Genomic DNA, 124,575 nt, shown 5'->3' with positions numbered 1-124,575 from the left:
TCCATAGGATTATGCATAAGCTGACAACACTGATTCACTGAGAAAGCAATGTCAGGCCTAGTGAATGTTAAATACTGTAAAACACCTACTATACTTCGATATTGATCAGGGTTATGATAGGGAGTACCTTCAGTTTTAAGTAGTCTATGATATGGTAAACAGGGAGTGGCACACGGTTTAGAATCTTGTAAATCAACCTTTTGAAGTAACTCCCTGATATACTTGGTTTGAGAGACAAACAAACCTGTAGATACATAACTGATCTCCAAGCCCAAAAAATAGTGCAACTGCCCCAGATCCTTCATATCAAATGCCTTTGTTAAATCTGTAATAACTGCATTAATCAACTCAGAAGAACTCCCAGTAAGGATGATATCATCGACATATAATAAAAGCGCCACAGTACCCAGAAAAAAATGTTGAACAAACAAGGAAGGATCTGCAAGTGACTGTTTAAAACCCAATCCAGGCAAATAGCTTGCGAACTTCTCATTCCAAGCTCGTGGAGCTTGTTTTAAACCATACAACGATTTGTTGAGTTTACAAACATAATGAGAAGGATGAGTAGTACTATGGAACCTTTGAGGTTGAGACATATAAACTTCCTCATGAAGATCACCATGCAAGAATGCATTTTTAACATCCAACTGCCTTAAGGACCAGTTAAATTGTGCAGCCAAGGCTAAAATCAATCTCATTGTAGTAGGTTTCACAATAGGACTAAAAGTCTCAGTATAATCAATACCCTCATCTTGACTATAGCCCTTAGCTACTAACCAAGCTTTGTATCTGGCTATGGAACCATCTGGATGCTTCTTGAGTCTATAAACCCATTTACAACCCACTAAATTCTTATCTGGAGGCATTGGAACCAAGGTCCAAGTATTTTGAGCATGGAGAGCATCCATTTCATCTTGCATAGCAACCTTCCATTCAGAAATTTTATTGGCTACCTTGAAAGACGTAGGTTCTGTAACATCAACTGAGGATTGAACAGTAGCAGAGAAAGCCTTCTTCTTACTGATCCCACTCTTGGATCGAGTTTGCATTGGATGCAAATTCATAGGAGGAATAAGATTGACAACTTGCAGATTTTCAGGTTGGGGTAAAACAAAACTCTAGAGTGGGTAATGAGGTAGAACAAAACTCTGGAGCTCTAGGAATATGTGTATTGGAACACTCTGAGGCATTAGGGGTTGTAACAGATGAGGACATTATGGCTTGAGAGGGTGAAGAAACAGCTTGTAATGGAAGTGGTGAAACTATGATGTTCTGTGAAGTGACCAAAGGTGAAGTGTGTAATGAATTTGATGGTGGTGTAAGATGTGATGAAGATGCACCAACAGAGCTAATGATGGAGGAATAAGGAAAACTCTCCTCATCAAACAAGACATGTCTAGAAACAAAATTTTTCCCAGAAATTAGGTTAAGACATAAGTAACCCTTATATTGGCATGCATACCCTATAAAAACACATTGGGTTGTCTTAGGTTGTAACTTAGTTAAGTTGTAAGGTTTTAGGAGTGGGAAACATGCACAACCAAACACTTTAAGATGAGACGGAGGTGGTAAAGTACCAAACAAACAATAGAAAGAAGATGACATTTTGAGAGTTTGACATGGCATCCTATTGATTAAATACACAGAGATGGCACAAGCATGAAACCAATATTTTGCTGGTAAAGCAGTAGTTTGTAAAAGGGTAATGGCTGTCTCAAGAACGTGTCTATGCTTTCGTTTAGCTAGACCATTTTGTTCTGGAGTATAGGGACATGATTTATGATGGATGACACATTTATCAAGTAAAAATTGTTGAAATCTATGACTTGTGTACTCTCCACCACCATCACTTTGAAAAACTTTAATAGAGGCTGAAAATTGGGTGACTAAGAAGTTATAAAAGTGAACAAATACATTGTAAACTTCACTTTTATTTAGTAATGGGAAAATCCAGGTAAACCTGGTACATTCATCAACAAAGCTTACATAATACTTGTAGCCCTCAACTGAGATAGTAGAAAAAGGCCTCCAAACATCACTACGAGGAATCTCTAAAGGTTTTACAACCTTATTTGTAGGAAAAACAAATGGCAGTTTTGTTAATTTGCTTTCTAGACAATATGTACAAATAGAAGACACATTATCAATAGATGTAGGGATTTTATATTGATTTAACATTGTAGAGACAACAATGTTAGATGGGTGCCCTAATCTTTTGTGCCACAAATTTATTTTGACATGATATCCAAGATAGCATGCTTGATGCAGGAAAGATGCAGTGTACTTTTGTGCTTGAGAAAGTAGATATTGTGGAACATGAAATGGGATAGGATAAAGACCATCTCTACACAGTCCCTGAAGAAGGATTGTCCCGGTGACCTTGTCCTGGATCCAAAAACAGAATTCATTACAAATGAATCTGCATTTGTTGTCTTTGCACAATTGATATATAGACAACAGATGCTGAGATAAACGAGGCACATGCAATATGTTCTTCAACTCAAATGCATATCTAGGAGTTTTCAAGATATTGAAGCCAATATGAGAAATTTTCAAGACTGAACCACTAGCTGTGGTTATTGTTTCATTGCTGGGAAATGGTTTTGCCAAATTGAGATTGCCAAGATCTGAAGTCATATGTGAGGTAGCTCCTGTATCAGCCACCCAAAAAGACTCCTGAGGTGCAGAAGGCTAATAAGTAGTGTGCATGCATTGAGAATATGTGATGGTGGTCTCCCTTGATAAGAAAAATGAGCCTGGTGATAGCATTGAATTGCAGTGTGGCCAAACTTCCATCAAATATGACACTGGGTTTTGAAATTCCTTGAAATTAAAGCTCGTGAAAGATCACAAGATTGGAATTTTGAAGTTCTATGTTCAGAATTGTAGACTATGATGAGACAAAGAGAAGGAGATGCATGGAGGGAAGTGGTGGAAAGGGTGGGCTACTGGACGGCATTGAGGGCTATAGGGATTTCAGTCTGGTGAAGGTTGATGAGGGAGAAGAAGGATGTTTGGATGCAAGAATAGGAATGTTTGGCACTAGGAATAGGAATATTTGGCACTAGGAATAGGAATGTTTGGCAACTAGTTTTAGTTAGAGTGGGTGGGGTTTTAAATAACACGTGTCATTATTTGATAGGATGGTCAATATATTACACACTCCCCATTGAGTACACAAGTATTGTCCTTTACTAAGATTGCATTCGCACACATACCCAAGGGATTTGAGTAGTTCACCTACATTACTGACCATGTAATAGTGGGTCTTAGTGTGGAAAAATATGTGTAAACGGTTGAAATATCCAACATCGTCGATACCTGTGAGAAAATAAAGTCTAAATATTTTAATTACACTTCAACTAATATCGAGACATTTTATGACAAAATCCCACAACTGATAACTTGTGCAAGTGGAGACATTTTACCAAGTTGGAGATAATATCGGTGTTGTTAGAAGTGGGCCTTTTTGGGCTATCTCTTTGATAATTTCACAAACGGTATAGGCACAATCTTCCTTTCAAGATTTTCCTTGACAAAGTGTCTATCAATGGTATAGACACAATCTTCATTTCAAGATTTTCTTTGACAAAGTGTTGATCAACCTTCACATACTTTTTTCGATCATGTTGTATCGGATTCTCAGCTACCTCATTTGCAGATTTATTGTCACAATATAACTCCATAGTTTCCTTTGGTTCAAAACGAAGACACCTCAAAAGTTTACGTAACTAAAGATGTTCACATATTTCGTGTGCCATATCTCTCTACTCAGCAGCTGCATATGACATTGACACCACTTTCTGCTTCTTACTACACCACGTAACTAAATTATGTCCAACAAATGTAAAATACCCAAATGTAGATCGTCAGTTAGTAACATTGTCAGCCCCCTCAACCTTTAAGTGCCCATGTTTTCCATAAAGTATTTCTTACTGGGTGCAGACTTGAGACAAGGACGGAGCCATGAAGGGACCAGAATGGTCTCGGGCCTACCTAACATTTTTTTTTTCAATGGAAAATAAATTAGAGTTATCCTTCTGCTTTCCATAGATTTTTCATGGGATTAGGGCCCCAACCAAAGGTAGAGAGAGGAAGTAGATGAGAGACATGGTTCTCCTAAGTTTAAACCTTTTCACATGGTGCTGGTTCTCCTAGCTAAAGTTTAAACTTTTTCACTCCATTTCATCAGTACGTTACGGTCAGTTGCAGAGTTGTTGCAAGGCAGGGGTTGTTGGTAGTGTTGCAACGTTTTCTTTAGAACTGTAATAAGCCTCTCCTAACCCGAAATTCTGACTTTGCCATTGACTTCAGATATGCCAAAATTTGCATTACCGTAGCCATGTGATCTTCACTTGATGAATGCATAAATAAACTAACTTACAACACTCGCATTATATGCAATATGAGATAAATAAATTTCTCTCTCCACAAGGACTGCACACAAGACCCAACTGCAATGATGACAACTAGCAGAGGAGCAAGACTGCCAAGACTGCAAACAGCAAACAGCAAACAGCTGCAATAGAACATGCTGTACCAAGTGTATAAAAAGAACTGTGCCCACGGTAGAAACTATAGCACATGCCGTACCAAGACAGCAAACAGATGGAATAGAATACGGCAAACCAGTAAAGCATGCAGCAGCAGTAAAGCACGTACAGCAACCAGACAAATTTACTGACTGCAACCTGTCAACTTGCCACTGACAGCAGGAATTCTTTCTTGGAGCTGCTGCAAATTCAGCAGCAGCTTATATCTAATCCAGGCTAGACATATATTCAAGTTTTTATTAAAATAATCAAAATTTAGACACATGTTTAGCGGGAATTAGGTGTAAGCAGTAGCGAAGTTAAATCCTTCTTTCTTAAGCACAACAAGAATTCACGAAAAAAAAAAAATCCAAAAAATTTAAAGCAAGAATTCAAGGCCATAATTGAAGGCAAGCAAGAATTAACGCTGAATAGGCAAAAAACACACAATCCAAGACGCTGCAATCCAGGTAGCAGCAAAATATCCACACGGACAAGCCAATACACGGCACAACAAGATTGCTGTAGTTGTTCGTAGGGGTGGGTTCGGTACGGTTACCGTACCAAAACCCTTGTACCAATTACCGTATCAAATTTTCGGTTTGGTAAAATCTATTACCATTACCATACCAAACTTTCGGTATACCGAAGTTCGGTATTGCCAAAAGTTCGGTTGGCATGGTATGGCAATGGTAATTGCCATTTTGTTTTGGGACAAAATCTGTTTTTGTTTTTTTAACCCAATTCAAGGACAAAACTTTTTTTTTTGTACCTTTATCTCATACATTATAGATTAAATTCATCATTCACAATTCACACACATAATAATTCAAATGATGCATCAAGATTCATTATGAAAATTAAGCTTACAATCCAAATAGAAGTTACGAACCAAAACAAATAGAAGTTAACCATTCAAATAGAAATTAAAGTTTTAAACCAAATGAAAATTGGAAGTAAACTTCAAAAAGGAGAATTCATTGATCAGTTATTCAAACTTGAGATGTCGAAGCTTTTGGAGGAGACATTGAACTTATAGAAGATTGAGTTTGTGTCAAGCCTACATTACAAACAAAGAAAACATATTAATTAGTAGCAAGAAGAATTAAAGTTGAAAACCATTTAATAACAAATTTACTGAAAAAATTAAAGCATATCTTTCTTGTTTTCTCTTCTTCCATTTCCTTGTAAAATTGAAGCATATCTTCCGTTGGTTCCTTGTAGAAGTTTACTTCATCTGCCCTAAGCTAACCACTAGTACACACTAGTGCCTCCATTATTTTAGGAGTCAAAGATACCTTAAAGGGTCCACAACCCTCCTCCCTAGGCTAAATGCATTTTCAATAGCAACAATAGAAATGGGGGTTACAAAGATATTTTGGCTATTTGTGAAAGAATTAGGAACCCTTTTGTGTTTGATTTCTACAATTTCAAGATATCAAAGTCACCAACAACAATGCTAATATAAGTAGGGTTTTATTTTCAAATTATTGGAATATTATAAATATGTGTTATATAACTATCTATTATATAATTTATAAATGATATATTATATTATATTTTCGGTATGGTACGGTAATACCGTGACAATGGTATCCATTACCAATACCGTACCATGAAATTTCAGTACGGTACAATACCGTACAATTACCGATTGGTACAAAAAATTTGGCACAAAATCGGTATGGCACGGTTGGCAATTCGGTTGGTATGGCAATTTGGCAAAAAAATCCATCCCTAGTTGTTAGTTACCAATTACATAACAGCTGTAGTACAGCAACTGAACGCGGTACACAAGCAGCACGGCGCAAAAAATGATACTGCTACTAACACGCACCAATTATATACAGAACGAAACCAAGTCTTGATGCCAAGAAGAAATACGTTAATGACTCATTTATTAATCCGTAATCAGAGTAGAAGGAATTGAATTGAAGAGGAAATGAAATGGTGTAGAATCAGAATTGGATTTATGTTGAAGATGTTTACTAAACTATCTGAAATTAGAGTAAAAATGATGTTGATTACATAAAAGTTGTTTACTAACTCACATGAATCGGAATTGAAACCTATTTGATTACTAAACTGCCCTTGTTATAAATAATATTATTGTATGCTAGTTAATGGTTAATTTTGATAAGTATGCTCATAAAATCCAATTAGCTACATGAAAACAGAACTATTTAGCAAAATAAATAATTAATAAATTTATTAAAAATATAAAATAACAAAAAAAAAAACCCAAAAAACAAAAAGCTCCAGTGCCATCTTCTCCCCATCTATTTTCAGGAACTCAATTCCCACCTCCAAGTTGAGATTCCAATTCCGAGAATTTAAGGAATTGTATTTCGGATTTTGGATGGGTACCATGTGAATGTTGATTCCCTACGGTTCAGTAAAAGCTGAAATGACTTGGAATTCGTGCAATTCCGTTTCCTACACTTTCATTCCGCTTTGGTAAACACGCCCTAAGTACTTTGTTACTTTATTCTCTAGGATTTACAATATATATAGATACATGACATATTTTACAAGGAAAGTAATTACAAAAGATAAGGAAATTAAATCCTAAAAATTACAAATCATAATCCAACCTAAAATAGAACTACAGAAATATTTACAATTATGACTCAAATCAACGTAAACATGTAATGGCTAGACCTATAGTCATTTGGTCATTTGAATTGAGATTCTCTGTTGATCTTTGTGTTAAGAGTCAATAAACTTAGAAACCGAATCACTCAATTTAAATCATGCGACCTCCATTAGCTTATCTCACTGATCCACTTGGGCCACTTTACACAAAATCAAGCTCTTGAACAGCCTAGATCTCCCTAGCAACAACTTTCCAAAGCTGAAAACAACAAATTTCTCATAGAAATAGCAGAGAAGCAAGCAGTAGTAGCGATCACATATATACACGAAAGAAAACTTGTGTGGTACTATGTGCCAACAACCCTGTTGGTATATACTACAGTTTGATTCATCCCAAAAATCTTCCATCTTCATTTAAAATGGTATTGTAGAGAACGCTGCCGGAATAGGCATGTCTAGGAGTCTAGAAGAAACAAAAATCAGGTACAGGTTCCATGATTGAATCTTCTTAAAATTGTTGGGAAAATTACAAGAAAATTGTAATATTCTTATAAGAAGCACGTAGACGATTATAATTTACTTAATATTAAAAATGAACCAACAAGTACTAATTTCCACATGGTGAAATGATACATTGATCAAGAAAGTAACTAACAGTACACTAAAGTTTTAACATTGACCAAAAGAAAAATATTACACTTAACAAGCAAGGAGAAATTCTGACACAATTTTTAGTTCAGAGAAAAGGAAACAGTATGTATCGAACCTCTATCAAGCTTCTGGCAAACTAATGGTGACTAAATTATTGGAAAAAAATTTAGGTGTTTGAGAAGAAGAAGAACCAACAGCGCTGTAATTCCTGTTTGCTGAAAAAACAGGTTTATTGATAGGTGGAAGCGATGTAGCTTCATTGGCCAGCATAAGAACTACAGAAGACATTGTTGGTCGGTCAGTTGGAGCATCTTGGACACACAAAAACCCTACATGGATACATCTCAAAGCTTCATCGAGCCGGCATGTTTCCCTTATTGATTCATCAATCACCTCCCTTATTCTACCTTCATTCCATAATTCCCATGCCTGTAGGTTTAGCATATAAACAAACCCATCAATCTTGCAACGCTTAAAATATGAGGAATATGAAGTAGGGGTTCTATTACTTACCCATCTAGCAAGAGAAAATGGATCTTCAAAACAATAAAAGCAGAATTCTTCCTTCCACTTACAATCTCTAAGAGCAACACTCCGAAGCTAAATTGACACGCCCCGTCCTCGATATTCCCCGAATACCAAGATAGGCACGTGCTGGCCGACACCCGAGGTGACGAAAGCCATTTATTGAATACAAGAGTAAAGATTAGGAGAAAATATATATATAAGATTATTAGAAGGTCTAAAGGAAATAAACAGTGCTTAAGAAAGTGGCTAGAGTGCACAGAGCATGTTCTAATTTAAAATTTCAAAGGAAAGACTATTACAGATATCGCATAAAGAAAATGGACGCAGCTACTGGTAGGGGAATGCCTCGTATATTACATCGTAGACCTCGTCCCTAAGACCTGAATGGGGGCGCAAAACAAGGGTGAGTGGACCAAGTTTATATACATACATAATACGAAAACAATTATAAACATACTAACCCCCACAATTAAGATAATGAAAACTACTCAATAATAAGTGATAGGTTTCTCAAAACCTCTAGCATGCCATAAAAATAATTCATATAACTATCTGCAAATTAAACTCAGAAATCATATTAGGAAGCATAACACAAGTTGTGCTGCTAATGAGTGCACCGAATAATAATACTCCCGGCCTTGCCTGCACCTCAGTCTCTGTGCCCGTAGCCAGAGATATCTCCCTCCCGGCCCAATGCCTATCTCCGTGTCCCTCAGCCTTTCGCTAGGGATTATTTCTCCCAGCCTCAATGCCAACACCAGATCCTCGCCCCAGGCAGCATAGTGTTCACTAGGTACGCACAAAACATAATTCATCTCTAAAATACAACTTCGTAGCATAAATTCATTGATCCTCTATACTACGAAGAGGTGTTCGAAAATCATTTGAAATGCATTCTTAGCATCCTATCGTCATCGATCGGATAGTCTACCAGAATGAGGGTTCTAAAGAAAAATACAATATAATGAAAATAGTTCAAAATATATATATAATCAATCATCATTAAATCATCATGCTTCCTGTAAAGTATTCCTCAAATCAATAATTCTATAAGGCTTGCTATTAAATTATGCAATTCTATAAATAAAACATGTAATTTTGAAGGTGGTCCACTCACAGATATTCTGAAGCAGCAGAATTGTGCGGAAAAAGATTAAGGAACTCCTCACTAGCAATTTCACCTAAGCACAAAAATGAATTAAATAAATAACAGGATTTTCTAAAGGATTTTGGGTTGAGTGGGTTAGGGTCTAATGGGTGAAGAAGGGGGTTTGGGCTTAAGCCTAAACCCATACTCACACACACTGCACATACACACACACACACAGAGCATGCATAAGCATGCACTGCACACACACACATGCACAGTATACACGGCATGCACAACATGCTCACACACACACACACAGAGTTCACACACACACACCCTAAACACACACACACACACGCACTATATACACAGCATGCAGAGCATGCTCACACACACGCACAGTTCACACACCCTAAACACACATACACACACGGACGTACACCCATACACACACCTGCACCACACATGCATATACATATACATATATAAACACACACACACACACACACACACACACACACACACACACACACACACACCGCATACCCACTCACGCACATGCATAGCATGCACATGCACCTGCACCTTGCACACACTCACAGTACCACCAACAAATAGCAAGGTAAAATAACTACATGGGTTTGGGTTTGAAGGGATCCGTGCAATCCACAACAACAAACTCGCCGGAGTTCGTTGTCGGAACCGGGTTCTTGGCATAAAGAAGAGGTAAGGTCAAAACCCTCGATTTTGACCATAAAACCAACACAACAGTGTGTAAAATAACATGATTAACCCTATAAATTTGAAGAAAGAAAACAAGTCTCACCTGGGTTCGAATTTGAGAGCTTCAAAGCTCACGGCATCAATGGTGATTCACTTCACAATGCCCCAATGATGCATGCAAGACCATTTTCTTGTTCCCCGAGTCCCATAGGTTTAAAATATTAAGATTTGAGGTTGAATTGTGAAGAAATGGGCACTGGTGGTGGCTGGGTTCTTTCTCGGCGCCGGAGAGAAAAGAAAGGAAATGTACAGGGAAATATAAGAGGAAAAGAGAACTGAGAGCGAGAGATAGAAGACTTGGGGACAACAATTCAGGGGTGGGCCCTACAGCTCACCATTTAAAATTTAAAAACCAATTTTTAAATAGAAAGTGGTTGGGGTGTTACATAAACACATCCAATTTGTTACACCCACCCCTAATTTAAATTGTATTTTCACTAAATTTGAGATTATCTTGCTTTTAAAATGATTTTTGGGTCTTAAATGGTGTGCCAAGGGGCCCACCCCCTGTTTTGTCCCCCGGTTCCTTTCCTTTCTTTTGTTTTTCTGAAAAGTCTTCATCTTTCTCTCTTCTCCCTCACTCTCCCTTACACTCTCTCAGCTCTCTCTATCTCAACCCCTCATAGGGCTTTTCTTACCAACAAACATCACCATCGTCTTTATCTCGTCGCTACAAACTCAACCATAGTCTTAGCATCTTGGAAGTCGAACCATGAAGCCATGTACACTAGCTCTGACGCAGATCGCCACTTTCGAGGTAATTTTCGGCCAAAACACAGCGAGTTGGCTGGCATGCAAGGTATCAATCTTTTTGTCTCGCTGAGAACTACAAAGTTCCTTTTTGTTTCACTCAATTTCGTTAAGTATTGAAGAAGTCATACTCATTTGAATCTTACCCAGTTTCCGGCGACCTCCAAGGCTTTCGAGGCATTTTCTTGCCAAACCACGGCGAGTTGGATATTGTGTGAGGTACCACTCTCTTCGTCTCTTCGAGGGCTACAACTTTTGTTTTTAAATCACTCAATTTTGTGGAGTTTTGACAAAGTTATGGCCGTTTAAAGTTGGTGTGGATTTTTGGCCGAATTTCGGCCTTCTTCATCTTTGGGTCCGGCGACCCACCAAACCCAACCCCTTTGGGCCTTTCCTGCCGAGCCCAACCCTAAACCCATTTCAGTTTTATTATTTATTTTATTAATTGTTTTAAGTTAAAGGCCTTTGGGCTAAATTAGCTAAAGCCCTAAGCCTTTTTATCTAGAAATCCAAAACCCTTAGGCTTAAGGCCTTTGGGCTTTTTTTAACCAGGGCCCTAAGCCCTCTCCTTTAAACCTAGCCCACTTAATTAGCTAAATCCAAACCCTTTATGTGGAATATTATGTCAGGAAATATTCTTTGGAATATTCTAAGGATATTCTGTTGACATTTTACGAAATTTATCCAGGACCCTTCTTAGGGTAATTCGACGTTCTGAATCCGTTTCCAATGTCCGTTTTCCCAAATTTAGTTGCTCTTATATAGTTTTATTTATTGGACTCTTTATGTGCTTAGGGGCAATTATAGTGGTGTTTTTGTCTTCGCAAGCTGCGTGACTTTTCGACGGCGAAGTACTGTGAGTGGACCTCTTCTAAAATTACATGATTTTATAGTTCAATTGCATAAATGAATAGCATGCCTTACGAGTTTATGTTTTGATTTTATGTTAAGCATGCTTATTGAATATGTTGATTTTCGTCTCGTGTTTTTGGTGAGGAAATAATTGCTAGCCTATATTGAGCTATATTTTAATATATCATATTTTCTATAAAAACCATGAATTTGTAGACTATCTGATGGATGACGATAGGATGCTAGAACATGTTTTAGAAACCCCTCTTTATAGTATAGACGATGGATGACTTTATACTATGAAGTGGTTATTTTTTAGAGGCGTAACTATTTGTGCGTACCTAGTGGAAACTATGCCGCCTGGGGCGAGGATCTGGTGTTGGCAGATAGGCTGAGAGAAATAATCCCTAGTGAAAAGTTGAGGGACACGGAGACAGGCATTGGGCCAGAAGGGAGTTATCTCTGGCTACGGGCACAGAGACTTAGGTGCACGCATTGGGCCGGGTGTTATATTATTATTCAGTGATCTTACTAGCAGCACACCGCGTTTATGAGACGATCTACGAGATGATACACGCGATGATTTATATGATGTTTTCCGCGTTATACCTGTCGAGATATTTTATGGCATGCTAAAGTTTCAGAAAAACCTATCACTTATTATGTTAGTAGTTTTCATTATATATAAACCTGGGGGTTAGTATGTTCATAACTGTTTTTGTATTATGTATATATTTGAACTTGGTCCACTCACCCTTATTTTGCGTCCCCTTTCAGGATTTAGAATCGAGGCATACGATCCCGACGTCAACGTCTTCACTTTGGCATATTTGAGTTCTTTCGGTGTAGGACCCACATCATTTTATTTATTCAATTTTATATTAATCCTTTTAGAGCTCTACTTAGTTGTATGCTTTGAACACGTTTATAAATTTTTAATTCATTGTATTTTAAATTCATAACCCTTATTTATTTCTTATTCTTAGCTTTTGTATCAATTAATGGCTTTCGTCACCCTCGGATGTCGGCCAGCACGTGTCTATCCTGGTATTCGGGGAATATTAGGGTCGGGGCGTGTCACAATTTCTCTGAAAAATAGCCATACATTGCATACTCCGATGACATGTAGCCGCTGCATGAATTAAAGGTAGACGAGTCAACAACAGGAAGGGATTGCATGAGGTCTACGCAAAGAAAGCATACAATTTACTATGTGCCAACAACCCTATTTGTATTTGCTTCCATTTGATCGATCCCAAAATCCTTGCCATTCCAAAGTCTGAGATTTTGGGTTCAATGTTCCATCCAACAGAACATTACTTGCTTTGAGATCCCGGTGGATGATTTTCAGTCTGGAGTACTTGTGGAGATAAAGTACTCCTTGAGCAACGCCTTCTATAATTCGAAAACGTTTACCCCAATCTAGTTTTTCCTTTTCAGGTGGATCTGATTGCCAAAAACCATGAGGGAAAATGATTTTAGTGAAAATTCTTTAAAAGTTGGAAAGAGATCTTGCAGAAGGGTAATGAAATGTGATTCCCAAACAATATGAAAGAAATAATGTTAGAAGTGATGAGCATATACCAAACAAAAATTTGTCCAAACTTCAATTGGGCATGAACTCGTAGATCAATATCATTTCTTCATCTTCAGCACAGCAACCCAAGAGCCTAACGAGATTGGTATGCTGCAGCTTGGCTATAAGCTTCAACTCATTCATGAACTCCTGATGTCCTTGCCCTGACTTTCTTGACAGCCTTTTTATCGCTACTTCATTTTCAGTCAAAATCCCCTGCAGAAGATGAAAAGTACCACAAAAAGAGAACCAATAACCAATAGACTCGTTAACAATGAAACCTAATTCAAATATTGTTAAGGAATATGAAGAACAAATAGTGTACTAGCATTTAGTGCACACGTTGGAAGGGTCACCTTATAAACAGGGCCAAATCCTCCCTCTCCGAGTTTATTAGATTCAGAGAAGTTGTTTGTAGCCGCTAATATACTCCTTAAACTGAAGAATGGTAATTCTGTTTCATTCCTTCCACCTCTAGCGCTAACATTTCTTACAACCTCACTCATACTTCCTCCGACGCACCCTGTTTGAGACTTAAGTTAGAGCACCGTTTGTTTGGATAGAATCGGGTTTGCTAATTGGTGACTGCACATGTACAAGAGAGAGAGAGAGAGATGTGTGTGTGTGTGGTATCAATACCCCCATTTCTCAAAGTTTTCTTCCACAAGAAAAACCCAAATATTATTGTCAGCGATCCAGCTATTGCCGAGACAATGGCTATTGCAAGCTGCTGAATATGCCCCTTACCACCTGCAACGAAGAGAAATGGATCCCATTAACAAATAAAATGATGGCCCCAAGTAATTTCCATTCTAGGGCAAAATACATACACACAGAAAATAGAAAAAGAAACCAAACATACCTTGATCAGAGCGGTGAACACAAATATACATGGTTTGCCCAAAACGATGATTCTCGACAAGATCCGTCAAGTTACCAAACCATGTCAAGCATCCTAGACTACCTTTTTCTGTCACCTTTGAATAGGCATAAGCTGTGCAAGAGCAGATCTGAAGGCATTCAGATTCACATTCACTCGTATTCCTATTTCCAAAAATTATAGCATGATCTGGTAGTTTCATCTTCTCAAACGTTGAAAACACTTCGCCTTTATCACATGCCAATGCCTTTTCCCGAACACAGCCACCGGGCCAGTCCTCCATAGCCGATTGTTTTTTAAATTCGGTCCTCCCTTCAAACACTTGCATTGTGACGAGAATGGATCACCGTTTTTATCACAGGCACCATATGGACCGCGTCGAGCATAAAAGTCACACTTATTGGTAGGCTCTGCCCACTCTTCAAGCCGTGTCTTACTTTCACAAAACCAGCGCAGCAGATTAAGCTGTCCAGATGGACTCAAAACGGCCCTCAGTTTTACTGAGTTATCCGACGCACCATGAGTAAAATCAATATGACCAGCATCGAAATTGTAAGCAATGTAAAAAAAGCCTCCACTTTGATTTCTAAAGTATGTGTTTGCCTCCTTACCGAAGTAAACGGAACTTCTCCAATATGTAGCATTTCCCTTCCAGGCAATTAGCTGCCTGGGAAATTTTGGATCAACGCCTACGCTGAACATTTTAGGTTTTGGATCATCTAGTGTTGCCCATGATGTCAGACGCATTTGTTGGCCTGTTATTTTGTTCAGGCTAAGCCTCTGGCCGGGCAACAATGTGTCGGAAGGATGATCAAAGCTCCGCCACAAAATGTCTACTCCAAACATCACTTGAAGGTCACCATTATTCATTAACACTGCTTTCGTGGCATTCACTGCAGAACCATTATTAGAAGACCAGATAACTTTCCCATACATGATGGAATCCAACACAACGAGATTTCCATCACCACAGAACATGAAAACACCAGGAGAATCAAGTGGGTATTCTCTGTTAGCAACCCATACTATTGGTGCCTTTGGCATTCTGCTGTACCAGATACCAAGGAAGTGTTTGGTAGAATTTTCAGGACTGAAGAAGCCTAATGCAAAGTTCCCTGCGGGAGAAATCATCGTCTGGTTTGGACCGACAGATTGCCTTGGTACTAAAGTTGCTTGGCTGGCACAGGACGGCATAGTAAAGAATAAGAATGGTAATGTAACAAGACAAACTAAGAGCCACTCCATCTCCATCTCCAGTCAGGGACATAAAACAGAAGAAGCGGAATAAGAAGAAATTTGTTCAGAGAATGCCTCAGTTGCAAACTATTATTTATACTCACCGAAATGGTTCAAATTTCACATCAAATCGGAAACGTGGATCATGCCTCGTACTCACTGAAATTATTAAATTTCACAGCAAATCAGAAATGTGGGTCATTTAGCCATTTAAGTAAAAGGTAGTATATAAGTGTAAGCATCTTAGAGTCTTGGTTGTATTGATTCATAGCTCATGACAACTGTAAGGATCTTACATGATGACTTAGTTTGAAATTGAATGGCTAGATTTAGTTTGAAATGATGTAAGGGAGAGAAGCTCCCTCCTTTCTCTCTAATGGCAACAAATACCACACTCATGTGTGCGTGAATGAATCAATTGATGACGCAGTTATGTTAGACACTCCTCTGCAGTATTCCCTTTCTTCTTCTTCTTTCTCAGAAAAACCAAACACCGAGGTTGCATCGCTCAACACAGAAATCCATTCCAAAATTCAATCTAAAATCACCAAACTCTAACACTATGGCTTACATATTCATTCCCATTCCCAAACAGTAGAAGAAAAGACTCGACGTGCATTTTCTATTTCTAGGAAAAATTAAGACTAAAGATTAATGCAAAGTTGCGAGCCAAGTCATAGCGGGACATGAATAGAGTAGGCATATGTGTGAGACTAGTACAAGCTAGGGTTTATATATATATATATGAGTTTAACTAGAATTTCTAAAACTTACCCGATCAGCAAGCGTTACTGAATCTTCAACACTCTACGAACAATGCATCGTTCCACTAACATTCTCTAACAACAACTCTCCATAGATGAATATCCAATATCTCAAAGAAAAGAAATTAAGCAGTAGTGGTGATCACATAAGGTTTAGGACTTGAACGAAAACATTTGCAATATATACTTACTATTTTCCAACGACCTAGTTGGCATATTTATGAGACAAGAAGAACCAAAAAAAAGTACTGATTAAAGAAAAATATCAGAAAACTCTTCCTCTGTAGGCCTTCGGCTACCACATTTCCCATAGAAAAGAGCACAATCCAACATTATATTGAAATTGAGAAATTCTTACACGGTTTTTAGTTTAGAGAAAGGAAACACTAACGAGCTTATGGCATACTAATGGTGACTGCATTATTGGAAAAAGTTGTCGGAATTTGAGAAAAAGAAGAAGAACCAACATGACTGGACTTCCTCGATGTTGAAAAAGCAGGTTCTTTGATGGGTGGAAGTGAGGTAGCTTCATTGTTCAGCTTAAAAACTACAGAAGACATTGTTGGTCGATCAGCTGGAGCTTCTTGGACACACAGAATCCCTACATGGATACACTTCAGAGCTTCATCCGGACAGCATGTTTCCCTTACTGATTCATCAATCACCTCCATTCCTTTACCTTCTTTCCATAACTCCCATGCCTAATTTTGAACATATAAACAAACCCATCAATCATGCATGACCATTCACTTTCGTGAGATTGAATCAAATCTGAAAAACATTACTTACCCATCCAACAGGACTAAGCGGCTGTTCAAGACAGTGAAAAGCAGAATTCCTCTTTCCACTTACAATCTCTAAGAGCAACACTCCAAAGCTAAACACATCCAGTTTCTCTGAAAAATGGTCATAAAGTGCATACTCAGGTGACATATAGCTGCTGCATGAATCAAAGGTAAAGAAGTCAGCAACAAGCAAGTAATTGCATAAGGTTTACATATGAAGGAAAGCACTTACTATGTCCCAACAACCCTGATTGTATTTGCCTCAGTTTGGTCCATCCCGAAAATTTTTGCCATCCCAAAGTCTGAAATTTTGGGGTTCATTGTCCCATCCAATAGAACATTGCTTGCTTTTAGGTCCCTGTGAATGATTTTCAACTTGGAGTACTTGTGGATATAAAGTACTCCTTGAGCAACACCTTCTGTAATTCGAAAGCGTGTACCCCAATCCAGTTTTGTATTTTCGGATGAATCTGATTGCACAAACCATGAAGAAGAATGATTTTAATGTTGTAAAAAGGTAATTATATGTGATGCCATGGAAGTAAACAACATGAAAGAATTAATGGTAGTAGTGATGAGCATATACCAAACAAAAATTTGTCCAAACTTCTATTGGGCGTGAACTCGTAGATCAATATCATTTCCTCCTCTTCAATGCAGCAACCCAAGAGCCTAACGAGATTGGTATGTTGGAGTTTGGCTATAAGCTTTAACTCATTCATGAACTCCTGATGTCCTTGCCCTGACTTCCTTGACAGCCTTTTTATCACTACTTCTTCATTTTCAGTCAAAATCCCCTGTAGAGGATGAAAAACTGCTGAACAAGAGAGCTGCTAGACTCCTTGAAGAAGAAAATTAATTTGGGACATTGTTAAGAAGTAAACAAAAGATATGATGAAGAACTATTAATGTACTAGCATTTAGAGCGCACAGTGGAAGGATCACCTTATAAACAGGGCCGAACCCTCCCTCTCCAAGTTTATTAGCTTCAGAGAAGTTGTTTGTAGATGCTACTATGCTCCTTAAACTGAAGAGTGGTAGTTCGGTATCATTCTTTCCACCTCCAAGGCTAACATTGCTTATAGCCTCACTTGTACTTCCTCCTGCGCTCCCTGTTCGAGTCTTATTATTGAGCACCATTTGTTTGCGTGTTAATCGGTGCCTCTGTGTGTGTGCGTGCGTGCATGTATGTGTGTGTGTGAAAGAGAGAGAGAGAGAGAGAGAGAGATGGTGTGGCGTGTGCACACATGGGGTACCTCTACCTTCATTTCTCGAAGTTTTCTTCCACAATAAATAGCCAAATAATATTGTAAGCAATCCTGCTGTTGCTGAGACCAGTGTTACTACAAGGGACAGCTTATGAACATGACCCGTACCACCTGCAGTGAACAGAAAAGGTTCCAACTAATAATCGTTTTCTGACTAACTTATGCTGTATGCTAAGAATATTAATTGACACAGAAAACAGCGAAAGAAACCAAACTAACACACCTTGATCAGAGCGGTGAACACAAATATACATGGTTTGCCCAAGCCCATGATTTTCTACAAGATCCGTCAAGTCACCATGCCATGTCAAGCATTTTACAGTACCTCCTTCTGTCACATTTGAATAGGCATAAGCTGTGCAAGAGCAGTTCCAAACTTCCAATGGCATTCAAATTCACACTCACTCATACTCATATTTCCTAAAATAATAGCATGATCCGGTAGTTTCATCTTCTCAAACTTCTCAAACCCTTCCCCTTTATCGCATGTCAATGCTTTTTCCCGAACACAACCACCAGGCCAGTCCCCCGTAGCCCATTGTTTCTGAAAGTCGGTCCTAAAACCTTTCAAACACTTGCATTGTGAGGAAAGGGGATCACCATTTTTATCACAGGCACCATATGGACCGCATCTAGCATAATAGTCACATTTATTGATAGGCTCTCCCCATGCTTCAAACCATGTCTTACTTCTCTCTATCCACAACAGTAGGTTGAACTGCCCGGTTGGACTCAAAACAGCCCTCAGTTTTACTGAACTATCCAACACACCAAAAGTAAATAAATCTCATTAGCATCAAAACTGTAAGCAACGTAAAAGAAGCCTCCGCTTTGATTTCTAAAGAATGTTTTTGACTCCTTGTCTAAGTATACAGCACTTCTCCAATTGGTAGCATTTCCCTTCCAGGTAATTAGCTGCCTCTGAATACTTTCTGATCAATGCCTAAGCTGAACATTCCGGGTTGTGGATCATCAAGTGCTGCCCATGATGTCAGAAGCGCTTGCTGACCTGTTATCTTGTTCAGGCTAAGCTTCACACTAGGCAACAATGTGTCGGAGGGCTGATCGAAGCTCTGCCACAAAATGTCTTCTCCAAGTTTTAGTTGAAGGTTTCCACTATCCATCAGTACAGCAGTTGTGGGATTGACTGCAGAAGCTGGTACTGATTTCCATCACCGCCAAGCGTTAATACACCCGGAGAATCAAGTGGGAATTCTCTGTTGGCAACCCATACTTTCGGGGCCTTTGGGATTGTGTTGTAGCATAAACCAAGGAAGAATTTGTTAGAATTTTCGGGACTGAAGAAGCCTAATGCAAATGTTCCACTGGAAAAAATCAAGGTCTGGTCTGTGCTAATAGATTATCCCGGCACTAAATTGTCTAGGCTTGTACAAACAGATGCGAGAAACATAAAAGCACAAATAAGGAGCCACCCCATTCAGATACAGAGAGGAAAGTGTCCAACAATAATTTGTCCCAACAGCTAGTGAAAGCGCGCACCCTATTGCAAATGAGCATCATGAACAACCTTAAATTCATCAAATATTTAAGTCCAAATGTCGGTCGTGACAGCAATTTAATAGACAATGTGAGTCCACAATGTACTTTCTCATGGTCCTCTATTGGCCCAGCCAGCCACTTATTAGGTTCAAAGTGAGTATGATCACCTTCCACTGTGGCGCAAAAAAGCATCAAATATACCTATTACCTACCCACTCAGTCGAGAGATTCTCTCGTGCCACTGATTTATCATGTGTCAATCGTCTATTGAATGAACTGTGCCATCTTTAAACACGTGACAAACATTTATTGGACGGTGACGCTACTGAAACTAAATCTTTGTTGCGTTAGAAAATCGCACTCGGTATGCTACCTTATTTTTGCCAATGTAAAAGGTATGATTGGCCTAGCATATCTCAACACAGCTCCATGCAAATTTTGGATTTTTTGAGAATTTGAGTGGTCATAATATCAAATAGTTGGTCGGCAACCTTGTTACCACTGAATTTTGTTGAAAAAATGCTGCTAAAAATATGCAATGATCAGGAAAATTGGAAATTATGACCAGAAAAAAGGGGAAATTGGATTTGTTTTCACCATTTTAATTTTTATTAGGTAACTTCGACATTACAAGAAATATTTTATTAAATTTTGAAAAGAAAAAAAAAAGGTTGCACCAAAAACCAAATCCGACCTGCCGGATTCGAACCAGCGACCTAAGGATGGCTGAGAGAATATTACCCACTACAGTCCTCCGCTCTACCAACTGAGCTAAGGTCGGATTGCTGTGGGGTTTTATTTCCAAATAATGATAGAAAACTTAACAGTGCAATTTGGCAGAAAATTAGCAAAATGAGATTAATGGAATAATGAGTTGATTATTACCACGAAAATTTGTTACATTCCGTTGTCTTATCGAAAAATTGTGTAGTTTTTCCGTTGTGTCATAGATAGATAACTAAATGATTGCAAATTTTTGTATTTCTTTTAAGGATGATCTAATAAAAATGAGGGGCCCAATTCTTGTGTTGGTTGTTAATACATGCATTCCTTTAAAATGCATTTTTGTTCACCATCCTATTAATTTTCATTAGATGAGTTAGATTTAATTTATCTATTACACAAATCTTAAAATTTAAATATATTTAACGACAACCAATAAGGTAGCGAGCATCAACGCTCACTACCACTTAAGGGGGTGAGCAAAATTATTTCCATCACTTTGGATCAAGTTGTACACTAATCAATCTACAAAAACTTTTGCTTTCACATAAGTTGCATGTGACTTAATTTCGTAGAAATCAATGACTATAGAATTGTTTGTATTAGCAGCGTAGATTAATGTTCATGTTATTTTTTTAGCAACAGGAAAGGAGATTCGAACTTGGACCTCTTCTCGCATTAAACCACTATCAGAGTTCTGGTAAAGTAATGGTGGTGTTTGCATTGGAGGAATAGCTAACATCATCGAAATTCCTTTGAGTTGTTGGTCGATCAGATGGATCTTCTTGCACACACAAAAGCCCCACATAGATATACCTCAAAGCTTCATCATGCCGACATGCTTCCCTTATCGATTCATCAAACACCTCCATTCCTCTGTCTTCTTTCCATAACTCACATGCCTAGTTAAGTTTCAACTTATAAGCCCATCAATTTTACATGACCATTCAGTTACTTGCCCTTGAAGCAAGAGTAAGAAAACTTTAGTACTTACCCATCCAGCAAGAGTTATTGAACGTCCAAAACGATAAAAAACAACATTCTTTTTTCCACATACAATCTCCAACAACAACAGTCCGAAGTTAAATACATCCAATTTCTCAGAGAAATGGTCCTAGAGTGCAATAATAAACAATTTCCATCAGTGGTATCAGAGCCTGGTTTTCATGAATCAAGACAATTTGCCCAGTTTTCATCCGAGGACGTCTCGAACAAAATCTGAGACTTCCTCTCCATCAGGTAACGAATCCAACAACGTACTTTCTAAGTTTCAACTTGAGAAGCATTTAGGGAAGAGGACGTTGGTGACCAAGGAGAATATTGAACCGATTTTGATCGAAAGTTCGAAATCGTCATCGGAGTATTTTCCTGTAGAATCCAAAACTCACAAAAATACCCAATCGTTCGAAATCCCAACCTCAACCCATTTGAACCTAGGCCTGAATTAACCCAACAAATTGAACTTTATTCCCCTACACCGTTTCATTCGACAGAGAACAAAATTCTTTCTGAAAATAAACCATTTCATCATACAAATTCATTCAACAATTATCAGAATTCAGAAAGTTTTTACAGTTCCATTAGGCCCTCAGACAACCCATTTCAATCGGGATTTTTGGTTGTAAAAACCGAATCTACGCAAGAAATTGAAACTACAAGTGCAGATCCATTTCCTACATTTTGGTCACCAAGCCCAAGGGATTTACCTGTACCTTTAAGTCTGATTCGAAGTTGCTCTCAGATTACTGCAAATCAGAGACTAAACCAGCGTTTTTCGCGCCCTTCTCCTTCTTGGACTCACCACAGTAACTCACTGACCAATAGCAGACAATTGCGTGGTCGTGTTCTTCCCCCGTGGTCTCATCGTTCAACCGTGGTCTCGGCTTTTCGTGGTAATACACAACACCGACGGCATCAATATCCTCCAAGAAAACTAGTCTCTGCCGTTCAACATTATCCGCGGGGCTGCGGAACGAAGCAGAAAGAAGAAACTGTTTTTTCCCAAAGAAAGTGCTTCGAAAATAAAGAAGAAGGGGGGCATTGCTTTGAAAATAAAAAAGGAGCATTTGTATTTGAGCCTTCACGTGGGGAGCAAATTAAAAATAGGTGTTCTTTTGGTTCTTTGCATTCTGAAAGTGCATATAAAAAAGCTAAGTGTTGGTCACAATCACAAAGTCAAGCTTCACGTGGGAAAGCAAGGTGTCCATCACAAAGTTACAATCAAGAAAGTGCATCTAAAGGAGGTTTTGCTTTTGGTGAGGTTTCACGTGGGGAACAAAGTAAAGCTAGTAGATTTTTGGGTTCTGAGAGTGATAGGTGTCCATCACAAATTCAAGAAGACAAAATTTTTGAAGTGGGCTCCTCCTCTAAGCAAAATTTGAGACAGCTGCAATTGAAGCCATTTCCTACTCGTTTGGGTGTTACTATCGAACCAAATTCAGGTTTTATTAATCCCGTTTACCCTAATAATTTCACTCATAGAGTTGATTTGTGGAATAATTTGAATAATAGTGACAAAGATCAAAAGTGGAAGCAAGGGTTTAATTTTCGGAATTCTAGAGTCAAAGTGCTTAATTATTTGGATCAACATAATACCCGTTACGGTTTTATATATCCTGATTTGGCACAAAGAGAAATTTCGACTGCAAGAAATTTAAGGGGGCCAAGACCATTGAGAATTGAAAGAGAATCCAGTAGTCGAGAGGAGACTGCTTTTGTGCACGAAAATAGAGGAAGGATTGATCACACCTGACCAAGTAGACAAGTAAGAAATCCACGAGCTTCTATCGACGTGATCGCCTGAATAAGTACTCGTCTTTCACTGATTGGACAAAGCCTCAGTGAGTGTGTGCGGTATCTGCTGCTAAGAATAAATAAGTCTCTATTCTATTTTATTTTATTTTGTTTTTTTAGTCTTTAATTTATTAAGAACATATAGTATTTGTGGCTTGTAATAATTAAAAGTACACTAGTAGTATTTGTATTTGTATTTAAGTTTGTATTAAGTATTGTGTTTGTTTTGTAATTTTCTGAGTGATGGCAACTAAATCTTCCAAATCCGAAGCTTTTAAAATAGAGACGTTATATAACACTAATTATCGAATATGGAAGAGAAGGATTACTTATCTTTTAACCCATGACAAGACTTTGTACACTATCAAGGACAAGAGACCCCTTGGGCCCTCTCGAGTTTATAATAAATGGGTGGAAGATAATGAATTGGCTAAGGCCACAATCCTCAATTACTTGGAAGATAAATTAATACCTCTCTATGAAGAATGTGATTCGATCAAAGAAATCATGGATGTACTTGAAAAGAAGTATGGCCCTAAATCTCAAACATACATTCAGTTATTGCTTGAGAAATACAATGGGACAAAAATGGAGGAAACTGATTCTATGGTTGATCATATTACTAAAATGGAAGTAGTGGCAAAAGACTTAGCCAATGCTGGCCATCTAGTTTCTGATAAAATGCAAGGTAGTGTTCTTCTTGGTAGCCTCCCAAATTCTTGGGAAAATGTAGTTACTTCCATGACTTATGGTTAAGTTGAATTAACGATGGATACATTGCCTGCAATGTTGACTATTGAAGAAGTTCGTAAAAATTATAGGAAAAAGGAAATTGGACAAGGCAGAGCCAACCTCCTTATAGCAGAAGATTCTCAGAAAAACAAACAACACATGCACAAGCCACATAGTAGTAACAAGCGCCTGAACTTTAAAAAGTTTGGACACCGCAAGCAGAACAAGTTTAAAGGAAAGGAGAGTACATGTTACAATTTTGGAGAGACTGGTCATTATAGGTATAAGTGCCCAAAACGACGCAAAAACAACAAAAATCCTAAAGAACTAATTTTGACTGTCTCTGAAGCACTCATTGCTGAAGATCAAGGATAATGGTGGATAGATTCAGGAGCAACTCGTCATGTAAGTAAGGACAAAAGTTGCTTCATCAATTTCAAGGAGAAAGCACTAGGAGAACATCGTCTCTACATGGGCAACAATACTTATGTCGATGTTTTGGGTGAAGGAGATTGCAAAATCAACAATAGTAAATCTACCACTGTACTTAAAAATGTTCTGTCCTAGAAAAGAAAGGTTTTGAGACAAGGTTCATGAATGGTGTTGTCACTATTGGGAAAAAGGGTTATATTTATGTAAGGGGAATAAGAGTCGATGATATGTACTCAGTTTGTATTAATAAAAGTATTTCTTCCGAGTATGCCTTTGTCCCTACTGTTCAAAACTTGTCATATTTATGGCATTTACGTTTAGGTCACATAAATAAAAATAAAATAATACGCATGAGTAAAAATGGAATATTGCCTCAAATAAATGCACATGATTTTGATACATGCGAATCATGTATTAAAGGAAAAATGACTAGACAATCATTTTCTCAGCATTGGATTTCTACAAATTTACTTGAGATAATGCATACAGATTTATGTGGACCTATGAGAACAAAAACCCATAGAGGAATGAAATATTTTGTGACTTTCATCGATGATTATTCCCATTATGGATATGTCTACTTCTTGCAGCATAAAAATGAAGCCTTAGAAAAATTTAAAGAGTTTAAGGCCGAAGTAGAGAACCAATTGGGAAGATCCATAAAGACCCTTAATAGTGATAGAGGTGGAGAATTTGAAGCCTTTGATGATTTCTGCAAAGAGAATGGTATAAGGCATAATTATACTATGCCTTATACACCGCAACAAAATGATATCACAGAAAGAAGAAATCGAACTCTAATGGATATGATGCGATCTATGATGTCTTATGTTGACTTACCTCTACATTTTTGGGGTGAAGCTTTGGCTACTGCAGCATATATATTGAATAAAGTTCATACAAAGGCAAAACCACTAACTCCATATGAATTATGGCATAGGCGAAAACCCGATTTATCACACTTAAGAGTTTGGGGTTGTAAAGCGCATGTCCTCATTCCAAAGCCATTAAGAAATAAATTACAAGCAAAGACTTTGGAATGTAAATTCATAGGATATCCTGATAATAATATCGAATATAGGTTTTATCATCCTGAGAAAGGATTGATCGAAAATAGAGATGCTACTTTTATTGAAACTACTGATTTGTTTAAACCAATACACGAATTGGAATCTTTGGAAGAAGAAAATTCTCCTACGGATGATCAAGATTTCCATCTTGATTTAGACTTGTCTCGTGACGCTGACATTGACAATGATCAAGTAGGAGACGTTAACATGGGTGATCACATCAATGTCGATCATGATATTATCATGGAAGATATAAATAGTGGGAGAAATGATCAAATCAGTGGGAGTAAAAGAAAAAAGGAACCATCTAGAAGATTGAAATATCATTTTGTTTTCAATCTTGAGGAGGTAGATCATTCAGTGGGAGATCCAGACCCACAAAATTATAAAGAAGCAATGGATAGTTTTGAGTCTGAACAATGGCAACAAGCAATGAATGAAGAATTAGATTCCATAAAGAAAAATCAAGTTTGGGAATTGGTTAATCTACCTAATGAAAGAAAGCACATCGGTTGTAAGTGGGTACTTCATAAGAAGTACAAATCAAATGGTACCCTGGATAAGTTTAAGGCTCGACTTGTAGCTAAAGGTTATACTTAGAAACCTGGTATAGATTTTGTGGATACTTACTCTCCAGTTACGAAGTTTATATCCATTCGTATTCTTATGGCAATTGTTGCTAGAATGGATATAGAACTTCATTAGTTAGATGTCAAAACAGCATTCTTGAATGGAGATTTAAAGGAAGACATCTATATGATTCAACCCAAAGGATATCATGTCAAAGGACATGAAAACAAAGTCTATAAATTAAGAAAGTCGTTGTACGACCTTAAACAATCATCAAGACAATGGTATTTAAAGTTCCACCAAGCCATTATGGAAATGGGTTACAAAATAAATCCATTGGATCATTGTGTTTACTCTTGGAAGTGCCAAGATAATTTCTGTATGTTGTCACTATATGTAGATGACATCTTACTTGCAGGTAACTCTATAGATATGATTGAAAAGACTAAGTCATATCTGGGATCCAAATTTGAAATGAAAGATATGGGAGAAGCATCTTATGTTCTAGGAATTAAAATTACTAGGATAGAGATGCCAAAACACTCTATTTGGATCAATAAAATTATCTGGATAAAATATTTAAAAGATTTAATATGCAAGATTGCAAGCCAGTTAGTACACTTGTTTGTAAAGGAATGATGCTTACCAAAAATATGTGTCCGGTACAAAAGCAAGACATCATTGATATGCAAAATGTTCCGTATGCCCAAGCAGTTGGAAGTTTGATGTATGCTATGACCAGCACAAGACCTGACATATGTAATGTAGTTGGATTGGTAAGTAGATATCAATCCAACCCTGGAAAGCAACATTGGATGGTAGTAAAGAGAATTATTAGATATCTAAAGGGCACCCAAGGCATGAAACTTTGTTTCAGATTAAATGATCTGGATTTAGTTTGTTATTGCGATGCAGATTTCGCAGGCGACTTGGATGATAGAAAGTCAACAAGTGGTAACATTGTCTTGTTTGGTGGAACGGCTGTTTCTTGGTTAAGTAAGAAACAAGGCTGTGTTGCAAAGTTCACCATGGAAGCAGAATATATATCTTGTAGCACAGCGGTTAGTGCTGCAGTATGGGCTAAACGATTTATCGATAATTTAAATATAGGTATACCTAAGGAGCACGTCAATGTGTTTTGTGATAATAAGTTCTCCATTTTTCTGATAAAGAGTGGAGCAAATAGTTCCAAAGGAAAACACATTGATGTTAAATATCACTATGTACAAGATATAGTGGAGAAATGAGAGGTAGAGGTCGACTACATACCCTCTAAAGAGATGGTGGCCGATCCGATGACCAAGGGATTGTCTCTGGAAAAATTCAGAGAGCATGTGACTACAATGGGTTTGCAAAACATCTAGATGTGTTGTAGTGTGAGACGTGCGGCGGGCATCGTTATATGGTTTTAAGGACGCCTAAAACATGGACAAGTAAATGCGACTCTATCTAGTTCTTTAATACTTGGTCAGTTAAAGATAGAGGGCACTAGCGAGGTAACCGGTTATAATAAATCGTCTTGAAAGTAAAATCCGTAAAAGGCTTCAAGAAATCATTTATATAACACTATGGCGTAAGTTCATGACTAAGTCATCATTTGTAACTGGGTATGGATTGTTTTTCATAGTTACTTGGATATGATGCAATTTTACTAAAAAGTAAAATGTTATCAGATAAAGTGGAATGGTGCGCACCAAGTAAAGAAGCCATATATCTGATGTTACATTGAATTTCTTTACGAGTCATACTCTAGAGAAACAAATTAGAATAGGAAACCATTTATGTCATCATAATCAAGTGGGAGATGTTGGAATATGATTATGATAACATGGTTTTCACAATATGTGTAATCATATGTGAAGGTATACCATAACATTGGTGTACTAATATACATATGATTGTAGTGAAATAAGTTAATTAATTAATAAAGAAAATAATATAATATAATTAGTTAATTAATTAATTAAAGGATATGAATAGTTATATTCCAACTTGAGAAGTTATAACTTCTCCTGAAGAACACAACTTCTCCAGAAAGGTTACTTGCATATCCATATATTTGTAAATCCCTTTCTGTCAGAAAGAACATTCAATTCTATATTCACTCTGTTCATATCCTTCACACCATATTGTGATCGATAGTCCAACGACATCCGTTTCCGATCCTGTTAATAAACAATTTCCATCAACATGTAGCCGCTGCATGAATGGTGCCTGAGAAGTGAGCAACAAAGACAATTTCACAAACATAAGATGATGATATACCCTGTGCTTCTTCATTTACTATGTGCCAACAACCCTATTATTATCTGCTTTAGTTTGGTTCATCCCGAAAATCCTCGCCATTCCAAAATCCGAAATCTTGGGATTCATTGCTTCATCCAAATAGTATATTACTTGCTTTTAGGTCCCTGTGAATGATCCTTAATCCACAGAACTTGTGGATATAAAGTACTCATGGAGTAACATATTCTATAATTCGAAAGTGTTTCCCCAATCCAGTTTTGTTTTTACAGCTGGATTTGATTGGACAAAACATGAGGTAGAGTGAACAAAAGAAATCAAATGTGATGTCCTAAAAATCAACAATAGTGATGACCATATATACCAAGTTTGCCTAAACTTTGATTGGGTATACTCGGAAATCAAGATAATTTCCTTGTCTTCAATACAGCAACCCAGGAACCTAACAAGGTTGGAGTGTTGGAGCTCGGCTATAAGCTTTAACTCATTCATGAACTCCTCGTGCCATTGCTCTGACTTCTTCGATAGGCTTTTTATCGCCACTTCTTCATTTCCGGCAAAATTCCCTCTTACACGAACCTGGAGGTTCATACCGCTGTTATGCTTTTTCTAAAGATTGCTAACACCCTCTTACCAAATCTAGCATGAAGAGGAAGACATGGCACAAAAATGAATCTATACTTGGTCACTGTCTCAAATCATTTCCATCTCATGAGATTAATCCAGATTACTCCTGAGACTTGATGTTCTTGGTCCAGTGTACTAGTTTGGATAAGCTAAATGGAATTGAAATGAGATTACCATCGATGATGTTTTCACTTATATGGTAGCTACCGACATAAATGAAAAGCGACGATATCGAACCATGTTCCGTTGATTAAGTGACAACGTATAACTGATTGGACAACCGAAGTTACAATCCAGGTCAAATTCCTTACCAAAGTGTGTTTGGACCTATTGTTCCTACACTGCCCAAGGTAACCCTGTTGTGTTACAAGTGAGAAAGGAAGCGTTATGAAATGAATGAAATAGTGTGATATGATGTACACCTTACGATGCAAGATTTCTCTCAAACATTATGTGATTGATAGCAGCATTATGAAATGTGGTTAATGTTTTCTCCATGGGGATATAGATATAGAGATTTACATGTAAGTTCCCGAAGAATTACATGAACTGGTTCAAATAGTTCTAAACCACGGACCACCCTCTCAATTCGTTTGAGGGGTTCACTTACGGATAGAAACAATCCGACGGATGTGGTATACCTGTCTAAGTGATTATTTGATCAGTCAGGGATTGAATGAATACCCCTGCGTGTTAAACTATGAAGTCTTATTCTGAATTGCTAAAGTTACAATTTATGTCGTTAACACGAATCTCACTAAGACTCTAGAAGAGCTTGAGAAAACTGTTTCGCACTTAAAGACGAAATTTGAGATGAAGGATCTTAGGAAAAATTGTTTATGCCTTAACCTGAAGTTGAAGTATTGTTCTAACAGTATTTTGGTCTACCAGTCGATCTACACCCCAAATGTGTTACCTTAGAGTATACCTATGATCGTCCATACGTTATATGCAAATAAGACCCTTGAAAAGGTTATGGAATCTGAAATTCCATATCTGAGTTCAACTTTGCGCTTCGTTGTACTTAGGTCATTGTATTAGACATGACATCTCCTTCACTATTGATGCAGCACCGCGCCTACACGCAACCACTGAATTGGTATTAAAAATGAACCCTGAAGGTACTATGAATTTGTGCAAATCCCAACGCATCTGAGTGGATCCAACCCCTTGATCCTCAGAATGATGCTTGCCTTATTTGTTATGCTGATGCAAGTTACTTATCAAACCCGAACAAGGCAAAATCCCTAAATGGTTATATCTTTTGTCACATCCCAGCCCGGTTCCATCGTAGTACGATATTGTTTGCTTTGGGTTTACCATTCTCTCATGGTTTTGTTTCTGGGAACTCACGAGCAACTTCCCAATGAGTCACCCATCATGGGATTGCTCTCGCCTAAACTTGCTTAACTTCAGAGTTTCGATGGAATCCGAAACTAGTGAGTTCCCAAAAGGCCTCATGCCATATAAGGCACATCACCCCCTCTCCATTAGTTGATGTGGGATGTTACAATCCACTCCCTTTAGGGGCACGACGTCGTCGTTGGCACACTCGCACCACACGGTAGAGTGACTCTGATACCTTTCAGTCACATCCCAACCTTGACTCCGCCGTAGCATAATATTGTCCGTTTTGGACCCCGACCATACCCTCACGATTTTGTTTCTGGGAACTCAAACGAGAACTTCCCATTAGGTCACCCATTCTAGGATTGCTCTCGTCCGAACTTGCTTAACTTCAAAGTTCCGATGGAATCCGAAGCCAGTGAGTTCCCAAAATGCCTCGTGCTATATGGAGGTGGGCATGTACATATAAGGCACATCACCCATTCACCATTGGTCGATGTGGGATGTTACAATACGTGCTAATCCACAGGATGCGACATCTTTACCATTAGGGATATGGCAATATCTTGGAGGTCCAAGATATGACCTTAGTTGCGAAATCTTCAAAATCTTCCAAGACTCACCTTACTTCACTACACCACAAGTGAGACATGGTTAAGAGTTCTTGTTGAGCATATTCGAAGTACTTGTTGTTTTTCATCCATCGTTGAGTCCCAACGACGATGTGATGGAATAGAACACACCTCATAATTACGCATCTCTCTCTTCTCTCTCTATGCCGCACCCTCTCTCTCTCTATATTATGCCTACAACATTTTTTATTAAATTAGGTCATAAATCAATATTTCCAAAACTTTGCTTTTAAATAATTAATTGAGATTAGGTTTAATACGAATTATTTAATTATTCTTAGGGAGAACAACTTTGCTAGAGTCATCTATACTACAATATCCTTGTTACTCTTGCAAGTATTTTATGTGTTTTTAACCCTTTTGTGATTGTGGTAAAAATCCTATCATGCATCTCTCATTTGCAAACTAATTGTGGGGTTAATAACGTCTAAAAGATATCTAAGTCATCTATAGCCTACGAAAAACCAAAATTTTTAATAAAAAAAAAGCATTGAAAACTTCTCATTGGCATTGGAAATTCAAGTAACAATGGCATTTTACTTGAATTGCGTAGGAACTCGATAAGTCACATTTTACTATTTTAGATTATCATTATGGTAAGAGTTGCATAAGAAATAACCCATTTATGTTTTTCATCTTTTATTTCCCCTAAGTGATGTATAAGAGGCTTTAGGGCAGACTTGACTCAATTGAAAATATATTTTCTTTGTGTAATTGAAGTAAAGTTGTTTCGCCTTTCTAAACAAATATTTGACTTGGTTATAGAAGTGAATTCATGATTCGCAACGTCGAAAAAACTTCATTATCCCTATTGAGCAATTCCTAGGTTCGTGCTACCCACGATGTCAGACACGCTTGTTGACTTGTTATTTTGTACTAACTAAGGGCTGGTTTAGTATTGTTGTGTTTTGAAAAAAAACTGTTTTTGTTGTGCTGTGAGAATAAGAAGCTGTAAAATAAAGCAGCAGAGTGTTTGGTAAACTTTTTTGTAAAAGTGCTTTTGAAAAGAAAAAAAAAGCAGTATTATAGTGTTTGATAAACTTTTATGTAAAATATATGTGAAAAAAAACTAGTTTTTCAAAGTTGAGTTTTGCAGCTTTGTGTTTTTGGCTTTTTTTCACCAAAAACTGTGAAAAAAAACTGAAGCTGAATGTTTACCAAACATAAAAAAGCTCACAGTTTTTTTTTATGGCCACTTTTTTCAAAATCACCTCAGTACCAAACCAGGGCTAAACTTCACGCTAGGCAACAATGTGTCAGAGGGATGTTCAAAGCTCTGCCACAAAATGTCCACTCCAAATATTAAGGTGAAGGATTCCACTTTCCAAGGTGCAGCAGTTGTGGGAATCATTGTAGAATTTTTTTTTAGTGAAACGATAGCGTTAGTAAGTTAAATGTTAGATTAGTTACCTACGGGGTTCAAATCCACGCCGTCATGCAATGACACAACACCTTTCCACCATTGTGGTAGATGATCACTTGCCAATCATTGCAGAATTGTTATTGATGCATTAGACGACCAGATAACTAGTTTTCTAGTCATCCTATCCAACACCACAAGATTTCCATTACCGCTAAGCTTTAAAACACCCGGAGAATCAAGTGGGAACTCTCTGTTGCCAACCCATACTAGTTCTTTGGGATTGTGTTATACCATATAACAAGGTGGAAATTTTTCATAATTTCCGAAATCTAGGGAAAGTACGTACCCTAATGAGCATCATGTGTTCTAAACTCGTAAAAATATTTTAGTCCAAAATGTCAGTAGTGACAGCAATTCAATTGACAATCTGAGTCCGCCAATAATTTTGAAGTAATGAGAAAATTTTTGTTGTGCCAGAAGTGGTACAATGAAAAATATACCTATTATCACCTCCCGCTGTCAGTAGTGATAGCAATTTAATAAGGACAATCCGAGTCCGCCAGCCTCATAAGTCCAAAGTGAGTTTGATCACCTTCCACTGTGGCACAAAAAACATCAAATATACCTATTATTACCGGCTCGTGTTTACATATACGGAAAGGAAAGAGAATGGCTGGAATGAGACTTATTCCCATCCGAATTACTCAAAATTTGTTTATCAACCAAATGAATAGTAGTGTGGGTCCCACATAAAATTAGGAGTCCAATTTATAAGAGCAGTTCCACCCTTGTGGATTGCTCGAGGGACAGGCACCAGGAAAGGGCCTTAGGCCCGGTGGACAACCCTCCAGCCTTGGAGAGCCCGAGTGAGGGTGGGAGCCCGAGCACAAGGGGGTGGGGAATTGACAGGCCTGCAGCCCGAGGGCCAGGCATTTTTTTTGTGTCAACCCGAGGGCCTGCAGCCCCATTTCCATGTTTTTTTCTATTTTATATTATTTAAACAAAAAAAAAAACTAATATTTTATTACCTATTGCCAGGGGGAGGGCTCCAAGGGTGGAGATGCAAAAGGTAATTACTGTTCATTAATAACAGTTACTATTCATTAAAGGCAGTTACTGTTCAATAGGGTGGATTCAATAGTGGATTGCCAGGGTGGAGTTGCTCTAATAGGGAAGTGTTATTGGCACTCCAAAAATATCATTCTACACTCCTCACAAGTGCATTTTTCTTTCCAAATATAGAAAGTTTGGAGTGTATAATGAGATTTTTGAAATGCTAATAACAGTTTCCTTCTGATATTGAAGAAATTGAATTTCGAAGGGAGAAGGTCGGGTTGGACAAGGGTGAATCGATATCGAATTTTTCATACCCAAATTACCTACTTATATTTTCTGGAAACACCAAAATACCCCTAATCTCATAAGCTATTTGGACTGGAAATTGATTTTGGAGGTGGTTTTATGTGATTTTACAGTAAGAAGAATTTGAGAGATTGAAAGAAAGAAACCGACTTGAATTCGTATGTCTATTCTCACATACGCCACTTGACCAAAACAAATTCTCACATACGCCACTTGACAAAAAATATATATATATATATATATTCTCACGGCTTTTTATTCAAAATTGTCCCTGAGATTTGCATCATCCATAAGTTTGGCCCCTGAGATTTAAAATCAATCGAAGTACTCCCTGAGATTGTCCACTATCCATGTTTTGGTCCTTCCGTTGAAGCTTTTGGCCGGAAGTTTGGGCAATTTTCAAAGCTTCGTAACTCAATCGTTTCTTAACCAAATTCGACCCGTATATATCAAAATGAAGATAGGAAAGTATAGAATAAGATTATATATATTTGGAAGCCCAATGGTTGCCAGAGATGGTCTGAAAATAGCCTCAAAATTGACTAGTCCGAGGAAAAACTGGAAAACTCGCCGGAAACTAGGTAAACTTTAAATGTTCATGACTTCTTCAATACTCAACGAAATTAAGTGATTCAAAAACAAAAATCATAATTCTCGACGAGAAGAAGAGAATGGTACCTTTTTCAATGGCTAAATTGTCGTGGTTTGGCCGGAAAACGGCTCGAAAGTTGCTGACTCGTTTTTCAACAGCCACTTTCGAGCCATTTTTCGGCCAAACCACGGCGAGTTAGCCGTTGAAAAGGTACCATTCTCTTCTTCTCGTTGAGAAGTATGATTTTCGTTTTTGAATCACTTGATTTCATTGAGTATTGAAGAAGTTATGAACGTTTAAAGTTTACCCAATTTTCGGCGAGTTTCCGGCAAGTTTTTCAGTTTTCCCTCGGACTAGTCAACTTTGAGGCTATTTTCTGACCATCTCTGGCAATCATTGGGCTTCCAAATAGATATAATCTTATTCTACACTTTCCTATCTTCATTTTGATATATTATGGGTCGAATTTGGTTAAGAAACAATTGAGTTACGAAGCTTTGAAAATTGCCTAAACTTCCGGCCAAAAGCTTCAACGGAAGGACCAAAATCTTCAGCGGAAGGACCAAAATCATGGATGGTGGACAATCTCAGGGACTACTTCTATTGATTTTAAATCTCAGAGACCAAACTTATGGATGATGCAAATCTCATAGACCATTTTGAATAAAAAGCTTATTCTCACATACTTGACCAAAAAAAAAAAATATTCTCGCATATGCCACTTGACAATAAAAAATAAAAAATAATTCTTACATACGTCACTTGACAATAAAAAATAAAAAATAAAATTCTCACATACGCCATCAAATGTTGGTGTATGTTTTTAGCATGGTCAACGAAGGACTTCGACTGGGTCAAAGCCAAAGAGGTTAGGGGGCGTTTGTTGCGCTAGACTATCTCGGACTGGACTAGCTTCAAGGACTAAGCTGGACTGGCTTAGACTAGACTAAGCTGGACTAACTTAGTGAAGCGTTTGGTGCAGTGTTGGACTAAGAAGCTAGATAATAAATTCTAATATTATATTATTTAATATATAAATTATTAATATTTTATTATGATCTAGGTGACCGGAGATGACGAGGAGTCTATCGGGAGTGGTTGTTGAACATGACAAGGACGAGAGAGGATAGTCTTAGCTAGTCCCAAGGTTATTGGGGGGGGGTCTCGCTAAGACCTCTTAGTGAAGGGTTTTGTCCATGCTAGTCCCCTTTAATCTCATTAATGTTAGTCCCAGCATAGAACAAACACAGTATTAGACTAACAGCTAGTCCAGTCCCACTTAGTGAGGACAAACAAACGCCCCCTTAGGGTTTTAACTAAGATTGTGCCGTGCTGCTTGTGCTGTAGTTGTAAAATACTCCAATTATATACGGAACGAAACAAAGATTTGATGCCAAGAAGAAACACATTAAATACTTTGTTACTTTTATTGATTCTCTAGGATTTTCAATATATATAGATACATGGTGTATTTTACAAGGAAAGTAATTACAAAAGATAAGGAAACTAAATTCTAAAAATTAGAAATCATAATCCAACCTAAAATAGAACTCCATAAATATTTACAATTATGACTCAAATCAACATAAAAATGTAATGGCTAGACCGTATAGTCATTTGGTCATTTGAATTGAGATTCTCTGTGGATCTTTGTGTTCAGAGTCAACAGATTTAGAAACCGAACCATTCAATTTAATCATGCGACCTCCATTAGCTCATCTCACTGACTCACTTGAGCCACTTCACACAAAATCAAGTTTTTGAAGGGCCCAGATCTCTCTAGCAACAACTCTCCAAAGCTGAAAACAACAAATTTCTCATAGAAATAGCAGAGAAGTAAGCAGTAGTAGCGATCGCATATATACACCAAAAAAAACTTGTGTGATACTATGTGCCAACAACCCTGTTGGTATATGCTGCAGTTTGATTCATCCCAAAAATCTTCCATCTTCATTTAAAATGGTTTTGAAACGAACGCTGCCGGAATAGGCATGTCTAGGAGACTAGAAGAAACAAAAATCAGGTACAGGTTCCATGATTGGATCTCCTTAAAATTGTTGGGAAAATTATAAGAAAATTGTAATATTTTTCTAAGAAGCACGTAGACAATTATAATTAATTTTATTTATTTAATATTAAAAATGAACCAACAAGTACTAATTTCCACATGGTGAAATGATACATTGATTAGGAAAGTAACTAACAGTACACTAAAGGTTAAGGGAAGTGTTATTGGCACTTCAAAAATCTCATTATGCACTCCTCACAAGTGTATTTTTCTTTCTAAATATAGAAAGTTTGGAGTGTAGATTAAGATTTTTGGAGTGCCAATAACAATTCCCAAGTTTTAACATTGACCAAATGAAAAATTCTTACACAGTTTTTAGTTCAAAGAAAAGGAAACGGTACGTATCGAGCCTCTATCGAGCTTCTGGCAAACTAATGGTGACTACATTATTGGAAAAAAATTTAGGTGTTGGAGAAGAAGAACCAACAGCGATGCAATTCCTGTTTGCTGAAAAAAACAGGTTTATTGATAGGTGGAAGCGATGTAGCTTCATTGGCCAACATAAGAACTACAGAAGACATTGTTGGTCGATCAGTTAGAGCGTCTTGGACACATAAAAACCCTACATGGATACATCTCAAAGCTTCATCAGGCCGGCATGTTTCCCTTATGGATTCATCAATCACCTCCATTATTCTACCTTCATTCCATAATTCCCATGCCTATAGGTTTAGCATATAAACAAACCCATCAATCTTCCAACGCTTAAAATACAAGGAATATGAAGTAGGGGTTCTATTACTTACCCATCCAGCAAGAGAAAATGGATCTTCAAAACAATAAAAAGCAGAATTCTTTACAATCTCTAAGAGCAACACTCCAAAGCTAAACACATCCAATTTCTCTGAAAAATAACCATACATTGCATACTCCGGTGACATGTAACCACTGCATGAATTAAAGGTAGATGAGTCAACAACAGCAAGGGATTGCATGAGGTCTACGCAAAGGAAAGCATGCAACTTACTATGTGCCAACAACCCTGTTTGTATTTGCTTCCATTTGATCGATCCCAAAAATCCTTGCCATTCCAAAGTCTGAGATTTTGGGGTTCAATGTTCCATCCAACAGAACATTACTTGCTTTGAGATCCCGGTGGATGATTTTCAATCTGGAGTACTTGTGGAGATAAAGTACTCCTTGAGCAACGCCTTTTATAATTCGAAAACGTTTACCCCAATCCAGTTTTTCCTTTCAGATGGATCTGATTGCCAAAAACCATGAGGGAAAATGATTTTAGTGAAAATTCTTTAAAAGTTGGAAAGAGATCTTGCAGAAGGGTAATGAAATGTGACCCCCAAACAATATGAAAGAATTAATGTTAGAAGTGATGAGCATCTACCAAACAAAAATTTGTCCAAACTTCGATTGGGCATGAACTCGTAGATCAATATCATTTCTTCATCTTCAATACAGCAACCCAAGAGCCTAACGAGATTGGTATGTTGCAGCTTGGCAATAAGCTTCAACTCATTCATGAACTCCTGATGTCCTTGTCCTGACTTTCTTGACAGCCTTTTTATCGCTACTTCATTTTCAGTCAAAATCCCCTGTAGAGGATGAAAAGTACCACAAAAAGAGAACCAATAGACTCGTTAACAATGAAACCTAATTCAAACATTGTTAAACTTAATTCTAACCTTATTGAGGAATATGAAGAACAAATAGTGTACTAGCAGTGCACACACTGGAAGGGTCACCTTATAAACAGGGCCAAATCCTCCCTCTCCGAGTTTATTAGATTCAGAGAAGTTGTTTGTAGCAGCTAATATACTCCTTAAACTGAAGAGTGGTAGTTCTGTTTCATTCCTTCCACCTCCAGCGTTAACATTTCTTACAACCTCACTCATACTTCCTCCGATGCTCCATGTTTGAGACTTATTGTTAGAGCACCGTTTCTTTGGATAGAATCGGGTTTGCTAATTGGTGACTGCACATGTACAAGAGAGAGAGAGAGAGAGAGAGAGAGAGAGAGAGAGAGAGAGAGATGTCGTGTGTGTGGTATCAGTACTGTTGACTTTTGTATTTTAGGTAGGATCCCTAATTGATATGTAATCCCATGTAATCACTTGTAATTAGTTTTCTTTCCTTTTATGTTAGGGTTGTACACTTATAAGTTCCTCTTATTGAGAAGAATATATTATTATTCAAAGCATTCTCTTCTTGGCATCAGAGCCAGGTCGAAAAAAAAGAAAAAAATTACCCCATAGCTGCGATAGCACTGTTGCGGCTCAGCCGTGTGTGGTGCGTCGACCTCGATCAGCGAGCGACTGTTGTCGTTGCTACCCTCTCTGAATTCGAAACGAACAGCGAGCGACGCCGTCGTTGCTGATTCGAATTCATCGAATCGTTTGACTCTCTGTTGTGTGACACGACAGACCAATTGGCCTATTTGCTTCTGATTTGATCTGAAGCCGTGAAAAATTGAAGCTTCTTGGGCTTGGTTTGCTTGGAAATTTGGGCTTTATCAATCATCGAGTGACGTATTGAGGGAATGGCAGTCTGGACTTGTGATTCTGCTAATACAGGTAACAATGGTAAGGCTTTAAAGGTTTCTACCTCTGTTACGAATAATACATGGATAATTGATTCTGGTGCTACTGAACATATGACTTGTGATTCTAGACAGGTAGAAACCCTAAAACCATCCACCAAAACTGTCGTCAGTGTCGCCAATGGTAATCCTGCCCCTGTTATCGGGGAAGGAACCGTCTCCCTTTCAGATACCCTTAGTCTTGATACCGTACTTGTTGTGCCTTCTCTTGACTATAATTTATTATATGTTGATCAAATAACTGTCGTCCTGCATTGCCTTGTGATTTTTTGGCCTTCTTTTTGTGTTTTTAAGGACATTCGGACTCGCAAGACGATTGGTTATGGTATTAGGAAAGGGAAGCTCTACTACTTGGAGCTGACATCAAACAGTTCTCGAATGTTGACTCAAGCTCTTGCAGTGGAAGGAAATCCGGGGGATAGGAATAAAGCTTCGGAGGTTTGGTTGTGGCATCGTCGACTTGGACATGCTTCTTTCGGCTATCTACGAAGGTTGTTTCCTAGCCTCTTTGGTAAGCATGATGTTTCTAGCTTTAAATGTGGTGTTTGTGAACTAGCTAAAAGTCATCGTGCTTCGTTTCCATCCAGTTTGAATAAAAGTTATGTTCCATTTATGATAATTCATTCTGATGTTTGGGGTCCATCTAAAACTGCTACATTTGGTGGTGCTCATTGGTTCGTTACTTTTATTGATGATTGCACACGTATGACTTGGGTTTGTTTGATGAAATCCAAAGGTGAAGTTAATTCTTTGTTTCAACAGTTTTACAAAATGGTACAAGTATAACAAATACAGGTTCTCAGGAGTGATAATGGTGGCGAATATGTTAACTCTGAACTTCGTGCCTTTCTTGATCATCATGGGATTGTTCATCAAACTACATGTCCATATACTCCACAACAAAATGGGGTTGCCGAACGCAAAAACCGTCAGCTTCTAGAGGTTGTTCGTGCTTCCTTACTCGAGGCTCGTCTCCCGTTATCCTATTGGGAAGAAGCTCTCACCTCAGCTGCGTATCTCATTAATCGTGTTCCATCCCAATCGGTTGATTTTCAGACACCCCTTCAGGCACTTTCTTCACATGTTGATGCTCCTGCAGTCCCTAATCTTCCACCTCATGTGTTTGGTTGTGTGGCATTCGTTCATCTTCAGAAACAACAGCGAAGTAAGCTTGAACCTCGAGCCTTACGATGTGTGTTTGTGGGGTATGCATCAAGACAGAAAGGATACCGTTGTTATCACCCACCGACGAATAAGTTGTTTGTCACTATGGATGTTGCGTTTCATGAGAATGATATGTACTTTGCCAATCCCGAGTTTTCACTTCAGGGGGAGAATCAGAAAGAAGTTCAAACTCTTGATTATACTATTCCAGATATAGATAGAGAATGATTTGGATTTAAGTGGTGATGTCTTGGAAATAAGTGGTGATCATTCACACGAAAATAATGATGTGAATGAATTGGAATTAAGTGGTAATGTCTTGGAGACAAGTGGTGATCATTCACATGGAAACAATGTTGAAAACCTTGAAAGGGACGAGTCGACATCGCCAGATAACTCACTGCCTGATAGCTCATTGCCAGTTTCCTCACCACCGGACAGCCCTGTGTCGCCAGCTACCTCACAGTCGATCTTGAGTCCCAATAACCATAATCAATCGTCTTCGATCCTGGATGCACCACCACCACGTCGTCTCCCTGATCGCGTCAACCGAGGTATTCCTAAACTTACTTATGAAGCCGACCCTAAATGCAAAACTAGGTATCCAGTGAGTAAGCCCAACCCTAAGTCTAATATGTTATACCCGTTAAGTAATTATGTGTCTACCAGTCACCTGTCAGAATCAAATAAGTCGTTTGTGCATCAATTATCTACTGTATATATTCCTAACAGTGTGCAGGAGGCTTTAACTGATCCACGTTGGCAAGTAGCAATGAATGAAGAGTTGAAGTCTTTGAAGAAGAATGCTACCTAGGAAATCACAGATTTGCCAGCTGGTAAGAAACCTGTGGGATGCAAATGGGTCTATACTGTGAAATACAAAGCAGATGAGACGGTGGATCGTTTCAAGGCAAGACTGGTAGCAAAATGATACACTCAAAAATATGGAATCGACTACACAGATACATTTGCACATGTAGCCAAGATCAACACAGTTCGTGTTTTGTTGTAATTGGCTGCAAATCTTAATTGGCCCTTACAACAGTTCGATGTGAAGAACGCCTTCTTGCATGGAGACTTGACAGAAGAGATTTATATGGATCTTCCACCGGGATGTAATGCTCCAGATAAATACAAAAGAAAAGTGTGCAGGTTGAAGAAATCCTTGTATGGCTTGAAGCAGTCTCCTCGAGCATGGTTTGGAAGATTCACAAAATCTATGAGAGCATTCGGTTACATACAAAGTAACTCTGATCATACTTTGTTCCTGAAAAGACAGAATGGGAAGCTTACTGCACTTATTGTGTATGTAGACAATATGGTGGTAACAGGTAATGATTCGGAAGAACGTGGGGCCTTGCAAAGATACATGTCTACAGAATTTGAAATGAAAGACCTTGGATCCCTGAAATATTTTTTAGGGATTGAGGTGTCGAGAAATAGTTCTGGAATTTTCTTGTCTCAGAGGAAGTATATTATTGATTTGTTGCACGAAACTGGCATGTCAGCTTGTCAGCCAGTAGCTACACCATTAGAAGAAGGATTGAAGCTTAGTGTTGATCCTAATCAAGTACCAGTTGACAAAGGAAGATACCAAAGGTTAGTAGGCCGTTTGATGTATTTGGCACACACAAGACCGGACCTTGCTTATGCCTTGAGTGTAGTGAGTCAATACATGCATGATCCTGGAGAACAACATATGAATGCCGTGATGAGAATATTGCGATATTTGAAGGGAAGTCCGGGCAAAGGAATTTTGTTTAAGAGGAATAATCACTTTAGTGTTGAAGGTTATACTGATGCAGACTGGGCAGGTTCCATTGATGATAGACGCTCAACATCAGGTTACTTTACGTTTGTTGGGGGTAACTTGGTTACATGGAGAAGTAAGAAACAGAATGTGGTTGCCCGTTCCAGTGCAGAAGCAGAATACAGAGGTATGGCTTTGGGGATTTGTGAAATTTTGTGGCTTAAGCTTCTGTTAAGCGATTTGGGTATACAACATGATCAGCCCATGAAAATATTTTGCGATAATAAAGCTGCTCGTGACATTGCACATAATCCGGTACAACATGATAGAACAAAGCATGTTGAAGTTGATCGGTTCTTCATCAAAGAAAAATTGGAAGGGAAAATAATTGAAGTACCGACGATAAGAACAGAAGATCAGTTGGCAGATATCCTTACAAAAGCTGTTTCGAGTCACAAGTTTTCAAGTTTCTTACACAAGTTGGGCATGAGCGACATATATGCACCAACTTGAGGGGGAGTGTTGACTTTTGTATTTTAGGTAGGATCCCTAATTGATATGTAATCCCATGTAATCACTTGTAATTAGTTTTCTTTCCTTTTATGTTAGGGTTGTACACCTATAAGTTCCTCTTATTGAGAAGAATATATTATTATTCAAAGCATTCTCTTCTAGTACCTCCATTTCTCAAAGTTTTCTTCTACAAGAAATAGCCAAAAATTATTGTCAGCGATCCTGCTATTGCCGAGACTATGGCTATTGCAAGCTGCTGAATATGACCCTTACCACCTGCAACGAAGAGAAATGGATCCCATTAACAAATAAAATGATGGTCCCAAGTAATTTCCATTCTAGGCAAAATACTGTTGAATAAGTGGCCAAGTGGCCAAGTGGAGAACAAAACAAAAAAAGCTTTTGGCTATTAAACAAATCAAAAGAAAAAAAAGGACAACATGATTATGTTTCTTCCTTGTTTTGGGGAAAAGAAAATGATGATGTCTCTTTGGCTTTTTTTAAAGAAAAGAATAAGGGGGTTTCGGTTGGGGCACTAAGTGTGAGAAAAAAAGCTCATTTCATTTTGAAGTAGAGAGAGAAGAGAGCTGCTGAGAAAAGCAGAGCATCAGAAAAAATAGAAAGGGTGCAGCAACCCTTCGTTGAAGAGAAGAAGAAAGTGGTCTTCTTTTTTGGTTAGCAATCATCCATCATAGTTGTTGTTGTAATAGTTTTGAGCTATATGTATAGAGAAGAAATTATACATTATATTTCTTTTTCTATTTGTTTCTGTGGTGTGTGAGAGCTATTGGGTGTATTGGGTTATTTGGGTTGTGAGATTGCCAACACTTTGTAAACTCCCATTTGGTTGATAGTGGATTATTGGGTGAGCTCCTACTGCTCCGAGGACGTACTCCAGTTACACTGACTGTTGAGGAACCTCGTTAAAATCTTGGTGTTCTTGTATATTTTTGTTCTTGCATTTCATAAGATAAATTTCTTGTGGGTTAGCTTGAGTTGGTTCCATAAAGGTTTGGTGCTATCCTAGCACAACAATTGGTATCAGAGCACTGGTTGCTCTTGAGTACTGTCTAGTTGCCAAAGATGTCAGACGGGCAAGATGAGAATCCTTTTGGAAGCAGCTCTGAGTTTGCAAGAACTACGGTGCAAAATGCAAAGTTCGAAGTGGAAAAGTTTGATGGCACAAACAACTTTGGGATGTGGCAATGTGAGGTCAAAGATGTGTTGGCTCAACAAGATCTACTTGCCGCTTTGGGAGAGAAGCCGGAAGCTATGTCGAAGTCGGAATGGGAGAAATTAAATTTGTGGGCTTGCTCTTCAATTCGGTTGTGCCTTGCAAAAACTCAGAAGTATTTTGTGATGCGGGAGACATTAGCAAGTGTGTTGTGGCAAAAATTGGAAGACAACTATATAATGAAGAGTGCAGAGAACCGGCTACACTTGAAGAAAAAGCTCTACCGCTTCCAATACAAAGAAGGTACAAAAATGATTAGACACCTTGGTGCTTTTAATAAGTTGATTGCCGACTTGTTAAATTTAGATGAGGATATTAAGGATGAAGATAAGGCCTTAATATTGTTGAATTCCTTGCCGGACTCTTATGAGCATTTTGTTACCACTATTATGCATGGTAAAGAAACTGTGAAATTTGAAGATGTGTCCAATGCCTTGATGAATTATGAAATGAGGAATAGAGATAAAAACCATGATAGTACCTCTGAAGCTTTATTTGTTAAAGGTAGATCATCGGAGAGAAGATCATCTTCTAATAGGAAAAAATCACAGTCTCGACCTAGAGGAAACTCTAAAGGTAGAAAACCTTTGAAAAGGGATGAATGTGCCTTTTGTTGTAATAAGGGTTATTGGAAGAAAGATTGTCCTAGATTGAAGACCAAAGGCAAAGAAAGTTCTGAAGCTAATGTTGCTGAGGTTGAAACAAATTTTTCTGATTTTGCTTTAACCACTTCCTCATCATTTGATTGTGCTACTAAGTGGGTGTTGGATACGGGTTGTACTCATCATATGACTCCTCACAAGGATTGGTTTTCAAGCTTGAAAGAGTTTGATGTGGCGTTGTGTTCATGGTAGATGACAATCCTTGCATAACAAAAGGGATTGGTACAGTTCGTTTGAAGTTGCATGATGGCATGGTTAAAGAGTTGACAGGTGTTCAGTATGTACCGAATTTGAAGAAAACTCTTATTTCTTTGGGTACTTTGGAATCCAAGGGCTTCAGGTTTCATTCAGATAGACATACATTGAAAGTTACTTATGGTGCACTTGTTGTGATGAAAGCTCCTCGATGTGGCTATTTGTATTTATTGCAAGGAAGCACTGTGACATGTGAAGCATCTGTAGTCTCAGAAAATATGGGCACATCCGATTCTGATACTACTAGACTGTGGCATATGAGATTAGGCCATGCCGGTGAGAAAGCTTTACAAGGGCTTGTGAAACAAGGTATTCTAAAAGGTGCCACGACTTGTAAGCTTGATTTCTGCGAGCATTGTGTCTTGGGGAAGCAAACTAGAGTGAAGTTTGGTACTGCTGTACATTAGACGAAGGGCATTCTTGATTATGTGCATTCAGATGTTTGGGGTCCTACAAAGACTCCCTCTTTGAGTGGTAGACATTGGTTCGTGACCTTTGTTGATGATTATTCAAGAAGGTCTTAGGTCTACACTATGAAGCACAAGAGTGAGGTGTTGAGCATTTTCTTGGGTTGGAAGAAAATGGTTGAGAACCAGACTGGGAGAAAGATTAAGATTTTGAGATCGGATAATGGTGGTGAATACACATCTGACCCTTTCTTGAAAGTTTACAAAGAAGAAGGGATTGTAAGACATTTCAGTGTTCGGGGAACTCCACAACAAAATGGAGTTGCAAAAAGATTGAATCAAACCTTGCTTGAGAAGGTTAGATGCATGTTGTCTCAGTCGGGTTTGAGCAAGTCGTTTTGGGCAGAGGCAGTTAATTATACATGTCACATCATCAACCGGTTACCCTCAGCTGCTGTTCAGGGTAAGACACCAATGGAGGTATGGACTGGAAAACCTTCTTCTAATTATGACTATATCCGTATGTTTGGTTCACCTGCTTATTTTCATGTGACTGAAAATAAACTTGATCCTAGAGCCAAAAAGGCTATCTTTCTTGGTTTTAGTAGTGGTGTCAAAGGTTACAGGTTGTGGTGCCCAGAGATGAAAAAACTTGTAATCAGCAGAGATGTGACATTTGATGAAGAAAGTATGTACAAAGTCTCTAAGAAGAATGTGAAAGATGTCCAACAGGTGGAGCTTGAGAAAGTTGCCTCTGGTACTTCAAATCCCATTTCCGCTGATGTTGAAGCCACTACAAGTGAAGAAGTTGGAGACCATGAGGATGTTGAAGAAGTTGAACTTGAAGATTCTATTCAAGTTGAAGAGGAAGTTTCACCTCAAGAGTTTATTGCCAAGAATAGAGGAAAGAGACAAATTACCAAGCCAGCTCGGTATAGTGACTATGTTTCTTTTTCTTTTCCTATTATCACTGATGAGATTCCATCCAATTTTGAGGAAGCTATTGAGAGTGAAGAAAATGGGAGATGGTGCAATGCCATGGGTGATGAGATGAATTCTCTCTTGAAGAACAAGACTTGGGAGTTAGCTAAATTGCCTAAGGACAAGAAAGCTATCGGTTGCAAATGGGTGTATGCCAAGAAGGAAGATGCTGATGAGAAAAGCAATGTGAGATTCAAAGCAAGATTAGTTGCTAAAGGGTATGCATAAAAGGAGGGCATTGACTACAATGAAATCTTTTCTCTGGTTGTGAAACACTCCTCAATTCGCATTATGTTAGCTCTTGTTGCACAGTATGATCTTGAGCTTGTGCAACTTAATGTGAAGACAGCTTTCCTACATGGTGATTTGAATGAAGAGATTTATATGTGTCAACCGGATGGGTATATAGTGAAAGGGAAGGAGAATTTGTTTTGCAAATTGAAGAAATCACTTTATGGCTTGAAGCAATCTCCAAGGAAATGGTATTTGAGGTTTGATAAATTTATGAGAGGCCAAAATTATTCTAGAAGTCAATATGATCATTGTGTGTACTTCAAGAAGTTGCAAGATGGGTATTTCATTTATTTGTTGATATATGTTGATGATATGTTGATGATATGTTGATTGCCTCAAAGAATGTTGAAGAGATTGAAAAATTGAAGAAGCAAATGAAAAATGAGTTTGAGATGAAGGATCTTGGTGAAGCGAAGAAGATCCTTGGCATGGAGATCACTAGAGATAGAGAGAAGGGTTTGGTCAGTTTGAATCAAAGACAATACCTTGAGAAGTTGATTCGGAAGTTTGGAGTTCATGATTCAACCAAACCGGTTAATACCCCTTTGGCTCCTCATTTTAAATTGAGTTATCTACAATGTCCTAAAATTGATAAAGAGAAGCTGCAAATGAAAAATATACCATATGCAAATTTGGTTGGTAGTTTGATGTATGCAATGGTATGCTCTAGACCGGATATTGCTCATGCAGTTGGCATGGTGAGTCGATATATGCATAATCCAGGTAAAGAGCATTGGCAAACAGCTAAGTGGATATTGAGGTATCTCCATGGTACTCGAGATGTTGGTTTATGTTTTGAGAAAGATGACTCTGGTATTGGTCATTTTGCAGTTGGTTATGTTGATTCATATATGCAGGTGATTTGGATGGAAGGAAGTCTACTACAGGCTATGTGTTTACTATGGCTAAAGGGCCAGTTTGTTGGAGGTCTATTTTGCAGTCATCTGTTGCCTTGTCTACTACAAAGGCTGAATATATAGCAGTTGCTGAAGCTATAAAGGAGGCCATTTGGATACATGGGCTGATTAGAGATTTGGGGGTTGATCAGAAGTAGGTGGAGGTACATTGTGATAGTCATAGTGCCATTTATTTGGCTAAGTATCAGGTTCATCATGCGAGGACCAAGCACATAAATGTGCGTTATCACTTTGTTCGTGAAATTGTTGGTGAAGGGGAAATCATTCTCCAAAAGATTCCAACTAAAGACAACCCCGCTGATATGTTGACTAAGGTTGTTGGTGTAGCCAAGTTTGTTCATCACTTGAACTTGGCTCACATTTTTCCTATATAAAGAAGGCGTTGAGCAGTAGGAGTTTTGGAGCATTTAGCTCGGCATGAGTTGTTCTCTTGCTAGTATTTGGGAGTGATGTTGTTTGTTAATTGTGTTGGTTGGCTTATCATGGCGTTTTTCGGAACTTGGCCAAGGTGGAGATTGTTGAATAAGTGGCTAAGTGGCCAAGTGGAGAACAAAACAAAAAAAGCTTTTGGCTATTAAACAAATCAAAAGAAAAAAAAGGACAACATGATTATGCTTCTTCCTTGTTTTGGGGAAAAGAAAATGATGATGTCTCTTTGGCTTTTTTTAAAGAAAAGAATAAGGGGGTTTCGGTTGGGGCACTAAGTGTGAGAAAAAAAGCTCATTTCATTTTGGAGTAGAGAGAGAAGAGAGCTGCTGAGAAAAGCAGAGCATAAAAAAAAAATAGAAAGGGTGCAACAACCCTTTGTTGAAGAGAAGAAGAAAGTGGTTTTCTTTTTTGGTTAGCAATCATCCATCATAGTTGTTGTAATAGCTTTGAGCTATATGTATAGAAAAGAAATTATACATTATATTTCTTTCTCTATTTGTTTCTGTGGTGTGTGAGAGCTATTGGGTGTATTGGGTTATTTGGGTTGTGAGATTGCCAACACTTTGTAAACTCCTGACATGCCCCGACCCTGATATTCCCCGAATACCAGAACCGACACGTGCTTGCCGACACCTGGGGGTGACGAAAACCATTCATTGATACAAAAGCTAAGAATAAGAAATAAATAAGGGTTAGAAATTTGAAATACAATGAACTAACAATTTAGGAACGTGTTCAAAGCATACAACTAAACCTAATCACTAAAAAGATTTAGATAAAATTTAATGAATAAAGTGGGTCCTACATCGAGAGGATCCGAAGATGCTGCTGCGGAAGTGCCTTCACGCCAGGATTAGGTGCCTTGATTCTAAGTCCTGAATGGGGGCGCAAAACAAAGGTGAGTGGACCAAGTTTATATATATAATAATGATAAAACAGTTATCAATGTACTAACCCCCAAAGTTTATATAATGAAAACTACTAGCATAATAAGTGATGGATTTAATAAAAATCCTAGCATGCCAAAATATCTCAAAAGTCACATATAGCGGAATATCATCGCAGAAATCAAACAATAAACGTCTCATAAATCGTCTCGTAAACGTGGTGTGCTGCTAGTAAGATCACCGAATAAATATAACTCCCGGCCCAATGCCTCTTCATGTCCCTCAGCCCGTAGCTAGGGATTATTTCTCCCGGCCTAAATGCCAACACCAAATCCTCACCCTAGACGACATAATGTCTACTAGGTACGCACGAATATTTACGCCTCTCATAAATAACCACTTCATAGTATAAAGTCATCCATCGTCTATACTATAAAGAAGGGTTTCTAAAACATGTTCTAGCATCCTATCGTCATCCATCGGATAGTCTACCAGTTCATGGTTTTTATAAAAAATACGATATATAGAAATATAGCTCAGAATAGGCTAACAATTTATTTCCTCACCAAAACACGAGACGAAATCAATAAATTCAGTAAACAGGATTGATATAAATCAATTCACAAAATTCGTAGGCATGCTAATCATTTATGCAATTACTATAAAATCATGCAATTTTAGAAGGGGTCCACTCACAGTACTTAGTTGCCAAAAGCTGCGCCACTAGCGAAGACGGAAACGTCACAATAATTGCCCCTAAGCACATAAATAGCACATTTAGTCAAACTCTACTTAAATGACTGAATTTGGGAAAACGGACATTGGAAATGGGTTCAGAACGTCGAAATTAGCTTAAGAGGGATTTTGAGCAAAAACCCGAAAAGTCAACCTTAAAGGTCAATGTTGACCGGGGGTCAACGGTCAAATTAGGTCTAACGGGTTGTAGGCTTGAAATCCGGATTAGGGTTTAGGTTAAATAGGATTAGGATATATTGGGTTTTGGGTTTTCTAAGGTTTTGGGTTAAAAGGGTTTAGGGTGAAGAAATGGGGTTTGGGCTTAAGCCCAAACACACATATACACTACAAACACACACACACACCCACGACACCAAGGCACTAAGGCCTCACAAAAACTAACAAGGCTTTAAGCCCTTTGAATTAAACCGGCCCAAGGCCATTTTAAAAACTATAACTAAAAATAAAAATTAAATGGGTTAGGGTACTGGGCTAAGGCAAAACGGGCTTAAGGCCCGAGGGGAAAGGCCAAATGGCCTGGTGCGGAGGAAGAAGAAGGCCCGAGCTGCTACAGTTCCGGTCACCTGAAAATATGAGCTTTAAGCTCCGATCTAAGTACGAACATGAAGAACGAGGAGAGAGGAAGAGATTGCTACCTTCCAGAAACCGTAACTCGGTCGGAGGTGACCGGAAAAAGCTTCCAAAGTCCACGGTTCGCCGGAAAACGGGTGTGCTCACGCACAACGATTCCGAAGCAAAACCTACGTAAAAATGGAAGGTTCAAGCTTCTAAATCATAACCAAGCATTATGCTAGGTACGAGAATGAGGGATTCGAGACTTACCCCAACGGAAAAGAAGAAAAGGTTTGCCGGAGTTTTGCTCCGTGTCGTCAATCTCGCTGGCAAGGGGATCCTGGGCTTGCTACAAGCCTCTCTTGTGGGTGACATTGTCCTAGTGAGTCCAGGGAGAGAGAGAGATGTGAGAGGTTGAGGGAGAGGGATACAGGAGAGTTGAGAGAGCTACGGGAGGGAGAGACGAAGAAGAAGAAGAAGAAAGAGATCAGAAAACATAAAAATAAAACAAGGTGGGCCCCACGGGCTCACCAATTAAGGACTAAACCAATTTTAAAATATAAAAGGGGTTGGGGTGTTTCAATCCGGAGACAATGAAGAGGCATTGGGCCGGGAGTTATATTTATTCGGTGATCTTACTAGCAGCACACCGCGTTTACGAGACGATTTATGAGACGTTCATTGTTTGATTTCTACGATGATATTCCGCTATATGTGACTTTTGAGATATTTTGGCATGCTAGGATTTTTATTAAATCCATCACTTATTATGCTAGTAGTTTTCATTATATAAACTTTGGGGGTTAGTACATTGATAATTGTTTTATCATTATTATATATATAAACTTGGTCCACTCACCTTTGTTTTGCGCCCCCATTCAGGACTTAGAATCAAGGCACCTAATCCTGGCGTGAAGGCACTTCCGCAGCAGCATCTTCGGATCCTCTCGATGTAGGACCCACTTCTTTATTCATTAAATTTTATCTAAATCTTTTTAGTGATTAGGTTTAGTTGTATGCTCTAAACACGTTCCTAAATTGTTAGTTCATTGTATTTCAAATTTCTAACCCTTATTTATTTCTTATTCTTAGCTTTTGTATCAATTAATGGTTTTCGTCACCCCCGGGTGTCGGCCAACACGTGTCGTTTCTGGTATTCGGGGAATATTAGGGTCGGGGCGTGTCAAATTGGTATCAGAGCGTGGTTTGTTCAGAGCATACTTAGGATTCTCTTCTATTCTCGTAAAGTCTTGGTTTTGACATCATTTGGATGTCACGACTTCTGGATTTTGTGCCAGTCGGTGCAGTTGTGCAAATCTCTCTCTGATTGAATTGTCACATTCTGGTTGAAATTCGAGAATTCATTTCAGGATTGTGCCTTATCGGTGACGTGTTTGATTTGTTGGACGACTTTAAACATCGGATTGATACTCTACGACGTGCATCCCTTGGGAATGAAGGGTAGAGTCAGTATTACTTGGAAGCGACGTGTTTTAGAAATCTCAGTGAACGGAAGTTTGGTTAAGACCAGCTGTAGATTCGAAATGGTGATGCCACTCTACAACATGCGTTCCCTAGGAATTGTGGGCAGAGTCGGCTCTACATCGAAATCTTTGGAAACTCCTCAGTAGCAGACGTTATTCTCATCAAATTCCAAATTGAGTTGCAATTCTGGTTGTTGCTATAGTTGGACTTGGATGATGAATATCCAATCTTGTTTGGATAAACAGATTCCTTGAACTTCACCTGGGTCTGGTACTTGGCGGAAAATCCTAGTTCCTCGTCCGCGTACTTTTCGGTGAAGATGAACTTAGTCCCTTGCTTGCAGCCTACCTGTTCGGCCTTGTAATTTTTAGTGTAATGGCTTGAGACTCTATCATATTCATCATTGTACGAAGATCGAGCTTTACTCTGAACTTCTCTGGACTCATTGAGCTTTGGTTTGCTCAAGGGCATCACTTTAAGGTAGCCAATCGTGCCACTGCATGCATACGCAGGCTGTTTCGTATCTTTCTTCTTTGTCATTCTGTTGATTCCAAGGTTCTGTGTTTAAATGCTGAACTTTGAAACAGCTCTCACAAAGTATTGTGAATTTCGAAATGTCTTTGGCCTCGTCAAATCTTATTGACAATTCTTAACTATTCTTGAGCTTAGTCCTACTTCCTTTTGGCTAAGAAAACCAGTTAACCATACTGTGATGATTTGCAAAATAATCATAAACATTTACTTCTATTTCTGCATCTTCACCTTCCTTTGCTTATTCGTCTCTCTATATGAAACTGAATCATGTCGGAACAATAGGAGTTTGTTCTTGGCGTGGTTTCTGGTTCAAATCCTGATTTCTTGTAATCTATCTTTTTATGGAATTATTTTGACCCTTAAATTCTTGAGTATTGTTTCAGCCTTTCCGACATGGTTTCTCGCTCAATTAGTGAGGAATTCACGATCGATGGATTCGACGGAAGTGTGCGCCCAATTCTTATCGATTTGGACATGAATGTTGGGAGCATAATCTTTTCACAAGCTTACCAGACTTATCATAAAGAGTTCATCGTGGGGATGAAGTTTGAGTTGTCCTTTGGTAAGAGACTGGTGAAGATTTTGGTGCAGAAGGTCATCATATTGTATCACCATCTTACTAGAATTCATAAGCATCACATCGGTTATTTTTCGACGATATGTGTTCGTCTCAACGCATATTTCCACTGCTTCACTTCCGAACCTTATTGTTGTGAGTACGTGGTTGTTAAAACATTTCTAGCAGATCTGTTTGGTGTATTCTGGAATGGCACTACAGGACGGTCGAAGCGAGAATTGGATAATCTTTGCACTTCTCTCAAAATGTGTGTACTCTCTTTTGTTGTTAGGTTGACCATTTGCGAGTCGTTCTTCTTTCCACCAACTTTGATCTTGTTTGACTTGAAATATGCAACTAAGCAAAAATGGAGAGGTGGATTGAGCACTACAATAGTTCCCAAGAGATACTGCGTGTTGAGGAAGATGACTTCTCGTTTTCTACTTGCTTGGTTCGAGCTTTTGTGTCTACTACTAACATGGTAGCCACTTCTCTTGAATCCCAAGGTACCGTTTTCTAGTGGGTTCCTTGTTGGCAAAATTTTGAAGTAGTTGGTCACATTTGGAAGAACTGAGGAGAATATGATGATTGGTGCGGGATAGAGTTTTACGACGGCAGTTTCTGTTTTATTTGGTTTGGGTATGGCACTGTTGCGACATGGTACTAGAGTTTCTACAGGTAACATTGGTTGTTAGAGGAGTTGTGCGAGCTTGTATTCAGATGATCGAATTTACGACGTGTAAAATTGTGCATCCTCAGGGAATTACTACTTGCTTATCGAGACAACAAATGTGAGGTTGATATTGCGGGCTGCAGACTGTGATATCGATAGCTTATTTTTTGGGTTCATTAAGCAAGTGGGCAGGAAGATTCGTCTACAGCAACTGACGCAAATTCGGAATTGTTATTCTTGGGACTCGACCCAAAGACACATTTATTCTCGGAATATGTGATATTTCGAATTCTTGGGCAAGACCCACTCTCATTCTTCAGTTTTGATTTTCAGTATAAGTATTTTAACTTCATTTACTCTAGTTAATTGTTTTGGCATTACAAATGTTTTTGGAAAAGTATTTATGTTTTCATTTTTAAGTTGGTTCGAGTTTTTGGCCTATATGTTATTACTTATATATTTTGACGTTATCTGGACTTAAATTATTTTGTGTTTTCGACTTTATATTTTATTAAAGTATGTGTTCTTTTACACTGATGGGGAAAGAAAGTTTGAGCCTAGAGGCACGGAAGATGGAATCATTGCAACCCGATCGCGACGGGATGGCATTTTTCCTTTTGTACAACCGCTCTGATTTGATTTCTTCGTTACATATATATATGTGTATCCTTTTTCGTATTTATCAAGTTTTTCAGTGTAGTATGTTATTTTAAATTTCGAGGACGAAATTTTTTTTAAGGGTGGTAGATTGAAACACCCCAACCCCTTTTATATTTTAAAATTGGTTTAGTCCTTAATTGGTGAGCCCGTGGGGCCCACCTTGTTTTATTTTTATGTTTTCTGATCTCTTTCTTCTTCTTCTTCTTCGTCTCTCCCTCCCGTAGCTCTCTCAACTCTCCTGTATCCCTCTCCCTCAACCTCTCGCATCTCTCTCTCCCTGGACTCACTAGGACAGTGTCACCCACAGAAGAGGCTTGTAGCAAGCCCAGGATCCCCCTGCCCGCAAGATCGACGACACGGAGCAAAACTCCGGCGAACCTTTTCTTCTTTTCTGTTGGGGTAAGTCTCGAATCCCTCATTCTCGTACCTAGCATAATGCTTGGTTATGATTTAGAAGCTTGAACCTTCCATTTTTACGTAGGTTTTGCTTCGGAATCGTTGTGGGTGAGCACACCCGTTTTCCGGCGAATCGTGGACTTTGGAAGCTTTTTCCGGTCACCTCCGACCGAGTTACGGTTTCTGGAAGGTAGCAATCTCTTCCTCTCTCCTCATTCTTCATGTTCGTACTTAGATCGGAGCTTAAAGCTCATATTTTCAGGTGACCAGAGCTGTAGCAGCTCTGGCCTTCTTCTTCCTCCGCACCAGGCCATTTGGCCTTTCCCCTTTCCCTCGGGCCTTAAGCTCGTTTTGCCTTAGCCCAGTACCCTAACCCATTTAATTTTTATTTTTAGTTATAGTTTTTAAAATGGCCTTGGGCCGGTTTAATTCAAAGGGCTTAAAGCCCTGTTAGTTTTTGTAAGGCCTTAGGGCCTTGGTGTCGTGGGTGTGTGTGTGTATGTGTTTATGCATGCACATGCATGCCGTGTGTGTGTGTGTGTGTGTGTGTGTGTGTGTGTGTGTGTGTGTGTGTTTGTGGTGTATATGTGTGTTTGGGCTTAGGCCCAAACCCCATTTCTTCACCCTAAACCCTTTTAACCCAAAAACCTTAGAAAACCAAAAACCCAATATATCCTAATCCTATTTAACCTAAACCCTAATCCGGATTTCAAGCCTAAAACTCGTTAGACCTAATTTGACTGTTGAGCCCCGGTCAACGTTGACCTTTAAGGTTGACTTTTCGGGTTTTTGCTCAAAATCCCTCTTAAGCTAATTTCGACGTTCTGAACCCATTTCCAATGTCCGTTTTCCCAAATTCAGTCGTTTAAGAAGAGTTTGACTAAATATGCTATTTATGTGCTTAGGGGCAATTATTGTGACGTTTCCATCTTCACTAGTGGCGCAGCTTTTGGCAATTAAATACTGTGAGTGGACCCCTTCTAAAATTGCATGATTTTATAGTAATTGCATAAATGATTAGCATGCCAACGAATTTTTTGAATTGATTTATATCAATCCTGTTTACTGAATTTATTGATTTCGTCTCGTGTTTTGGTGAGGAAATAAATTGTTAGCCTATTCTGAGCTATATTTCTATATATCGTATTTTCTATAAAAACCATGAACTGGTAGACTATCCGATGGATGACGATAGGATGCTAGAACATGTTTTAGAAACCCTTCTTTATAGTATAGACGATGGATGACTTTATACTATGAAGTGGTTATTTATGAGAGGCGTAAATATTCGTGCGTACCTAGTAGACACTATGTCGTCTAGGGTGAGGATTTGGTGTTGGCATTTAGGCCGGGAGAAATAATCCCTAGCTACAGGCTGAGGGACATGAAGAGGCATTGGGCCGGGAGTTGGTAATCTCTGGCTACGGGCACAGAGACAATGAAGAGGCATTGGGCCGGGAGTTATATTTATTCGGTGATCTTACTAGCAGCACACCACGTTTACGAGACGATTTATGAGACGTTTATTGTTTGATTTCTGCGATGATATTCCGCTATATGTGACTTTTGAGATATTTTGGCATGCTAGGATTTTTATTAAATCCATCACTTATTATGCTGTAGTTTTCATTATGTAAACTTTGGGGGTTAGTACATTGATAACTGTTTTATCATTATTATATATATAAACTTAGTCCACTCACCTTTGTTTTGCGTCCCCATTCAGGACTTAGAATCAAGGCACCTAATCCTGGCGTGAAGGCACTTCCGCAGCAGCATCTTCGGATCCTCTCGATGTAGGACCCACTTCTTTATTCATTAAATTTTATCTAAATCTTTTTAGTGATTAGGTTTAGTTGTATGCTCTGAATACGTTCCTAAATTGTTAGTTCATTGTATTTCAAATTTCTAACCCTTATTTATTTCTTATTCTTAGCTTTTGTATCAATTAATGGCTTTCGTCACCCCCGGGTGTCGGCCAGCACGTGTCGGTTCTGGTATTCGGGGAATATCAGGGTCGGGCCGTGTCAACTCCCATTTGGTTGATAGTGGATTATTGGGTGAGTTCCTACTGCTCCGAGGACGTACTCCAGTTACACTGACTGTTGAGGAACCTTATTAAAATCTTGGTGTTCTTTTATATTTTTGTTCTTGCATTTCATAAGATAAATTTCATGTGGGTTAGCTTGAGTTGGTTCCATAAAGGTTTGGTGCTATCCTAGCACGACAAATACATACACAGAAAATAGAAAAAGAAACCAAACAAACATACCTTGATCAGAGCGGTGAACACGAATATACATGGTTTGCCCAAAACGATGATTCTCGACAAGATCCGTCAAGTTACCAGACCATGTCAAGCATCCTAGACCACCTTTTTCTGTCACCTTTGAATAGGCATAAGCTGTGCAAGAGCAGTTCTGAAGGCATTCAGATTCACATTCACTCATATTCCTATTTCCAAAAATTATAGCATCATCTGGTAGTTTCATCTTCTCAAACATTGAAAACACTTCGCCTTTATCACATACCAATGCCTTTTCCCGAACACAACCACCGGGCCAGTCCTCCATAGCCCATTGTTTCTTAAATTGGGTCCTGAAACCCTTCAAACACTTGCATTGTGACGAGAATGGATCACCGGTTTTATCACAGGCACCATATGGACCGCATCGAGCATAAAAGTCACATTTATTGGTAGGCTCTGCCCACTCTTCAATCCATGTCTCATTTTCATCAATCCAGAGCAGCAGATTAAGCTTGCCTGATGGACTCAAAACGGCCCTCAGTTTTATGGAGTTATCCGACGCACCAAAAGTAAAATAAATACCATCAGCATCGAAACTGTAAGCAATGTAAAAAAAGCCCCCACTTTGATTTCTAAAGTATGTGTTTACATCCTTACTGAAGTAAACAGAACTTCTCCAATATGTAGCATTTCCCTTCCAGGTAATTAGCTGCCTGGGAACTTTTGGATCGATGCCTACGCTGAATATTCCAGGTTTTGGATCAGCTAGTGTTGCCCACGATGTCAGACGCACTTGTTGGCCTGTTATTTTGTTCCGGCTAAGCCTCTGGCCGGGCAACAATGTGTCGGAAGGATGATCAAAGCTCCGCCACAAAATGTCTTCTCCAGACATCACTTGAAGGTCACCAGTATTCATTAACACTGCTTTCGTGGCATTCACTGCAGAAGCAGATAATAATACATCAGAAGACCAGATAACTTTCCCATACATGATGGAATCCAACACAACGAGTTTTCCATCACCACGGAACATGAAAACACCCGGAGGATCAAGTGGGGATTCTCTGTTAGCAACCCATACTACTACTGGTGCCTTTGGCATTCTGCTGTAACAGATACCAAGGAAGTGTTTGGTTATTGAAGTTTTATATATTTATTTCATGACTAAAATTGTTACAAGTTGCAGCATATAAGGAAGAAGAAACGTGAAGAAGAGAGCAGGGAAGATGGCAGCTAAGCCAACATCATGATGACATGCAATCCCTCTAAAACTTAATCTAATATCCTGCTTTTGCTTTACAGCATGAAGAGCCGAAAGCAAAGAATAAAAAACAGTAAGTGAGGGGGGAACCGAAAGTAACAACACCACTAGACAAAAACTTTCTAATATTTTAACCCTACTTTCAATGATGACTGATGACATCCAATACTCCCCCTCAAGCTGGATCCAGTAGGTTGATGGATCCAAGCTTGGAGAGGAGCCTTTGAAACTGATGGGAAGCCAGAGGTTTAGTGAATATATCAGCCAGCTGATCGAAGCTTTTTACGTAATGCGTCTGAATCACCTGCGACTGTACTTGTTCACGGATATAGTGACAGTCGACTTCAATATGCTTCGTCCTCTTGTGAAAGACGGGGTTTGATGCTATGTGCATGGCAGCCTGGTTGTCACAAAATAATGTCATTGGTTGAGCTGTGAACACTCCTAAGTCACATAAAAGTCCTTTTAGCCATATCAGCTCACACGCGGTTGAGGCCATTGCACGATATTCAGCTTCAGCACTTGATCTTGCGATGACAGTTTGTTTCTTGCTCTTCCACGTGACCAAGTTTCCACCAACAAAGGTACAGTAACCCGTGGTGGACTTGCGATCGATTGCGTTTCCTGCCCAATCAGCATCACAGTACCCCATGATTTGAGTGTTGTCATTCTTTGCCATGAGGATGCCACGACCAACAGACCCTTTTAAGTAACGTAAGATCCTTTTGACAAGGTTCAGATGCTCGATGGTGGGAGAGTGCATGAACTGACTGGCGATACTTACTGAATGTGAGATGTCTGGTCTGGTGATCGTTAGGTAGATCAGCTTGCCGACAAGCCTCTGATATAAGCTGATATCCGAGAGTGACGTGCCTCCCAAGTCAAGCTTGAGCTTGCTATCAAGAGGGGTAAGTGCAGGCTTAGCATTACTCATATTAGCATCTTTAAGTAGGTCCATGACGTATTTTCGTTGATTAAGAAATAATCCCTTGTAAGAAGATGCCATTTCGATTCCAAGGAAATACTTCAACACCCCAAGATCTTTGACTGCAAATTTTTGTTGAAGTGACTGTTTGAGTGTGGTGATTTCAGCAGCATTATCACCTGTAATTATTAAGTCATCCACATATATTAACACAACTAATTTGCTCGCAACTCTTGTGCGAACAAATAATGATGAATCTGCATTACTCCTTTTGAAACCAATGCTATGAAGAACGGTACTTAGTTTTGCATACCAAGCACGTGGCGATTGCTTCAATCCATAAATTGACTTATGTAACTTACACACCAAATTAGGCTCTTGGCTTTGAGGGTGTCCTGGTGGCAATCTCATATAGACTTCTTCTTCAAGATCACCATGTAGAAAGGCGTTCTTCACGTCCATTTGGTACATAGACCAACCTTTATTGACCGCAACAGACAATAGAACCCTTACTGAGTTCATTTTTGCAACAGGAGCAAATGTTTCCTTGTAATCCACCTCAAATGTTTGAGTGAATCCTCGAGCCACCAGCCTGGCTTTATGCCTCTCAATCGAACCATCAGAATTAAACTTGATCTTATAGATCCACTTGCAGCCCACTGCCTTTTTTCCTTGTGGAAGTTTGGTGATGCTCCAGGTTTTGTGTTGGTCTAGTGCTTTGAGTTCATCTCTCATTGCTTCTTTCCACACAACTTGGTTATTAGCCTCATAAAAGTTTTGAGGCTCACTGTGACTTGAAATATTGTTAAGAAAGGCAGCATGAGATGGAGTTACCTTTTGATACGACACGCAATTTGAAATTGGATGCCTCGGTTTATATGTGACAAAATCTTGAAACCTTGTGGGAGGTTGTCTATCACGCCGAGGATTGGGTCGAGGTTCTGGGAGGTTTATCTCATCCTCGTTCAAATTTTCATCCACACCTTGAGGATTTTCTTGGTTGCCGTTGTCATCATCATGCACAGAACTATCAGGATGAGTACCTTCATTATTGACTTCAATGAGAGGTGTAGAAGATTCATCAATGTGGTCATGGTTAGCACCTCTGTCATTTAAAACATCTTGAGTACAGATTCTTGGTAGAGGAATTAGGTCTAAGATGCACTCCCCCTGACTTGTGGCTTCATGTGATTTGCTGAAAAAAGGGTTAGCTTCATGAAATCGAACATCTTTAGATACAATTATTTTTCTTAGTTGAGGATCATAGCACTTATATCCTTTTTGTGTTGATGAATAACCAAGAAAAATACATTTGAGAGCTCTAGGGTCCAATTTATCTCGATGGTGTGACTGTATATGAACAAAACAGACACAACCAAAGACTCTAAGATGTGAAAGGTCGATTTTTCTTCCTTTCATGACTTCAAGTGGAGATTTAAACCCCAAGACTCGGCTAGGAAGTCTATTGATGATGTACACAGCCGCCATGACTCCTTGTGACCAAAATCTCTTTGGTACGTTCATTTGTAACATTAATGCTCTCGTTTTTTTCCAGTATGTCACGATTTTTTCTTTCAGCTACACCATTTTGTTGAGGTGTGCCGACACAACTTGTTTGATGCATGATACCGTGCTTGCTCAAATATAATGACATGATATGGGACATATATTCGGTGCCATTGTCAGATCTTAAGGTTTGAATTTGAGAGGAAAAATGATTCTTAACAAGATTGTGAAAATCCTTAAAAACTTCAATCACTTCACTCTTAGACTTTAAAAGGTATAACCAGGTGGCTCTAGAGAAATCATCAACAAACGTTACATAATACTTATAACCATCAAAAGATTCAAACGTTGGTCCCCATACATCTGAGTGAACTAGTTCGAAAACTTTACTAGTCCTAGATAAGGATGAGGTAAAAGGTAATCTGGTGGCTTTAGACAAATGACATGTTTCACACAAAATTAAATCATTTCCTAAGTTTGGAAACAAGGATGACAAAACAGGTTGGGCAGGATGAGCTAAACGTTGATGCCACAATTGATTATCTTGGGATGGACTGGACTTGGCTTGAAATCCTCTGGGACTGCTTTTTGATATGTAATAGAGGCCATCAAGGTAAAACCCTTCACCAATCGTCTTCTTGGTGAGGCAATCCTGAAAAATGACATTGTGAGGGGAGAAAATGGCTAAACAATTTAAGGTATTAGTGATTTTTCCCACAGATAGAAGTTGAAATGGAAAAGAAGGAACAAATAAGGCTACTGACTCAATTTTGTCCGACATTAAGTTGATATTTCCCTTCCCTAAAACCTTAGAACTCTCACCATTGGCAGTTGAGACTTGAGAAGGTTTTGAAAAATTTTCAAACTTGTGAAACTTAGAAACATGGTTGGTCATATGATCTGTGGCACCCGAATCAACAATCCACAAATCATGCATCATATTTACATTAAGAGCAGTTTTGAAAGCAGTCATGATACCTTGCATGTCATCTCGGGTCATGTGTTGTGTGTCTGTCAGAAATCCAGCGAACTTGCCTAGCAAAGCTATTGAATTTCCATCTTCAAAGCCAACCTCTTTCTTGCTTTGAAGATACACTGCAAACTCATTTATGAGTGCAGCTGGATTTGCAGTGAAATTCTTGAGTGCATCAGAACCATGAGATGTTGAGGCAGTTGCATTGTTGGCTCTGTGTGGTGCACGGTTCAGTCTTTGTGAGCCCTTGTTATCCTTCATGAACTCTGGCTTTAATTCTGGATGTAAAATCCAGCATGTCTCCTTAACGTGACCAGTATAGTTGCAGTGTTGACACTTTAAGTGTGGATTCTTCACTTTGTATTTTCTTTCGTTGGCTAGATAAGCCCTTGCTTCAGTTACACCGGTCTTTGTGCCAATGTTCATGACTTTCCTTCGTACTTCTTCACGTTGGATTGTTGCACATACGCTGGTGAAGGAAGGTAGATCGGGGTTCATGAGTATGTGGCTTCGTAGGTCTTCGTATCCTGAATCGAGGCTTGACAAGAGTTGGAATATCTTGTCTTCTTCTGCCCTTTTTAGTAGCAAAGACGCCTCAGTTGTATGAGGCCGATACATTTCCAGCTCATTCCACATGCTCTTCATGCTGCCCAGAAGTTGAACAAAGGGCTTTCCTTCTTGTTGTAGGTTGGAAATGTCCTTCTTCAATTGAAACACACGTGCAGCATTGTTCTGGCTGCCATACATCTCCTTGACTGTCTCCCATAGCTTGAATGATGATTCAGAATAACTGAATATTTCAGCTAGTTTACGTTCCATGGAATTTAGGAGCCATGACATAACTAGCTGATCCTTGCAAAGCCAGATTTCATAAGTTGGTGAGGAAACATCTAGGACTTCGATGCTTCCATTTATGAACCCTAGCTTGGATCTTCCACCTAGGGCAAGACTCACTGCTCTCGACCAAGGTAAGTAATTAAACTCATTTAACAAGACCGAGCTTAATCTTTGATTTGGATTTACATCCACCTCAGACACGGTTGAGGAGGAAGGCAGGGGATTTTCATCTCCAAACGAATAAGAATGTTCTTCCGCCATGTCAGAGATGGAATACGATCAGCTAGAAGAAATGCAGAAGCAGGTTATTTTTCCTGCTCTGATACCATATTGAAGTTTTATATATTTATTTCATGACTAAAATTGTTACAAGTTGCAGCATATAAGGAAGAAGAAACGTGAAGAAGAGAGCAGGGAAGATGGCAGCTAAGCCAACATCATGATGACATGCAATCCCTCTAAAACTTAATCTAATATCTTGCTTTTGCTTTACAGCATGAAGAGCCGAAAGCAAAGAATAAAAAACAGTAAGTGAGGGGGGAACCGAAAGTAACAACACCACTAGACAAAAACTTTCTAATATTTTAACCCTACTTTCAATGATGACTGATGACATCCAATATTGGTAGAATTTTCAGGACTGAAGAAGCCTAATGCGAAGTTCCCTGCGGGAGAAATCATCGTCTGGTTTGGACCGACAGATTGCCCTGGTGCTAAATTTGCTTGGCTGGCACAGGACGGCATAGTAAAGAATAAGAATGGTAATGTAACAAGACAAACTAAGAGCCACTCCATCTCCATCTCCAGTCAGGGACATAAAACAGAAGAAGCGGAATAAGAAGAAATTTGTTCAGAGAATGCCTCAGTTGCAAACTATTATTTATACTCACCGAAATGGTTTAAATTTCACATCAAATCAGAAACCTGGATCATGCCTCGTACTCACTGAAATTATTAAATTCACAGCAAATCTGAAATGTGGGTCATGTAGCCATTTAAGTCAAAGGTAGCATATAAGTGTAAGCATCTTACTTAGTCGTAGTCTTAGTTGTATTGATTCATAGCTTAGTCTTAGTCTTCGTTGTATTGATTCATAGTTCATGACAACGGTAAACATTTTACATGATGACTTAACTGTACTCAAATGTATGGCGAAGATGTATTTTCTTATTCAATATCAACAATTACAACAACTTCCTTCTTACAGTTTTCCCTTTTTATAGTAGCCATGAAGCTTCTCCCCTAAGTAGACGTAGCATTTTTCACCCGACCCGTTAACCCAACCCAACCCGACCCGTTAAAATTAGTATTCGGATGAGTGATAAACGGGTCAGGTGGTTAACGGGGTCAACCCGTTAATCACCCATTAAATAACGGGTCATTTTGGGTGAACCCGCGAAACCCGTTAAGATCCGTTATTGAGAACTTTTGTGTAATTTCAATAGTCCTAATAGAAAACCTCAGGTTCCTCACATCTCTCTCTCACACCGTCGCATGCTCTCTGAGAGATAACCTGTTTGCTATCTTTCTTAGTTATTCCAAAAGTTTCAGCAGCTTTTATTTATTCGATTATTGTTTGTTCAATTCAATTTATTTTCCTGTTCATAACATGTTTGCTGGTTTGTGCAAAGTCTAAATCTTGCTATCTGTTTATGGGTATTTTCTCAATTGCCCAATTGGGTCGAGTTCTTCATAACCCAGATTCCATTTTTCATTTCAATTTCAATTCTCCATAGAATCAGTTCCATAATCTCACATCCCAATTGGGTTTCTTGAAAATTTGAAAAATCTGACTTGGGATTGTTGAAAAGTTGAAACTTTATGGATACCTTTCTTGAAAGATGTGATGTTTCCATGGAATTTTATTAAAATTTGGCTACTCACTTTGTCAAACTTTTGAATTCAGACCTTCCCAGAAGTTTCATAAAAATAAAATAAAAAGGTTAACAGGTGAAACGGGTGACCTGTTAGCTTAACGGGTTGGGTTCGGGTGATCCGTTAACTTAACCAGTCGGGTTGAACCCAACCCAAACCCAATACACCCGACCCGTTTACCGGTCTATCCCTAAGTCACTCTTTCTAACCACCTTAACAGCTAACAATTTGTAACTAGTTCTTGTTTGTCCTAGTCAGCAATTGCCAACTCACCACTACAATTCCCAGACCAAATGTCACAATACACAATCACCTATCAATACCCCCTCCTTCAAAACAAGGCTTGTCATACAAGACTAAAGCACAACAGTAACACAACTCAATATGAATGCAATACATCATAACTGGGACACCATAGGAAATCAAGGCTGGAGCATGATTCTTCCATTAAACTAATACCTCAGTTGCTGCAGTAGTCCCTTACTTGACTAACCTCCGCTCCAATATTGCTACTAGAACTTATTGCAATATTCCGGCATTGGTGATGACCGGTAACTAGACAGTAGGTTAAATGTTAGGACCCAGGTGCTTCTTAAGGCAGGAAACATGAAAGATTGGGTGTAACTTCGAACTCTCTGGTAATCTAAGTTTATAAGCAACTGCTCTAACCTTAACCAACACTTCATATGGTCCATAGAATCGAGGCTGAAGCTTGTGAAATGGATGTGAAGCCAAGGATAAATGCTAATATGGAACCAGTCTCAAATACACCAAGTCAACCACTTGGAAGACCCTTTCAGTTCTGTGTTTGTTAGCTTGAACAATCATTCTATTCTGAGCATCCATCAAATTTTCCTTTAAAAGAGATAAGATTATGTTTCTCTCCTGCAAACACCTATCAACCAGATCAAGTTTTATAGTACCAGCCTCATAAACTGGAATTTCATGTGGTGGTTGCCCATAAACCACCTCATAGGGACAGAGCTTAGTGGCAGAGTGGAAGGTAGTGTAGTAACTATACTCTGCACACGGTAACCAAGTCAACCACTTCTTGGGCTGTAGGCTGCAAAAGCACCTCAAATACATTTCCAAACACCTATTAACCACCTCTGTTTGCACATCTGTCTGTGGATGATAACCTGAGCTAAAACACAGATTGAACCTTGTAATGCAAAAAATTCCTTCCAAAATTTTCTCATAAAGATGGGATCTCTATCTGGCATTATTGAAGTAGGCATGCCATGGAGATTAAAGATGTGCTCATAAAGATTTGCCACCAAAACAGCCATGTAAGGATGGGAAAGGGCAAGAAAGTGAGTATACTTGGACAACCTATCTACAACTACCCAAATTACAGATTTACCTTTGCAAGGTGGTTACCCCACTATAAAGTCCATTGAAATGTCTTTCCACACTCGAGAAGGAATCGGCAAGAGCCAATGTCTCATATTTTTGTTGTTGACAAGTTGTACAATTGGATACAAACTCCTTGATATCCTGTTTCATGTCAACCCAATAAAAAGACCGAGTTAGTCTTTTATAGGTTTTAAGGAATCCAGCATGGCCAGTAATAGCAATACAATGATGTTCTTCAAAGACCTTATGCCTCCATGCACAAGTGGGACTCAAAACTATTCTGCCTTTATATCTCAAGAATCTTTTGTCGAACTTGTACTTCAAGGTACTAATTAAAGTTGAATCAGTACACTGCAATACTTCCTGAACTTTGGTTTGAATCCAAGTATCCTGCTCCAAATCCCTCCATAAGTTATCCATCCAACTGAGATAAGGATAGGAAATAGCATTATGTTCCATTGCCCAGGTTTAGGTGGTATTGTCAATAGGTAAGCGAGAAAGGGCATCAACCACTTGATTATCACAACCCTATTTGTATTGGATTTCATAATCGAAACCCAATAACTTGGACACTCATTTCTGTTGAACTGGAGTGTGAGCTCGATTTTGCAAAAAATATTTAAGGCTATGATGGTTCGTTTTAATCACAAAGTGTCTCCTTACCAAATAAGACTGCCACTTCTTCACTGCATGAATAATTGCCATCATCTCTCTCATGTGCATATAGGGACTGATTTCGTGGACTAAAGGCCTTACTAGTAAAAGCTATAGGTAGTCCATTCTGTTGTAGTACATATTGAGTAAAATCTGGAAGTGCCAATATTTGTGGAGAAAGCATGGCTATTTTTAATTCATTGAATGCAATGGTAGCTGTTGGTGTCCAATGAAAGTTGTCCTTCTTTGTTAAAACTGTTAGGGGGCTAATAATCTTCCCAAACCCGGAATAAACATCCTATTGTCACATCCTGGCCTAGGCCTCTACCACATCCCGGGCTCGACTCCATCCTAGCACGATATTGTCCGCTTTGGGCCCTGACCACGCCCTTACGGTTTTGTTTCTGGGAACTCACGCGAGCAGAACTTCCCAATGGGTCACCCATCCTGGGAATGCTCTGGCCCCTTTCTGGCTTAACTTTGGAGTTCATATGGAACCCGAAGCCAGTGAACTCCCAAAAAACCTTGTGTTAAGTAGAGAAGAGAATATACATATAAGGCTTACAAGATTCACTCCCCTAGTCGATGTGGGATGTTACAATCCACCCCCCCTTAGGGGCCCGACGTCCTCATTGGCACACTTCCGACCAGGAATTGGCTCTGATACCAAATTGTCACATCCCGGCCCATGCCCCCACCACATCTCGAGCTCGACTCCACCGTAACACGATATTGTCTGATTTGGGCATCGACCACGCCCTTAAGGTTTTGTTCTGGGAACTCACGCGAGTAGAACTTCCCAATGGGTCACACATCCTGGTAATGCTCTAGCCCCTTTCTCGCTTAACTTCGAAGTTCCTACGGAACCCGAAACCAGTGAACTGCCAAAATGACTCGTGTTAGGTAAAGATGAGAATATACATATAAGGCTTACAGGATCCACTCCCCTGGGCAATGTGGAATGTTACAATACACCTCCCTTAGAGGCCCGACGTCCTCGTCGGCACACTTCTGGCCAGGAATTGGCTCTGATACCAAATTGTAACATCCCAGCCAGGGCTCCATCACATCTCAAGCTCAACTCCACCGTAGCACAATATTGTTCGTTTTGGGCTCCAACCACGCCCTCACGGTTTTGTTTCTAGGAACTCACGCAAGCAGAACTTCCCAATAGGTCACCCATCTTGGGAATGTTCTGGCCCCTTTCTCGCTTAACTTCGAAATTCCTACAGAACCCGAAGCCAGTAAGCACCCAAAAGGCCTCATGTTAGGTAGAGATAGGAATATACATATAAGGCTTACAGGATCCACTCCCCTGGGCGATATCGAATGTTACACATATAGTATCTATTTAATCCAAGAAATCCTCGAAGTGCCTTCACTGATGTAAGTACGGGCCAGTTTGCAATAACTTCTAACTTATAAGGATCAGCTGCTACTCCATTTTTTGAAATAATGTGACCAAGATACTCGATTGTAGATTGACCAAAAGTACATTTGGATTTCTTCACAAACAAGGTATGATCTTTTAGCAACTGAAACACCACTCAAAGATGAGCCAAGTGAGATTCCTAAGAGCTGATATACACCAAAATATCGTCGAAGAAGACTAAAATAAACTAACGAAGATGTGATCGAAAAATCTCATTCATGAGACACTAAAATGTTGTTGGGGCATTGGTTAAGCCAAAAAGCATCACCAAGAACTCGTAATGTCCATCGTGTGTTCGGAAAGCTATCTTCTCAATGTCATTTGGATGCATTCTAATTTGGTGATATCCAAATCGCAGATCAAGTTTGGAAAAGAACTGAGCCCCAAATAATTCATCAAGTAACTCCTCAATTAATGGAATAGGGAACTTATCTTTTATTGTAATCAAGTTAAGTCCTCTATAATCCATACACATTCGCCACCTACCCTTCTTTTTCTTGACTAAAATGACTGGGGAAGAATACAAGTTGTTACTAACTCTGATATATCCAGCATCCAATAGTTCATGCACATATTTCTCAACCTCTATCTTCTGTAAAGGTCTATACCTGTATGGCCTCATACTCGATGGCTTACTACCTTCTAACAATGGAATTCATTGATCATGGGACCAATGAGGGCGTAAAGTGATTGGAGTACTAAAAACCTCTTCAAATTCCTATAAAAGATTCTTGCTGCAAAAGTTTCTCTATTTAGAAGATAGAGACATCTTGAATGTCCTCACTAGGAGTTTAAGGACTAGAGAGACAATAGGTAGAATTACCTTGCTTGAACTTCATATACATTTTATCAAAGTCCCACAATACGGGTCCAAGTGTTCGTAACCACTGAATTCCCAAAACAATATCACAACCCCCAATCACCATAGCATACAAATCAGTGCCACAATGGTAATCCTAAATTTTCAAAGAAACTGCACCTAATAGTGTTTACTTTCCCACCATCAGCAATCTTAACACTAAAAGAGTGAGATGTGTCCAAATGCCCCTTAATCTTTTTCACCAAAGAAGAATCAATAAAGTTGTGTGAACTCCCGGAATCGATGAGAATTACCACTAGGCAACTTTTAATAGAGCCTAACACTTCCATAGTCTTGATGGATTTAGGTGCATGAGTGCCAAAAATGGCACAAGAAGTGATTTTAGGCTCTAAGTTCTCATCCTCAAAAGTATCGGTATCACACAAAGGTTGCACATCAATGAGCAATAATTGTTTCTTCTCACAAGTATGCCCTTTAGAATACTTCTCCTTACAGTGAAAACATAACCCATTTTTCCTACAGTATTCAACTTCTTTAGGAGTTAATTTCCTAGCATTCTCATGTTTCAATTTGTTATCCCTTATATGCACATTACCCACATTTTGTAAAGGAGGTCAAATTGCAGAAGTACCAAAAGAATAAGAGAAAGGCTTAACCTTTAAATCCAAAAGCTTGGCATAAATCTGCTGTGCATAAGCCTGGCTTCAAGAACGTTTATTGGCTTCAAGATCTTGACATCATGGCATAATTCAGCTTTAAGGCCGCCAATGAAACAAGATTTTAGCAAGGAGAGATATCAGATGTTCGATTTTCCAAACGCCTGAATTCCAGAATGTAGTCCCGTAATGTCCTTGATTGTCTCCATTTGACCAGACTTTCTGCTGAATCTTCGAATTCTGATGATCCGAACTCTTGACACAAAGCTGATGTGAATTCCTCCCAGGTAGGGTAATTGACTACACAATTCGCCTATTGGAACCACTGAAGGGGTTCGCCTTCCAAATGGAAAGAAACCATCTTGACTTTCTTAGAATTGTCGATGTGGAAAAAATCGAAATAGTGTTCGGGCTTATAGATACACGACAGGGGTTCATCACCATCACCAAAATGGGGAAAATCTATTTTGATAAATGAGGAACATTGATTTGAAGGTTGCGAATGCGGATCGGGGCGATCGAAAGTGGGTGGAAAATTAGGGTTCATACCCAGTGGAAAATTGGGATCGGAACGTGTTGTGTCAGAGGATTCGCCATTCGATCCACTACCTTTCACTGACAAGGATTGGATTTGTTGCAGGAGTAACTCATTCGCAGCTCAAGATTCCGATCGCAATTCATGGACTTCCTGCTTGAATTCTTCAAACAAAGTTTCCAGCTTGTAGACGCGCGACTCCATTGGTCGTTTGGAAGCAGCATGAGGCATACACGAGAAAGATCGAGCAAGATCGAGGACACTGGCTGATACCAATGATACGGTCCTGCACTCTGCTCTACTCAAATGTATGGTGGAAGATGTATTTTCTTATTCAATATCAACAATTATAACAACTTCCTTCTTACAGTTTTCCCTTTTTATAGTAGCCATGAGGCTTCTCCCCTAAGTCACTCTTTCTAACCACCTTAACAGCTAACAATTTGTAACTAATTCTTGTTTGTCCTAGTCAGCAATTGCCAACTCATCGCTACAATTCCCGCCCAAATGTCACAATACACAATCACCTATCAGTGGCTAGATTTAGTTTGAAATGATGTAAGGGAGAGAAGCTCCCTCCTTTCTCTCTAATGACAACAAATACCACACTCTCATGTGTGCGTGGATGAATCAATGTGATGACGGAGTTATGTTAGACATTCCTCTGCAATATTCCCCTTCTTCTTCTTCTTTCTCAGAAAAACTGAACACCGAGACAGAAATCCATCCCAAAATTCAATCTAAAATCACCAAACTCTAACACTATGGCTTACATATTCATTCCCATTCCAGAACAGTAAAAGAAAAGACTCGGCGTGCATTTTCTGTTTCTAGGAAAAATCAAGACTAATGACTAATGCAAAGTTGCGAACCAAGTCATAACGGGACATGAATAGAGTAGGCATATGTGTGAGACTAGTACTAGCTAGGGTTTATATATATATATATATATGAGTTTAACTATAATTTCTAAAAACTTACCCGATCATCAAGCGTTACTGAATCTTCAACACTCTACGACACTGCCTCTTTCCACTAACATTTTCTAACAACTCTCCAAAGATTAATATCCGATTTCTCATAGAAATTAAATTAAGCAGTAGTGGTGATCACATAAGGTTTAGTACTTGAACGAAAACATGTGCAATATATACTTACTATTTTCCAACGACCTTGTTGGCATATTTATGAGACAAGAAGAACCAAAAGTAAGGACTGATTAATGAAAAATATCAGAAAACTATTCCTCTGTAGGCCTTCGGCTCCCACATTACCCATAGAAAAGAGCACAATCCAACATTATATTGAAATTGAGAAATTCTTACACGGTTTTTAGTTTAGAGAAAGGAAACACTAATGAACCATTATCGAGCTTCTGGCATACTAATGGTGACTGCATTATTGGAAAAAGTTGTCGAATTTTGAGAAAAAGAAGAAGAGCCAACATGACTGGACTTCCTCGGCATTGAAAAAGCAGGTTCTTTGATGGGTGGAAGTGATGTAGCTTCATTGTTCAGCATAAAAACTACAGAAGACATTGTTGGTCGATCAGCTGGAGCTTCTTGGACACACAAAATCCCTACATGGATACACTTCAGAGCTTCATCCAGACGGCATGTTTCCCTTACTGACTCATCAATCACCTCCATTCCTCTACCTTCTTTCCATAACTCCCATGCCTAATTTTAACATATAAACAAACCCATCAATCATGCATGAGTCCATTCACTTTCTTGAGATTGAATCAAATCTGAAAAACATTACTTACCCATCCAGCAAGACTAAGCAGCTGTTCAAGACGATGAAAAGCAGAATTCCTCTTTCCACTTACAATCTCTAAGAGCAACACTCCAAAGCTAAACACATCCAGTTTCTCTGAAAAATGGCCGTAAAGTGCATACTCAGGTGACATGTAGCCGCTGCATGAATCCAAGGTAGAGAAGTCAGCAACAAGCAAGTAATTGCATAAGGTTTACATATGAAGGAAAGCACTTACTATGTTCCAACAACCCTGTTTGTATTTGCCTCAGTTTGATCCATCCCGAAAATTTTTGCCATCCCGAAGTCTGAAATTTTGGGGTTCATTGTTCCATCCAACAGAACATTGCTTGCTTTTAGGTCCCTGTGAATGATTTTCAACCTGGAGTACTTGTGGATATAAAGTACTCCTTGAGCAACACCTTCTATAATTCGAAAGCGTGTACCCCAATCCAGTTTTCTATTTTCGGATGAATCTGATTGCACAAACCATGAAGAAGAATGATTTTAATGTTGTAAAAAGGTAATAAAAATGTGATCCCATGGAAGTCAACAATATGAAAGAATTAATGGTAGTAGTGATGAGCATATACCAAACAAGAATTTGTCCAAACTTCTATTGGGCATGAACTCGTAGATCAATATCATTTCCTCCTCTTCAATGCAGCAACCCAAGAGCCTAACGAGATTGGTATGTTGGAGCTTCGCTATAAGCTTTAACTCATTCATGAACTCCTGATGTCCTTGCCCTGACTTCCTTGACAGCCTTTTTATCGCTACTTCTTCATTTTCAGTCAAAATCCCCTGTAGAGGATGAAAAATTCCAGAATAAGAGAGCTGCTAGACTCCTTAACTAGGAAAATTTGGGACATTGTTAAGAAATATACAAAAGATATGATGAAGAACTATTAATGTACTAGAATTTAGAGCGCACAGTGGAAGGGTAACCTTATAAACAGGGCCAAACCCTCCCTCTCCAAGTTTATTAGCTTCAGAGAAGTTGTTTGTAGACGCTACTATACTCCTTAAACTGAAGAGTGGTAGTTCGGTTTCATTCTTTCCTCCTCCAACGCTAACATTGCTTATAGCCTCACTTTTACTTCCTCCTGTGCTCCCTGTTTGAGTTTTATTATAAGAGCACCATTTGTTTGTGTGTTAATCGGTGCATGCTTCTGTGTGTGGGTGTATGTGTGTGTGTGTGAGAGAGAGAGAGAGAGAGAGATGGTGGCAGTGCGTGCAAACGTGCAGTACCTCTGCCTTCATTTCTCAAAGTTTTCTTCCACAATAAATAGCCAAATAATATTGTAAGCAATCCTGCTGTTGCTGAGACTAGTGTTATTACAAGGGACAGCTTATGAACATGACCCTTACCACCTGCAGTGAACAGAAAAGGTACCAACTAATAATCGTTTTCTGACTAACTTTTGCTGTATGCTAAGAATATTAATTGACACAGAAAACAGCGAAAGAAGCCAAACAAACATACCTTGATCAGAGCGGTGAACACGAATATACATGGTTTGCCCAAGCCCATGATTCTCTACAAGATCCGTCAAGTCACCAAACCATGTCAAGCATTTTATAGTACCTTCTTCTGTCGCATTTGAATAGGCATAAGCTGTGCAAGAGCAGTTCCGAAGGCATTCAAATTCACACTCACTCGTTCTCATATTTCCTAAAATAATAGCATGATCTGGCAGTTTCATCTTCTCAAACTTCGAAAACCCTTCCCCTTTATCACATGTCAATGCCTTTTCCCGAACACAACCACCAGGCCAGTCCCCTGTAGCCCATTGTTTCTGAAATTCGGTCCTAAAACCTTTCAAACACTTGCATTGTGAGGAAAGGGGATCACCATTTTTATCACAGGCACCATATGGACCACATCTAGCATAATAGTCACATTTATTGATAGGCTCTCCCCATGCTTCAAACCATGTCTTACTTCTCTCTGTCCACAACAGTAGGTTGAACTGCCCAGTTGGACTCAAAACAGCCCTCAGTTTTACTGAACTATCCGACACACCAAAAGTAAAATAACTCTCATTAGCATCAAAACTGTAAGCAACGTAAAAGAAGCCTCCGCTTTGATTTCTAAAGAATGTTTTTGACTCCTTGTCGAAGTATACAGCACTTCTCCAATATGTAGCATTTGCCTTCCAGGTAATTAGTTGCCTCTGAACTTTGGGATCAATGCCTAAGCTGAACATTCCGTGTTGTGGATCATCAAGTGCTGCCCATGATGTCAGACGCGCTTGTTGACCTGTTATCTTGTTCAGGCTAAGCTTCACGCTAGGCAACAATGTGTCAGAGGGATGATCGAAGCTCTGCCACAAAATGTCTTCTTCAAGTTTTAGTTGAAGGTTTCCACTATCCATCAGTACAGCAGTTGTGGCATTCATTGCAGAAGCTGGTACCGATGCATTAGACGACCAGATAACTAGGTTTTTAGTCATCCCATCTAACACCACAAGATTTCCATCACCGCTAAGCGTTAATACACCTGGAGAATCAAGTGGGATTTCTCTGTTGGCAACCCATACTTTCGGGGTCTTTGGGATTGTGTTGTACCATATACCAAGGAAGAATTTCTTCGAATTTCCGGGACTGAAGAAGCCTAATGCAAATGTTCCACTGGAAGAAATCAAGGTCTGGTCCGTGCTGATAGATTCTCCCGGTACTAAATTGTCAAGGCTTGTACAAACAGATAGGAGAAACATAAAAGCACAAAGAAGAAGCCACCCCATTCAGATACAGAGAGACAGAGGAAGAAGTGTTCAACAATAATTTGTCCCAACAACTAGTGAAAGTGCGCACCCTATTGCAAATGCGCATCATGAACAACCTTAATTTCAATAAATATTTAAGTCCAAATGTCGGTAGTGACAGCAATTTAATAGACAATGTGAGTCCACATGTACTTTTTCATGGTCCCCTATTGGCCCACCCAGCCACTTAATAGGTTCAAAGTGAGTATGATCACCTTCCACTGTGGCGCAAAAAAACTTCAAATATACCTATTACCTACCCACTAAGTCGAGAGATTGTCTCACGCCATTGATTTATCACGTGTGGGGCAAAAAAAGCATCAAATATACCTTTTACCTACCCACTAAGTTGAGAGATTGTCTCATGCCACTGATTTATCACGTGTGGTGCAAAAAAAGCATTAAATATACTTTTTGCCTACCCACTAAGTCGAGAGATTGTCTCACACCACTGATTTATCACGTATCAATCGTCTATTGGTGAATAGTGCCTTTTTTAAACACGTGACAAACATTTATTGGACAGTAATGCCACTGAAACTAAATCTCCATTAAATTAGAGAATTGCACTCAGTGTATCTCAAACAACTCCATGCAAATTTTGGATTTTTTAGAATTTGAGTAGAGATTGCTGTCATAATATCAAACAGTTCGTGGGCAACCTTGTTACCACTGAATTTTGTTGAAAAATGCTGCTAAGAATATAAAATGATCAGGAAAATTGGAAATTTTGACCCAAAAAAAAAAGGGAAATTGGATTTGTTTTCACCCGTTTTTTACGTAAGTTCGACGGTATAAGAAATATTTTTATTAAATTAAAAAAAGAAAAAAAAGTTACCAAAAATTAAATCCGACCTGCCGGATTCGAACCAGCGACCTAAGGATGGCTGAGAGATTATTGCCCACTACAGTCCTCCGCTCTGCCAACTGAGCTAAGGTCGGATTGCTGTCGTTTTGCTTGGGATTTGTTTACAAATAATGATAGAACTTAATAGTGCAATTTGGCAAAAAAATTAGCAAAATGAGAATTAATCGAATAATCAGTTGATTATTACAACGAAATATTGTGTAGTTTATGGGTTGTGTCATAGATTTTTTTGTTTTTGTTAAACGATATATTTTGTTAGATTAGCCATCAACGAGATTCGAACTCACGTCGTCATGCAATGACTCAATTCGTTTTCATCACTGTTGTAAATGGCCACTTGCAGGTTGTGTCATAGATATAATTAAATGATTGCAAATTTTTGTAATTCTTTTAAGGATGATCTAATAAAAATAAGGAGCTCGTTTCATCTGTTGTTTGATAATACATACATTCCATTGAAGTGTATTTTTGCTCGCCGCCCTACTAATTTTCAATAGATGAGTTAGATTTAATCTCCTTATTATACAAATTTTAAATATTAAACACATTTAACGACAATAATGAGTTAGATTAATGTTCATGTTTTTTTTTTTTTAGCAACGGGAAGGGAGATGCGAACTTGGACCTCTTCTCACATTGAACTGGTATAAGGGTTCTGTTAAAGTAATGGTGGTGTTTGCATTGGAGGAATGGTTAACATCACCGGAATTCCTATGAGTTGAAAAGGCAGATTCTTCGAGGTCGGAGGTAACGTAGCTTCAACACCCAGCAGCATCAAGATTACTGACGACATTGTTGGTCGATCAGATGGATCTTCTTGTACACACAAAAGCCCCACTTGGATACTCCTCAAAGCTTCATCAAGTCGGCATGTTTCCCCTACCGATTCATCAAACACCTACATTCTACAGCCTTCTTTCCATAACTCCCATGCCGAATGAAGTTTCAAAATATAAATCCATTAATTTTACATGACCATTCAGTTACTTGCACTTGAAGCAAGAGTAAGAAAACTTTAGCACTTACCCATCTAGCAACGATAAAAAACAGCATTCTTCTTTCCGCTTACAATCTCCAACAACAACACTCTGAAGCTAAATACATCCAATTTTTCGGAGAATTGACCGTAGAGTGCATACTCGGGTGACATGTAGCCAATGCATGAATGGTGGCTGAGAAAGTGAGTAACAGAGACAATTGCATAAGGTTTCACATGAAATGGTGATATACCATGTGCTTCTTTATTTACTATGTGCCAACAACCCTATTGGTATCTGCTTCGGTTTGGTTCATCACGAAAATCCTCGCCATTCCAAAATCTGAAATCTTGGGATTCATTGCTCCATCCAACAGTATATTACTTGCTTTTCGGTCCCTGTGAATGATCCTTAATCCAGAGAACTTGTGGATATAAAGTATTCCTTGAGCAACACCTTCTATAATTCGAAAGCGTTTGCCCCAATCCAGTTTTGTTTTCACAGCTGGATCTGATTGGACAAAACATGAGGTAGAGTGAACAAAGGAAATCAAATGTGATGTCCTAAAAATCAACAATAATGGTGAGCTATATACCGAACAAAAGTTTGCCTAAACTTCGATTAGGCATGTACTCGTAAATCAAGACCATTTCCTCGTCTTCAATACAACAACCCAGGAGCCTAACAAGATTGGTGTGTTGGAGCTCGGCTATAAGCTTTAACTCATTCATGAACTCCTCGTGCCCTTGCTCTGACTTCTTCGATAGCCATTTTACGCTGCTTCTTCATTTTCTGACAAAATCCCCTGCTCCATGAACCTGAAGGTTCCGGCCACTGTCATGCTCCTCTTAAAGATTGCTAACATCCTCTTACCAAATCCAGCATGAAGAACTATTACTACCACCCCTACTTTTTCAACCTCCTTGTATAAATAAGCGTGGCACTGGAAGTTGTTAAAGCACTCTATTTTGCATTCCATCTCACTTTTGGCACTAAATTGCTAATCGGGGTTTCCCACCTTCATCATCTTTAAACTCAAGAACGTGTCGCTCACAGCATTATTGCCGCAAATTGTTGACTTCCTAACACATCGAGCTGAATAATCTCCATTGTTCCAATTATCCAGCGAACTAGGCTTAAAACCAGGTGAGCACTTGCAAACCAAACCATTTTCACTATTGCAACTACCAAAATTACCGCATGTATTATACACGCTGCAACCATCTCTAGGATCTGACCAAATCAAAGACCAAACCTTCTAAGAATCCCACAACAGATACTGAATTTGGCCCAAAGAACTCATAACTAGTCTCGTGGCATTGTACAACGATGATGTGAGATGTGGCACAGAGTCATTATGGACCCAGGTAGAGGTGAAATTTGATGGCATATAAAGAACTGGAGAAGCCATTGTTAACTTAGATTACCAAGAACAAGATTAAGTCGCATAAATCACAAACAAGAAAGCATGAAAAACACTTACACATATATGTAAAGAACTTTGCAATACTACTAACCTGATGAACTGCCATTGGAAGATGCCATGGCTGCTGTCATTCAATCTCTGTGCATTGCAATCTTTCTCCTCTCTGTCAGATTGCTTAAAACTCCAACTAAGAATAGGACTTAGTACTTAATCGAGTGCGCATCTGTGAGAGCAGAGGTTACAACATATATATACAAGCACATATATATCCTTCTCATAACTTGACAAGGATTCCCTATTAAAATCCTTATAGAAAACAACTTATGTTCTCCAACCCTTATCAGTTTTCATACTATAACAAAATCCTTTACAAACAAGGATTTTGCACACAGCTTCTCATAAGGCTTTCCTATTCCAATCGGACTTAATCATTCACTGTCAAAATATCCAATCCCATGTTCATATTCTTACATTCTTCCACTTGAACATGAGATCAATTCCAGACATGAACTTCTCCAATTTATAAGAAGTGATCACAGAGCCTTTTCTGAGAATCTAACGTTATGACTATCACTCCATTGTACTTCAAAATATGGAAACTGAGAACCATAGACCACAACCAAAATGCAGTATTGATTCTAAGCTCACGCATATCCAAACTACAAACATGACTCATAACTAAACTGATATTACCAATTAATCACATAATATGCTCTCACTTTTCAAAAGAAAAGCAACACAATACTGATGATTTATTAACCACAAGCTTAAAACAAACAAACTGCTTTCAAAGCATCTAACAAATCATCCTTCTAAAACAAGTCCATCATCCAAAACTACAAAACCTCAAAACTAAAGTAATGAGTTTTGGGAAAAGACCATTGTTTAAAACATAAAAGTTGAGACTAACAAACTTTAGATAAAACTAAATAAATCAACTCTGACCAAGATAGCAAGCACAGTTCCAGATTAAGCTACTCACATAACTGCAACCTGCAAGTTCTTTGAAACATACCAATTACTCCCACTGATCTAGACTCTTCAACACTCCCATCCGAGATACATGTTTCTGAAATTCTCCAATAGGTAGCGCTTTAGTCAAAGAATCCACAGTCATCAAAATAGTACTAATGTGTTGAACTTCAATCATTCCTTTCTTTACTTGTTCTCTCACTTTAAGAAATTTTACATCCATTAACCTCGAAGCAGAAGTTCTTCTGCTATTTTGGCAAAGAACACGGCTAAATTGTTGTCACAAAACATTCTCACAGGTTTTTGAACTGAATTTACAACTTTCAATTCTAACAGAAAATTCTTCAACCAAATAGCTTGTTTCATTCCTTCAAAACAAGCTACAAATTCGGCTTCCATAGTAGATGTAGCAATGATAGTTTGTTTAGCACTTTTCCAGGAAACTGCTCCACCATTCAACATGAAAATATAACCACCTATCGACTTTCTATCATCCACATCACCTGCCAAATCGGAGTCAGTGTACCCCTCAAGTTCCAAAGATTCACTCTTTCCATAAACCAACATAAAGTTTTTAGTTCTTTGCAAGTATCTCAGAACCTTCTTGGCAGATATCCAATGCGTTTCTCCTGGATTTTCTTGAAACCTTCCCAACATTCCCACTATAAAAGCAATATTTGGTTGTGTGCATATTGTTGCATACATAAGGCTTCCCACTAGAGAGGCATAGGGCTTAGATTGCATTTTTTGAATTTCTAATTCAGTCTTCGGGCATTGATTCTTTGAGAACTTATCCCCTTTGTTAACTGGAACTTGTCCACAATTACAACTCTCCATATTAAAGTGGTGCAACACTCTATCAATGTATCCCTTCTGTGACAAACCAAGCAACATTTTCTGTCTATCACGTATGATTTCGATCCCTAACACATAATGTGCCTCTCCCAGATCCTTCATATCAAAACTTTCACTGAGCATGCTTTTAATTCTTGGTAACAACTGAGGACAAGAGCTTGCTAAAGGGATATCATCAACATAAAGCACCAAAATGATAAACTGTGAGCCAGAAAATTTTATGTAAATGCAATCATCCAATTTGTTTTCTTCAAAACCTTGAGAAGAGACAATCTGATCAAACTTTAAATACCACTGTCTAGAGGCCTGTTTTAACCCATATATCAACTTATTGAGCTTGCAAACCATGTTTTCCTTCCCCCTTTCAACAAATCCAGTAGGTTGTTTCATATAAATGCACTCTTCTAAGTCTCCATTCAGAAAAGCTGTTTTAACATCCATTTGATGTAGCTCTAAATCAAAATATGCAACCAAAGCCATGACAACTCGCATGGAGTCTTTAGAAGACACTGGGGAAAAAGTATCGTTGTAATCAATACCTTCTCGTTGAGTGAAGCCCCTTGCTACTAATCTAGCTTTGTATCTCTCAATTCAACCAAGAGCATCTCTTTTGGTTTTGTATACCCATTTACAACCTATGGGCTCAATTTGAGGGCTAGACTCCACAAGTGTCCAAGCATTGTTTTTGTACATCGAATCTAGCTCTTTCTTCATTGCATTCTGCCATAGAATTGACTGTGAACTTTCCACGGCCTGAGAGTATGAAAGAGGGTCATCAATGTCACCAATGTCAAAATATGCTTCTTGCAAATAGACATAATCACTCATAGTTGTCGATTTCCTAACTCTGGTTGACTTTCGTGGTGCAAACAAAAGTTGGTTCTCAACTAAAACTGGTTGTCCTGAATCTGAAACATATGTAGGTGCAGGTATTTGGTGATCAATTTCTATAGGTTGATCTATAGGAGACTCCAAATCTGCAATTGTTTCTTCTCTTTCAGTACATGATGATCGACGGAACAATGGGACCTGGTTGTAGTTGGTAGCTTCAGAGATATCATGTGACTGATCCACCTCTTCAAAATTAAAGTTTTCTTTTGTCAAATCGAAAACATCTTGATCTTCAAGAAAAACTGCATTGTGTGTCTCCTAGATTCTAGTATGACCCTGAGGTATGTAGAATCAAAACCCCTTTGATTTTTCAGGGTAACCTATAAAATAGCAAGATTGTGTTCTGGGATCCAAATTTCTCTCATTTGGGTTGTAGAATCGAGCTTCAGCCTTGCAGCCTCAAACATGAAAATAGCCAAAATTAAGACCTCTACCATGCCATATTTGAAAAGGTGTTGAAGAGACTGATTTACTTGGAACTCGGTTGAGAATGTAGTTGGCAGTTTTCAAGGCTTCTCCCCACAAGAATCCTGGCAGCTTTGATCTCGTTATCATACTTCTTACCATGCCAATTAGAGTCTTATTCCTTCTTTCTGAGACTCCATTTTGTTGAGGTATGCCCGGTGTTGTATATTGAGCTACAATGCCATTTTGCTCCAAATAGAGTGCAAATTGTCCCTTTTGTTGTCCTGATTCAGTGTACCTGCCAAAGTATTCTCCTCCCCTATCCGATCTAACAATTTTAATGACTTTACCTAACTGTTTTTCAACCTCTGTTTTGTAAATAATAAAGCACTTAAGGGCATCAGACTTTTCAGTAATAAGAAAAGTGTATCCTAGTATAGAGAAATCATCTATAAAGTTAACAAAATACTTGTTTCCACATATTGTTTTGACTGGAAAAGGACCACAAATATCAGTGTGAATGATTTCAAGTAACCCTTGACACCTTTTGGCTTCTAATTTTCTAAAGTTGGTCATTTTACCCTTTAAGCAGTCAACACATTCTGTTGCATTGACAAGATCCAATTTTGGAATTAACTCTGCTTTGGAAAGTTGAAGAATTCTTTCTTTAGAGACGTGCCCTAGCCTTTTATGCCATAAAATATAGGATGTATCCTGTTCTAGCATTCTCTTTAAGTTGATACTAAAAACTGAGTGATCAACATACTCAACTAGACACTCTAGACGCCACAGATTTTCAGACAATAGGGTAGTTCCCAAAATTTCATGAAAACAGTTTTTCTTAAAGATATTCAAACATACATCGTCAGCAAAGAATGCATAACCATCTTTTATAATTTTAGAAGCTACAATCAAGTTTCTTCTCATTTTAGGTACATAGAGCACATCTTTGAGTTGTAAAACAAAACCAGAATTCAGTTTCATGTTGACCATCCCTATGGAATGCACTGCAACCTTAGTTTCTTCCCTAACATAGACATGATACAAAACATTTCCAATTTCCTTTTGTTTTTGAAAACCTCTCAAAGAGTTAGTAACGTGTACTGAGCATCCAGTATCAAACCACCAAGAGTCAACAGGTACTTCACAAAGATTTGACTCAACACAGACATGTACTTGCTCTTTCTCTTTGCTCTTAACATAATCTTTAAAAATTTCATAATTAACTTTTAAATGCCCTTTAGTCTTGCACCAAAAACACTTAAGTTTAGACACATCTTTAGGTTTAGCTTTAAAATTGATAGATTTTCTGGGGAGGTCATTTACTTTAGCAGATATATTGAATTTGTTAGAATTCTTAGTGAATTTAGAATTCTTACCAGGACCAGAAGAACCACCATTGTTGAATGCTCTCTTCTAGATTGCACATAGTTTGCTTCTTCAATCTTCTTGCCTTTCTCTTGCTTTTGCCGGGCTTCTTCTTGCACACATTGTGCAATTAGTTCATCTATATCCCAACTTTTCTCTTGTGTATTATAGGAAACTTTCAACTGACCATACTTTGTGGGAAGGGCTTGAAGGATCATAAACACAAGCTGCTTCTCTCCAATGTTTACATCCATGGAATTCAACTTTTCAGCAGCATCTGTCATTTTCATTATATGATCTCTTATAGAGCCAATACCCTCAATTTTGTAAGTACTAAGCAAATACATGTATTGGCTGACTTCTGCCTTCTCAGACTCTTTAAATTTCTTTTCAATTGCAGCCAAGTAGTCCACAACCAGTTCTGGTTTCTTGATTCCTCCTCTGATGGTATCAGTCATCCCAGCTTCTAAGATGGAAAGTGCAACTTTGTTGGCCCTTGTCCACCTCTCAAAATCCGATCTCTCTGCCCTGGTGCTTTGATCACTTATAACAGGCCTAGGATTATCAATTGCTATATCAAACTCATTGAGAGTCAATAGTAAATTGATATCCCTTCTCCACTTCTTGTAGTTGCCACCACCAGTAAGGATCGGAATATTTGCCAAGTTTAAGCTCCTCATCGATATTGCAGACACTGATGAACATGAAATCACCATATGAACATTTAGAGTTCTGATTTTGTTTTCACAGTCTATTGCACATCAAAGCTTTATAACTATCCATATATACAATCTTAACAACAAACAGTTGATAGGCACATATAGGATCAAGGGTTTTAAAATAAATCATGGACCGGTCACCCTGTAATCAGGACTAACCATCTTTTGTACTGATTTGTTCCATACATCTCAGTTCATGATTTTGATAGCACCAGTAAGTTTGCATAAATTCAAACTAAATATATTTCTTATGAATGATCATTTTAACATGCTTTATTCCAAGAAATCGCAATCAAATTTTATTTAACAGGATTCATATAAAATTTTATTTTATATGATATTTATATTGCTAATCCGAGTTTTGAAGATCACATACCTTTTAAAGAGACAACAATCAACACTTAGCAGCGGAAACATTTTGGACAGGTATTGAACACTCAATAACAAGGTTTGATTTACTCGGATTGCTAATGAACGGGTCAGGATGAAAGGAACAAGATAAAGTCTTCTTCCCAAAAGAACAAACCCAGAAAACCCCAAAAGGAAAACCGAACAGATTTCGAATACCAATAGTCATAATATTCTAACCTTATTTTACCAAAAATGCACCGTTTAGGAAAAATTGTTATGAGACCTAGAACCGGTTTCGAAACCTGATTATGGTGATTTTCAATCGACCTTTGCTTGATTGAATTTTAGAACTTAAATCTAAGGCTCTGATACCACATGTTAACTTAGATTACCAAGAACAAGATTAAGTCGCATAAATCACAAACAAGAAAGCATGAAAAACACTTACACATATATGTAAAGAACTTTGCAATACTACTGACCTGATGAACTGCCTTTGGAAGATGCCATGGCTGCTGTCATTCAATCTCTGTGCGTTGCAATCCTTCTCCTCTCTGTCAGATTGCTTAAAACTCCAACTAAGAATAGGACTTAGTACTTAATCGAGTGCGCATCTGTGAGAGCAGAGGTTACAACATATATATACAAGAACATATATATCCTTCTCATAACTTGACAAGGATTCCCTATTAAAATCCTTATAGAAAACAACTTATGTTCTCCAATCCTTCTCAGTTTTCATACTATAACAGAATCCTTTACAAACAAGGATTTTGCACACAACTTCTTACAACCATTCACTGTCAAAATATCCAATCCCATGTTCATATTCTTACAACCATCTCATCTGAACTAATGAAATTGCCAGAAACTTCGCTTTTCCAGTACCTCACCAATCTTTTCCAGATAACGAATTGGTTTGTTCCCTTTTGATCCTCCTGAAATGTGAAATTCCCGGTTGCAGGATCAACATTACTTGTCCATGAAGTAAGTACTAAATTTTCGTTCATTTTCATGCCAGGAAGAAATGTGTCGATCGGATTTTCGAAACTCTGCCAAAGAATTCATCCCTGAGCTTCATTGCTCACAACAACAAGATTTCAAGTCCATAAGCTTCGAAGTCCTGTTCGAAGATCATCTCTCAAGATTTGTGGACCAGTACATTACCCCGCCACCATCCAACACCTTAAGATTTCCATCTTCTACAAACAGCATGAGCAGCATCCGAAAGTGGCTTGTCTCTATTTTGGCAGCCGGTTTGCGGATTCGATCCATAGTACCACATTCCGATATATCTTCTACTCTCAGAGCTCCTATTAGGAGTAAAAAACCTGAGTTCGAATCTCTCTCCTGATGAAACATAGTATCACATTGGTCATCACTATCAAGCTGCCAAGTATCACGGTATCTTTAGCAATGCAACACAGAAAATAAGTGCATAACAAGAAAGAGTAGAGAAAGAACATACAGAAGAATATGTGATTGGCAGACCAGGTAACGATGATTAACTTCCTGATCTTGATTTCGATCACCATAATGATACAAGTATCTAAGTTAGAACATTTCTCTTAATCTAGGAGGCATACAGTGGAAAAAAAAACTAATGATTAAGTTAATTACATTGTGTGGCTCTAGACATTCACATGTCCTGATGCAATTTTCCATATTCTCAAAAGTACCCCTAGATGGCTACATGTTACCTTTGCAAGCTATGAGCAATATGCTGATAAATTATTGGTTAGATTTGAGTGAAAATTTGTTGCTAGAGTAATAGTTATCAACTTATCTGAAGGTGACTAGGTCAATTTTATTCAACAGTTAGATAAAGCAGTGGATCCACACAAGGGCGAGTGAAGGCTATTCGTAATGACGTGAAGAATGGTTCATGCCGGAAAGCTTAAAAAAATCTTACAAGAGTCATGAAGAGTTGAAAGCGCTATTGCTCCTACTCGCCTTTTTGCTATCCAAGATGTTCCAAAATTTCTAAGGAGACTTTCATACAATGAATCTCATTATAGCTATATTCAAGACAATCAAGCATTGGCATGTGAGAAAGTTAAAATGTCTAACAACGCAAGATTGCCTTGGAATACCGGCAATCCAGCACAATGACATCCCGTTATAAATTTTTTTCTCCAAGTATAGTGTTTTTGCTGTAACTGAGAGCACATTGCGACAATAAAATGCAATTTGAAGGGTTCTTAGTCACAGACCAGATTGAATTATTGGGAAAGCAAAGGCAAGGAGGACAGCCAGGTCAAGGAATGAGGTACGAAGGATATTGTTTAATCTCTCTCATGTCATCTCCTTCCTTTTTTTTCTAGCGACCCCCATATCCTCACTTTTCTTCCTCTTTTTTGTGAGGAAGAATTTAAGACATGGGCTTACGCGGGTTTTTAGAAGAGAATGCTTGGAATAATATCCTTATTCTTCTAAGGAATAGGTATAATATACAACCCTAAGCCTTATCAAATAGGAAAGAATAATTATAGGAGATTACAAAGAGATTTCTCCTAGATTACATGGGATCCATCCTAAACTAAGAAATCCTAAATTATAGGAAACTATACAAGTCAACACTCCCCCTGAAGTTGGTGCATATATGTTAAACATGCCCAACTTGTCTAGAAACTTAGAAAACTTTTCACTTGAAACTACTTTGGTGAGAATGTCAGCTATTTGATCTTCCGTTCTGATTGAAGGTACTTCAATTATTTTACCCTCTAGCTTTTCTTTAATAAAGAACATGTCAACCTCCACATGTTTAGTTCTATCATGTTGTACCGGATTATGAGCAATATCGCGAGCAGCCTTATTATCACAAAACAACTTCATCGGTTGACTATGTTTAACACCCAAATCTTGTAGTAGTAGTTTAAGCCATAAAATCTCACAAATACCAAGTGCCATACTTCTGTATTCTGCTTCTACACTCGACCTTGCTACTACCCCCCTGCTTCTTACTTCTCCAAGTAGCCTGATGTTGAGTGTCTATCATCACTCGAACCGGCCCAGTCAGCATCTGTATAACCTTCAATACTAAAATGACCATTCTTCTTAAATAGAATCCCTTTCCCCGGACTTCCTTTCAAATAACTCAATATCCTCATAACTGCATTCATGTGTTGTTCTCCTGGATCATGCATGTATTGACTAACAACACTCAAGGCATGAGCAAGGTCTGGTCTAGTATGTGCCAAATACATTAATCTTCCCACTGACCATTGATACATCCCTTTATCTACCAGTACTTGGTTTAAATCAATACTCAACTTCATTCCTTCTGCCAACGGAGTAGTCACGGGTTTGCATGCTGACATGCCAGTTTCTTTTAACAGGTCAAGAATATACTTTCTTTGTGACAAGAAGATTCCTAACTTGCTCCTCGATACCTCAATCCCGAGAAAATACTTCAGAGACCCAAGATCCTTCATCTCGAATTATGTACTTAAATATTTCTGCAAGGCTGCATGCTCATCCGAATCATTACCGGTAACTACCATGTCATCCACATATATAATGAGTGCTGTAAGCTTTCCATTCTGACGCTTCAAGAACAACATGTGATCACAGTTGCTTTTCTTATATCCAAATGCTCTCAAATACTTGGTAAATCTACCGAACCACGTTCTTGGAGACTGTTTCAACCTATGCAATGACTTTCGAAGCCTACACACCTTTTTTCTATGCATATCTGGAACGTTACTCCCTGGTGGGAGTTCCATGTAAATCTCTTCTATCAAATCCTCATGCAAGAAGGCATTCTTCACATCGAACTGCTGCAATGGCCAATTAAAATTTGCAGCTAAGGACAACAAAACACGGACTGTATTGATCTTGGCCACAGGGGCAAATGTATCTGTATAGTCAATTCCATATTTTTGAGTGTATCATTTTGCTACTAGTCTAGCCTTGAAGCGATCCACTATCCCATCAGCCTTGTACTTCACGGTATAAACCCATTTGCATCCCACAGGTTTCTTGCCAGTTGGCAATTCTGTGATCTCCCAGGTAGAATTCTTCTTCAAAGACTTCAACTCTTCATTCATTGCTGCTTTCCAACGTGGATCAGCTAAAGCCTCATGCACACTGTTAGGAATAGATACACTAGATAATTGATGCACAAATGACTTATTTGATTTTGACAGGTGACTTGTAGACACATAATTACTTAACGGGTATAACACATTAGACTCAAGGTTGGGCTTACTCATCGGATACCTAGTTTTGCATTTAGGGTCGGCTTCATAAGTAAGTTTAGGAACACCTCGGTTGACGCAATCAGGGAAACGACATGGTGGTGGTGCATGATAGGTTATTGGGACTCAAGATCGACTGTGAGATAGCTGGCAACATAGGACTGTCTGGTGGTGAGGAAACTAGCAGTAAGCTATCAGGCAGTAAGTTATTTGGCGATGTTGAGTCATGTTACACCCGCCCCCAATTTAAATTGTATTTTCACTAAGTTTGAGTTTATCTTGCTTTTAAAATGGTTTTTGGGTCTTAATTTGTGAGCCCAAGGGGCCCACCCCTGGTTTCTGTCCCCAGCCTCCCATCTTTCTCTTCTCTCTCTGTTCTCTCTTTCCCGTATCTCTCTCCATTTCTCTGCAACTCTCTCCCTCTCACCCATGTTCTCCCTCCTTGCACACCCTCATCTCCCTCATCATCAACACCATCAGCTTTCCCTCTCTCTCCCGCCGCTGCAAGTCACGGCATAAACCCGAGGAAGAGCTCCGGCGAGTCTCTGTCACACTCGACATGGGTAGGTCTCAAAAAACAATCCAAATACTTCTCTTTTCATCCCTATAGTCCTTTTCTGACCCGTGGTTGTGATTTTGGACATCAAACCATGAAGAAACACGTCGGGGAGACTTCCCTAGATTTCCGGCGAGAAACTGAAGGCTTTCGAGGCCATTTCCGGCCAAACCATGGCAAGTTGGCCAGCGTGCAAGGTATCAATCTCTTCGTCTCGCTGAGAACTACAACTTTCCTTTTTGTTTCACTCAATTTCGTTGAGTCTTAAAGACGTTATACTCATTTGAATCTTACCCAGTTTCCGGCGAACTCCGAGGCTTTCGAGGCATTTTCCGGCCAAAACATGGTGATTTGGACGTCGTGTGAGGTACCATTCTCTTCGTCTCTTTGAGGGCTACAACTTTTGTTCTTATTTCACTTGGTTTCGTTGAGTAGTGACAAAGTTATGGTCGTTTAAAGTTGGGTGGTTTTCCGGCCGAATTTCCGGCCTTCTTCTTCCTTTGAATCTGATAGCCCAGAAACCCAAAGGCCTTTGGGCCTTTCCCTGCCGAGCCCAACCCTTTTAGTTGTGAGGCCTCTGGGCCGTGAGTGTGTTGTATGCCCTGGGTGTGTGTGTGTGGGTTGTGTGATGTGTGTGTGTGTGTGTCTGTGTCTGTGTCTATGCATGTGTGGTGTGTGTGTATGTGTATGTGTCTGTGCATGTGTGGTGTGTGTGTGTGTGTGTTGTGCATGTGCCGTGCATGTGTGATGTGTGTGCGTGTGTGTGTTGTGCATGTGCCGTGCATGTGTGGTGTGTGTGTATGTGCCGTGTGGGTGTGTGTTTGTGGGGCGGTGTGTGTGTGAATGTGGGTTTGGGGGTTAAGCCCAAACCACCCCTTTTCACTCTATCCTTTTTAACCAAAAACCTTAGGACCCTAAACCCAAAACCCAATAGATCCTAATCCTATTTAACCTAAACCCTAATCCGGATTCAAGCCTAAAACCCATTTGACCTAGTTTGACCGTTGACCCCCGGTCAACGTTGACTTTAGGGTTGACTTTTTGGGTTTTCGTTCGGGGCCCTTATTAGGGTAATTCGACGTCCTGAATCCATTTATGAAGTCCGTTTTCCCAAATTCAATCATTTAAAGTTTTAATAATTGGACCATTTATGTGCTTAGGGGCTATTATCTATGGCATTCCTTCTTCGATAGGTTGCGTAGCTCTTCGGCGGCTAAGTACTGTGAGTGGACCCCTTCTAAAAATGCATGTTTTAATAGTAGAAATGCATACATGGAAAATCATGATTTAATGATTATGTTCTATGAGACGCTTTGAGATAATATACTTACTGAGGCTAGTTTGAATTATTACTATTTTTCCTATAACCCGTGTTCTTATAGAATATCTGATGGATGACGATATGATATTTAGAACATGTTTCGAACACCTCTTTATAGTATAAATGATGGATGACTTTATACTATGAAGTTGTTTTTCAATATATATATGTTTAATGGTTTTGTACTTACCTAGTGGTCCTTTCCGCTACGGGACGTAGGGATAGATTCTGGTTCGTCCCGGGCGATGGTTTGGTGTTGGCATAGAGCCTGGAGTGTGTTTCCTCTGGCTATTTAGCACAGGGACGGGGAGCCGGCATGGGGCTTGAAGTGTATTTTCCTCTGACTGTCTGCTCAGAGACAGGGAGCCGGCATGGGGCCTGGGGGTTATCGGACAATTCACTAGTGATTATTATATATACAAGTTATGATTTGAGAGATTGCACGACATGCTAGGTTTCGGAAAACCTATGTTTATCATTATATATGTGTTTTCATAAAACCTGGGGGTTAGTACGTTGATAACTGTTTTATTATATATATATCAAATTGGTCCACTCATGTTTGTTTTCCGCCCCCTTCAGGAATTAGAATCGAGGCATACAATCCCGGCATCTAGGCACTTCCGCATCGGTATCTTCGAGTCCTCTCTGTGTAGGATCCATCATTTGGTTCATTCAATTTTATATTATTTCTTTCAGTGTTCTAGTTAGTCGTATGCTCTGAACACGTTCATTAAATGCTTATTCTTTATTCTTTTATATTTATAAGTCTTAGTTATCCTTTATTTTCAGCAATTGCACTTAATAAATGGCTTTCGTCACCCTCGGGTGTCGGCCAGCATGTGCCTTTCTTGGTATTCGGGGAATATCGGGATCGAGGCGTGTCAAGTCGTCCCTTTCAAAGGTTTCAGCATTGTTTCCATGTGAATGGTCACCACTTATCTCCAAGACATTACCACTAACAAGGGCAGGTTACCGTTGGTGACACTCACGACAGTTTTGGTGGATAGTTTTAGGGTTTCTACCTGTCTAGAATCACAAGTCATATGTTCAATAGCATCAGAATCAATTATCCACGCATTATTCGTAACAGATGCAGAAACTTTGAAAGCCTTACCATCATTACTTGTATGTTCAGAAGCTACATTAGCCTCGGCAATCAATGCACGCGTTTGTTACAGCGGAGATCACGAGTCGCGTCCCAATTATCAAGATAACCAGGACATTGGCTAGGCCGGCAATAGGAGGAATTGCCAAGAGTTGTGGACCAGTCACTATTAGTCCTACTCTTGGTTCGGTCAGATCGGTTTTGGAAGTGCACAAGTACGGGCTGCCATTGTGAGTTGGGTGCAACGTTTGGAGGTGCCAAATGCAACAGCAGCTATGTAGACCCAAAAACCAATAGTGGCCCAAAAAATTTTAAAAAAAAAAATTTTCCTTTTTTTTTTTTCCTGTCTTCAAACAGCACCTTCACCTTTTGTGGAAATTGACAGCACCTTCACTTTTTCCTTTCCTTCAACTAACATGTTTTAACCCCTTTTTTTCTTCTTTTTTTTTTTTTTTATAAAAACCTTTTCGTCAATCACACTTTGTCCTTTCTTTTCCTCAACCAACAGCAATTCAATGTGATATGCAGCAGAGAATTGTCAGCGCTGCACACCTGGCTACGCGGCGGGTGGTTCTAGGTTCTTGGGTCAACAACGACGACGTCGCTCGCTGGTCGGATGGCACAACACAACTGGATGCGCGGCTGGTGATTTTGTTTCTGGGCACATCGCACTGCTTCTCCCTTTTTTCCTTACCTAGGCTCTGGTACCAAGAAGAGAATGCTTGGAATAATATCTTTATTCTTCTAAGGAATAGGTATAATATACAACCCTAAGCCTTATCAAATAGGAAAGAATAATTACAGGAGATTACAAAGAGATTTCTCCCAGATTACATGGGATCCATCCTAAACTAGGAAATCCTAAATTATAGGAAACTATACAAGTCAACATTTTTATATATGAAATATGAAAATAAGGGATTATTTTTTGTGCTCCGAGTACTTGATATTTATTGTGTTGGCTAAATACCCAAAATGGTTCTTAAGATTTGCATAATCAATAGAAATGGTATTTGAGATTGAAAATCAATAGAAATGGTCCCTGAGATTGTCCACCATCCATGATTTTGGTCTTTCCATTAAAAACTTTTTGGACAATTTTCAAAACTTCGTAACTCAATCGATTCTTAACCAAATTTGACCTATAATATATCAAAATGAAGATAGGAAAGTGTAGAACAAGATTATATCTATTTGGAAGCCCAATGGTTTCCGAAGATGGCCGGAAAATAGCCTAAAAGGTGACTGGTCCATGAGAAAATTGGAAAACTTGCCGGAAACTGGGTGAACTTTAAACGTTCATAACTTCTTCAATGCTCAACAAAATCGAGTGATTCAAAACTAAAATCATGCTTCTTGACGAGATGAACCACGGTGAGTTGGATGTTGAGAAAGGTACTATCATTATCTTTGTCTTGTCGAGAAGTATGATTTTTGTTTTTAAATCACTCGATTTCGTTGAGTATTGAAGAAGTTATAAACGTTTAAAGTTTACCCAGTTTCCGGCGAGTTTTCCAGTTTTCCCGCAGACCAGTCACCTTTCAGGCTATTTTCTGACCATTTCCGACAACCATTGGCCTTCCAAATAGGTATAATCTTGTTCTACACTTCCTATCTTCATTTTGATATATTATGGGTCGAATTTGGTTAAGAAACGATTGAGTTACGAAGTTTTGAAAATTGCCCAAAGAGTTTATAACGGAATGACCAAAATCATGGATGGTGGACAATCTCAGGAACCATTTCTATTGATTTTCAATCTCATGGACCATTTCTATTGATTATGAAAATCTCAGGGACCATTTTAGCTATTTAGCCTATTGTGTTTTAACTGTTAAATTTTTATTTAAAATTATAAAAATCAAAATCTAATTGCTAATAAACTTGAGTACCTGGGAGCACTCAAATTTTTATGAAAACAAACAAGCCACATTTATGTTTTTCTCTTAATTACTTAAATAATAATATGATGATAGAGACCCATGAAGACCAAAGTCAACCTGCATTATTTTCTTGTTTTTGCTTAATTATTTTAATAATATTAACCTTCATGCACGCGCTCACGTGTGTGCAGAAGGTATTTTTTGAATCACGACGTGCTAAGCATGACTTACACGTTTTAAATGTATTTGTATGCATAAATTGACAAAAGGAAAGTCAAATATTTGAAGTAAATGAATAATCTTAGATCGTACTAGAAGAAACCCCTCATAAACCAATTAAAGCAACTGAATTCACATAATAAAATCAGTCTTTATAGAATTTACATTAAGAATAGAGAAAATAATATTTAATAAACAATTGATTGAATCACATTATTGCTAGCCCATTGTGAGGCTAAACTCACTCTCTCCCCCTTAGTGTAGATAATATTGTTTGTTAAAAAAAAATCATTTGACAACTAATTTAATTACATTATTATCCGCGTGCGAAAGACCTTTTTTATAACCGGCATATAATAAATAACTAATTAAATCACAATATTGCTAGCTCATTGTGAGGCTAAGCCCACCCCCCCTCCACCTTAGTGTAGATAATATCGTTTGTTAAAAATACAAAGTAGTATTAAGGTGAGGGGTAAATCATAAAATGATTCTCTAGTGGAGGATAAGTTTTCTGAACAAAAAGTATTGAGCGTTATTAATCTAATATCATTAATTTCGTCACCCAATTGATTAAAATGAAAACTAATGAAAAAGGCTTGAAAACTTTAAGTTTTAACGATAAGGACAAAATAAATGGTAAAGTGAATAGTACCAGGATTGACTTTTTAGTGTAAAAATGTGGTTTTTCGTTAAAGTGAGCAGTACCGAGAGTTTTTCGTTAAAGTTCCCTTGATTAAAAACGCTCACGCACATGCAAGGGCATGTAGCACAGCTCTACATGACAACTATATAATGGACGAATGATGTATTATTTAGGATAGTGGGTCAGATCAAATGAATTGAAAAATATTAATAACCAAATATTACAAAAGTGTGTGGAAAGTACAAATGGATGTGTGAATAGCACTTCCTATTATTTACATACATGACAAATATACATATATATAATATCGATAGTGTCACTGAAACAATATATTAAATGTTATTCTAATTGATAATGTTAATCTGTATACCCTTCAGAAAAAACGAATCTAATTGAACTTTATACTCCAAATCTTTTACCCAACACTGTTGATGAAACAATCCAATAAATCCAATTATAACAAGTTCTTATAGAATTTCTAATATAATTAGAAAAGATTAACCCCAAGCAAAATATGCGGAAATCCCCTTGGAAGTATCAAAGAAATAATACTAACATGTAGAAAAATAAACCTATTCCTTATTTTGTTGCTCTCTTCGATGGAAGTTTTATTTTCCCATAATGTATCCTAATTTTTTACGTCCCAAGCCAAAATATCACAGGTCCCACCTCCTCCTCGACCCCCACAAAAAGAAAGGAAATAAAAAAGAAAAACATTCATTCCAAGTTGATTCCAGGATCAGAAAGAAAAGAATACACAATGAGTCCAAGTCACACAGCAAAGAGGTCAAACTCAAACTTTTGGGACCAGAAACACTAGAGACAGGCTTCTATAATTACCGCGTTAACCGTTAGATATACAGAAAGAAAACAAATGCCACGTGAAAAGGTCAAAGGCTTATGAAAGAGTGAAAAATTAGAGTATCAGCCGTGCTTTAATTATCTACCTTCTACCAGACTATTGCTTATTTCAGATATAATTTCTGGCTTACTAGGAGAAAAAGCTGTGCTGGAGTTGCCTCTCCTTGTGAGAAATGCTGGTTGTTTAGGAGCTGGACACATTGCAGTTTCACTGTCGAGCATGGTGATCACATTCGACATGGAGTGGCGATCGCTCGGATCTTCTTGTACGCATAAGAGTCCGACATTGACACACTTGATAAACTGGCTTTCGTTGCAACTTTCTTCCAGAGTCTTGTCCATTAAATCTTGCACCTTGTTTTCTGTCCAGAGTCTCCATGCCTGAAAAAATGGTAAAATTCAAAAATGGTGTATAGGGTTTAATGGGGTTAAAATGGATATGGAATATTCGACGCACTTACATAATTTATGAGGCTGAAAGTTTGTTTCGATTGATAAAAGCCTGTGTTCTTTTTTCCACTGATTATCTCAAGAAGAACCACGCCAAAGCTAAAGACATCTGATTTCACTGAGAAAGTTCCGTCCAATGCATACTCCGGAGACATGTAACCACTGCATCAAAAAATATACTTAGTAACTTATGCAGGCACAAAAGCACTTCCACCTAAAAGGGTCAAGGATATGAAATCATAGACACAGAACTTAGTAACTTACTAAGTTCCAACTACAGTGTTTGTGTTTGCCTGAGTTTCCTTGCCTCCAACAATCCTCGCCAAACCGAAGTCAGATATTTTGGGGTTCATCTCCTCATCTAGGAGAATGTTGCTCGTTTTCAAATCTCTATGAATGATCCTCAATCTGGAATCTTGGTGAAGATAAAGAAGTCCTCGAGCAATTCCCAAAATGATGCTAAAACGCATCTCCCAATTGAGAAACATGCTTTTTGTATGATCTTGCAGAATTTCCAGTTTCCATATAGTGAAAAATTTAGAAGCTATCGTAGTTAAGTCAATCAAGAAACCATATATCATGCAGTAAAAGAAAATGAAAAGAGGAGTAGGAACGAACCGAATATAAAGGAGTCTAAACTTTTGTTAGGCATGTACTCATAGAGTAAGATCTTTTCTTCTCCTTTCATGCAATATCCCTTAAGTCTAACAAGGTTTCGGTGTTGAAGTTTGGCAATCAGCACCACCTCATTTCTAAATTCCTGCAAGCCTTGTCCTGAAACCCTTGATAGCCTTTTCACCGCGATTTCTTGGCCTCCAAGAAACATTCCCTGGCAACAAAATCCCTTGCATATAAATTTATAAGAAACTACAACAGATAAACATATTAATGACAAACAAGTGTTGCTATATAAGGTGATTCGAGTACTAAGGAATGGTAAACAACTGTTCGATTACCTTGTAAACAGGCCCGTATCCCCCTTGTCCAAGCTTGTTTGCATTTGAGAAATTATCTGTAGCGTCTAGTATAGTTTGCAGATCAAAAAATGCTACATCTATACCTTCCTCTTCCTTGAACTCGCTTGTGTCTATCAACTCCTTGACTCTCCTTTCACTATCAAATTGTCCTCGTCTTATTTGATCTAATACAGGGAATTGAAGACATTTATTCTCATCAACTATGAACAACTCTGCGGATCTTTCATGACAATAACGCATATAGAAAAGCAGTTACCTCGTTTGTTGTTCATATTTCTTCGCCAGATATAAATGGAAATGACGATGCACGCCAGAAAAATCACACTTAAAAGCACCGCTACAATTATCAGAGACAATGACAATTTTCTTCTCGTATGGTCTTCTTTTGATGGCTCTGGAAGATTACCTTCTGCAAGAAAGAAAAGAAAATCATTTTTATTGTATTGTAAATAATTATGCCATCCTCACATTCATTTGTTAGTTTCAGGAAGCTTCAGAGGAAGAATACCTAAATCAGACAACACAACACGAACAGAGAGGTCCTGGCCCCTATCAGTATACTCTTCTTCAAGATTATTAACTGAGTCCCATATTCTGCACAATGAAGGAGGCGCATCCCTTCGTTGACTAAAGTTAGCATATGAATAAGCGTTGCATTGGCAGCTAGTTAAGCACATGTTCCTGCATTCTGTTTCATTGTCGACATTGATTCCTAAATCTGGGTTTCCCACTTTCATTTTCTTCAAGCTCAAGAAGGTATCATTCTTGTCGTCACCACATAATGCATACTCTCTTGTGCATCCACCTGAAAAGTCTCCAGAATTCCACTGCTGTAGATACTGGGGCTTGAAACCTGGCAAACATTTGCACAGCAGCGGCCTATTATTACTATTGCAGCTGCCAAAGTTGCCACAAGCATTAAACACACTACATTCATCTCTTGGCGCATACCAATACAAATTCCACTGCTTTGTGGAATTAATCCACGTCCAAAACTGTATCTCTCCAGCAACACTAATCACCAACCTTGTATAATCGTATTCTGATCGTGGAGGAATTGTTATGTTTTTATAAGTGGAGTTTTGACTCGGAGAACTGAAAATCTTGGGGGAATTTCTAACAACATATTTCTTGCTGAAATTTGATAATAAGTAAGTAACCGCAGGAAGCATTTGATCAAAGCTGTAAAATGCATCAGTTGCCGGTTCTCCACCTTTCCAGTAAAGAATCGATTCTGATTTTGAGATGACATACTGGTTCTCTCCAACTTGATCTTGTTTGAAGATGAATTTCCCCTTTGCCGGGTCATCTTCGCCTCTCCACGAAGTCAACTCCAAGCTTTTATCCAATACCATCCCAGGAATGAATGTATCAGTTGGACGTTGAAAGCTCTGCCACAGAATATTCACAGCCAACTTATCATCGCCGCTACTTAAGACAAGGTTCCCGGAGTCCATGAGGGTCACAGTCTGCGTTAAAGACTCGGATGTTTCAGCCGTCGTTGACCAGTAACTCTTTCCAGTAGTATCCAACACTTGGAGGTTACCATCTCGGAGTGCAAGAAATCCGGTACTAGTGGAATTGAGAACTGGGGTTTCTCTGTTGGCAACCCATACCACTGTCCTCGGACTCAGTTGGTGATACCATATGCCAACATATCTTTGAGTCCCATTAAGTGAAGGGCTAAAGAATCCGAGTTCAAATCTTCCACCAGATGAAACAAGAGTTCCTGATTCAACACCGTCGGTAATTGGAGCGCCATATGTTATTGTATCTCTAGCACAGCAAAATGGGTGAGATGAGCACAAGAAGACTGCTGCATACGAAACAAATATGTAAAACAGCATGCGATTCACAAACGATGCAATGACGTAATTTGATCTTGTTAACCTCCCTCTGAGAAACATCATTAAGGAGGCTACAGCTACCAAGATGTCGTGATCTTTTCCATCAGCATTTATCAAGAAGTACCTAAGACATTACCTACTCGCAAAAACAGAAAGCTCTCTTAGACTGCAAATTTTGTCCCATAAGCCATTTTACTAAAACAGATTAACAGCAGATTGGCAACTTAATTAACAAATATCCTAGAGAATGATAAATTTACGTACCGGCCGGCGGCCAGAGCAGAAAATGTTGATCCTGTAGCAATCACTCAATGCTGGGGTGAAGAGCAGTTGGCCCAATGTGCAGGGTCAAGGTCGTCGAGTTCTGTACATTTCATCTTTTCTTTGTGTCCCCATATACACATATATACATAAATAGACATATATACATATATATATAGACAGAGCCAATGATAGAAAAGTAGCCAATGCAAGTTATAGTACCCAAAAAGAAAGTAGCTGGCGCAAAGTCATGGTCGTATATTTTATCTGGGTCCACAACTTTACTTCTCGCTTTCCCTCTTATTTTGTAAATGACTTTTTTTTCTGTTGTACAAGCACAGTAGATATCGAATTTTAGACCCCGAACAAAAAAAAAAAATACTGATCACTTGAACTACAAGCTCAAATTGTTTACGTTACAATGGGTGTACATCAAAAAACTTCGATTTTACCCATGAATGCAATTTGAAAGAAAATAAATTAATAATTAGAATTGAATTTTGGTTCTTCATCTTCTTTGGGGAGCATATGGCAATTATGCAGACCAAAGCAGTTCTATTTTGTGTTTTATTTTAAGTAAAACCAGCATATGGGCACACACGTGTGTGAGAAAATTTTTTATATTTAATTTTTGAAATAGAAGGAGAGAGGAAGAGAGTGATAGAGAATGTGGGAATTGAGAAATTTTTTTATTTTTTATTTTTTTAATTAAAGATATGTTAAGATTACATATAGGTGAGGTTTTGAAAAAAAACAACAAAATTTGGTTGTGTGAAATTACATTTATGCCCCATATTTCTTATTTATATTCTGTATTAATTAGAGGATTAAACTGGTAATTTCATATAATTTTGATTGACAATGAGTGTTTTATTAACTAGTAGAGATAAGCAAGATTAAGGAGTAATGAGCAGCATACTATTCGGAAATGGAGAATCCTGTGGTGACCAGCGAGTGAGTATCTCCACTTCCGACGCTTGGCCATTGTTTAGAAGCCAAGCGTGAGCACGAGGATGACGATCAAATCGGCCGGAGCCCCATTGTCGATGGTTGTTATTCCTTCTGAAGAATAAATTTCCTTTCAATTCTCAGTGCGCCTTGAGGGGTAAAGGTGGAATTTTGGAAAATTTTGGCGGCAACGATAGTTATGTTGGGCTGGGTTTCAGCAGTACAGGTTCGAACCCAATTGTTGGCAACATTAACCTTTGGGCTTTGGATTTTGGTCCAGCAGTTTTGTGCTAGTGAAGTCGCTTGTTTAGCCCACACACAATATTTGTGATTTGTAACCTCTTATGGAGAAATCTTTGAAACGAGAAGAGAGAGAAATTGTATAGGAACAAATCAATTGGCCATATAATTAACAGAGAAATGCTAAGGAGACCTTTTTAAAGTGGGTCTTTTTATACTCTCTGACATCGTACAGTTTAATGTCAATTCTCATGCATACATTATTAAATATTGTGCCTAAAATATGAGGCGGCAAAGATTCTAGTAGAGTTCCACTTTTGAGAGTTTCCTTAGTATTTCTCTAGTCAATATGATTTCTTACTTTTTTTAGGTATTGAATTATGAATTCTCACATTCTCTAACTAAATATGTCACTAGTTTAAAATTGTTCGTGTAATACATTATTAATTGTAATACGAGACTCACATACTTCATAATTTTAGGAGTGTTGCTAACTAAAGTGGAATAGAAATTGAAAAAAATCCTAAAAACCATGAAAAACCATAATCAAAATGAACAAAATCCCTCTAAAAGATAAAATAAAATAAAATCGTTCATGTTTCAACCCTCATTGATCAGTAACTCTTGAAGGTTACAGTCTTGGAGTGCAAGAAATGTGGTTCTAGTTGAATTGAGAACTGGGGGTTCTCTGTTGGCAACTCATACCGCTGTCCTCGGACCCAATTGGGTATACCATATGCCAACATATTTTCTATCATCGAGGTCAGCTGACCTCCTCAAGCTCATAAATCCTTCATGGAAGAATTCGGTATCGCCTTTTGAAAATCTGAGATGTCATCGAAAGATGTCGTCTAACTACTCGACGAATTACCTCTATGTGCGGGGTAGCTGCTAGTGTCATGCCTTTGTATGCGTTACAATGGGCATCTGTCCGTAGGCTCACTCAACATATGTTGGCATTTGTCGGCATGCTCACTCAAAAACTATTCACATCAGTCGACATGCTCGCTCAGAAGCTGTTGGCATATGTCGACATACGTGTAATGTGACTTGGCAAATGACTTTAAGCCTACCAAGGCTAGATGATATGCCAATTTGCATGCTATTCCGTTCCTAAAATTTTGCCCACTGCCACGCTGTTCTTACTGACCTTTCAAATAATATTTCTTGAATCTGCCACACTGCCCACGTTTATAATGTATATGCATTAGCACAAGGTATTAAATATCGATGATATCGGAAATATCAATAGTCCAAAAACACGGAAATATCGATGGAAATATCGGGATATTATCGATATCGATAAAAGTAATATGGAAACCACAGAAATTGTAAGAAAAACTTGGAAACTTTTATTGAAACTTTGCAGGATGTTTATTTAGTCAATTATCTATTAGTTTATCACAAAAAATTGGAAGGAAATGCATTGCATGATGGATTTAACTGATTTTAAGTTGATTATATAGCGAGCTGGCAAATTTTTCACTCTTTGAGGTTCAAATTTTTCACTCTTTCCCTAAAATTATATATTTTCACTCTTTCCCTGAAATTGAGTCCTTTATCCTAATCTAATCTGGACCCCCAGATTAATTTATATTTTCACTCTTTCCCTGAAATTATATAAATTGTGCAATTGAGTCATTTATCCTAATCTAATCTGGACCCTCCATCTTGATTCTCACTCTCCGTCACGCTGCCACATGGTAGCCCACTAACCCTCACCCTATCTCTGTCTCTCTCTTTTCCCGAGTCTCTCTTGGACCCCTCACTCTCTCTCAGTTCTCAACTCTATCTCTCTCTCGAACTCTCGTTCTCTCACTCCATTTCCCCGATCGCACCCACACCCAGGCACACCCAAATTCGTCCACCCCGATGCCAGCGCAGCATCTCCACCACCCTCCTGAACTCTCCCTCCCTCTCCTCCGTCTCTGGGAAGCATGGCGACGCACAGAGGAACCCCGATGACCCCAAGGACACCCAATCCATATTCCGGCCACCTCCGGAGAAAAGGGATTGCTCATTTTGATGGGTCTGAGCGTGGATTGCAGAGAGGGGCGCATATCTTGGCAGCTGCGACGACGGAGCCTTGGTTGCCGTTGCGACGACGGATCCTCGGCGATAATATCGCGATATTTTGACGGAAAACCCGTTGGATACCTATTAAAATATCAGTAACATGAAAAACCGATAATATCGGCGATACCGTTGCGACGACGGATCCTCGGCGATAATATCGCGATATTTTGACGGAAAACCCGTTGGATACCTATTAAAATATCAGTAACATGAAAAACCGATAATATCGGCGATATTTCGCCGATATTATCGGCATTTCGGACATTGCTTTAGCATAAAAATTTGTAGATTGCAAAGTAACATAAATGTGACAGACGTAGCTAAAAAAAAAAATTCGCGCACGCATAACCGCGAGTGGAGAGGTTAGTATGTAGGATCACCACATTTTGTTCCAGCGCTCAGGGGATAAAGGATCAGCTGGTTTGTACCACAAGTATCGAAATTCCTCGATGTTGCTCTCAAAAATATAATTCCTTGAAAATTTAAAAACAGTCGAGCAAATGTTTAGCTTGCATGATTGTCTACCAAAAGAACATATGGAACTGCTACATGAACCTGTAGCAATTCCGGCATTTTTATATAAGAGAATCATACCTATATCCGCAACTGTTACACGAACCTGGAAGTTCCAGCCGCTGACATACTCCTCCTGAAGATTGCTAACATCCTCTAACCAAATTCAGCATGTAGAACTACTACTTCCACCCCTTCGTGTGATATGAACCTCCTCGTATAAATAAGCTTGGCACTGGCAGTTGTTAAGGCACTCTATTTTGCATTCCATCTAACTTTTGGCATTAAATTGCGAATCAGGGTTTCCCACCTTCATCATCTTCAAACTCAAGAACTTGTCGCTCACAGCATTGTTTGTTGATTTCCTAACAAATCCAGCTGAATAATCCCCATTGTTCCAATTATCCGGCGAACAAGGCTTAAAACCAGGTAAGCACTTGCAAACCAAACCATTTTTGCTATTGCAACTACCAAAATTATTATACACGCTGCAACCATCGATCTCTAGGATCTGACCAGATCAAGTTCCCTCTTGATCCTGCTGAAATGTGAAGTTCCCTTTCGATCACCGCAAGGATACAAGTATCTAAGCTAGATCATTTGTCCTGATGCTGTTTTCCATATTCTCAAAAGTACCCCTATATGCCTACACCTACTTGTTACCTTTGCAAGCTGTGAGCAATGTGCCAATAAATTATTGGTAGGTTTGAGTTGCTAGATTAATAGTTATCAACTTATCTGAAGGGGACTAGGTCAATTTGGTCAAGAGTTAGATAAAGCAGTGGATCCACACGAAGGGGAGTGAAGGCTACTCGTGAGAAGGTGAAGAATGCCGGAAAGTTAAAAAAATCTTACAACGGCTTATAAAGAGTTGGAATCGCCCTTGCTCCTACTCACCTCTTTTCGCTATCCATGATCATCTAAAATTAAGGAGACTTCTACGTATTGAATATCATTGTGGCTGTATTCGAGATAATTACACACTGCCATATGAGAAAGTTAAATGCCTAACAACACAAGATTGCCTTGTAATTGAGAGCACATTGCTACAACAAAATGTGATTTGAAATATAAACAAGATGACCTATTAGCTTTCAAACCCTTAATTCTAATTATGATATTATTACTAACTCAATACATGTCAACGAACAAATTTGCAGAGGAATATGATCGATCTATGCACGGTATCATCGAGCTTTTTAACGCAGAAATTCAATATGTGCAGTTAACCAATTTCGATGACAAAGCTTACTAACACAAAAAATTACGTCGAACCCGAATATGGATTCGTAGCTTTACTTAGGTCACAAGTTATGTAATTATTGTATAATAAGGAGCAAAGATCGATTTACTCTCGTTACCAACAATAAAAAAACATTCCAATTAGGAAAACATAAACGCAAGTGCAAATAGATTCCTTCAAATGAATAAACCTAAGGTTTCAGGTCCGTTGAAAGCGAACCCCTCCATAGGCTTCATTACCAGTCCGTTTTCGATGTAATTGATTTCCACAATCGCTGTTTAACATTCCAGATAAGAAAACGACATCTATTTGGTTGGTCGGAATGCGAGAGTGGAACTAGTAATTGCATTCATTTCCTTGTCTATTCAAGAATGGAACGGTTTTGAGGATTCCATTCCAGCGTTTTGTAGAACCATGGAATGCTTTACATTTATAATCTGTGTTTGGTGATAATCATGGTGGTTTGAATGCTTAGTTTGGTGAAGCTGTGTGCTTTTGTTTTGGATTCGTACACGATCTACTTTTGTGATTTTGTTACGTTGCAACTGTATGGGTTTGAGTGTGATAAAGCGCGTGCAAAAATCACTTCCCTATCTAAATCTCCATATATTAAACCTATCATTAACCATAAATCGCTTATATAATTGAAATCCACCGAATCGAATCCCTAAACCCATAAAAATAAAGAAAGAAGAAAAAAAACACTCATTCCAAGTTGATTTCATGATAAGTTAATCAAGAACTCAATCGAGGATTAATCTGAGAAAAAGAAAGAAAAGAATAGACGATGAAACCAAGTCACACTGCCAAGAGGTCAAACTCAAACTTTTCTGACCAGAAACATTTGAGACATGCTTTTATAATTACCGCGATAAGCGTTAAATATAAAAAAGGAAAAAACTGAGACGTGAAAAAAGAGTAAAAAACTAGAGTATCAACCGTCCTTTAATTATCTACCTTCTACCATACTGGTGGCAAAAGCGGAGCCACAGTGGGGTCAATGGGGTCGCACGACCCCTTGGAAGCCATGAAAATAATCTTAGAGGTCCCTTGAAGCTACTGGTGTGACCTCTTGGAGCTGCACACCACTTGTTCGACGGAATGTTTGAAAGAAGAAAAAAGGCAACCTTGCAGGTTGAAGAAGAAGAAGGAGCCCGCGCGGGCCTTTTTTAAAAAAACAACCTGGGCAAAACGACGTCGTTTTGGCCCAGGCAATTTTTTTTTAAATGACCTAGCCAAAACGACGTCGTTTTGGGCCAGGTCTGAAAAAAAAAAAAAAAAAAAAAAAAAAGGCAGCTCTCTTCTTCTTTCATAGATCCGACTCCCCCATTCCAAAACCCCCAATTTTCTTTTGTTTTCTCCTCCTCCAACCCTAAGTTCCAAACACAATCCCCCCCCCCCCCCCGAACCCTCAACTCCATCTCCTCCCTTGCTGCCGCCATTGAGGTGTCGCGCTGTGGTGGTGGTGGTGCCGCGCCAGCTACTCTCTTTATATTTGCTCATTGACATTGTTATTGTGAAATTTCACAATTCAAGTAAGTTCTAAACCCTATATATAATGTATGATATATTTAATTTAATTGAAACCTAATTCATATTTATTTTGATTATATTGGTGGTTTGATTATATTGTGAGTTTTTATTTTCATTATTTTGTATATGTAGAATATATTTAAATTAATTGAAATTCAATTCATATTTATTTTGATTATATTTATGGTTTGTTTATATTGTGAGTTTTTATTTTCATTATTTTGTATACGTAGAATATATTTAATTTAATTGAAATTCAATTCATATTTATTTTGATTATATTGATGGTTTGTTTATATTGTGGGTTTTTATTTTCATTATTTTGTATATGTAGAATATCTTTAATTTAATTGAAATCCAATTCATATTTATTTTGATTATGTTGATGGTTTGTTTATATTGTGAGTTTTTATTTTCATTATTTTGTATATGTAGAATATATTTAATTTAATTGAAATCCAATTCATATTTATTTTGATTATGTTGATGGTTTGTTTATATTGTGAGTATTTATTTTGAATATTTTGTATATGTAGAATTATTATGGAACGGTTTTTTAAGAGAAAGTCATCATCGAGTTCGGGTAGTTCAAATAATGTTGATAGTTCAAATACTGTTGGTAGTTCAAGAACTCCAAGTTCAAGACAAAGTCAGTTAGATGATGTTTTGGGTAATCTTCAAGCGGATCCTGGATTAAGAATTCAAATGATAGATTATGATGCTAATATGAGAGATGAGGTCCGAAGATCATATCTACAAAAAGGACATTGTCAACCTAGAGGTCATAATTTCCCAATAACTAATATGTCGGGAATTAATCGACGCTTCATTCCCCAATGGTTTGATGAGTTTGATTGGTTAGAGTATAGTATATCTAAAGATGCGGCATTTTGTCTCTATTGCTATCTCTTTAAAACCAATTTTGAACTAGTGGGTAGTAAAGCTTTCGCTAGAGATGAATTTAAGACTTGGAAGAAAGGGAGAGAAAGATTTAAGATGCATGTTGGACCGGTTGGGAGTGTTCATAATAAGGCTAGAGAAGCTGCTGCAAATTTGATGAATCAAGCTACACATATTGAAACGGCAGTGAGCAAACACTCCGACCAAGCTCGTAAGGCTTATCGCCCATGCTTAAATGCATCAATCAAGTGCACTAAGTTTTTATTGCAACAAGGTCTTACTTTTCGTGGTCATGATAAAAGTGCCACTTCAAACAATAGGGGAAATTACTTGGAGCTATTGCAATTCCTTGCAGATAATGATGATAAAGTTAGAGAAGTTGTGATGGAAAATGCTCCGAGGAATCTCAAATTACTAGCTCCTTCCATTCAAAAAGAAATTGTGAATTCATGTGCCCTTGAAACACTTGATGCTATCATGGATGGTCTAAAAGATAGATTCTTTTCAATATTGGTGGATGAAGCACGTGATGTGTCGGTGAAAGAGCAAATGGCTATGGTGTTGCGTCATGTGGATGACAACGGGCATGTAATTGAAAGATTTGTGGGTATCCAACATGTTACCGACACTACTTCAAGTTCACTAAAGGATGCTATTGATACATTCTTTTCTCGCAACGGTTTGAGCATTTCTAAGCTACGAGGACAAGGTTATGATGGTGCTAGCAATATGAGAGGTGAGTTGAATGGCCTTAAAACAAAGATATTGAAAGAACAACCTTTTGCATATTATGTTCATTGCTTTGCTCATCAACTTCAACTAGCTCTTGTTGCCGTAGCAAAGAAGAATATAGACATTGCCTCTTTTTTTTTTGCAACGGCTAATAGTGTGGTTAATCATGTTGGAGCATCTTGTAAGCGGCGTGATTTACTTTGACAGCAACTTCAAGAAGAGCTTATGATAGCTTTTGAAAATGATTGTCTTATAACGGGGCGAGGCTTAAATCAAGAAACAAGTCTCAAACGTGCCGGTAACACACGATGGAACTCACACTATGGTACCTTGATTAGCATCATTTTCATGTTTTCATCCGTGGTTCATGTGCTTCAAATGGTTATTGATAATAATCCCAATGAAAGTGCAGGTGAAACAAATAAGTTAATGAGAGACATACATACTTTTGAGTTTGTGTTTCACCTTTTCTTGATGAAATTCATATTGGGACTCACAAATGATTTGTTACAAGCATTGCAAAGGAAAGATCAAGAAATTGTGAATGCAATGGCTTTAGTGAAATCATGCAGGGAAAAGCTACATTGGATGAGGAATAATGGGTTCGATGCATTGGTTGATGAAGTATCTTCTTTTTGTGAAAAAACATCATATTGATGTTCCAAACATGGAAGAGGCATTTATACTTCTAGGGAGGTCAAGGTGTAATGCTCCAATAAAGACAAATCGTCATCATTATCGTGTGGAGCTCTTCATTTATGTCATTGATGAGCAAATTACGGAGTTAGATGATCACTTTAATGAGGAAATACTGAGTTGCTTATTTGTTTGGCATGTTTGAGTCCAAAAGATTCATTTGTGGCTTTTGATAAACCAAAGTTACTTCGTCTTGCTCAATTTTATCCTCAAGACTTTTTGGATGAGGATCGTTTGGCACTTGAAGATCAACTTGAGATTTATATTCATTATGTGCGTTCCAATAGTGATTTCTCTCAATTGGAAGGGATTGGTGATCTTGCAAAAAAAATGGTGGAGACAAGGATGCATCAAGTATTCAATTATGTATATTTGCTCATTACATTGTCTTTAGTTTTACCAGTTGCAACTACTTCAGTGGAGAGAGCATTTTCTGTCATGAATATTGTTAAGGGTCCACTTAGGAACAAAATGGGAGATCAATGGTTGAGTGATAGCTTGCTTGTTTATATTAAGAGAGATATTTTTGACATGGCGGGCCGATCGTTTGGATCTTCTTGTACGCATAAGAGGCCGACATTGACACACTTGGAAAACTGGTTTTTGTTGCAACTTTCGTCCAAAGTCTTGTCCATTAAATCCAGCACCTTGTTTTCTGTCCAGAGTCTCCATGCCTAGGAAAATGGTAAAATTCAAGACTGATGCAAGTGTAAATTGGGGTTAAAAATGGATATGAAATATTCGACGCACTTGCTGTCTTACATAATTTATGAGGCTGAAAGTTTGTTCGGATTGGTAAAAGCCTGTGTTCTTTTTTCCGCTGATTATCTCAAGAAGAACCACGCCAAAGCTAAAGACATCTGATTTCACTGAGAAAGTTCCGTCCAATGCATACTCCGGAGCCATATAACCACTGTATCAAAAAAAATACTTTGTAACTTATGCAGGCACAAAAGCACTTTCACCTAAAAGGGTCAAGAATATGAAATCATAGACACAAAACTTAGTAACTCACTAAGTTCCAACTACAGTGTTTGTGTTTGCCTGAGTTTCCTAGCCTCCAACAATCCTCGCTAAACCGAAGTCGGATATTCTGGGGTTCATCTCCTCATCTAGGAGAATGTTGCTGGTTTTCAAATCTCTATGAATGATCCTCAATCTGGAATCTTGATGAAGATAAAGAAGCCCTCGAGCGATTCCCAAAATGATGCTAAAACGCATCTCCCAGTTGAGAAACATGCTTTTTGTATGATCTTGCAGAATTTCCATTTTCCATTTAGAGAAAAATTTAGTAGCTATCGTAGTTAAGTCAATCAAGAAACCATATATCATGCAGTGACAGATAATGAAAAGAGGAGTAGGAACGAACCGAATATAAAGGAGTCTAAACTTTTGTTAGGCATGTACTCATAGAGTAAGATCTTTTCTTCTCCTTTCATGCAATAGCCCTTAAGTCTAACAAGGTTTCGGTGTTGAAGTTTGGCGATCAGCACCACCTCATTTCTAAATTCCTGTAAGCCTTGTCCTGACACCCTTGATAGCCTTTTCACCGCGATTTCTTGGCCTCCAAGAAACACTCCCTGGCAACAAAATCCCTTACGTATAAATTTGTTGCTATATAAGGTGATTCGAGTGCTAAGGAATGGTAAACAACTGTTTACTTACCTTGTAAACAGGCCCGTATCCCCCTTATCCAAGCTTGTTTGCATTTGAGAAATTATCTGTTGCGTCTAGTATAGTTTGCATATCAAAAAAAGGTACATCTATACCTTCCTCTTCCTTGAACTCGCTTGTGTCTATCAACTCCTTGACTCTCCTTTCAATATCAAATTGTCCTCGTCTTATTTGATCTAATACAGGGAATTGAAGACATTTATTCTCATCAACTATGAACAACTCTGCAGATCTTTAATGACAATAACGCATATAGAAAAGCAGTTAAAAGTACCGCTATAAATGGAAATGACGATGCACGCCAGAAAAATCACACTTAAAAGTACCGCTACAATTTTAAGAGACAACGGCAATTTTCTTCTCGTATGCTCTTCTTTTGGTGGCCCTAGAAGATGACCTTCTGCAAGAAAGAAAAGAAAATATTTTTTATTGTCATATAATCATTTTTACTGTATTGTACAATGTAAAACGATTCTGCAGCACTCGTATCAACATAAAATTTTGATTTGCAAGAGGGAACATGCATGACCGAAATTTTATACCTAACATGAAACTCTCACCTTGAGTACAATTCAAGCCATCCCATCGAAAATTGGTTTCGCAAAGGCATCTTTTCTTTCTGTCTCTTGCAGGATTGCAAATTGAATGTGGCCAATCCCTGCAGTCTGCGGGTGTTGTACAGGTTGGTTCCATTGGTAGTTCCCAACCCATCGCCATTACATTAGGACCTCTGGATGACAGTACTTCAGAACTAAAATTACCCAGGTCAGCATTACACAGACTGATTACTTTGTTGGAGTATGTGGCCAAGTGGCCAACTTTTGGCCATAAACAATTCAAAAGAAAAAAGACAAATGATGATGTTTCTTCCTTGTTTTAGGGAAAAGCAAATGATGATGTTTTCTTCTTTTGTGGTTTTTTATTAACCATAATAATTGAGGTTTGTTTCGGATAGATGAGAAGAGATGCAAAGCTCATTTTTTCAGTAGAGAGAGCTGAAGAGAGAAGAGAGAGCTGCAGAGAGAAGTTAGAGCTTTTTTCTGCAGAGAGCCCAAAAGGAAGAAGAAGCTGCTGCTTCATTTGGTTAGTAATCATCCACCAAAAATAGGTGTTGTTGTAATAGCTTTGAGCTATATGTATAGAGAAGAAATTATTCATTATATTTCTTCCTCTATTTGTTTCTTTGGTGTGTGAGAGATATTGGGTGTATTGGGTTATTTGGGTTGTGAGATTGCCAACACTTTATAAACTCCCATTTGGTTGATAGTGGATTATTGGGTGAACTCTTACTGCTCCGAGGACGTACTCCAGTTACACTGACTGTTGAGGAACCTCGTTAAAATCTTGGTGTTCTTTAATATTTTGTTCTAGCATTTTCATTTGATAAATTTCCTGTGGGTTAGCTTGAGTTGGTTCCAACGGGTTTGGTGCTATCCTAGCACAACAATTGGTATCAGAGCACTGGTTGCTCTTGGGTACTGTCTAGTTGCCAAAGATGTCAGACGGGCAAGATGAAAATCCTTTTGGAATCAGCTCCGGGTTTGCAAGAACTACGGTGCAAAATGCAAAGTTCGAAATGGAAAAGTTTGATGGCACAAACAACTTCGGGATGTGGCAATGTGAGGTCAAAGATGTGTTGGCTCAACAAGATCTACTTGCCGCTTTGGGAGAGAAGCCGGAAGCTATGTCGAAGCCGGAATGGGAGAAATTAAATTTGTGGGCTTGCTCTTCAATTCGGTTGTGCCTTGCAAAAACTCAGAAGTATTTTGTGATGCGGGAGACGGTAGCAAGTGTGTTGTGGCAAAAATTGGAAGACAAGTATATGACGAAGAGTGCAGAGAACCGGCTACACTTGAAGAAAAAACTCTACCGCTTCCAATACAAAGAAGGTACAAAAATGATTAGACATCTTGATGCTTTTAATAAGTTGATTGCCGACTTGTTAAATTTAGATGAGGATATTAAGGATGAAGATAAGGCCTTAATATTGTTGAATTCCTTGCCGGACTCTTATGAGCATTTTGTTACCACTATTATGCATGGTAAAGAAACTGTGAAATTTGAAGATGTGTCAAATGCCTTGATGAATTATGAAATGAGGCATAGAGATAAAAATCATGATAGTACCTCTGAAGCTTTATTTGTTAGAGGTAGATCATCGGAGAGGAGATCATCTTCTAGTAGGAAAAAATCACAGTCTCGACCTAGAGGAAACTCTAAAGGTAGAAAACCTTTGGAAATGGATGAATGTGCCTTTTGTCATAATAAAGGCCATTGGAAGAAAGATTGTCCTAAATTGAAGACCAAAGGCAAAGAAAGTTCTGAAGCTAATGTTGCTGAGGTTGAAACAGATTTTTCTGATTTTGCTTTAACCACTTCCTCATCATTTGATTGTGCTACTAAGTGGGTGTTGGATACGGGTTGTACTCATCATATGACTCCTCACAAGGATTGGTTTTCAAGCTTGAAAGAGTTTGATGGTGGCGTTGTGTTCATGGGAGATGACAATCCTTGCACAACAAAAGGGATTGGTACAGTTCGTTTGAAGTTGCATGATGGCATGGTTAAAGAGTTGACAGGTGTTCGGTATGTACCGAATTTGAAGAAAAATCTTATTTCTTTGGGTACTTTAGAATCCAAGGGTTTCAGGTTTCATTCAGATGGACAGACATTGAAAGTTACTTATGGTGCACTTGTTGTGATGAAAGCTCCTAGATGTGGCCATTTGTATTTATTGCAGGGAAGCACTGTGACAGGTGAAGCATCTGTAGTCTCTGAAAATATGGGCACATCTGATTCAGATACTACTAGATTGTGGCATATGAGATTAGGCCATGCCGGTGAGAAAGCTCTACAAGGGCTTGTGAAACAAGGTCTTCTAAAAGGTGCCACGACTTGTAAGCTTGATTTTTGTGAGCATTGTGTCTTGGGGAAGCAAACTAGAGTGAAGTTTGGTACTGCTGTACATCAGACGAATGGCATTCTTGATTATGTGCATTCGGATGTTTGGGGTCCTACAAAGACTCCATCTTTGAGTGGTAGACATTGGTTCGTGACCTTTGTTGATGATTATTCAAGAAGGTCTTGGGTCTACACTATGAAGCACAAGAGTGAGGTGTTAAGCATTTTCTTGGGTTGGAAGAAAATGGTTGAGAACCAGACTGGGAGAAAGATTAAGATTTTGAGATCGGATAATGGTGGTGAATACACATCCGATCCTTTCTTTAAAGTTTGCAAAGAAGAAGGAATTGTGAGACATTTCAGTGTTCGGGGAACTCCACAACAAAATGGAGTTGCAGAAAGATTGAATCGAACCTTGCTTGAGAAGGTTAGATGTATGTTGTCTCAGTCGGGTTTAAGCAAGTCATTTTGGGCAGAAGCAGTTAATTATGCATGTCACATCATCAACCGGTTACCCTCAGCTGCTGTTCAGGGTAAGACACCAATGGAGGTATGGACTGGAAAACCTTCTTCTGATTATGACTATATCCATATTTTTGGTTCACCTGCTTATTTTCATGTGACTGAAAATAAACTTGATCCTAGAGCCAAAAAGACTATCTTTCTTGGTTTTAGTAGTGGTGTCAAAGGTTACAGGTTGTGGTGCCCAGAGATGAAAAAAATTGTAATCAGCAGATATGTGACATTTGATGAAGAAAGTATGTACAAAGTCTCTGAGAAGAATGTGAAAGATGTCCAACAGGTGGAGCTTGAGAAAGTTGCCTCTGATACTTCAAATCCTATTTCCGCTGATGTCGAAGCCACTACAAGTGAAGAAGTTGGAGACCATGAGGATGTTGAAGAAGTTGAACTTGAAGATTCTATTCAAGTTGAAGAGGAAGTTTCACCTCAAGAGTCTATTGCCAAGAACAGAGGAAAGAGACAAATTACCAAGCCAGCTCGGTACAGTGACTATGTTGCTTTTGCTCTTCCTATTATCACTGATGAGATTCCATCCAATTTTGAGGAAGCTATTGAGAGTGAGGAGAAGAAAAGGTGTTGCAATGCCATGGGTGATGAGATGAATTCTCTCTTGAAGAACAAGACTTGGGAGTTAGCTAAATTGCCTAAGGGCAAGAAAGCTATCGGTTGCAAATGGGTGTATGCCAAGAAGGAAGATGCTGATGAGAAAAGCAATGTGAGATTCAAAGCAAGATTAGTTGCTAAAGGGTATGCACAAAAGTAAGGCATTGACTACAATGAAATATTTTCTCCGGTTGTGAAACACTCCTCAATTCGTATTATGTTAGCTCTTGTTGCACAATATGATCTTGAGCTTGTGCAACTTGATGTGAAGACGGCTTTCCTACATGGTGATTTGAATGAAGAGATTTATATGTGTCAACCGGATGGGTATATAGTGAAAGGGAAGGAAAATTTGTTTTGCAAATTGAAGAAATCACTTTATGGCTTGAAGCAATCTCCAAGGCAATGGTATTTGAGGTTTGATAAATTTATGAGAGGCCAAAATTATTTTAGAAGTCAATATGATCATTGTGTGTACTTCAAGAAGTTGCAAGATGAGTCTTTCATTTATTTGTTGATATATGTTGATGATATGTTGATTGCCTCAAAGAATGTTGAAGAGATTGAAAAATTGAAGAAACAAATGAAGAATGAGTTTGAGATGAAGGATCTTGGTGAAGCAAAGAAGATCCTTGGCATGGAGATCACTAGAGATAGAGAGAAGGGTTTGGTCAGTTTGAATCAAAGACAATACCTTGAGAAGTTGATTCGGAAGTTTGGAGTTCATGATTCAACCAAACCGGTTAGTACCCCTTTGGCTTCTCATTTTAAATTGAGTTCTCTACAATGTCCTAAAAATGATAAAGAGAAGCTGCAAATGAAAAATATGCCATATGCAAATTTGGTTGGTAGTTTGATGTATGCAATGGTATGCTCTAGACCGGATATTGCTCATGCAGTTGGCATGGTGAGTCGATATATGCATAATCCAGGTAAAGAGCACTGGCAAGCAGCTAAGTGGATATTGAGATATCTCCATGGTACTCGAGATGTTGGTTTATGCTTTGAGAGGGATGACTCTGGTATTGGTCATTTTGCAGTTGGTTATGTTGATTCAGATTATGCAGGTGATCTGGATGGAAGGAAGTCTACTACAGGCTATGTGTTTACTATGGCTAAAGGGCCAGTTTGTTGGAGATCCATTTTGCAGTCGTCTGTTGCCTTGTCTACTACAGAGGCTGAATATATGGCAGTTGCTGAAGCTATAAAGGAGGCCATTTGGATACATAGGCTGATTAGAGATTTGGGGGTTGATCAGAAGCAGGTGGAGGTACATTGTGATAGTCAGAGTGCCATTTATTTGGCTAAGTATCAGGTTCATCATGCGAGGACCAAGCACATAGATGTGCGTTATCACTTTGTTCGTGAAATTGTTGGTGAAGGGGAAATCATTCTCCAGAATATTCCAACTAAAGACAACCCCGCTGATATGTTGACTAAGGTTGTTGGTGTAGCCAAGTTTGTTCATTGCTTGAACTTGGCTCACATTTTGCCTATATAAAGAAGGCGTTGAGTAGTAGGAGTTTTGGAGCATTTGGAGCATTTGGCTCTGCATGAGTTGTTCTCTTGCTAGTGTTTGAGAGTGTTTTTGTGTTGGTTGGCTTATCATGGTGATTTCGGAACTTGGCCAAGGTGGAGATTGTTGGAGTATGTGGCCAAGTGGCCAACTTTTGGCCATAAACAATTCAAAAGAAAAAAGACAAATGATGATGTTTCTTCCTTGTTTTAGGGAAAAGCAAATGATGATGTTTTCTTCTTTTGTGGTTTTTTATTAACCATAATAATTGAGGTTTGTTTCGGATAGATGAGAAGAGATGCAAAGCTCATTTTTTCAGTAGAGAGAGCTGAAGAGAGAAGAGAGAGCTGCAGAGAGAAGTTAGAGCTTTTTTCTGCAGAGAGCCCAAAAGGAAGAAGAAGCTGCTGCTTCATTTGGTTAGTAATCATCCACCAAAAATAGGTGTTGTTGTAATAGCTTTGAGCTATATGTATAGAGAAGAAATTATTCATTATATTTCTTCCTCTATTTGTTTCTTTGGTGTGTGAGAGATATTGGGTGTATTGGGTTATTTGGGTTGTGAGATTGCCAACACTTTGTAAACTCCCATTTGGTTGATAGTGGATTATTGGGTGAACTCTTACTGCTCCGAGGACGTACTCCAGTTACACTGACTGTTGAGGAACCTCGTTAAAATCTTGGTGTTCTTTAATATTTTGTTCTAGCATTTTCATTTGATAAATTTCCTGTGGGTTAGCTTGAGTTGGTTCCAACGGGTTTGGTGCTATCCTAGCACAACATACTTTAAATGGAAACGATGGATTGATCTGCCAATTAGCCGCTCTGTTTCTAGGATCACAGTTATCTACATTTTCGGTATGGAAGCCTTGGATGAAAAATCTCTGGGTACTTGAGTTTATGCTAATAACTCTAAACAAGGTGTCATTCAGTCCCACAAAGCTAACCTGACCTGTGGAGTCGTTGCACTTGAAACTGAAGTACATGGGGTCACCGCAACCCAGTCTTGTGCTCAGGGGATAAGGGATGATGGTTGTGCCACAAGGCTTACAGTCTCTTACAGTTGATTCTGCACAAGGTGTAATTAATTGACTGTCATCACGAGCTAAGAAATTATCACTACCTCATTTATGTTCACATCGAATAATCTCATGCTTTTGCAATTATGTTCAAAAAATTTAACCCCAAGTTTAATCAAATATAAATAGAACCGAGCTAATTGAAACGATATAAACATGTAAGGAATAGCGTGAAACAACAGAAAGCATAAAGATAAAGCTCATGTAACTGAAGTTCTTTCTGAGTTCTACTTTTTCGCTGGAAAATGGTTTGATCATCTAATTCACAAAGTAAATAGTTCTGCCATCCACACATTCATTTGTTCGTTTTGGGAAGCTTCAGAGGAAGAATACCTAAATCAGACAATGCAACACGAACAGAGAGGTCCTGACCCCCATCAGTATACTCTTCTTCAAGATTATTTAGATCTCCCTCGTTCCATATTCTGCACAATGAAGTAGGCGCATGCACATCCCTTCGATGACTATAGTTTTCAGATTTAGCATATGAATAAGCCTTACACTGGCAGCTATTTAAGCACTGGTTCCAGCATACTGTTTCATTGTCAACGTTGATTTGTGAATCTGGGTTTCCCACTTTCATCTTCTTCAAGCTCAAGAAGGTATCATTCTTGCTGTCAACACATAAGGACTTTCTTGTGCATCCACCTGAAAAGTCTCCAGAATTCCACTGCGGTAGATACTGGGGTTTGAAACCTGGCAAACATTTGCACAGAAACAGCATATTATTATCATTGCAGCTGCCATAGTTGCCGCAAGCATTAAACACACTGCATTTATCTCTTGGCGCCGACCAATACAAATTCCACTGCTTTGTGGAATTAATCCACGTCCAAAACTGTATCTCTGATGCATTTATCACCAACCTTGTATATTTGTATTCTGATTGTGGCGGAATTGCTATATTTTTATAAGAAGAGTTTTGACTCGGAGAATTGAAAATGTTGGGGGAATTTCGAACAACATATTTCTTGCTGAAATTTGATAATAAGTAAGTAACTGCAGGAAGCATTTGATCAAAGCTGTAAAATGTATCAGATGCCCTTTCTCCGCCTTTCCAGTACAGAATCGATTCTGATTTTGTGATGACATACTGGTCCTCTCCAACTGGATCTTTTTTGAAGATGAATTGCCCGCTTTCCGGGTCATCTTCGCCTCTCCACGAAGTCAACTCCAAGCTTCTATCCATTACCATCCCAGGAATGAATGTATCAGTTGGACTTTGAAAGCTCTGCCAAAGAATATTCACAGCCAACTTATCATCGCTGCTTAAGACAAGGTTCCCGGAGTCCATGAGGGTCACAGTCTGCGTTAAAGACTTGGATGTTTCAGCCGTCGTTGACCAGTACCTGTTTCCAGCAGCATCCAACACATGGAGGTTACCATCTTGGAGTGCAAGACTTCCATTACTAGTGGAATTGTCAACTGGCTTTTTGCTGTTGGCAACCCATACCACTGTCCTCGGACTCAGTTGGTGATACCATATGCCAACATATCTTTGAGTCCCTTCAGGTGAAGGGCTAAAGAATCCGAGTTCAAATCTTCCACCAGATGAAACAAGAGTTTCTGATTCAACACCGTCGGTAATTGGAGTGTCGTATGTTACTGTATCTCTAGCACAGCAAAATGGGTGAGATGAGCACAACAAGACCGCTACTGCATAAGAAACGAAGATGGAAAACAGCATGCGATTCGCAAACCATGTAACGACGTAATTTGATCTTGTTAACGTCCCTCTGAGAAACATCATTAAGGAGGCTACTGCTACGAAGATCGTGTCGTGATCTTTTCCATCAGCATTTATCAAGAAGTACCTAAGACATCACCTACTTGCAAAAGCAGAAAGCTCTCTTAGACTGCAAATTTTGCCCCATAAGCCATTTTACTAAAACAGATTAACAGCAGGTTGGCAACTTAATTAACAAATATCGTAGAGAATGATAAGTTTACGTACCGGCCGGCGGCCAGAGCAGAAAATGTTGATCCTGTAGCAATCACCAATGCTGGGGTGAAGAGTAGTTGGCCCAATGTAGAGGTCAAGGTCGTCGAGTTCTGTACATTTCATATTTTCTTTGTGTCCCCATATACACATATATACATATATAGACATATATACATATATATATATATATATAGACAGAGCTCAATGATAGAAAAGTAGCCAATGCAAGTTATAGCACCCAAAAAGAAAGTACCTGGCGCAAAGTCAAGGTCGTATATTTTATCTGGGTCCACAACGTTACTTCTCCCTTTCCCTCTTATTTTGTACATGACTTTTTTTTCTGTTGTACAAGCACAGTAGACATTGAATTTTAGACCCCGAACAAAAAAAAAATATTGACCACTTAAACTACAAGCTCAAATTGTTTACGTTACAATGGGTGTACATCCAAAAACTTTGATTTTACTCATGAATGCAATTTGAAAGAAAATAAATTAACAATTAGATTTCAATTTTGGCTCTTCATCTTCTTTGGGGAGCATATGGCAATTATGCAGACCAAAGCAGTTTTATTTTGTGTTTTATTTTAAGTAAAATAAGCAAGATTACGGAGTAATAAGGAGCATACTATTCGGAAGTGGAGAATCCTGTGGTGGCCAGCGAGTGAGTATCTCCACCTCCGGCGCTCGGCCATTTGCACCACCTCGCTGCAGCACCGTTGTTTAGAAGCCAAGCGTGAAGATGACGATCCGATCGGCCGGAGCCCCATTGTCGATGGTTGTTATTCCTTCTGAAAATTAAATCTCAGTGCGCCTTGAGGAGTAAAGGTGGGATTGTGGAAAATTTTGGCGGCAACGATTGTTATGTTGGGCTGGGCTTCAGCAGTGCAGGTTCGTACCCAACTGTTGGCAACATTAACCTTTGGGCTTTGGATTTGGCCCAACAGTTTTGTGGTAGTGAAGTTGCTTGTTTAGAAGCCCACACAATATTTGTGATTTGTAACCCCTTGGGGAGAAATCTTTGGAACGAGAAGAGAGAGAAATTGTATAGGAACAAATCAATTGGTCATATAATTAACAGAGAAATGCTAAGGAGATATTTTCAAAGTCTATCTATACTCTCTGACACCTTACAGTTTAATGTTAATTCTCATGCATACATTATTAAATATTGTGCCGAAAATATGAGACGGCAAAGATTTCAGTAGAGTTCCACTTTTGAGAATTTCCTTAGTATTTTTCTAGTTAATATGATTTCTTACTTTTTTTTAGGTATTAAATTATGAATTCTCACTTTCTCTAAATAAATATGTCACTAGTTTAAAACTGTTCGTGTAATACATTATTAATTGTAATACGAGACTCACATGCTTTATCATTTCAGGAGTGTTACTAAATAAAGTGGAATATAAATTAAAAAAATCCTAAAAACCATGAAAAACCAAAATCAAAATGAACAAAATCCCTCTAAAAATAAAATAAAATAAAATCGTTCATGCTTCAACCCTTATTGACCAGTAACTCTTGAAGGTTACAATCTTGGAGTGCAAAAAATGTGGTTCTAGTTGAATTGAGAACTGGGGGTTCTCTGTTGGCAACTCATACCGCTGTCCTCGGACCCAGTTCAGGATACCATATGCCAACACATCTTCTATCATCAAGGTCAGCTGACCCCGCAAGCTTATAAATCCTTCATGGAAGAATTGGGTATAGTCTTTTGAAAATCTGAGATGTCATCAAAAGATGCCGTCAATGTTATAACCCTGACCCAAAAAATAACCTAGTTTACATTGGGCCAGGCCAATCCCTTTGTGTTTTAATGTAAGGCCCGAGTTTTTCTTTAATTTTCTTAAGCCCAAGGTTTATTCAACCCGTGAACCTCATCTCCTTCCTCTCTCTTTTCTGAAAAGTCAGCTCTCTCTCTCTCTTTCGGTTTCTTCTCTCTCTTTCTCACACTCTCTAAGCTCCGAGAGCTTCTCTCTAGCTTTCACCTCACTTCCCTCACAAATCAAACCCCAAAAACCATATATTTGGAATCCTTGAGACCTAACGAACTCAATGGTACCCTTGCATGCGCCATATGAGCACCGTGGGTTTTTCTGCCATTGAAGCCGAGAGCTTCAAAGCTCTAAAACTCTAACCCAGGTGAGGATTGTGTTCCTTCTTCAAATTTCTGGGTTATGCATGTTGGTTTTATGACAAAACTCAAGGGTTTCGATCTCAGTTTTTCCATATGCTAATAATCTAGTTCCGACGACGAACTCCGACGAGTTCGTAGGTGTGTGTGTGTGTAGTGCATGCATATGCAGACTGTGCATGTGTGTGTGTTTATATATGTGTATATATATATATATGCAAGTGTGTGTGTTGGTGTGAATGTATGTGTGCATGCGTGGGAGTGTGTGTGTGTGCTGGTGTGTAAGTATATGTACGTGTGTGTGTTTATATATATATATATATATATATATATATATATATATGCATGTGTGTGTGCAGCGCATGCTTATGCATGCTGCGTGTGTATGTGTTTATATATAGATATATATATATATATATATATATATATATATATATATGCATGTGTGGGTGCAGCGCATGCTAATGCATGCTCTGTGTGTGTGTGTTTATATATGTGTGTGTATATATATATATATATATGCAAGTGTGTGTGTGTGCAGTGCATGCTTTGCATGTGTGTGTGTGTGTGGGTGAGTATGGGTTGGGCTCAAGCCCAAACCACCTCTTGATCCTAACCTATCCAAACCCAAAACCCATTTCCATTTCCTAAAATTCTATCTTTTGGGTAGTTTATTAAATTGTACATTTTCGTGCTTAGGTGAAGTTGCTAGTGGAGACTTCCTTAATCATTTTCCGCACAATTCTGCTGTTTCGGAGTATCTGTGAGTGGACCACCTTCGAAAATTGCATGTTTTATTGATAAAAATGCATAATTTAATAGCATGCCTTGCAGAATTATTGATTTGAGGAATACTTTACAGGAAGCATGATGATTTGATTATACGTGATTATATATATATGTTTTGAATTATTTCCATTATATCTTATTTTCTATAGAACCCTCATTCTGGTAGACTATCTGATCGATGACGATAGGATGCTAAGAGTGTGTTTCAAATGACTTTCGAACACCTCTTCGTAGTATAAAGGATCGATGAATTTATGCTACGAAGTTGTATTTTAGAGATGAATTATGTTTTGTGCGTACCTAGTGAACACTATGCCGCCTGGGGCGAGGATCTGGTGTTGGCATTGAGGCCGGGAGAAATAATCCCTAGCGAAAGGCTGAGGGACACGGAGACAGGCATTGGGCCGGGAGGGAGATATCTCTGGCTACGGGCACAGAGACTGAGGTGCAGGCATTGGGCCGGGAGTATTGTTATTCAGTACTCACTAGCAGCACAACTTGTGTTATGCTTCCTGATACGATTTCTGATATGATTTTCTGAGATTGATTTGCAGATGGATATATGAATTGTTTTTATGGCATGCTAGAGTTTTCTGAAAAGCTTATCACTTATTATTCTAGTAGTTTTCATAATTAAACTGTGGGGGTTAGTATGTTCATAACTGTTTTCATACTACGTATGTATATAAACTTGGTCCACTCACCCTTGTTTTACGCCCCCATTCAGGTCTTAGAAACGAGGCATAGAATCCCAGCATTAAGGTACTTCCGCAGCGGCATCTTCGAGTCCTCTCGGGGTAGGACCCACTCCTTTGTTCATTCAATCTTATCTTAATTCTTGTTAGTGACTAGGTTTAGTTGTATGCTCTGAACACGTTCCTAAATTGTTAATTCATTGTTTTTAAATTCATAACCCGTATTTATTTCTTATTCCTAGCTTTTGTATCAATTAATGGACCCATCATGTGTCTATCCTGGTATTCAGGGAATATCAGGGTCGAGGCGTGTCAGTCAAACTACTTGACGAACTACCTCTATTGCTAGCGTCGTGCCTTTGTATGCGTTACAATGGGCATCTGTTCATAGGCTCACTCAACATATGTTGGCATCTGTCGACATGCTCACTCAAAAGTTATTCACATTAGTCGACATGCTCGCTCAGAAGTTGTTGGCATCTGTCAACATACGTGTAATGTGACTTGGCAAATGACTTCAAGCCTACCAAGGCTCGATGATATGCCAATTTGCATGCTATTCCGTTCCTAAAATTTTGCCCACTGCCACACTGTTCTTACCGACCTTTCAAATAATATTTCTTGAATCTGCCACCCTGCCCACGTTTATAATGTATATGCTTTAGCATAAAAATTTGTAGATTGCAAAGTAACATAAATGTGACAGACGTAGCTAAAAAAAAAAATTCGCGCACGCATAACCGCGAGTGGAGAGGTTAGTATGTAGGATCACCACATTTTGTTCCAGCGCTCAGGGGATAAGGGATCAGGTTTGTACCACAAGTATCGAAATTCCTCGATGTTGCTCTCAAAAATATAATTCTTTGAAAATTTAAAAACAGTCGAGCAAATGTTTAGCTTGCATGATTGTCTACCAAAAGAACATATGGAACTGCTACATGAACCTGTAGCAATTCCGGCATTTTTATATAAGAGAATCATACCTATATCCGCAACTGTTACACGAACCTGGAAGTTCCAGCCGCTGACATACTCCTCCTGAAGATTGCTAACATCCTCTAACCAAATTCAGCATGTAGAACTACTACTCCCACCCCTTCGTGTGATATGAACCTCCTCGTATAAATAAGCTTGGCACTGCCAGTTGTTAAGGCACTCTATTTTGCATTCCATCTAACTTTTGGCATTAAATTGCAAATCGGGGTTTCCCACCTTCATCATCTTTAAACTCAAGAACTTGTCGCTCACAGCATTGTTTGTTAATTTCCTAACAAATCCAGCTGAATAATCCCCATTGTTCTAATTATCCGGCGAATAAGGCTTAAAACCACGTAAGCACTTGCAAACCAAACCATTTTCGCTATTGCAACTACCAAAATTATTATACACGCTGCAACCATCGATCTCTAGGATCTGACCAGATCAAGTTCCCTCTTGATCCTGCTGAAATGTGAAGTTCCCTTTCGATCACCACAAGGATACAAGTATCTAAGCTAGATCATTTGTCCTGATGCTGTTTTCCATATTCTCAAAAGTACCCCTATATGCCTACATCTACTTGTTACCTTTGCAAGCTGTGAGCAATGTGCCAATAAATTACTGGTAGGTTTGAGTTGCTAGATTAATAGTTATCGTTATCTGAAGGTGACTAGGTCAATTTGGTCAAGAGTTGGATAAAGCAGTGGATCCACACAAAGGGGAGTGAAGGCTATTCGTGAGAAGGTGAAGAATGCCGGAAAGTTAAAAAAATCTTACAACGGCTTATAAAGAGTTGGAATCGCCCTTGCTCCTACTCACCTCTTTTCGCTATCCATGATGTTCTAAAATTAAGGAGACTTCTGTGTATTAAATATCATTGTGGCTGTATTCGAGATAATTATACACTGCCATATGAGAAAGTTAAATGCCTAACAACACAATATTGCCTTGTAATTGAGAGCACATTGCTACAACAAAATGCGATTTGAAATATAAACAAGATGACCTATTAACTTTTAAACCCTTAATTCTAATTATGATATTATTACTAACTCAATACATGTCAGCGAACAAATTCTGCAGAGGAATATGATCGATCTATGCACGGAATCATCGAGCTTTTTAACGCAGAAATTCAATCTGTGTAGTTAACCAATTTCGATGACAAATCTTACTAACACAAAAAATTACGTCGAACCCGAATATGGATTCGTAGCTTTACTTAGGTCACAAGTTATGTAATTATTGTATAATAATAAGGAGCAAAGATCGATTTACTCTCGTTACCAACAATAAAAAAACATTCCATGTAACACCTCACCCCCATTTTATTTAAAAATGATTTTTAATTCTTAATTGGTGTGCCCAAGGGCCCATCTTCTGTTTTTGTGTCCCCCATTCCCGTCACTCTTCCTTCTCTCTCTGTCCCTCCCCCGTGAACTCCCTTCTTTCTTCTTCTTCTTTTTTGTTTTCTTTTCTTCCTTCTTCTGTCTGTCTCTCGGCTCTCTCTCTTCCCCTGGACTCACTAGGATTGAGTCACCATCGAAGAGAGGCTCGCAACGAACCCCGGACCCTGCCCTGCGAGTTCGACGACACGGAGTAAGCTCCGGCGAGCACCGCCCCTTTCGAGGCAATTTCCGGCCAAACCACGACGATTTGGCCGGCGTGCAAGGTATCAATCTCTTCGTCTCGTCGAGTAGTACAACTTTCCTTTTCGTTTCACTCAATTTCGTTGAGTATTGGAAAAGTTATACTCATTTGAATCTTACCCAGTTTCCGGCGAGTCCGACGGCTTTCGAGGCGTTTTCCTGCCAAACCACGGCGAGTTAGACGTCGTGTGAGGTACCATTCTCTTCGTCTCTTCAAGGGCTACAACTTTCGTTTTTGTCTCGCTTGATTTCGTTGAGTTTTGACAAAGTTATGGCCGTTTAAAGATTGTGCATTTTCCGGCCGAATTCCGGCTTTCTCTCCCATTGGGTCCGGCGACCCACCAAAACCAAGCCCTTTGGGCCTTCCCTGCTGAGCCCAACCCTTTTGGTTGTGAGGCCTTTGGGCCATGTGTGTGTGTGTTTTAGATTGTGTGGGTGCGGGGGTGTGTACCCGTGTGTGTGTGTATGTATATTTAGTGTGTGTGTGTGTTGTGTGAGTGTGTGAGTTTGTGTGTGTGTGTTTAAGTGTGTGTGTTTAAGTGTGTGTATATGCATGCCGTGCATGCATGTGCATGCCGTGCATGCATGTGCATGCCGTGCATGCATGTGCATGCCGTGCATGCATGCCGTGCATGTGTATGTGTGTTTGTGGTGTGTATGTGTTTGAGCTTAGGCCCAAACCACATTTCTTCACCCAAAACCCTTTTAACCCAAAACCTTAGAATTCCAAAACCCAATAGATCCTAATCCTATTTAACCTAAACCTACCTTAATCCAGATTTCAAGCCTAAAACCCGTTAGACCTAATTTGACCGTTGACCCCGGTCAACGTTGACTTTAGGGTTGACTTTTCGGGTTTTTGTCCGGGACCCTTCTTAGGGTAATTCGACGTTCTGAATCCGTTTCCAACGTCTGTTTTCCCAAATTCAATTGTTAAAATAGAGTTTTATTAATTGGACCCTTTATGTGCTTAGGGGCAATTATTGGTGACGTTTTCTTGTTCGTTAGTTTGCGTTGCTCTTCGGCGGCTAAGTGCTGTGAGTGGACCCCTTCTAAAATGCATGTTTTATAGTAGAAATGCATACATGAAAAGCATGATTTGATGATTACGTTTTATGAAACGTTTTGTGAGATAACATGCTTACTGAGGCTACTTTGAATTATTACTATTTTTCCTATAACCCGTGTTCTTATAGAATATCTTATGGATGACGATATGATATTTAGAACATGTTTCGAACACCTCTTTATAGTATAGATGATGGATGACTTTATACTATGAAGTTGTTTTTCAATATATATATGTTCAATGGTTTTGTACTTACCTAGTGGTCCTTTCCGCTACGGGACGTAGGGATAGATTCCGGTCCGTCCCGGGCGACGGTTTGGTGTTGGCATAAGGCCTGAAGTGTGTTTCCTTTGGCTATTTAGCACAGGGACGGGGAGCCGGCATGGGGCCTGAAGTGTATTTTCCTCTGACTGCCTGCTCAGAGACGGGGAGCCGGCATGGGGCCTGGGGGTTATCGGACAATTCACTAGTGATTATTATATATGAGTTATGATTTGAGATACTGCACATCATGCTAGAATTCGGAAAACCTATGTTTATCATTATATATGTGTTTTCATAAACCTGGGGGTTAGTATGTTGATAACTGTTTTATTATATTTATATCAAATTGGTCCACTCATGTTTGTTTTGCGCCCCCTTCAGGATTTAGAATCGAGGCGTACAATCCCGACATCCAGGCACTTCCGCTTCGGTATCTTCGAGTCCTCTCGGTGTAGGACCCATTCCTTTGTTCATCTAATTTTATATTATTTCCTTTAGTGTTCTAGTTAGTTGTATGCTCTGAACACGTTCTTTAAATGCATATTCATTATTCTTTTATATTTATAAGTCTCAATTATTCCTTGTTTTCAGCAATTGCACTCAATAAATGGTTTTCGTCACCCTCGGGTGTCGGCCAGCACGTGCCTATCCTGGTATTCGGGAAAATATCGGGGTCGGGGCGTGTCATTCCAACTAGGAAAACATAAACGCAAGTGCAAATAGATTCCTTAAGATGAATAAACCTAAGGTTTCAGGTCCGTTGAAAGCGAACCCCTTCATAGGCTTCATTACCAGTCCTTTTTCGATGTAATTGTTGAGAATCAATGTCAACCCAAAACCATAAGTAATCCACAACCCAATCTAAAGTCCAAGTCCATATCTAGTTTGATGATGTAAGTGCTTACAATTGCAAAGTTAGGCAAGTTAGGTTGTGTGTGAAAACAAAGCAAAATTAGGCAAAGTTAGGTTGTGTGTGAAAACAAATAATTAGGTGCAATTAATGTGTTTTGTGTGGTAGTAAATAATCTTAGTTTAATTAAGTAGCTTTCATTTGGTTTGCTATAAATACCCAAGTCCCCAAGCCTTGTAATTCATCCAAGGAAAAACAAAGC

The 124,575-nt window shown here is 38.7% G+C and overlaps 7 protein-coding genes, 4 long non-coding RNA genes, 2 other non-coding genes and 5 pseudogenes across 15 annotated transcripts in view; 5 read left to right on the top strand and 13 right to left on the bottom strand.

The window, feature by feature from the left end:
• Positions 1-7,756: 7,756 nt before the first annotated feature.
• Positions 7,757-15,107, bottom strand: LOC126634591 (G-type lectin S-receptor-like serine/threonine-protein kinase B120; annotated as a pseudogene).
• Positions 15,108-16,657: 1,550 nt separating this feature from the next.
• LOC126582654 (G-type lectin S-receptor-like serine/threonine-protein kinase RKS1) lies at positions 16,658-19,414 on the bottom strand (annotated as a pseudogene).
• A 1,064-nt stretch (positions 19,415-20,478) lies between these two features.
• TRNAY-GUA (transfer RNA tyrosine (anticodon GUA)) lies at positions 20,479-20,571 on the bottom strand. Its single transcript has 2 exons — positions 20,535-20,571; positions 20,479-20,514 (listed from the first exon to the last, which is right to left on the bottom strand). It is a non-coding gene; the product is annotated as a tRNA-Tyr (tRNA).
• Positions 20,572-23,549: 2,978 nt separating this feature from the next.
• On the top strand, positions 23,550-24,062 carry LOC126582652 (uncharacterized). The gene has a single exon (XM_050246813.1). The coding sequence runs from the start codon at positions 23,550-23,552 to the stop codon at positions 24,060-24,062; it is 513 nt and encodes a 170-aa protein (XP_050102770.1).
• Positions 24,063-36,382: 12,320 nt separating this feature from the next.
• LOC126634593 (cysteine-rich receptor-like protein kinase 10) lies at positions 36,383-42,580 on the bottom strand (annotated as a pseudogene).
• A 5,721-nt stretch (positions 42,581-48,301) lies between these two features.
• LOC126634598 (uncharacterized) lies at positions 48,302-50,015 on the bottom strand. The gene is made up of 4 exons (XR_007627394.1): positions 49,971-50,015; positions 49,784-49,888; positions 49,089-49,148; positions 48,302-48,380 (listed from the first exon to the last, which is right to left on the bottom strand). It is a non-coding gene; the product is annotated as an uncharacterized LOC126634598 (long non-coding RNA).
• Positions 50,016-56,217: 6,202 nt separating this feature from the next.
• On the bottom strand, positions 56,218-57,354 carry LOC126582650 (G-type lectin S-receptor-like serine/threonine-protein kinase At2g19130). Its single transcript, XM_050246809.1, has 2 exons — positions 56,277-57,354; positions 56,218-56,222 (listed from the first exon to the last, which is right to left on the bottom strand). Exons 1-2 carry the CDS (start codon positions 57,352-57,354, stop codon positions 56,218-56,220), a joined length of 1,083 nt encoding a protein of 360 aa, XP_050102766.1.
• A 13,012-nt stretch (positions 57,355-70,366) lies between these two features.
• Positions 70,367-73,663, bottom strand: LOC126634589 (G-type lectin S-receptor-like serine/threonine-protein kinase At4g27290). The gene is made up of 7 exons (XM_050305119.1): positions 72,327-73,663; positions 72,092-72,214; positions 71,789-71,955; positions 71,434-71,644; positions 71,079-71,316; positions 70,851-71,001; positions 70,367-70,761 (listed from the first exon to the last, which is right to left on the bottom strand). Exons 1-7 carry the CDS (start codon positions 73,585-73,587, stop codon positions 70,447-70,449), a joined length of 2,466 nt encoding a protein of 821 aa, XP_050161076.1. The 5' UTR covers positions 73,588-73,663; the 3' UTR covers positions 70,367-70,446.
• A 794-nt stretch (positions 73,664-74,457) lies between these two features.
• Positions 74,458-74,550, bottom strand: TRNAY-GUA (transfer RNA tyrosine (anticodon GUA)). Its single transcript has 2 exons — positions 74,514-74,550; positions 74,458-74,493 (listed from the first exon to the last, which is right to left on the bottom strand). It is a non-coding gene; the product is annotated as a tRNA-Tyr (tRNA).
• Positions 74,551-75,134: 584 nt separating this feature from the next.
• LOC126582649 (G-type lectin S-receptor-like serine/threonine-protein kinase At4g03230) lies at positions 75,135-76,998 on the bottom strand (annotated as a pseudogene).
• A 16,173-nt stretch (positions 76,999-93,171) lies between these two features.
• LOC126634592 (G-type lectin S-receptor-like serine/threonine-protein kinase At4g03230) lies at positions 93,172-95,254 on the bottom strand. 2 transcript variants are annotated; one of them, XM_050305126.1, is made up of 7 exons: positions 95,169-95,254; positions 94,917-95,069; positions 94,640-94,824; positions 94,302-94,512; positions 93,948-94,185; positions 93,695-93,845; positions 93,172-93,614 (listed from the first exon to the last, which is right to left on the bottom strand). In XM_050305126.1, the coding sequence occupies exons 2-7, from the start codon at positions 94,930-94,932 to the stop codon at positions 93,312-93,314; spliced, it is 1,104 nt and encodes a 367-aa protein (XP_050161083.1). In that variant the 5' UTR covers positions 94,933-95,069; positions 95,169-95,254; the 3' UTR covers positions 93,172-93,311. The 2 variants fall into 2 exon arrangements, with proteins under 2 accessions (XP_050161083.1, XP_050161084.1); XM_050305127.1 differs by lacking the exons at positions 94,917-95,069; positions 95,169-95,254 and having other exon boundaries at positions 94,626-94,740.
• Positions 95,131-96,914, bottom strand: LOC126582648 (G-type lectin S-receptor-like serine/threonine-protein kinase At4g03230). The gene is made up of 2 exons (XM_050246807.1): positions 96,772-96,914; positions 95,131-96,643 (listed from the first exon to the last, which is right to left on the bottom strand). Exon 2 carries the CDS (start codon positions 96,568-96,570, stop codon positions 95,131-95,133), a length of 1,440 nt encoding a protein of 479 aa, XP_050102764.1. The 5' UTR covers positions 96,571-96,643; positions 96,772-96,914.
• A 5,589-nt stretch (positions 96,915-102,503) lies between these two features.
• LOC126634590 (G-type lectin S-receptor-like serine/threonine-protein kinase At4g03230) overlaps positions 102,504-124,575 on the bottom strand; it is a 42,481-nt gene continuing 20,409 nt past the window's right edge. Inside the window, exon 9 of the mRNA XM_050305121.1 lies at positions 102,504-102,706. The gene's annotated coding sequence lies outside the window, so the exon portion shown is untranslated. The remainder of the gene's footprint in view (positions 102,707-124,575) is intronic.
• LOC126582647 (uncharacterized) lies at positions 103,865-105,182 on the top strand. Its single transcript, XM_050246806.1, has 2 exons — positions 103,865-104,957; positions 105,109-105,182. The coding sequence occupies exons 1-2, from the start codon at positions 103,865-103,867 to the stop codon at positions 105,180-105,182; spliced, it is 1,167 nt and encodes a 388-aa protein (XP_050102763.1).
• Positions 105,951-108,301, bottom strand: LOC126582646 (G-type lectin S-receptor-like serine/threonine-protein kinase At4g03230; annotated as a pseudogene).
• On the top strand, positions 118,593-119,765 carry LOC126634596 (uncharacterized). 2 transcript variants are annotated; one of them, XR_007627392.1, is made up of 3 exons: positions 118,593-118,782; positions 119,536-119,605; positions 119,746-119,765. It is a non-coding gene; the product is annotated as an uncharacterized LOC126634596 (long non-coding RNA). The 2 variants fall into 2 exon arrangements; XR_007627391.1 differs by lacking the exon at positions 119,746-119,765 and having other exon boundaries at positions 119,536-119,738.
• Positions 121,917-124,019, top strand: LOC126634597 (uncharacterized). Its single transcript, XR_007627393.1, has 3 exons — positions 121,917-122,153; positions 122,255-122,323; positions 123,105-124,019. It is a non-coding gene; the product is annotated as an uncharacterized LOC126634597 (long non-coding RNA).
• Positions 124,280-124,575, top strand: part of LOC126634599 (uncharacterized) — a 334-nt gene continuing 38 nt past the window's right edge. The window contains exons 1-2 of the long non-coding RNA XR_007627395.1: positions 124,280-124,391; positions 124,430-124,575. The exon at positions 124,430-124,575 is cut by the window's right edge and continues 38 nt beyond it. This is a non-coding gene — a long non-coding RNA (uncharacterized LOC126634599). The remainder of the gene's footprint in view (positions 124,392-124,429) is intronic.

Source organism: Malus sylvestris, chromosome 9 (assembly GCF_916048215.2).
Source record: "Malus sylvestris chromosome 9, drMalSylv7.2, whole genome shotgun sequence".
Lineage (NCBI taxonomy): Eukaryota > Viridiplantae > Streptophyta > Magnoliopsida > Rosales > Rosaceae > Malus > Malus sylvestris.
This window is presented reverse-complemented; position numbering and strand designations above follow the sequence as displayed.

Coding starts and splice junctions, on each gene's coding strand:
- LOC126582652 (XM_050246813.1), top strand. CDS start 23,550: ATGGCAACTAAATCTTCCAAATCCGAAGCTTTTAAAATAGAGACGTTA.
- LOC126582650 (XM_050246809.1), bottom strand. CDS start 57,354: ATGCCAAAGGCACCAGTAGTAGTATGGGTTGCTAACAGAGAATCCCCA.
- LOC126634589 (XM_050305119.1), bottom strand. CDS start 73,587: ATGGGGTGGCTTCTTCTTTGTGCTTTTATGTTTCTCCTATCTGTTTGT. Junction 72,215..72,326: donor TGTTCACCGCTCTGATCAAG/GTATGTTTGTTT, acceptor TGTTCACTGCAG/GTGGTAAGGGTCATGTTCAT. Junction 71,645..71,788: donor GGTTTGGCCCTGTTTATAAG/GTTACCCTTCCA, acceptor CATCCTCTACAG/GGGATTTTGACTGAAAATGA.
- LOC126634592 (XM_050305126.1), bottom strand. Junction 94,513..94,639: donor GATACGGGCCTGTTTACAAG/GTAATCGAACAG, acceptor TTTTGTTGCCAG/GGAATGTTTCTTGGAGGCCA. Junction 93,615..93,694: donor CTTTCAGCCTCATAAATTAT/GTAAGTGCGTCG, acceptor CCATTTTTTCAG/GCATGGAGACTCTGGACAGA.
- LOC126582648 (XM_050246807.1), bottom strand. CDS start 96,570: ATGATGTTTCTCAGAGGGAGGTTAACAAGATCAAATTACGTCATTGCA.
- LOC126582647 (XM_050246806.1), top strand. CDS start 103,865: ATGGAACGGTTTTTTAAGAGAAAGTCATCATCGAGTTCGGGTAGTTCA. Junction 104,958..105,108: donor TGGTGCTAGCAATATGAGAG/GTGAGTTGAATG, acceptor AACGGCTAATAG/TGTGGTTAATCATGTTGGAG.